This window comes from Hippopotamus amphibius, chromosome 3 (genome assembly GCF_030028045.1).
Source record: "Hippopotamus amphibius kiboko isolate mHipAmp2 chromosome 3, mHipAmp2.hap2, whole genome shotgun sequence".
NCBI lineage: Eukaryota > Metazoa > Chordata > Mammalia > Artiodactyla > Hippopotamidae > Hippopotamus > Hippopotamus amphibius.
Genome location: NC_080188.1, coordinates 190,692,968 through 190,831,519, shown reverse-complemented (window position 1 = coordinate 190,831,519; position 138,552 = coordinate 190,692,968). Strand labels below are relative to the sequence as shown.

Sequence of the window (138,552 nt, the reverse complement as noted above, 5' to 3'; positions counted from 1 at the left end):
CCAAGACCTTATCGGCCTGGCCAGAGTAGAATCAGGATAGGGAGGACCGGGCTCCCTGATTCTTGACCTCTGGCCTACAGTCACAATGATAGTAGGAGGCCAATCAATGACTTTTGTGGTGGACACTGGAGCTGAACACTCTGTGGTGACCACACCTGTGGCTCCCCTCGCAGGTCGAACAGCAACTATCATTGGGGCCCCAGGACAGGACTGCCCACTCATTCTGCAAAGCCCGCTCGTGTCAGCTATGGGGCCACCTAGTGACTCATGAATTCCTGTACTTACCAGAGGGCCCCATTCCTTTGCTGGGCAGAGACTTGCTGACAAAGCTTGGGGCACAGATCACCTTTGTCCCTGGGAAGCCCGCAAGCCTCACCCTGGGGAGCAAACCAGCTCTGATAATGGCTGTTACCCTGCCCAGGGAAGATGAATGGCATCTCATTCTTCAGAAAGAGAACAAATGAATCCAATTAGCCTGCTAGAAGAGTTCCCTGCTGTCTGGGCAGAAAAGGGGCCCCCAGGTTTGGCCAAAATCCACGCACCCATCGTGGTGGACCTGAGGCCAGGGGCCACTCCTGTCAGGCAGAGGCCATATCCAGTACCTCGAGAGGCACGTCTGGGAATTTGGGACCACATCCAACACCTGAGTGACGCCGGAACTCTGATCGAATGTCAGTCTCCCTGGAACACTCCGCCTCTACCAGTCAAGTAGCCTGGAGGGAACGACTATCGCCCTGTCGAGGACCTCCGCGCCGTCAACAACGCAGTGGTCACCATCCATCCAGTGGTTCCAAACCCTTACACTCTCCTGAGCCTCTTACCCGCCCAAGCGAGCTGGTTCACCTGCCTGGATCTCAAGGACGCCTTCTTTTGCCTCTGGCTATCACCAGCCAGCCAGCCCTTGTTTGCCTTTGAATGGGAAGACCCACACACCAGGAGAAAGACACAGCTGACTTGGACCCCACTGCCACAAGGCTTCAAAAACTCGCCTACCTTGTTTGGTGAAGCACTGGCTGTGGATCTTGCTGCCTTCCCCAGAGAAGCCTTGAACGGCACCCTACTCCAGTACGTAGATGACCTGTTGTTAGCCAGTCCCACCAAAGAGGACTTCTGGAAAGACACCAAAGCCCTATTGGCCCTACTCTCCACCATGGGGTACAAGATGTCATGGAAAAAGGTGCAGATCTGCAGGCAGGAGGTCAAGTACCTTGGGTTTGTCATCTCGAGAGGCCATCAGGCGTTCGGACATTAGAGGAAGCAAACCATCTGCTCAATACCTCGGCCAAGTACCAAGAAAGAGGTCCATGAGTTCCTCGGGGCTGCCAGATTCTGCCGGATCTGGATACCGGGTTTCTCTGAAACTGCCAAGCCATTGTACGAGGCCACGGCAGGGTCTAGTAAGGACCCCCTAGAGTGGGGGCCTAAACAAGAAAAAGCTTTCAAGGAGATAAAGAGACTCTTCACCAGTACTCCAGCATTAGGGCTGCCAGATGTGACACGGGACTTTAACTTCTTCATGCATGAGAAAAATCATACTGCACTGGGGGTCCTCACACAAACAGTTGGGCCATGGCAGCACCCAGTCGCTTATCTGTCCAAACGACTGGATCCTGTGGCGACGGGATGGCCGCCATATCTCCCGGCAGTAGCTGCCACAGTGGTCCTGGTCAGAGAAGCAGACAAGCTTACGCTGGGACAGAATATAAATGTAAAAGTCCTCCATGCTGATGAACAGCCAGGGACATAAATGGCTGACCAAAACCAGAATGACTCACTGTCAAGGACTGCTCTGTGAAAACCCATGGGTCTGTCTCGAGACTGTGCGGACGCTGAATCCTGCCACCTTCTTACCTACGGAGGCGGAAACCCCCGACCACGACTGCAAAGGGGTCCTGGATAAAATCTACTCCAGCAGGCCAGACCTGACGGACACTCCCCTCCAGAACTCAGAACTGGAACTGTTCACTGATGGAAGCAGTTTCATCCAAAAAGGACAACGCAAAGCAGGCTATGCCATAACAACAACGGATGAGATAATAAAGGCTGAGGCCTTGCCACAGGGGTGGTCGGCACAACGGGCTGAGCTGTGGGCACTCATCCAGGCGCTGAGGCACGCCGACGGGAAGTGAGTCAACATCTACACAGACTCAAGGTGTGCCTTTGCTACTCTGCATGTTCGTGGAGCCATCTATAAAGAAAGGGGACTACTAAGAGCAGGGGAGAAGGGATAAAAACAGAGAAGAAATCCTTCAGCTGTTAGGGGCAGTTTGGAAGCCTTCCCAGGTGGCAGTCATCTATCGCCAAGGCCACCAGAGAGGAACCGATCCAGTCAGCAAAGGAAATTGGTTGGCTGACCAGACAGCCAAGGAGACAGCGACCCAGCTGAGTCCCACATTGGGCCTGGAGCCGATCTCTAAGGTCCTCTTGGCACCAGAATTGCCCCCGTCCCTGAGATATACCAAAGAAGAAGATCAATGGGCTTTAGGTGAGGGAGGAACTAAAGGAAAAGAGGGCTGGTGGAAGCTTCCAGACCGAACACTCTTCGTCCTCAGTGCTATAGCAGTCCAGCTGGTACAGCAACACCATGAAACAACTCAGTTAGGGAAAACTGCACTAGAAAGTCTACTGAGCCGCTGCTATTTCGTTCCTAAGCTCCTAACCCTGTGTGCCCAGATAGGTGCTAGGTGTGTGACTTGTGCACGAAGCAATACCAGCCAAGGACCAAGACCCAGCCCAGGGGTGCAGACAGTTGGGACATTGCCCTTTGAAGATTTAGAAGTGGACTTTACTGGAGTCAAGCCTTACCGAGGCTACAAGTATTTGCTTGTGATAGTCTGCACCTACTCGGGATGGGCTGAGACCTACCCCACGCACACTGAACGGGCATGAGAAGCGGCCAAGGCCCTGCTGAGAGACATAATCCCCAGATATGGGCTACCTCTCTCCACAGGCTCTGACGACGGGCCAGCCTTTGTGTCTGAGATAGTCCAGATTTTGTCCAAGACGCGGGGAGTCAAATGGAAGCTCCACACTGCTTACAGGCCACAAAGCTCAGGGAAAGTTGAGCGCATGAATCGGACCCTCAAGACTACGTTAGCTAAGCTCTGTCAGGAGACCCAATTACCTTGGCTTGACATGCTACCCCTAGCCTTACTTTGAGCCCGAGGCACCATGAGGTTCTCAGCCTATTCTCCCTTTGAGATCTTATACGGGAGACCTCCTCCAGGGATAGGGAAGCTCAAGGGAGACCCCCAGCAACTAGCAGACCTGGAGATGTCTCCACACCTTCAGGCCCTGGGAAAGGTCTTCTGCCGTATTACTCGAGAAACCTTAGAAAGAACTCCCATTCCCTTGGGCAACTGGGTTCATCCCTATCAGCCAGGAGATAAGGTGTGGGTAAAAGATTGGAGGAAGGAACCACTTCAGCCAGTTTGGATGAGCCCTCACACGGTCGTCCTGGCAACCCCTACCGCTGGTAAAGTTACAGGAGTCACCCCGTGGATCCCCCACACCCGGGGGAAGAGAGCAGCGCCTCTAGAAGGCGAGGGACCTGGACGGCCAAGGCTCATCCACACCAGCCGCTTCAGGTCTTCCTACAGAGACCACCGAGTCCCGTCTGAGATCTCCAGCCCTGCTCCACTCACTCCAGGGCTGACTGGTCTACGCACAGCGGAAGCTTGAGGAATTCCACGAGGGACATCTGAGAGTCAGGGTTACGATGACACCCTACCTTGTAGGGACGGGTTGCGCCACTGGCCTTGATGTTCTCTATAGGCCAAACACAAGGGGTCGTGTTGGCTACAATCTACCCAACAGTAATGGAATTATTAAGTGGGATCAAATGTTTGTGTAGTAGTGATTTATATCCTGCTGAGCTGTAGTACACTGGAAAGTAAAATCGACCCCTCGTGCACTCCATGGCTCCACGTGACTAGATCAGGTCAGGGGGTCACTTGGACCTTGCTTTACCATACTCACTTCCCCTGCCCAGGGGAGGTCCAAGGAACCTGTAAACATAACAAAACAACCTATTCTATCTGTCAACACGCAGGCCAATATATCTGTTTTGACCCCCGGTCCTCCCCCCAGTGAAGACTGGTTAGAGGTCAGGCACCAACAAGGGGGGCTTCTGATCAATCGGACACGAATTACAAACCTAGAACGTCCGGTGTCGGTACACTTTGATGTGTGTGCCGCTGTTAGCAGGAACCCTTGAATAACTATAAGATGTGGGGGCTTGTCATGGGAACGGGAGTACAGGCTCAATGACAAATACATGTGTGAACAGGCCCCAGCCCGCCCCTCCTGCTCTGGTGACCGCTGGGCTTATTGCTCTTACTGGGGCGGTGTCGCGTGGGCAACCTGGGAGAATCAAAGCAAAATAGCTATTCTTCAAAAGGGAACTGTTGGCCCCAATTGTAAATTAGTGACGTGTACTCCTGTCAATTTCATGATCTTCAACCCCGGAGACTCAAAATGAAAAATGGTCTCAAAATCAGTATTTATATCAATGGGAGAGGTGTTGACCCAGGAGGAGTGTTAAATTTCCGGAGTATTTCTGTTCCATTCCGGGCTTCTGCACACAAGCTCTTCCATTCTTTTTATGAAGAGATAGAAAGTAGTCCTCTTCCTATTTCAGTCAAAACTAAAAACTTATTCTTAGCCCTAGCAGAAACCATAGCCCGGACATTGATGATTACTTCTTGCTATGTGTGTGGAGGAACTAATATGGGAGACCAATGGCCCTGGGAAGCTAAAGAATTAGATCCTGAGAGACCCTTCAACAACTCAGGGGAATTGAAGAAAACCAGGGTCGGGGTTTGGCATTTAAAGACTTCCATAATCCGCAGGAACTGTCTGGCACGGCGGGGCCCATTATTCAATGTTCCAGTAGGAAACCTCACTTGCCTAGTCCAAAAACACTGTACTACAACTACTCACGCTTCTGACTGGTGGGGAAGCCCAAACGATACAGAGCCTCATCCTCACCCTCTAGCAAGCTTCCGCAATCTAAAGACCAGATGGAATGACTTGTCCACCGAAGGCCAGTGGCCTGCTCCAGAAGGATTATATTGGATATGTGGGGCTAACGCCTATTCAGTCTTGCCAGCCAATTGATCAGGGGCATGCATATTGGGGATTATCCTCCCCTCCTTTTTCCTACTTCCCTTAGCCCACGGTGAATCATTAGGGGTCTCAGCTTATGAAAGCAGAGGCCTCCCCAGGAAGCGCAGGTCTCTACAGACTGGAAACTGGAAAGATGATGAGTGGCCTTCTGAATGCATAATCCAATATTATGGGCCAGCCACTTGGGCAGAAGATGGGACCTGGGGCTACCGAACCCCAAGTTACATGCTTAACAGAATTATCCAGCTCCATGCAGTGGTTGAAATCATTCCTAATGAAATGGCCAAGGCTCTTAATTTGTTGGCAGGACAACAAAACAAGCTGTGTAATGCTATTTATCAGAATCGCCTGGCCCTAGGTTACTTACTGGCTGCAGAAGGGGGCATCTGTGGGAAGTTCAATCTCAGTAACTGCTGCCTACAGATAGATGATAAGGGCAAGGTTACAGAAGAAATAACCGACAAGATGACTAAAATAGCTCATGTCCCAGTCCAGACTTGGAAGGGATGGAATCCCGGAGAGCTATTTGGGGGTTGGTTTTCTTACTTAGGGGGATTCAAAACGCTTGTGGGAATAATCCTACTCCTCCTTGGGACCTGCCTTCTTTTACCTTGCCTCTTACCATTATTCATGAGGATAGTTTCCAGCCTAGCTGAGGCCACCGCAGATAGGAGGGCCACCGCACACCTCCTAGCCCTGAGAGGTTATCAGCCCCTAGGTTTAGAAGATCAAGAGGTTGATGCCTTATAAAATTTAAGGGCCATCAAGACGGGGGATTGAAGAGGAAAATTAGAAACTTGCACTCAGCTAAAAATAACTCCATGCTTGTTCTGCTTTTGTAAAATATGCTTGCTGCAGTGGAAAAGAAAAACAAAACCAGGATGACCTAGCAATCAAATGTAACCATAGGATGTTTTGCTAAAAATGGAATGTTCTGCACCCGCTCTTGTAAGTTTCCATTTGGAAACTTCTGTGCTCTGTTAGCCAAGTAACCAATCTGCCCATGCTAACTGTAACCATGTGCACTGACCCCTATAAAATAAAGCTCACCCTGAGCTTGGGGCCCAGAATTTTGGAGCGTTAGCTTATCTGGGGCTGCTGGCTTAATAAACCTGAGTATTCCAACCTTCCGAGTGTGGTGTTTGGTTTCTTGATGGACTGATTTCTGCAACAACAGCAGATTTAAAGAATAACTAGGGCCCTTGACAATTTTATCTAGCCATACAATTAAAAAGCCAGCCTTTATTAATCTTCAAAGTACAGACACAAAGGTAGGGGTTTCCTTGTACCTTAAATTAAAAATTCTCTTATACACAAACAAGAAAATCTTCTCATGAAGTTTCCTTCCTTTTTTGCTCTAAAGCAGCTATATAATGAGCAACCTTGTTCTCGTCAAAAGTAGCCCAAGTGGCTGGTGTAATTCTAAATTGTCCTTGGCACATTTGTGCCAGTTAGAAAGATAAGCATACAAGTTAACATTATGGTGTAAAAACATGAGGGAAGCAGGTTTGGGGCATGAAAGTGGCAGTTTTCAATTGCGAGGAACCTATGAGAATGGCAGTGTTCCCCAGTGATGTGCTTGTGCAACCCAGCATCTCTGGAAGTTGGCCAAAGGCTCAGCATCACCAAACGCAGGCTGCACAAACCTCTTGCTTCCAAGCAGATGGAATTAAAGGAATCAGGGACACAAAGACAAGACTAAGGAGGAAGTCTTTGCATAATTTTTAAAATATCTTTATTCTTTTTTAAATTATATTTTTTGTCTGTGCTTTGCGGCATGTGGGATCTTTGTTCCCCTACCAGGGATCGAACCTGTGTCCCTTGCACTGGAAACACAGAGTTTTAACCACTGGACCACCAGGGGAGTCCCAGGAAGCCTTTGTATAATTTTAAAATGGAGACGCAAGTCAAAGTTGGTTCAGAGACCCTGGTCTAAGCTCATTAGCCCAGGACAAGCCCAAGCATAGACTTATGATGTCTCTGCCTGTCCTCTTCCCATAGCCTTTTCCTCTAATATACAACCAAACAAGCAGAGCACAGGAAAAAAATACTGCAGGTTTACAAAATGATTTCACTAAGGAACACTTCAAATCTCATCAGATAACAGAAGATCCCTTGAGACTTTATTCCGAGGAAAAGAAAATAAAACCCAACATGAAGGACTTCAACAAAATGCTGGAACTCAATTAACCATCAATTTACCTCCCACTCCAGGCATGATGGCCTCAACCAGGAGAAGATGCAAGAGATTTCAGGTGTCCAGACTAGAAAGTTGTGGGTCCTGTCTGCAGCCGTGAGGATCTGGGGTCAATCTTGGTGGAAATTTCACTTCTGTCAATGATTTTCAAACAGTGACCACCAGGAGCCCACGGTAGGGGAGAGGCAGTCCACCAAGGGCCCTGGGTGTCCCTGCTTTCTTACTGAAGGTGTCAGACTACAAGGCTTATCCATCTCCTGATTCTAAATAGTTGTTGTATGAAGTTGGAGAGGCACCTAAATGTCAAGGTAACTGCAGTCTGACTCCTGCTCACCACCCAGGCAAGCGGGACTGGTTTAATGGCATCTTGCTATAATAACCTTTGCTATTGCTCAGAAAGTGCTGGACCCTTAACCCCAGGTTCTTTTCCTGTAAAGCAACCTGAATATACTGGTGTCATCTGGCCCTCCACCTCTCCCTGTTAAAATTGGGGCTTAGGAAACTATGCTGACACTCTAGCTACTGCTTCCAGTAATAAAGTCTTTATCTCTGATCCAGGCATCTTGTGTCTTTTGTCATCACCTATGGAACTGATACAAATTAACTTAGCCTGCAAGTACAATAAGATCTCAGATCCTTCCCAGTTCTTGACCAGGAGTTGGCAAATTTTGCTGTGAAGGGTTGAATAATAAATATTTTAGCATTTGTGGGACATATATGATCTCTGTTACATATTCTTCTTCATTTATTTGTTTGATTTGAAATAATTCCTCAATTTACAAAAATCACTCGCAGCTTTCAGGCCACAGATGGGATTTGGCCTGAGTTTGATGGCTGTTGTTCTTGATACATTTATTAGTCAAACAAAGTTGGACTTACTATTTGCTATAAGGAAGACCACACATTGTGTGTATCTGTGCAGTATCTATGTAAGAGGGTGTTAGGATTATTATAGGGTTTGGGCTTGAGTTAGGTAACTTGGGAAAGGATTCAAGGATATGGAGCTTTGCACTGCTTTGGATCCTGTCAGGAAGCAAAGGTAAACTTATGATTGGGTATCTTAATTTTCTCCAAAACAGGGGTTGACAAACTTTTTCTGTAAATGGCTAGATGGAAAATATTTTAGGCTTTGCAGGTTAACTATGGCCTGTTTCACATATTGTTCTCTGTTTTTACTTTATTTCATTTTTTACCTTTTAAAAATTTTAAAACCATTCTTTGCTCAAAGTCTGTATGAGAACAGCCGAGGTCCAGATCTGGCCTTATCTTGAAGGTGAGAGGACTGAAGTGAGGCTGAATCTGTAACTGACAAAGGAGCCCCAGTAGTGGTCATTTTGGGATGTGTGTTCAGTTATGACTCCTGAGTGGTCTTGTTTTGTCTTGATCCATCACGGTCACAGAGTGATCTTATCTGAAGCTAGTGCTCTGTGAAATTGTTTATATTTAACAGGACAACATCACGGTCTAGCTATTGGTGTGGCTTCAGATCCCGGATGTCAAAGACAGCTTTCCTCTTTGTCTGTGAGTGGATGGAGGGCTAGGCTGACTTCTCCCACTTCTATTGTCTTGACTGTGCCCACCTCAGGTGCGGTATTAGATTTACACTTTACAGCAAACAGTTTAACCGGTCTTTGTTCTGCGCTTGGCCCTCAAAGCATAGTGGAAAGTCGATGATACTGGAATTAGAGAAACTTGGGGTCGAGCTTCAATTCTGTCATCAATAAGTGTAGCCTTGGTCATGTCACTTGCCCTTCCTTTTTGCATTACTAGTTAGAGATAGAAATAATCCATCGTGGGTGGTGGTTTCAGACTACTTGGATTAACAGCCCAGTCTATCAACTGTATAACTCTAGACGAGTTACTTAACCTTTTGGTGCTTAGGGTTCTTTATATGTAAAATGGAAGCAAGAGCGTACCTGCTTCTAGGGTGGCTAAGAATGCTGAATGGAAAAATATGCAAAGTACAATTGATCTTTGAACACATATTTGAACTGTATGCATCCACTTATGCATGGATTTTTTTTTCAATAGTAAATGCTACAGTACTACACGAGCTGAGGTTGGTTGGGTTCCCGGATGCAGAACCTTGGATACGGAGGAACCAAGGATACCGAGGACCAACTATGAATTACACATGGGGATTTCCAATTGTGAAGCGTCCCTAACCCCAGTGGTGTTCAAGGATCGACTGGAGTTCCCAAGTAAGCTGTTGTTTGCTGAATGAGTTGCTATACGTGAATCACTCAAATGCAGTATCTGACACATCAGCAAATGTGGGTTATTTCCCCCTCTTCAGAGTGCTGTTTGATAACCTCCTTAGCACCTGGGAGAGTGTCAGGCATATTGATCTCTTTGTTACCTAGAGGAGGAATGAAGGGAAGACAACGGTGGCCTTCCGCAGGCTCCAGGTCCCTTCCTTCCAGCTCAGACCTGCAGCATTCCTCAGAAATTCTCTGTGAGCCTTGGACCTTCCCCTTTATCTTCTTTTCCCATGTTGACATCTTCCACTCTGAGAATGTCAGCATGAAGAAGTTAAAAGAGATGGATCTTCACCCCTAACTGCATAGAAATGGAATGATGTTTGGTGGTGGGAAATTGAAAGCAGCTCTTCTGCCCCTTTCCTGTTTGCCCATTTCTGTTCCCCTCTAACCTTCAAAGAGCCTAATTATAGGAATGAGATCACCAGGCAGCTTAACCTAACTCCTGACTTATGCTCTCCTGAACACACACCATACCTTGCCTAACCTGTCAATTCTTTTCCTAGATAAAAAGAAGTAAGAATGAAGAATTAAATAATTAAAGAATGATTGACTGTCTCCAACCAAAGGCCTCCTAAGGAATCCTGCAGGCAGATCATGTGGGCAAGATAACATCTGTAAAGAAAGTCTGCACACAATGGAGAATGGTGCAGTCCTCAACCTCCTGCCTCCAAGATTCACCGAGATTCTTTCCATTTTTCCCTTTAAAAACTGTCATGGCTGAGCAGAATCTTTGGAGCTGGTTTCTGGGCACGAGTCCACCTTCTCCCCAGATTGCCAGCTTTTCTAATTAAAGCACCTTTCCTTTCTACTGACGCTTGCCCCTCAGATTACTGGCTTTTCAGCAGGGAGCAGCTGAACCTGAGTCCAGCAACAATACAAGTTCAGCCTCCTCTTAAGGAAAGAAATAGGACAGGGCAAAGCAATGTTGATCTCTATGGAGACAGAAAACACAAAACTTCAGAAGTAAAGGTTAGGAAACATCTATCACAACATGCTGTTTGTTCAACACCAGATGGCACTCTGATTATTCATTTGTCCAGTGCAGGGCTTACAGACTACCCACGATCTTCTTTTTTTAATTGAGGTATGGCTGATTTACAATATTATAAAAGTTTCAGGTGTACAATGTAGTGATTCACAATTTTTAAGGTTATACTCCATTTATAGTTTTTTTAAAAATATTTATTTATTTATTTATTTATTTATTTATTGGCTGTGTTTGGTCTTCATTGCTGTGTGTGGACTTTCTCTAGTTGTGGTGAGTGGGGACTACTCTTTGTTGTGGTGCACAGGCTTCTCATTGCGGTGGCTACTCTTGTTGCAGAGCACGGACTTTAGGCATACAGGCTTCAGTAGTTGCAGCACACGGGCTCAGTAGTTGTGGTGCACACACTTAGTTGCTCCACGGCACGTGGGATCTTCCCAGAGCAGGGATCAAACCCGTGTTCCCTGCATTGGCAGGTGGATTCTTAACACACTGCGCCACCAGGGAAGTCCCCATTTATAGTTATTATAAAATATTGGTTACATTCCCTGTGCTGTACCACATCTCCTCATAGCTTATCTATTTATACATAGTAGTTTGTACCTCTTAATCCCCAGCCCCTATCTTGTTCCTCCCTGCTTTCCTCTCCCCATTGGTAACCACTAGTATGTTCACTAGTTTGTTCTCTATATTCTATGAGTCCACCCGAGATTTTAAAAAACAATTTGCTCACACTTCAAAAGAAAATATTTTCTGGCCTTCTTATTCCAAGTCTGCTGACCCAGAGACTTAAGAACACACATATTAGGGATTTAGAAATGACATAGAAGTTAAGAAGTGCTTGACAAAAAATAAAAGCTACATAAATATTTTCATTAGCGACTCCTGGATGCTAATTCTTCAGTGAACTGAAGTGGTAGAGGTACCACATTTTTAACAAAAGTTCCCCTAATCCATGACATAGCTTTCATTTTCTTCATAAGTATGTCTAGGGCATACTTGGTTGAGGGATTCCAAGTCATCCACATAGTTACAAAATACTCCCTATCTGGTTTTCTTTCCCCTGTTCTCCAGGCTCAGAGCATTTAAGTATCTTTCAGTTTGACACACAAATTCTGAATAAATCTTGACATAATCCTTTCTCTTCTTACTATGCTGGTGGATATTCTAATCTACCTATCAAAGGCATTTTCTTATTCATTTCATTCTTGAATTAGGAACCTGAACTACATGCCTTCTGAATTTAAATAACATTTGACATCCCCATTCATTATGGCCTACCCCTGGGTTCCTACAAAAAGATCACATAGGTCCTTGTGGTATAATAAAAAAATATATCTTTGGCTTTTGTTCCGAGTTTGGTTTCTGGCACAGAGCTCCCCAAACTCTTGGAATTTCTTGAGTGATTGAAGTGTCTTTTGTTATTCATAACAAGTCCCTTTCCCTCATAACTGAGTTTATGTTAATGAAGTTATTCTTGATGGCCCTATATTTAGCATGAAGACTGGGCTGGCTGGGCTTAAAAGTTGGACTTTCAGGGACTTCCCTGGCAGTCCATTGGTTAAGACCCTGAGCTTCCACTGCAGGGGGCTCGGGTTCCATCCTGGTGGGGGAAGTAGGATCCCACATGCCTAGCAGCATGGCCTAAACAAAAAGTTGGACTTTCTGTGCCTCCTGCCCCTCCCCCCAAACACACATCTCAATGGAAGCGCGAGTTTGAGTCCCACCAAGTCAGTGATGCAATCAGCCACGCCCACACAATGGAACTTTGATACTAACTGTGGGATGACAAGGTTTCAGGGAGCTGAACAGGTTGATTTTCTGGGAGAGTGATGTTCCTGGCGAGAATGTTGGACTTCTGCACTGCACCTTCCCCCACCCATGCCCCAGGCATTGCTGCTATTCACCTGTTCCTGGGTTGTATCCTTCATAGTAAAACTGTAATTGTAAGTACAGTGCTTTCCTGAGTTTTATTTGTTTGTTTAGTCAGTTATTGAACCTGAGGGGTGAGGTCATAGTAACACCCAAATTTGTAATTGGCCAGGCAGAAGTGAAGGCAGCCTTGTAGGACTGAGCTCTTAAACTTTGAGGTCTGTGCCAACTCCAGGTAGTTAGTGTCAGAATTAAATTGAATTGTAGAACACCCAGTTGATGTCAGAGTATTGGAAAATGGGATGTTGTCTGAGAAAGCAAAGAGTCCTTATCAAGCTTTCCTGTGAAATAACAACATCTTGTAATTTTTGTACTTGTTGAATGAGAAACTCTATAAAGCCAGAAAGCTTACAGTGAATTTCAATCATGGTTTTAAACTAATGCGCTTCTAATTTAGAGTTGCAGTCTATTTGGGAGAAAAACACAAGGGGGAGACATTGTTCAGGCTATAATGCATGGGCGCACAAGTTTGTTTTCATCTTTTCAAATGTGTGTATTTAACAGCGATATCAAAGTAAAATATGACACATCTTTGTGAACCATGAACTTTACACTGTTTACAACTTTACAACGTTCAAAAATTTACTGAATGAAAATAAAAACAAAAACAAATGAGATCTAATTAAACTTAAAAGCTTTTGCACAGCAAAGGAAGCCATAAACAAAACAAAAAGACAACCCTCAGAATGGGAGACAATATTTGCAAATGAAGCAACAGACATGGGATTAATCCAAAATATACAAACAGCTCATGCAGCTCAATAACAAAAACAAAAAACAAAAAAACCCCACAAAACAACCCAATCAAAAAATGGGCAGAAGATATAAATAAACATTTCTCCAAAGAAGACATACAGATGACCAAAAAGCACATGAAAAGATTCTCAACATCACAAATTATTACAGAAATGCAAATCAAAACTACAACGAGGGATCATTTCACATGAGTCAGAATGGCCATCACCAAAAAATCTACAAACAATAAATGCTGGTCAGGGTGTGGAAAAAAGGAATCCTCCTACACTGTTGGTGGGAATGTAAATTGGTACACTCATTATGGAGGACAGTATGGAGGTTCCTTAAAAAAAATAAAAATAGAACTACCATATGACCCAGAAATCTCACTCCTAGGCATATACCTGGAGAAAACCATAATTCAACAAGATACATGCACCCTAATGTTCACTGCAGCCCTATTTACAATAACCAGGACATGGAAGCAAACTAAATGTCCATCAACAGAGGAATGGATAAAGAAGCTGTGAGATATATATATATATATATATATATATATATATATATATATATATATAATGGAATATTACTCAGCCATAAAAAAGAAATAATGCCACTTGAAGCAACATGGATGAACCCAGAGATTATCATATTGAGTGAAGTAAGTCAGACACAGAAAGACAACACACATGGAATCTTAAAAAAAAAGGAGGGGTGCAAATGAACTTATTTACAAAACAGAAGTAGAGTCACAGATGCAGAAAACAAACTTATGGTTACCAGAGGATGGGGTGGGGGGGAATAAACTGGAAGACTGGGACTGACATGTACACACTACTATACATAAAATAGATAACTAATAAGAACCTGCTGTACAGCACAGGGAACTCTACTCACTCTGTAATGGCCTATATGGGAAAAGAATCTAAAAAAAGAGTGGGTATATATATATGTATAACTGATTCACTGTGCTGTACACCTGAAACTAACACAACATTGTAAATCAATTATTCTCCAATAAACATTAAAAATTAATAAATAAATAAAAATTCATTGAAAAGATAGTGTTATCTCCTATGGGTAGGAACTTGTCTGTATCCTGTGTCTAGGACAGAGGCTGACATAATAAAGAATGTAGTAATACAGTAAAAACAAATCCAGAAAATGAGAATAATGCAACATTCACAGGATTTTAACATAATACACAAGACTTCAGTGACATATAAGGCTTTCTCTAGGCTGTGTTAGGTGTGGTAGGTTGAAAAATGGTCCTTCCCCTCAAATATGGAGGTCAAGTCCCTGGAACCTGTGAATGTTACCTTATTTGGAAAACAGAGTCTGCAGATGTAATTTAGTGAAGTACCTAGAGATGAAATTATCCTGGATTAGCCAGGTGGGCCCTAAATCTAATCACAAGCATTCTTATCAGAGACTAATAGAGGAGACGGGTGAAGATGGAGGCAGAGACTGAAGTGATGTGGCCACAAGCCAAGAAACACCTGGAGCACCAGAAGGTGGAAGAGGAAGGAAATGAATTCCCCTTTAGAGTCACCTCTAGAAGGAACACAGCCCTGTCAGGTTTTGGACTTTTAGCTTCCAGAACAGTGAAAGAACAGATCTCTGTCCTTTTAAGTTTGTGGTAATTTGCTACAACAGCCCTAAGAAAACTAATACAATAGCTGATCCTTGAGGGCAGATGGAGAAAGGATTTTTGAAGGGTCCTAGATGGCTAAGGTCCATAGCTTGGACCCACTCAGGAGGACTCACCTTAGGGCCCTTTCAAGTAGAAGATCTCATCCTTTACTGATCTCAGTGACTTTCAACACTAGGAAGGGGGACCCCTGCTCTTGATATCAAAAATAATATGTGAGCTTTAATTGACAATTTAAAGAATAAAAAACAAGTTTGAAAGAACATTCAAAGGTATGTCAATTCTTTTAATCGATACCATGCTGAATCATGAAAGAAAACCCTATAGAACTCCTAAGGCTGTATTTACCAATATATTCTTGATCCACCTATACTGGCCATCCCCCATTATGTTCCCACATAAATGAACAGTTCACATACCTCTTCATGTGCCATTGTAGACATCAGCATTATGACCAAAAATCATCACTTCTGTAGCTACCCAGAGAAGTACAAAGAAGTTGAAGAGGATGAATATATCATGCTTAATCCAGGCATAACACTTTTGCCTTAAATATTCTTATTTGGGAATCCCTTTTTAAGAATCTATCCAGTGAATTCTGTGCTTTCACACAGTCCATCTCTACTGTGTTAAAATTAAATTGTGACATGATTGTTTCACCTCACAATACCCAATTTGAGACAATAAGGTAAAATTCTACAACAAAACACAAAAAACCACAGTAAATTTACTAAATAGCTGTCTTTTGATTAAAAAAAAACCCACAAAACCCCACGACATTGTAGGTAAATATATCTTCATTTTTATATTTAATTTTGGATTTACAAAGAATGACTTTACACCTTTTGGGGTATTTGTTTTTGCAACCAATTTTCACCCTTTTATGAAGTAGTGAAACATGGCCCACTTGAAAGTAGGGAAAGAACTATCAGATAGAGAAGTTTTCATTTTGAAGCCTGATAACATGAATCTTAAATTTAGCTAATTGAGTATGAAGGATCAAAAAAGGTCTGGATTTTTCTAATATTTGTTTAGAATTTTAGACATACACTTGACCTTTGATCTTAAATAGATTTCAAAGTCCTCAGTAAATAAAAGTACAGCCCGACCCGCCTCTTTTTATACAGCGACGCACAAAGGGCTATTATTACCGTGACTGAGTGACACAACCCTGTCATGAGCAGCCCTCAAAGTCATTAGCGAACACTCCCGGGCTATTTTAAGTTTTATTTTCTAACTTTATTTTGAAAACACAATCTTTGTTTTCTCTGGCATGAAGGTTCTACGTTGGATCACTTTTTTCCTAAAATCCAGTATTCCCGTGATTTATATGAGCTCTCGGTCAATGGTCTAATTTTGACATGACACCTTCAGGCTGTGATTTCACCAGCAGAAAGACTTGGCCACCAGGTAGCTGCACCGACGCTGCCGTCCTCGGCAAACATCCCAGGCACTGCGATTTCTCGTCGGACACGCATTACTTTCCTCCTCCGTTTGGTCTGAACCTTGGCCACAAGCCCCAGGCACTGCCTCACGTGCCTGTAAGCCTTTATGAGCGTCCCTACCTCTGAAAGGAACAGGTGCGGGGCTTGGAGGAACCCTGCAGACGGGCTGGTTAGGCATCGGCTAGGACTCCGACCGCTGGTCCCGTGTGGGCGGGACTCGCCGGGACCCATCGCTTCGGCCGCGGACAGCTTCGAAGAGACCGGCGGCGGCGCGGGCAGCCCGGAGGGGCGTGGCCGGAGAGGGCGTGGTCGGAGGGCAGGGGCAGGGCCGGCGGGCGGAGGCGGGGCCGGCGAGCGGGGGAGGAACCGGCGAGAGGAGGCGGGGCCAGCGGGCGGAGGCGGGGCCGTCTAGTGGGGGCAGGACCGGCGGATGGAGGCGCGGACAGCCCGGCGGGGCGGGGCGGGGCCGGAGCGCGGGGCGGGGCCGGAGCGCGGGGCGGGGCCGGGGGACCGAGGCGCGGACAGCTGGGCTGGGAGGAGCCGGCGGGCGAGGGCGGGGGCGGGGTCTTCCGGGTGGCGCTCGCAGGCACGTCTGCTCGCTGCGGCCCGGCGCTACTACCATGTACTGGCGCCGCGCAGCACTGCTGGGGACGCGGCTCGTCCGGAGCGGGAGCAGCTCGGCGGGCCGGCTCAAGGGGTCAGCGGGAGTTTCGGGCTCTGGGTAAGGGGCGCCGCGAGCAGTACCGGCTGGGCCTGGCGCGGAGGCCTCGAGCGGGGTGGGGATCTGGACCTAGCGGCGGACGGGGGTGCCTCTTCCCGGGCGCCAGGTGGGCTCTGAGTCGATCCTTTCGCCGAGGCCCCTCGGAGGGCGGGAGGCCCAGGAAGGGCGGAATGTGCCCCGAGCGCTCCGGGCGCCTTGAAGACCACGTGACTCTCAGGTTGCACATACCTGAGTCTTGTTCGCGTGGACCTCCCCTCTCCCTCGGTTGCTAGATAAAATGCAAGATGCCCTAATAAATTGGTATTTCAAATAAACAGCGAATAATGGTTTGGTTTAGGTATATCCCAAATACTGCACAGGACGTACGTAGCCTAAGCAGTTATTCGCTGTTTATCCGAAATTCTAATTTAACCGAGCGATCTGCATTTTCATTTACTAAATCTGGCAGCCCTGCGGCAGGAAGTGGAAGTGGCGCTTTCTATCAAATGGCCAAGTCTTTGAGGATAGGACGGTGACTTATTCATGCTGAAGTCGCCTCTGGCTCGAGCGAGGACGGTGACTACCCGCGGCTCCCAGGCCTGCGATGCGAGACCCACTCCCGCGCGGCCGGTCTGGGCTGTCCTGCCCACTCGCCTATCAGCGCATCCATCCCTCTTGTCTGGGAGTTTCTTCCTAACTCCTTGACCTGGTAACGCCTACCAATTTTGCAAGACTCCAGGAACTCGTGATTAACCTTTTATGCTAAACTAGAGAACTCCTCCGGAAGGTACCAATCACATAGAGTAACTATTTGATACGTCCTCGAGGCTCTGTGCTGTTTTTCCAGTGATACTTATCCCTGGGGCGTTTGTCCCTTTGCCTGCTTGGCATGTAGTAGGTGCTGCATAATTGTGGCATGGCCAGTGGCTACTTCATCAGTGGAGAAGTGAAACGTTTACTGAACACTTCTTGCTCCACTAGCATTGGAGAAAAGTGCCTTCCAGGAGCTTCCTCTTTTCTTTGGCAGGGAAGAGCGTGATGTTTCAGAATGCATCTCCCACCTCCTCTTAGTACCCAAGAAAACATTGTCTTATGAAAGTTCTACTGGAATGCCTGCTTCCAGAGTAGATGCAAATAGTAGATGGTTTAGGGATGATAATTAAATGCTGGAATTGAGATGAAAAGGACGTGTTTTCTTAGTTAAGACAAATAAATAGATTGCTGTACCATTCCACCAAACCTCCTTAGGTCCAGGCCTGCACCCCTTAACCTCCTTTTTCTGTTCTGGAGGCTCATTAGAGAAGCACACAGGCCCTTTCGATGTAAGTGAACAGATACTTTGTAAACTGATATTTTGTACTGATAATAAGTAAAATTTTTTCTCTTTCATAACTTTGGATGAATATTTGCCTATCGGGTTTCCTTCAGAAGGATCTCATCTGATGTATTGTCTTTAATGTTTAATAAACAACTTCCTTTTAAAATTCCTTTTAGGATGGGGAACAGGACATCGTCATCTTTGGGAAATGCAGCAACTACTCCCATGAATCAGATCCAAGTGAGTGATATGGGACATGTAGGAGAAAATTTTCCTCAGTGGAAAAAGAATTGTCTTACATATTTAATATGCTTTTTCTGTATTCAAACTTGACACAGTCCAGCAAATTACTAAGTTAATATGTATTTTAAAATCTATCAAAATCATGCGTGTGATGAAGTTCTAGATCATTTTGTTAGTCAGAATTTATGAGATTTATTCTTTCCTTTTTTTTTTTTTGGCCGTGCCGCATTTCTTGTGGAATCTTAGCTCCCTGACCAGGGATCGAACCCTTATCCCCTGCAGTGGAAGTACAGAGTCCTAACCACTGGACCACCAGGGAATTCCCTGTGAGATTTATTCTTAATGGAGCCTCTGCTCTCCTGAGTTGAGTCTGTGAGGTTGGCTGCTCTTTGCATCTCACCTGCCTCAGGTCTACTGTTGATACCAGTCAGGCTTCCCTTAGCCAGGCATAGTATTTGGTTCTGGCCCGGGAAGCTGTTTCCCTAACACGGAACCTAGTTTGCAGTAGTTACTCTATGACCGATCCCCTCAAGAATGCTGTGCACTGCTGTGTTCTCTTCTCTTTCTCTTGCTTGCACTGCAAAGCCCAGTTAAGTCTGCTGCCGAGACCAGCTCGGCGACTCGGGGCGAATGATGGGTGCCACAAGCTTAAAGAAACACAGACACAGATTTAAGAGAAAGATGGGACTGGGGGACTCAAGACCTCTAGGATCAAGAGCCCCACTGATTCATCCCACGTTGCTTTTATTGAGTTCTCGGCATTCAGGAAGCAAGATAGCATAAGGTTCTCACTCTCCCAGTTCCGTCCCACAATCAAGGTTTTCTTTGAAGTAACCACATTTCTTTTTGTATATCTTTTTGCACAGAGGGCCTCACATGATTGGGGGCGGTGGTCTTTTGCAAGAACAGCGGAAGAACCATCAGTGCGTGCGCTTGCACAGATGCTTGCTGTGGTGAGAGGGCGGCTGCTATTGGCCAGGTCTCTGTTTGCCTCCTGGGTCCCGATCTGATCTGGGCATGGGAAGCAAAGCAGCCATGGGGGCAGGAGACCTCTCTCAGAAGGGGTGAGGGTCTGTGCCCCACCTCTGTCGGCCCCTCTGCGACTGTGCCTGTCTTAGGTTGTTCCTTCCCTGAGGAATCTTACCCGTCTCTGGGTAACCAGCCATCCTCCGGGGCCAAGCAGGGTGATGTGAGGTGTGCAAGTGAGGGAGCGGCAGCGCCCCCAGAGAGGGTCAGCTCTCTGCCCCCTCGGTAGCCTATGCCCGCATGGCCTCCACGCCCAGCACCTGCCCCTGACGGCTGTGCCCCGCGTGTGCATGCAGTTTTCTGACTTGTGCTGACCCGGTTTTCCTAAATGCGCACCTTTAGCTCCTCCGCTGCTCAAGCAGGACATCCTGCAGCCAGTTGCTCGGCCCACACACTTTAATTACCATATTTAGCCATATTTTCTGTAACATTTTCAAGGCTTCAGAAAGACTTCTGAATGTTTTCTCACAGTCTGCCTCAGAAAATTCCTCTTGTGTGTATGGTTTTCTTCCCTTGTAGCCCACAGGACATACTCATGTCTCTGCTCCTCACCACCAAACACCACTACACACAAATGTTTCTGACTTTAATTTATTTGGATACAGAAGTATTCACTCATAGCCATTGACTATAACAGTAATGCTGGAGACCTGTAGTGAGGGATTGCCTCTTTTAAAATAAGAATACAAAACCATGGGGAACTTCCCCGGCAGTCCGGTGGTTAAGACTTCACGCTTGCACTGCAGAGAGCATGGGTTCGATCCCTGGTGGTGGAACTGAGATCTTGCATGACGTGTGATGCGGCCAAAAAAAAAAAAAAAAATACAAAACCATGAAATATTTAGCAAGGACTAGGTTGAGAAAAGGTGGGAAGGAAGGTTCAAGAAACTTGGACACTGTTGTCTTGAGTTTCGGTTCTCTTTGGAATCTCTTCATCAGTGTTTGTACTACATGTCAGCCTCCAGGGTGCTCCTCTCTCTAAATTATGGTCTTGGTGTGTGTCTAACCCGAGGCAGCACAGCGAGGAAAGAGCAGTGGCTTTGGTGTTGGGACAGGTTGGGTGGAATCCCACCCAGTATTGTGAACTTCTCCACCTCAGTTTTCTCATCTATAAAATGGATTCAGAGCTTCCTAGGTGGCACAGTGGTTGAGAATCCGCCTGCCAATGCAGGGGACACAGGTTTGATCCCTGCTCTAGGAAGATCCCACATGCCGCGGAGCAACTAAGCCTGTGCACCACAACTATTGAGCCTGTGCTTTAGAGCCCATGAGCCACAACTATTGAGCCCATGTGCTGCAACTACTGAAACCCACGCGCCTAGAGCCTGTGCTCTGCAACAAGAGAAGCCACGGCAATGAGGAGCCTGCGCACCACAATGAAGAGTAGCCCCCACTCACCACAACTAAAAAAAAAAAAGCCCATGCACAGCAAAAAAGACCCAACACAGCCAATAAAATAAATAAAATAAAATAAATTTATAAAAAAAAAAATGGATTCAGTAGCACAGCTCTGGTGTGTCTGGCTCTCCCTGAGATAGACCTGTGTAGTAAATATTATGAGTGAGCAGGAGAGAAAACATAAAAATAGACCAATCTGCAGACAGCTAGACGCTGGCTTAGAACCCTTCTGACCCCCAAGAGTGGATGTAACTTTGAACCACTTGGCCCGGATGCTCTCCTTGCTGATTTTTGGCCTTCATCTTGAAGGTGCTGCTTAGGAGCCACATTAGGACAGCCTAGGCAGATGCCCAGGTGCCAGACCTGTCCATTCAGAGACTCTTGAAGGACCTGGACACTGATATGTTTAGGAACACAGAGCTCAACAAATTTCACCGGTGACGCAGATGTGTAGCAGAGTCTCAGGGTCTTTGTGATAAAGGCCTGGAGATTAGCTTCCAAACCAGGCTGATGTCATTAGAATCATCTGGGAAGGTTTTTCAAAAATGGTTTCTGACCTCTGCCTCAAACCCATTGAATCAGCATTTCTGGAAGTAGCTTTTCCAGAAACAATGCTGTGGGGAGACCTTATCAAAAGAGCAATGACTTTTTTTTACTATAAAGATACACAGGAAGGAGTGGAAGTTGAGGGATAAGCTGTTGTTTATATCTGGATCAGTGAAAGCCTTACATTTTAAAGAGAAATCATACATCATTTCTCACCACTGAACATTAAGGAAGTGGTGATCACTTTGTAAAATATAAATGTATCAAATCACCATGTATGCACCTGAAACTAATATAATAGTGTAAGTCAGTTATATTTCAATTAAAAAAAAAAAAAGCAAAGAAGGGAATTCCCTGGCAGTCCAAGGGTTAGAACTCCCTGCTTCCACTGTAGGGTGGCACAGGTTCGATTCCCTGGTCAGGAACTAAGATCCCACAAGCTGCCTGGCATGGCCAAAAAAAAAAAAAAAAGGCAAAGAATGGTTAAAATGGTAAAAAAAAAAATACATTACAAAAGAAAGTTAAGGAAGGTAAGGAGTTAACTCCTGAACATCTTCTGAATATTTGAGAAGCAATATAACAGAGATTAAGTACCTGGGCTGTGGAGTCAGACTTGCCTGGTTCAAATCCCAGCTCGCTCAGTTTTCATCTGAGGACCAGGGATAAGTTATTTCCCCTCCTCTGTGCCTCAGTATCCTCATCTGTGAAGTGGAGGTAGTGACAGGCCCTGCCTCAGGATGGCTGTGAGGTGTAAGTGAGCTGGTAAGGGTACAGTGTTGAGAGCTGTGTAGGCACACAGAAGCGTTTGCCGTGTGTGAGCTGGTGTGATTATTGGTGTTATAACTTTGGAATAACTCTGGAAAAGTGCCAGCACTTCCCACCTGTCACAGCCTTGTTTCCTACTAATGTTCCTTTGTCCTCCATCTACGGATGAGACAACGGGTGATGGAGACTGAGTTTGAGGCCTGAATTGTGAGACTCCAAAATCCATACCCTTTCTACTGTATCATGATTCCTTTCTAAAAAAGGTAATGCCTAGAATTCAAATGAGCTTTTTTGTTTCGGTTTGTTTTCCTTCAGGAAACCATTTCTGATAACTGCGTGGTGATTTTCTCCAAAACTTCTTGTTCTTACTGTACAATGGCAAAAAAACTTTTCCACGACATGAATGTTAACTATAAAGCAGTGGAACTGGACATGCTTGAATACGGAAGCCAGTTTCAAGAAGCTCTTCACAAAATGACTGGTGACAAAACCGTGAGTCCATCTGCTGTGGTGCTCTGCCCAAAGTGGGGGCTGAGCTGGGTCACCTCGGGCCTGTGCCTCATGTTGGCAAAAGTGAGCCAGATATACTCTGAGCATCTTAATTGATAAAGAAATGGCAGATCCAGGAACCAGACCCCTAGACTAGGAAACAGCAAAATTCATTGTTTTATTTTTATTTTTGCTGTGTGTATGTGTGTGTGAGAGAGAGAGAGAGAGAGAGAGATGGGTGGGGTAATGGTGTTGTCGTGAGTGTTGGTCTACAAATCTTTGAGGTCCTCCTAGGGCTTTTTCAAGATGAAAACATCCTTCCTTCCTTCCTTGAACAGTGCAGACCAAGGGTCGGTGTTCATTTTCTCTAGTAATAGGAGTGCTTTTGGGCTCCATGTTTTTTGATTCTTGCAGTCTGTGGATTTTCGCATAATATGCATCATAAGAAAAATACCCTGGGGGTCCAGTGGTTAGGACTCTGTGCTTCCACTGCAGGGGGCACAGGTGGCATCCCTGGTCGGGGAACTAAGATCCTGCATGCCACGGGGCGCAGCCGAAAAGTAACAAAAACAGAAAACCAACCCCCCCAACCCAAAACAGACAACCCCCTCCCAAAAAAAAGAAAAAGTAAGATGGGTAGTATTGCCATTTTCCTTCTTGATGATATGTGCCTGGATGGCGTTGATCGTGTACTCTTTCCCCTTGAGTAAACAGTGGTGAGAAAGAGCCACTTAAACATTAGTAATAACTAGAGGTCGCTTTATTTTGCCTTTTTTATGCCATAGCGATGAGGAGGAGGGGGTTGAGAGTCAGATTGTCCTGGATTTAAATCCCAGCTCTGTCACTTACTATCACTGTGATCTTAGGCAAGTTCCTGTGCCTCCTTTTCCTCCAGAATAAGGCTAAAAATAACACCTTCGTGAAGGGTTGTAAAGTTTAGATAGGTAATTAGTCAAAGAGCTTCATACGGTGCCTGGCCCATAACACTGCTCATGGTGGAGCGTGTATCAGGATCATGTGAATGGCCTTGTACTTCTGACACGAGGGTGACATCTAACCTTTTGCTTATCCAACAGGTGCCAAGAATATTTGTCAATGGAACTTTTATTGGAGGTGCAACGGACACTCACAGGCTTCACAAAGAAGGGAAATTGCTTCCACTAGTTCACCAGTGTTATTTAAAAAAAAGTAAGAGGAAAGAATTTTAGTGATGTAGGTGCTCATAACTTTACTAGTAAAATGTCACTATATATTTAATGTGATAATGCCTGATAATGCCTTTCAAACATTTGAGGGTGTTTTAAATATGTGTATTATCTTCATGAAAAAGTTGTAAAAATAATTAAAATAAATCATGGCGGAAACTTCTTATTTGCCAATTCTTGAGCAAAAAGGATGATATTTAAAACTGGAGTAGAGTTATATCAAAAGATAAGGAAAGAACGTGTTTTATTAGGAGTTTAAATGTGAATTTTACAACCAAGAGCTAGAAAGTAAGCATTTGGGACTCTTTAGCCTGTATTGCATTCAGGAGGAGTTAGCACCTTTCCTTCTGTAGCTCTCAGTGGTGAGCACTGATGTGTGATATCTGCAAAATGTAAGGCTCTCACTGATACAGGGGTGAACTGGGTAGGGATAGCCTTGTACTATATTGTCACAAGCCCTCACACTTTGTGCTTCTAGAGTAAGAGAGGTATATTAAATTTGTAGGATGGAATGAAATTCATTTTAGAAAAACCAAATTATTCATCTGATGATTTAGTAGTTCCAGAGAGTAAAACCACATCTCTAGACAGAAATTAAGAGGAGGGAGACTTCAGCATTGGCTGAGGATGAACTTCTGAAACAGTTCAGAAATACATTTGAGTTGCAGTGTGAGGTGGAGAGTTCTGCTTTCTGGAACGTGTTGGAAACTGTAGGATGCATTCCATAGGGGACCCAAGCATTGGATGGGAGATTAGGCTGAATGTCTCTGAAGTAATTTGTGATGTAGATATTCTTCACTTCTGTGACTGTGAATACTATTCAAACTGATTTTATTTCAGATAAACTTAGCAGGTGAAATTTGTCCTATAGGAAGTCTTATTGTTGAATAATTGAAAATTCTTTACTTGGTTAATCAAGTCAACACTTCCAGTTTCCTGTCAGCAAGAATTTTTTAGGTGCCTAAAGAGTATTTTTCCAGCCAATCTCACAGTGTCACATGGGGCAGATTACCAGACACTGGGAAGAGAAAACTCTTCCTTAGAGGTGGGAGGAAAATGGATTTTAAGAGAAGTGGTGAGCTTTTGCTCTCTGGTCAAGATGAGTCAGAGAATCTGGGATAGACCTGTGGAAGACAGCTGGTGGCCCTTTTTGCCGCGTATCCTCAATGATGTTTCCTACATGGTTATTAAGCTGACATTAGACCTTGATAAAGCAAGAATTTGGACTATTTTATTCTCATGTGATAAGTTATAACTGGGATGGAACAGAGCGGAGTTATTCCTTTAGTTCTTTATTTTGCATTATATCATGAGAAATTCTAGAATGCTTGCTGTTGTAAACTCTTTGTTAGAGAGTAGAGGAAATCTATTACCTTTTGTGATATTGTGATTTATATTGAGAAATAGATATTTGGTCTTCATGCCATTCCTAGGACACGGAAGAGTGATTAAAGTCTTTTGTTATGTTACAGAGTTGTTTTTGGAAAGCCCCTAAGGATGGGGGCTGGTTGCCAGGGTAACAAGCCTGGTGACTGGAAATTTCAGCCCCACCTCCGAGCTCTGGGGTGGGGAGGACTGGAGATGAGCTCAGTCATCAATGGCTAATAATCAGTCCTGCCTGTGTAATGAAGCTTCTTAAAACCCAAAAGGACAGAATTTGTGAAGCTCCCTGGTTGGTGAAAACGTGGAAATTCAGGGAGAATGAAGTGCCTAGAGAGGGCACGAAAGCTCTTTATCCATACTTTGCCCTGTGTATCTCTTACAACTGGCTGTTCCTGAGTTATATGCCTTTAAAATAAACTGGAAATCCAGAAAGTAAAATGTTTCTCTGAGTTCTGTGAGCTGCTCTAGCAAAGTAATGAAACTCAAGGAGAGAGGGGGTGCTCGGAATCCCCAGTCTCTATGTGGTCGGTGAGAAGGACCGCTGACCGTCTGGACTTGAGATTGGCATCTGAAGTGAGGGCTGGAGGGGACAGTCTTGGGCTGAGCAGCTGCCCGGCTGACAGGCCAGTCCTGGATGACCGAGGATTAACAGGAAGAGATTTGGATAGGGGGCCGTAACAGATTCTCATGTGGAAAAGAATCATAATTGGTGCTGGGGATGAGGGTTTCAGCGTAAACTTTGGGGAGACACACTCAGTCCATAACACCATAAATTGCAGCAGGATAAAAGTATAATATAAATCTAAGGCAAAACTAGGTATGAGGGGTTTCAGCAGCTCTGTTTTCTTTCCAGATATGGTCTAACCTATGGGTTAGAAAGAAAATAGTTACCAGTTTAACTAAGAACAATTAATGATATATTTTTTTTTTGGCCCTCTATTTTTAAGATCTGAAAGACAAACTGTTTAATATTTTAAAAATGGGCCATTTGTTTTCTCAGTTTATCACTAATCAACTTACACATGAATTGTCAAAATATTTAATTGGGAAGCTGAAAAGGTGCTGAGAAAAAAAGGAGTTACTTGTTTAAATATAGCTGGATTTTATTATTTACTAATATTTTAAAAAATACCATTTGGACAATATTTTTTAAAGGCAAGTTTTCTTGATAAGGTTTAAAATAAAGTTTTTTTAAGTTTAGTTTGCGTCGTCTATGAGGAAGTGCATACCACTGACCTGTGGAACAATGCAGGGGTTAGGGGCTCCAATTCCCCACCTCAAAAATCCAAATGTAACTTATAGTCATTCCTCTGTACCCAAGGTCCTGCATCCCCAGGTTCAACCAACCACAGACGGTGTAGTACTGTCGTATTTATACTGCAGTATTTACTGTTGAAAAAAACCCACGTGTAAGTGGACCTGCACAGTTCAAACCCATGTTCAAGGGTCACCTGTAGTTTATCTTCCTTTCTCCATACAAGTGTTCCCTGTCATCTTTAAATGGAGAACTATAAAACTGAACAAATGTTTAAAGTTTTGGTGGGTATATTCATATATAACTTGTTCTCACTCTTCTTCATAACCTATAGCTCAGATCTTAGAACTTTTAATGTGAAAGTTTTACAGGGATTCAGAGAAAAGAAATTTCCGCAAATTGGCACTTAAAACATTTTTATTTGCATAGTTGACTTTTAGTGTTAACTTTTCTCAAAGGCAACTTTTCTAATTTAAAAAAAATTTTTATTTAAGTATAGCTGGTTTACAATGTTGTGTTACTTTTAAGTGTACAGCAATATGTATATAGTCATGCTTTTTGAGATTTTTTTTTCCCTTATGTGTTATTACATATTGAGTATAGTTCTCTAGGCTATACATAGGTCCTTATTAGTTATCTATTCTATATATAGTATTGTGTGTATGTTAATCCCAAACTCCTAATTTATCCTTCTCCCCTCCCAAAGGCAACTCTGAATAAATTTTTTTCCCAAAAGAATCCTGTTTTAAACTCTTTAAGAATGTGTATTTTTATTAAATCTCTGTTTTGACCCTATAATTAATATCCATTGGAAAGAATCCCCAACCACATTATTTTAAATAAATTATAGTTATATAAAATTAGAGGCATTTTAAGACCAATATTAATGATCAAACCTTAATTTCATCTTATTCAAATATTATAAGATTGCTAAAAGCCTTACATTTTATATAACCTTAAATTTCTTCTTTAAAAAATGAAAAGACAATTATTTGATGTGCATAGAGTTTATTTGGTACATCTATGAATTTCTACAATAATACAAGTGACCAGAAACAGTTCACACTGTGCCCACCTGCACTCCATGTCCAAAATGATTTATCCAGTATGGGGTTTTGCAGGACTAGAAAGGAGAGTCCAGATTTCACAGTATCGGTGAAAACTGTTTTGTCATGAAATAAATTTCATACATTAGTATTTCATCCATCTTCTATCAGAAAACAGCAAAATTACATTGCTAAGTATGTTATTTACAGTGAAAACTTGGAAGACTCAACAAAGTATCAGTGACTTTATCAATAGACCTAGGAAACCCTCTGCCCCTCCTTTCAGGATCCTTTTCCTTTGAAATGGAACTTGTTATAAATCAAACTTTATATACTTTAAAGCACCAGCTTGACAATTTAAAGTTTTCTCTCATTTTTATAAAATATTCCTGCTTTGAAAGGCAAAGTGAATGTAAAAATGTGAATGTAATTAAACATCACTGGCCTGGATACTTTTTATTGCAACAGTTGCAATGTTTTACAACTGTATTCACTTCTTTGAATGAATGTGCTGGTAGGCTTGAAACAAAATATTTGCCTTTTGTCTTGAAAAATTCCCTTAAAAAATTAATCATTTTTGGAACTGTACAACTGTATTTTTCATTCAGAGTGTTTAAATATGCAACTTGGTCCTTGAAGATCATGTTACATAGAGTCCAGCTTCTTGGATAATTTGTTATACAAAACAATAGAAACCTTGAACTACCACAAAATATTACTGATGTTAACAGTCATATACGTATAACACATCAGTGTCCCTAGATTATCCTGTTAACGGGTGCTTAAACGACTAATGTACAATCAGGTTTTAAAACTTAATAGTTAAATTTTCATTCTTTATGTAAAAGAGAAAGCTGTAAAAGACCCTTCGAGTTCTATACTTCAGAGACACTGACACTATTAAGGCATCACTTAGTGAACAGACCCTATGCAAAGTATGCATGCCTGTGCTGGAGAGCTAGTCATATTTTAAGGCAGTCAGAAGGTTCATTTTTTTTCACTTTAAGGCTCTTGCATACTTAAATTTTATTCTATGCAGGCATTAGTCTGTATAATTTAAATACTGAGTGGTCAAATATGGAAATCAAAGCCTTTATACAAAGCAAATGGACAGTTAAGAACTAGATTATAACACCTCTTCTCCAGCCAATTTTTTTAAAAAGATGATTTCATATATCTCATCCCTTTGGAGAATTTCCTCATTATAAGAAGCTGGCAATAAAAGGAAGAAAATATAACTCAAATGCATTACAAGTTATGTCTAGTCACAACATACCAAATTACAAGCAGTTCCCATCTTTAAAATAATAGTGAACAAAAATATTTTTTCTTGGTTACTACTCATTAATTGTATAATGTTTAATTTGGCTATGTATGGATTCTAAACAGTTGACATTGCAAATAAAACCTAATAAGTAATTTAAACAGAAGTGTCAATACAGTGATTGTATTGATATAATACTCCATCAATTATGTGGTGGTATATAAAATAGCAAGACTTTAACCTCACTTACTACCCTTAACAATCCAAGTGTTCATTAAGTGAAACCAGCAAAATGTAACTAACTTACTATTTCTTTTGTTCAAGCACAGATTCTGGTTAACTCCTAAAAGCAGAGAAATTTAAATATATTTAAAAATGAAATATCACTTGTGTTCATAAAATTAATATGACACAGAGTGGTGCTAAATTAAACAGAAGCAAAGGGAAAAATCTCCTTAGGCTCAGAAACATCTTTTATATCTTTTCATTTTATTTACAAAATTAGTTCTCATTGAAAATAATCACCTTCATTTCAGCAACTGAATTTTGCAACGTAACTCCTAAGTTTATGTTTCTACCAATTTGCTATATATGGTATTTTCAGGGTTTAGGAAAATGTGTCATTTACTGTAATTCTATTCAGACAGTAAGTTTAACTATATTATTCGTTTTCTGCATGAAAAATATTACCATAGGATTTTAAAATTAACTTAATAATAATTTTTCAAAAGCAAATAAAACACCAATTAAAAAAATGTTGAATGTGGATACAAATCATTTACCAGATCTTTTACACTACAAGCCATGTATATATAAGCTCTGTGAAGTACTTGGTAGACCAAAGATTTTGTGGGTGGTCTTTATAATTATGGGAATATGAGCACTGAGACATGCTATTTTCTGAGAGTATGCACTTAATTATTTTTCAAAGAGTGCTTTTTCTAAGAGCTAGATCCCTAACCTAAATCAAAAAATTACCTCTTAAATTTCCAATTTAAATGCAAGTGACTTTCCTGTCATTTATTTTGTTACTCAGGTAGAGCAGGACTAGAAAAACAAACAAAAGACCAAAATGTCAGAAGAAAGGAATTTTAAAAGAAAAAAAAAGGTATAGAAGTAATCTTCCAACAAATAAGGGACTAGGGAGCAACTGGGATATACTAAATTAAATGCATTGAGTAAATACAACTAATGCAATAATTTAACTTATCTTTTTCTAATTCTCCCTTTTGCATGTTTACAGTGAAGCTATCTGACATTTATCTAGAGGGGATATAGCCTTAACAAATCACCCAGTCTGTGATACATAGGACTAGAATTTTTCATTTTTGATTACTATCTGTAAGGGACTTATTGAGAACTTTGTGGGTATATTTAGGTCAAATTAAAATAAGTCCAATAAGTGATCACAATCCTTTCCCTTTAATTATTGTTTAGCTGTAGCTTTATTGTGCTTCTAAAGATATTTCTTGTCATATCCTCAAATTTATTCAGGAATTCTTTCTTAAATTCCCCAAATAATTTTAAAAAAAGCCTGATGAACTGTTATTCTATCATTTGTAGATTTCCCTGTTATTTTAAAAGATTAAGCAAATGGTTGTAAGACCATCTTCTCATTTAGAGTATGAGTTTGTTTTTCTTGGCCTATCTAATGGAATCTTAGACTTGGAATATATTCCTTCTTTCTCGTATCAGAGAATAGTGACTTCTTTAGTCATTACCTTTACTGTTAAAATTTTTCTTTGACATTTTCCCGTTCAGAATAGGAGTGTTTAAAAAAAATTGCGCCTATTGAGCTGTTTTTCTAAAATATTTTACCTTTCAAAACATATATCCTATTAAAAGTGTTTTTAATTAAAAAAAAAGTTCTAATTTGTATTGCAAGCCCTCTCCCCAATTTCAAGTTTTATACAGATGTAAAATCATCGATTCTTCTATGATCCAAGCATCAGATATGTTACTTTTTAAAAAGAGCAAAATTGAATCAGATAGGTTAAATTGGGTGTCTACAGTCACACAGTAAGTCAGATAAAGCAAAAGAGGTTTCAGAAGGGTAATGCTAAATCCCATTCCCTAGCATCTTCCTCACCAATATTTCCATAAAATGACCACTAAACTAAATAATATATAACAGTGTTAGTAAGTGGAATTTCCAAGAAATTTCAACTAACAGGAAAAGGGTAGGGTTATTAGTTTTTGTTTTACTAATTACAACTATATCCTGAAAATATTTACATATTTTCTAGGAAATAAAGTTTATTTTTCTTAGTATTGTCTTTTAAAAGCAACATTTTCCTAATCAGCAGTAATGCTAAAAGTAATTCAGAAAATAAAACTTTATCACTTGAGTACATTTTATTCATAATGAGGTAAAGTTTTTTATTCTTTCTATGTGACTATGCAACACAGGTTATAAAGACATTAATTGTGCTTGAGGGTTACTATGAACTACAAAAGTATACATGTTCACAATTTCTCGGTTTTCTACTCCTAAAGCAATCATGTATACACATTATTTCCTAATACCTAAAAAAGATAAAAGTCTCAGGTAATTCTACTTTATCCCCTACTCTTGTAAGTCAGTGTCTTCCCACTGTGGGGAAATGAACACTGGAACGGGAATGAAGAGACCACGGTTTCTAGATCTAGGGCTGCAGTCACACCCTCTCAGACCTCGGATCCCTAACCTAAATCAAACAACTACCTTTAAATTTCTAAGGTTTCTTCCAGCTCTAAAGCTCCATGATTTGAAAATAAAGCTACCTTCTGCGCTGGCTTTTAGTTCTTTCTTCTTTCTCAGATCTTACCATTTCATAGACTTATCTATGTGACTTCAAAAAGGTCACATCTAATTTTATTTCTCTAATGAATTTAATATTAGTTCCTGAATATATGTCTAAAAACAATATAGAAATGGTGTTTAACCGAAGGAAATAAAGGTTTATACTATATTCCACTTAACATTTCTATTGGGAATAAAAAGTTAGATCATGTTATAATTTTTACTTTAAGAAGATCTTGGGTTTACTTAAAGAATTCAAGTACTATTACATAATTCTATTAGGTTCTTTAAACTTCAAATTCAATCTGAATATAATATTTTAATGTATCAAAAGTAGCTAACATGTCAAATCCAATGCCCGACAGAGGATAAAAAACAAAGATATCAGAAGCAATGTATTTGGCGGGGTGGGTAGTGGCGTTACTAGTTTTGCTGACAAAAATCTCAGGTAAATCACAATATTTACAAATTGCTACCCAGTGGCCTTGAAGGAATGGCTACATATCAGACAAAGCCGGCATTAATATATCAAATAAGTTTAAAAGGAACATTTTCTTGTCACTCCCAGAGCCCAATTTCTCATGAAACTGAAGAAAATACACAAGTTCTAACATTACTTAAGTCCCAATGACGCCCAAAACATAAACTCTAACCCCCAAGCACGTGAAAATCTATATTTTACATTTACTAGTTTGACTTTTCATATAATATTGAGAAGGGCTTTATAAATCCCCAGTAAATCTTTAAATACATTTAAAGAACAATACATAAAAACTGAAGTTTTATGTGTACATTATCTTAGACAACCATGATATAATTATGAGCAAATATACTGGCATTTTAACAGGTTAAACCTCCCCACACAGAAGGGATATTTGCTCAAGAAAATAATGCACTTTATAATGAACAGGAAGTTTAATATACACAAATAAAATAGAAAAAATTTCTTACAGACTGATTAGTGGTAATATGTCACTCAAAAACTGCCTTTCAAACCTGAAAGACCTAGTTTGCTTAATTATTTTTTTTCCCTATCAAAAAAGGATGTTTTGTTACAAATGAATAATGGACAAAGAGCCACAAATGAATACTGGACAAAGAGAGAGGAGATCACTAACATGTTTACAATTAGAAATATCTAAAACCCATTTACAATTGGCTAAAAAAAATAGATAAAATTAAAACTTTTTAAAGTAAGGAAAAAGCTAATCTGGTTAAATCTGAGATTTTAATTGTCATACTGTTAGATTATGACTGGGGGAGTTAATAGCTTGCAACATCTTATGTTTTCATTTAAGAGTATGAAAAAAAGAAAGTTTGCCTACATGTTGCTATGTTGTTACAAGCCAGCAGAAACTGTCAAGTCACAGCCATAAGCAAAACAAAAGCAACCAAAATAGACTTCCTCAGCTGACACAAACTTTAGATCTCTTCTCAGGGTTTCCATTATGTTTCCAGTTAATGGTAACAATTCTACAAGTGTAAATTAAATATCAGAGACAAAATATCTTTTTCACAGACTCAGAAAGCTGCTATTTATATGATTGTAGAAAACTGTTAAAGGAATTTGTAAAACTCATTCATAATCAAATGTCTTGGTTTTTTTTTGTTTGCTTGTTTTGTTTTTACCCCCTTGGTATAAAAGTTTACAAATGAGTTTCATATTCCATCACAGTTACATGGTCCAGTGCATTTCAGAATATTTGGACAGTATCAAAGTTGTCCTTCACCAATGAAAACATTTAAGAAAACTTTAGGCATTTCTCAAACAAGTGACATGATATGGAACTACTTACACTTTTGGCTCTTACTTCTTTTAAGTACAAATGTGATTATTCACCAAAGCAAAACTGTCTGACTATTTTACAGTGTCCCAACAAGAAGTTCTCTATTAGATAGAGGGGCCTACAGTGTATTCTGAAGCTATTTCCCAAGAGTTTGTTTAGTAGATGGAAAGAACTTTGGGCTCATCTTACCATTCCTTCCTTTTTTTTGGTAAGGTAAACTTTCCATTATGCACATACTATACCATCATTCTACTGTCTTTTATTGGATTAAGACTGCCTGGGAAGTAGCTGTGTGTTTTTAACAAGATCACTGATGGTGATGGACCTCTCAGACTGTGCTGGTGCTTATGATTAAATCATATCTAATGTGAAACTTCGAATCACGTCCAGAGCTCCAGTGTCAAAGCCACACATATCCAACATGCCTCTATCATCTGGGTCTGCAATGGTAAAACCATTTGATGTCATTCCACAAACAATCAATTTAGCTGGAATATCCATATTCTGTAGGAAAAGATAAAAAATATTTTAAAAATAGTATGTAAACAAAAGCAAATAACCTCCAAAATTAAAACACTTTAAATTCTATCACAGCTTTTCATTACAAAGCCAATTTGTTTTTCCTCCATAAAATCTGTCCGTTTTCTGGGGCCAGACTATGCAATCTTCAGAAGAATAGAAAATTAAATATGTAAACAACCTGCCTGAAATTCCTGCTTCTTTGCTCAGTGTTATTACTTGTTTTACAGGCACAGGACACATTCCTGAACAGCAATAGGGACTCTGTACTTACGAAACCTCTCAGGATACTCAGGGGCATCAGACATTTTTACCAACATATCAAACATTGGGGCAGTCTGTAAGGGTATATATATAAACATAAGGAAACAGTTCCTGGGGATATCAATTTTTGGTTTATGACTTTGCTATGTATAACATATATAAATGTCACATGTAATAACTTGTTCTCTACAGCTATGATTTAAGGCCAAAATAATTGAGTTTTTGAGGAAAACCAACAATCACTGAGTGTGCACTATGTTACTAGACACCATGAGCTTGTTAGGCAATTTATCTAATGTAATTGTTGTAACAACCCTAAAAGGGAAGTAGTGCTTTTAACTAGTGTGGCACATATCACAGCAGTGATACACTATTATGACGTGTATCTGTTAAATATTGATAATTCACTCGGATCCACGGTTAGTATAAAGAGAAAGAGCCAGGACTCAGAACCCAGGCTGTCTAGATTCTGAATTCCATTCTCTTACTTGTTCTCAAACTTAAGCATACATTAGAATCACCAGAAGGGCTTCCTAAAACACAGTCCCAACCCAGAGTTCCTGATTCAGCAGGTCTCCTGTGGAGTCCGGGAATACGACTGCTAACAAGGTCCCAGGTGCTGTTAAGGCTGCTAGCAGGGAACCACACTTTGAGAACCACCGCTCTTCATCAAGTTCCATTTATATTTCCAGTCACACGCGCCACATTCAAGTGCTCCCCAGCCTCACATGACTAGTAGATTCCATAGTGGATAGTGCAGATATAGAACAATGCCATCATTTCAGAAAGCTCAACTGGAGAGCACTGATTAGAACACAGAAATACCCATAAAACTTAAACCACAGATTATAGTTTTGCTTTAGGTTTATGCAGTCTTTAGCAAAACTCAGGAATGATGCTTTAATTTTTCAAGGAGCACACTGAATCATTAAAACATTTATAGGAAGGTAACAAAAATTTTGATTATTACCGAAAATACTGGTTGCAAAGGATATGAAAATGTATAGAACTGCAACTGGTTGAAATAAATTACACATGTGGAGTCAGTACTTCCTTATTTCAAGTACTGCTGAGTCCAGAACTGGTGTTATATTCCTTAACAAAGGTACAGAACTACCTTTAGTATCATTTTTTGAAAAATATAGTGAATGTTTGAGAATCGAAAGTTATTTGGGTGAGAAAGAATATTAGAATTTGTTTTACCTTTCGATACTCCCTCAGAGCCACAGCAGGATGGATATGTCCAGCAAAGGTCTCGTTATCAGTGAATACAATGAAGACATCGGCAGCTGTATTTGTCTTTTGAGCCCATATCATTGGAAGAGAGCAATCAGTTCCACCTGCTGGGATCTAACTCGGAACAAAACCATGGATAAGAATACAAGAAAATGCCCTCATTTCCATACTGAGATGTCTGAAATAACTAAATACTTAAGAATACTACTTCATACGTTATTTTGCTTATAGCCAATACATAGGCTTTCCCAAGGCTTGTAAATGTAGTTTTGATTTTGTGTTCATGAGCAAATCGAGATGAAATAATTTGTTCTCACAAATTTATTAATATCAGGCATGACGTCAATATAAAATTCTTATATAATATGTGTCAAACTTAATAAGACAGTTTCTTACCTGACTCATAGCCATTAAAACCTGTTGTAAGGTCATATCTGTAGTCACTGGACATGGTACCATTTCATCTGAAAAAGCAACTATATAAGAATCTTTTTCTGTTCGTGTGACAACCTGAAAAATTCAATGGTAGTAATTTTCAGTAATTTGGGGGGAAACAAACACAGCATCTTGATGTTCATCTTTAAAAGAATACACCCTATGATGCTTATTTTATTTCTAAACATATTATTGTGTTTGGAAACTACACAGTAACAGTGGTATAACTTTCAAAGTACTTTCACAAACTCTTATAAAGAAACTGGTTTTCATAACAATCCTTTGAAGCAAATAGAGTATATATTATTCTTCTCATTTTATTAAATAAGGAATAAAGCCACAGAGGAGACACTAAGAAGCTTGCCTATGGTTCATTTACTTGCTATTCAGCAACAGAGCCAGGCTAGAACCAAAGTCTCCTGTTATTATTAGCTCCTGATCTTTTAACATCTATATTCATTAATAATTTCTTTAAGCACTATTTCCTTAAAAATACTGGTAATATTTAATCTGTTGTTATAAAATTAAAATTTTTACTCTGACTTTCTTTAGTCATGCTTTTTTAATATACCTACTATACTGTATATACCTAAGTATAAAAGTATACACAAGTAATACACTCAAGTATATATACAATACTTAAAGCTTTGCTTAAAACAAGTGAAAACATGATACTTGATCATATCCAACTTTATAGTTTTGCCCCAGGTAAACATTTCTAGGGTGGCAAAATTCTCAATTTCGTAGGTGTTCTCACCATGCACATAGCTGCAGCTACTGTGCTAGCATTGAGTACGCTACCCAAAACTCTTTGGTTCATTGAAGCACTGACATCAATTGCCAGTAAGAAACGCTTTCCAGTTGGCTCAACTGTCTAAAGAGAAAACAAAAGGTATTAAAAGCAATCATAGAAGTTATAAGATTAAATTTCTAACAAGTCATATTTACTTTTCATTCAATAGACTAAGATAAAAAACCTGATTTTTGTTTTACCAATTGAGAAATATTTACAAATGCTTAGCTTTTACTAGAGGTAAAACAAAGGAAATAAGATGGCCTATTTAGTAATTTAAAGAAGTTACCATCTTTCTTTGTTTTTTCTTTTTTAATATTTCCTCATGAAGTAAACTGGGAATTTCTAGCAAGACATTTTTTTGTGGTAAAATATAAATAACATAAAATTTACTTTTTAATCTTTTTTTTTCTGGCTGCACTACATGGCATGTGAGATCTTAGTTCCCTGACCAAGGATCGAACCAGTGTCCTCTGCATTGGAAGCATGGAGTCTTAACCACTGGACCACCAGGGAAGTCCCTTTAATAATTTTAAGCGTATAATTCAGTGGCATTAAGTTGATTCACAATGTTATATAACCACTATTACTATTTCCAGAACTTTTTCATCATCCCAAATAGAAACTCTGTACCCATTAATAATAACTCCCCATTGAGCATCTTTCCATATGCTTAACTGACCATTTGTTTATCTTCCTTGGAGAAATGTCTGTTCAAGTACTTTGCCCATTTTTGAATTGGGTTGTTTGTATTTTTACTGTTGAGTTGTAGGAGTTATCTATGTATATTCTGGACATTAAACCCCTGTAAGATAGACGATCTGCAAATATTTTCTTTTCTGCAGGTTATCTTTTCACTCTCTTGATAGTGTCCTTTGATGCACAAAAGATTTAAATTTTGATGTCAAATTTACCTATTTTTCTTTTGTTGTCTGTGCTTTTGGTATCATATCTAAGAATTTATTGCCAAACCCAGTGTCATGAAGCTTTTAACAATATGTCTTCTTCTAAGAGTTTTATAGTTTTAGCTCTTATATATAGGTCACTGATCCACTTTAAGTTAATTTTTGTATGTGGTGTAAAGTAATGGTCCAACTTCATTCTTTTGCATGTGGATATCCAGTTTTTCCAGAACCATTTGTTAAAGACTATCTTTTACCCATTGAACTGTCTTGACACTCTAGTCACAAATCAACTGACCCTACATTTGAGAATTTAATTCTAGGCTTTCTATTCTATTCCATTGCTCTATATGTCTGCATTTATGCCAGTACTACACTGTTTTGATTACTGTTGCTTTACAGTAATTTTTGAAATCCTAGGTTTGGAAGTGTGAGTCTTCCAACTTTGTTTTTTTTTAAGATTGGTTTCACTATTTGGGGTCCTTTGAGAGTCCATACACATTTTAAGACAGGTTTTTCTATTTCTGCTAAACATGCAATAGGGATTGCACTGAATCTGTGGACTGCTTTGGGTAGTAATAGGCATCTTAACATTATTAAGTCTTCCAAACTATGAACACAGGATGTCTTCCCATTTATTTATTTCTTCTTAAATTTCTTTCAGTACTGTTTTGCAGTTTCAGTGTATAAGTCTTACACTCCACAGTTACATGTATTCCAAAGTCTTTCATTATTTTTGATGCTGCTGTAAATGGAAATGTTTTCTTAACTTTGCTTTTGGAATGTTCACTGCTACTATATAGAAATACTGCTGATTCTTGCCTGTTGAATTTATATCTAGCGACTATGCTGAATCCATTTGTTAGCTCTAATATTATTTTGTGGATTCTTCACAGTTTTCTACATATAAGATCATGGCATCTGAGAACAGAGATGATTTTCAATCTGGATGCCTTTTATTTCTTTTCTTTTACTAACTGCTGGAACTTCCGGTATATGTGGAATCAGAGTTGAAAAAGTGGGCATCTTTGTCTTGTTCCTGATCTTAAGGGAAATGATTTTAATCTTTTACCGTTAAGTATGAAGATAGCTGTGCGTTTTTTACACATGAGCTTTATTACGCTGAGGAAGTTCACTTCTATTCCTAGTTTACTGAGTGGTTTTGTTTTTGGTTTTTTTTAATCAGAAAGGGTACTGAATTTTGTCAAATGCTTTTGCTGCACCAACTGAGGTATCATGTGGTTGTCTTTTAATATGATGTATTACACTGATCGATTCTTCTTATAATGAATGATCCTTGTATCCTGAGTATCAATCTCACTTGTATAATCTCTTTAACCTGCTGCTGAATTTGGTTTCCAGTATTTTGTTGAATAACAAGACATTTTTAAAACCAAAACTTTTAACTTATGGCTCTGATATAGAATTTCCATTCCTAAAAAAATTACTTCCTATCAAGACAGAGGAGATCTATTACTGATTAATGGAAAGACAGAAGACAGAAGACCAAGTCACAGGACTCCACAGGAATGCAAATTTTTTAATTTGGTAATTTAAAACTTATCAAAATGATCAAAGGATAATTGGTTGTTGTCCAAAGGTAGAGAGAAATACTTTATTCATAAGCATACAATGTTAATTAATATTCATTTTCACATGAACTAAAGAAAAACAAATGAATATCTAATCAAAAATTAGGTTAAATGACTAATATCTTTAAAGTGTGTTTTTTACAAAAGATATTAAATCCTAGCTGGGTCTTCTGTTTTAAAACAAAAATCAAACCATTACCTTAAACGTCTTGTAAAAAGCGGCATCCAAAGCTTGTAAAATTTCTTCATCAGGGCGCCACTTCAGTTTTCCTCTAAGCCCATGACCTGTTTTGTAAGTTTCTAATGCAATTAAAACATGAAATGGATGTATACGAGCCTAGAAACACAAGACATAAAGCAAATGTCAAATTCGAGTGAAAAACAGTAATTATTTCTCTTAGATTTTTGTTATTGTGGCTAATAAATCTATTTTATAAAGAAAAGAGAAAAATGAAGACATTTTAATCTTAGATTTAAGAGTCCATGCAATGTGATATGATAAAAGTCTCTGAATACCGAAAAATGTGCCGACCACATTTCTAAAATTTAGGATCTAACTTTTTCACAATTAGTAGTAGTTAACAAAGGTAATGCTTACCTTTTTTAAGAGCTTTTCATTACACAGTTTTTCACACACTAAAGACACTTCTGAGTTTCCTGGTTCAAGCACTGAATTAGCGGTCATCTTTCCTAGATTCCTTAGTAATGCTGTAAGAGGCATTTCTTGTAACAAAGCCTTCCACACCTATTGCAATAACATAGGTAGAAATATAAGGAATTGAGGGTAAATGAATACGTATAACACAGCTACATCAATTAATAACATAGTCTTTAAGGCTTTCTTTCGGGCTTCAAAGCACTTTCTAAATAAAAATTTGTGTTAACTGGTCAAAGATTCATCAAACAAAATAATTTGCTCTTCACTAGAGTAAGAAAGTGAAGTATTTTTTGTAAAGGAACTGCACATAAGAATTTTATTTATTTATTTTAATTAGCGAGGCAAATTAACCAGCACATTTTCTGGAGTGAAACGCATACTTACAGAATACCAACTACATTTGGGCATTGTGTTAGGTGTTTTAAATAAACGTTAACTTTAAGATATATTTAAATTACTTTTTTTAGGGAAGTCCCTGGGGGTCCAGTGGTTAGGACTCCGCGCTTTCACTGCTGGGGCCCAGGTTCAATCCCTGGTTGGGGAACTAAGATCCCGCAAATTGGAAGGCAAACAAACAATTTAAAGTATTAATGAATTATTTTTTAAAAGCATTACCCACAATTTATCCTTTTAATACACAGCATAAATTCTTCATGTTTAATCACATGCTGTAACATGTTATAATTTACTTACCTCTTTAGACTTTAAGTGATTTGTTAGGAGATGCTCCCTAACCAGTCTATGTTCTTCTATCAGATGAATGACTTCCAGTTCATCTCTTGTGCGCTTCACTTTCTCTACAGCCTCCAGATACTTTAATAATTTTTCAGTCTCCACAGAAAGTGCTTTTTCTTTATACATTTCATGGACCTCTTTCCAGCCCTTTGTAATATATTTGGTGACAACAGCAAGTCCTTTAACAAAATGAAGAATTTAAAAGGCATGTAGGATTAGCAGGTAAAGAACAGGACATGTTACTGAGAATGCATTATGTGAAAGGTGCATCTACATACACAGGAGTTTAAACCGAGATGCTACTTTCCATGATATGACAAACACATTTAAGCAAATGGAGTCTGCTAATTTTCTATCATAACTGTTTCAACATGAGACTTTGGAGGAAAAACTCCCATATGCTAAATCATTTCATTACAGAACTTTTATTTATTCACTTTTTTGAAGCACTAGCATTGGAACCTTTGGCACACAGCGCCTATCTCAGGTCCACAATCTCAGAACAACTCACTGAAGTACAGACCTACCTCAATTAATCTCATATTCACTTGCCCTTTTAGTTGTTAAATAAATATGCATTTATAAATTGTAGAGGTAAGTGGAAGTAGACAGGTAGGTAGGTAATTTGTAATTTTTTCTTTAGTAGCTGAGAAAGTATTACAAGCTGAATTTTTTAAAAAGGGAAAATAATGTGTTCATTTCTTCTACAATTCCTTTCAACAGCTGAAAGAGCTCTGGGTTGGGGAGGTTTGAGAAACGTGGGTTCTAGCTTACATGTTGCCAATAAATGGCTGTGTGATCCATCGTTCTAAGCCTTAATTTCCACTTCTGTAAAAGGTGAGACGGGGGAGTGAATTATCAAATTCCAAGTGCTATGGGAAAAATGTAGGTAAAATAAATAAAAGAATGAGGCCACTGATATGAGACAGTGGGTAGGGCTATGGTGAGCTAGAGAGTATGCCCTGACAAATGTTTTACTGAAATACTCGCTTGGTGCTGCCAAAAAAATATATTTTCAATAGAAGGTACAATATAGATTTTTACGTGATATTGGCAAAGGATTCGTATTTTTCTGAAATATTGTGCAGCCAAATTAAATATATCTCTAAGGTAGGTGGAGCCTGTGTGCTATTTCTAAACTCTAATTTAAATAATTAGATCAAAAGTTAATACTAACATGCAGGAACTTTTAAAGTATTCTGACTCCTGCTATCTTACAGATCTTAATATGAAATCTTACATTACCTTAAATGACTTAATGTTTCATGTGAGTAGGTTTTCTATGTCTTTCCAACTAAAATAAAACTTTCAAAAAGGCTGTCTTCTTATTTTTGTCTTACTCAAGTCCTAGAATTGTGCTGGCCACAAAGTAGGTACAGAATAAACACCTGATTAGCTGAATCACATTTTGACTTGTTTTATCTGTTTAAATACACATTTCAGTGACTTATTTGTAGCTTAGAGTTTGTTTTCAAACTCTAGGCTCTGAGGAGCCTAGGGATCTTCTATGCCTAAACACAGTACTATTATTATAAAGTTTCAAGTATGAGTTCTGCCCTCAAAAATCTAGAATTAAAGCATCCTATATGTGGGAGTAAGTTTAGGGACTATCTACTAATTTCTCACTTTATAGACCAAAAATTCAAAACTCAGAATAACTATTTGCACAAATTCAGAAACTAATTTTTCCAGTTAGAACTACCACTTAGGTCCACACCACCACAGGGTCTGAAGAGACAAATAAAGCTGGAGTCTCCTTATACTGGATCAAAAGTTTAAAATGAATGTGTTAAACAACAACGACACAGGTAAGTATTTTTATGACTTTAGGTTGGAAACAGCCTTTCTAAACCTAACATAAAACAAAAACCTATAAAGAGAAACAAGTTTTTTGTTTTTGTTTTGACGTGAACCATTTTTAAAGTCTTTATTGAATTTGCTACAATACTGCTTCTGTTTTATGTTTCAATTTTTTTGGCCATGAGACATGTGGGATCTTGATCGACCAGGGATTGAACCCACACCCACTGCATTGGAAGGTGGAGTCTTAACCACTGGACCACCAGGGAAGTCCCCAGAGAAGTGTGATTACATTAAAATTCCAAACTTCACTGTGCCAGCAACAACCCCCTCCACCAAAAAACTGGAAAGACAAAGAAAAAAAATGGGGTGAAAATGCATGCAATGTATATAATAACAAATGATTAATTCCTATACTTGCTTCCAAGTTCTGAGAACTGCACCCATCTACAGTAGCTGCTCAATATTTGTTAAATGAATGAATGGTAACTATAATCAATATTAAAAATAGCAACTCAATAGGTAAAAAGAAAAAGATATAATATAATCCACAAAAAATACAAATAATCAGTAAGCATATGAAAAGATGAGCTTTTGTCCAAACTCACAAATTCAAATAACAAGATAAAATTTTTCATCTATCATTGGCAAAGATTAAAAAACAATGCTAATAGTCAGTGTTCAAATGTGGGAAAGGAGCTACTTTCATATACTCTCTATAGATTTAACCATTATAGAAATTATAGAAACATTTATACTAACCAAGTTTTTTCAATGTAGTATTTTTTTAATAGTATAGAAAACCAGAAGCTACTTAACTGTCATTAAGAGACTAGCTAAATAAACTATATTCATATAATGGTACATATGCAATTATTTCTACTGACCTGAAAAAATATCAATAATATACTTTTAACTGAAACTAAGAAAATATATAAAATTAAAAAAATAAAACATAGTATATATTTAGGAAAAATGGGGAATAATACACAACATATATATAGTGATTTCTTTTGAAGGGTAGGACTACTTTCTGCATTATATATTTTTGTATTATCCAGCTATTTAAAAACAAGCACGTAGGGAATTCCCTGGTCATCAGGACTCTGCGCTTTTATTGCTGAGGGCTTGGGTTCAATCCCTGGTCAGGGAACTGAGATCCCACAAGGTGCGTGGTGAAATAAAATAAAATAAATAAATAAATAAATGAAACAAGCATGTAATTTCTAATAAAAAAACCAAAATATAAATGTTTTTGTGTATATAAATATTTATAGTAATTAACTGCTTAAACTTCATTTGAAAAAGTCCATTTATAGTGAAAAAAAAGTGCTAGGTTAGGAATTACTGAGGAGATTCTATGTATGAAGGTATTCCACAAGCTATGTGGGAGGGAGGGGAGGGGACCAACACTGCTGTTTACTTTTTGTTAGGAACTGTGCGTGTATTTTAATACACACTATCACATTTAGTCACAATAATTTTAAGGGTTATTCCCTTTCTACCTTTCTTAATAGATGAAGATACAGAAACTCAGAAAGGTTAAGTTACTTGGCATAAGTACACAAAGTAATAAGTAGAACTGAAATCTGAACCCATATGAGGGGCTGTCTTTTCAAGTTTCACTTCTGCTGTAAAAAAAAAAAAATGTCAAATTTGGACACGTTCATTTTGTGAAAGTTCACACAAAATTATTCCTGTGCAGAAGTTTTTCTTATTTCCCTTCTAAGAAGGACCAAAGAGTTATTGTAGATCCAACTAACTTCTCAAGTCTCTTCCCATAGACATAGAAAAACTGCCCCAAGTTACCACAACCCCTCGTTGACCGCTTGGAGGCAATTAACATCCTGATTGTTAAGCTCAGCACTATTTCTGGTAGCCTTTAGGTTTCATGGAACTTTGTCCTAGGAAGACAGGGAGGGGAAAAAAGGGACTAGAGCAGTACAGCCTGGCTGACTGCCATCTACAGGCAAGGAACTCTTTTGCTTCCTACAACTTCAGTCCTGTCCATGCTGCTCTCATAATCTGTAATCGCGGGGGTGAGCACTCTAGTTAGCATGGTGACATTTTAAGATTTAGAGTACCAACCCGCAAATCTGTCATTTGGCTCTTGATCATTAGTGTCTAGGTATTTAATTCTAGGTTGGCATTAAACATATATGAATTAGTCAATCAATGTGTTTTGAGAATGAAAGGCTATTTCTAGAAAATATTATACAATTGTCTTCTGTCAAATAAAAGTTTGCTGTTTATTGGATGTCTGCACCACACCCCCAGCATGAAGATGTTACGCTTACCTTCACTGGAAGGTTTAAGATGCGACAATCTTAACAGATCTTTGTGAGACCAGCCATTTCTCTGTTTATATTTTGTAACAGCCAGGGCAAGGGCCATGCCACCTTTTTCATTGTACCAGTCTGCTATGGCCTTCCGGAGGGCACGACCCCACATGCCACATTTCATGCTTTCCTTCAAATCTTTCTTAAACTGGATGAAAGTAAAGAGATGTGTAGGAATGCGGCAAACTTCAGAAACAGCTTTGAAGGCAGCTTGTTTTGTGCTGATGTCGGAACACTGGGAACAAATGGCCAGGGCAAAGAGCATAGGCTCCTGTTTCGCGGTTCTGCCTTCTTGACTAAATGATTTTATTTCCTGTATCACTTCACACCCTCTGCCATCTTCAATCAATCTAATTAAAGCTTCAGCATTCTCAAGGCCCAACTTCTGTTCTTTGATATAGTAAGTCCCACTTTCAGAACCAAAACACAGGAACCGGTGTAGCCGATTCATATCAGTGACCTGCCACACATATCCGTCTTCGGAATTGGCTATCTGCTTCTCATTCAGTGGCTGCATTTGGTTTACAGATTCCTCCATTTTTCTGTCTTACAGGAAACCTGTCAAAAAGCAAAATGTTACTATAGCTAGAGAGAAACAATAAAATTATAAAAAGGAAAACTATTTATTAATTTATGCTTATTAAAATCTGCCATGAAAGCTTTTAATGTAAAAATATTTTTTAAGCTCAGTAAGTGGTGGTATAATGATCAGAAGTGACAACTAAGTCACATCTTTGAGGTACAGTTCGTTGCTTCAGGGACTGAGCAGGCAGCTCAGCATGGAGTCTGCAGGACCAGCTGGAGGGGAATAAGGGGGGGGTGCAATAGTCACTGACACAAAGACAGGGAACTGACACTCCCTTTGCTCCCTGAATAACCATGTAGACACTTTTGATTGTGTATCCAACATCCGTTCCTCCCTTCCCCCTTCTCTCTTATCCTCTTTCTGGTACTCATGTCCTTCAGGGGACATTCCCCAGCCCCAAGGGGTGAATCCTGATTGCTCTAAGCCAGTGGTTCTCAAACTCTGTGTTCATCAAAATTACTTCTTGAAGTGCTAGTTTAACACAATATGATGCCCCTCCGCCCCCGTTTCTTTCACAATTCAGTATGCCTGGGTGAGGTGTAAGCATTCGTACTTATTACAGGTTCCCAGTGCTGCTCTCATTCCTCTTGCCATGCAACTGGTACAGGTACTGGGCAAGTATCACAATTACCCCCAGTGAGACATGATATGTTTGCTGGTAATAATTCTGAGGTTTTCTTCCCTCTTAAAAAGGGGCTTGGGCTCTTAAAAAGGAATGTTACCTTTTCTGCCTTGAGATATTCATTTGCACATGATGCCTGAAGTGGTGTCAGCTATGTTGAGCCATGGGGGGAGCTGGTTTAAGAAGACTTAGGGATAGCAGAGCCAGGGTGGGGAGGGGGAGGGGAAAGAAGGAATCTGGATCATTGATATCAAGTTACCTGGAACTCCCCAAAACTTCCTAATGTATCATAATTATATCCTTATTGTTGAAACCATTTATAAGTTTTCTGTTTTATACTACCTGTAGCTGAGAGCATCCTAACTAATTAACATCCTATATCAACAGTGCTCATTTTTTACATCATCTGTAACTACGCACATTTTCCTCCTTTCATTATCTCTGAAGCTACTAGAACTAGCTGTCTGGAAACAATATCCCTTTTTCTCCTCCTAAGCGAGTAACCACAATTATTCACTATTTTATCAGTCCACAACTACTCTTATTACAGTATAGCTGTTTATTCGCAGGTCTCCTGCCTGAACCACCACAGTGTACTGGGCTTTTCCCCACGGCAAACAACAAAATAACAAAACCAACCAAAAAATCCTCAACCAGCATTTACTGCATACTATGTGTAAGGCATGAAGGAGATTTCTGTATCATTAAAAAATTAAAAAAAATTTTTTCCTGCCCTCAGGGAAATCACAGTCTATTTGATGAGGGAGAAATTTATACATAATACAAAGCAAACTGTAATCAAGTGCTTTAACAGACTGTGAATAAGCAGAGGCGGATAAAATAATGCTGTCTCAATAACCTGAGAGGACTGAAAAACTGGTATATGAAGTTTGGGGAATGCATTCCAGGAAGGGGTATTTGAAATCTTGCTCTGTGTCTTTAAATTTAAAAAAAGGAACTAAGTATACTGCAAAGAAATGTTGACAGGTAAGACAGTAGCTTAAAGAGGAATAAAGGTTAAAGAAATTTTGTTTTGAAGATGATACAAGCTTGAGCATGTTTATATATCATGAGGCAGGCTAAAGACAGGTTCCTGGTGAATATTAACAACTAAAAGCTAAAGAGAAAAGGGCCCTTTAAAAGAGGAAGAGAAGGAAAGGCACATAGACTTAAAAATCAGGAGAGAGTGGTATTGTAGACCATAAGGAAGAGAATTTCACAGAGCGAGTGGCTGGTCATGTCAAATGCTCAGCAGTCTTATGAAACTTGCAGCAGGAATGTGAGGAAAGGCAACCGCAGTCCGGTGCTGTGAGAAATAGCTTGATTCCAGTGGGGTTAGGAGGGCATGCAGCGAGGAAGAGACTTCACTGGTAGAAGCAAAGTGGTAAAGGGAAAGTAAGAGAGAAGACAGGGGCTAGAGGAAAAATCTTTTTTTACCTTTTCAGATGAGAGGACACTGAGGTGGAAGTTGAAAGTTCAATCTGGAGAGCTGAAGACAGCAGAAAAAGGGCCTCCCTGGATGGCTTCAGACCATCCAGGTTGAGACTGGCCCTTGACAGCAAAAGAGGTATCTCCTTCACTAAGGGTGAAGGTTATGGGTAAAGATCTGTTTGAGGGAGAAAGAGGAATAAAGAAATTGAAGGAGTTCCCAGTGTGGGGAAGTCTGGTGAGTAAGGGTCTCAGAGAGGGGAACACAGATATAAGTGCTGGGGAGAAAACCTCACAATTTGAATATGACTGAGGGGGACAGTGATTTGAATTGTGCTGGAAATAATCGGTGTCAATATTCCAAATAAAGCTCTGATACAAAGTAGTTTATGTCAGTGCAGGTCTAGGCCTCAGGTTGTGTCAGAGATGAAATGATCATATTTTATTAGTCTTTAGGGACTGATTTATAGTGACTGAGTGCAGCACAGGCTGAAACTTCTGGTGCAATGGCTGTTGCTTTTTCTACGTACTCTTAACCCCTTTCAATATGGCATTTACCTCTGCCTTTCAATCCAGAAAGACAAACGGCCTTCTCAGAGATTGATAACATTAATTGCTAATTCCACTAGAAATTTTTATATTATTTTGATCTTTACTCTGCATTTGACATTGCTGGCCTCTCCTTTAGATTTTAAAAAACACACTCTCTCTGGTGTTACCTCAACCTGGCTATTCCTGCTTATTAGTTATATTTGTTAGACGAATAATTTTGAAATGGCATTCAATTATCAGATTATACTACCACGCCAGTTTTCCTGAACCAAGGCCCAGGTGGTGAGATTTCAAGGTCCCAATGTAAACCTCAAACCCATTCCTCCCCAAGTTCTTTCCCTTGTAGTATTCTTTGTGAGCAAATCCAGCTAACATCAATGGTTCCCTTGAAAGCAGGGACCAGGCCTTATCTGTGTATGCCTCCTCTAGAACACCATTTTTACGTAATTACTGATATATATTTAAGGATAACTAAGCAGCATTAAAGCTGATTTTCTGAACCATTTATCTAAGTATTATGCATGTTTGGCTTTTCTTTCCTGTAACATATTTACTTAGAAAATAAGTCTCAATGTATGCAATTAAAAATATAATTCAAGCCTTTAACATAAATTCTGTAATCAGAATAAAATAATAAACGCACTATATGCAGGTAATAGAAATACAACTAATAAAAATAAAACATGAAAAAGTTACAAAGAGAAAGTAATGGGTACTGAGTAAAAATGTCATCTGAAAACAGTATTTCTCTATAAATTCTTCTAATATGTTTAATATTGGGTATTCAAGTATCTTTTGTAAAGTTAGCAGCAAAATTAACATTTAAATCTAGGGAGGATGCCTAAAAGAGAAATCCCTAAATGTAATCCTTGTAATTCCTATTATAAGAAATGAAATTATTTATTCATAGCTGTACCAATGTTATCTTCCCTGCATATTATATTTTATTAATGATAACCCTGACCACACACCCTTTCAATACTTCTGCAGGAGAAACTGCTCACCTTTTCATATGTTTTTAAGAACATACTTTCTAGGGTAAACATAAAACTGTGGAACAGATCACATCATTAACAGCTAGGGCACCTCTCTACTTGCTTGCATAGATTTACCAGCATCAAATTTTTAGAGTGAAATATAAAAAACAGAATGGCAGCATGTTTCAAGATACTCTCTTTGGCTAGGTGATAAAACACAGTGGTATAATAACATCTGGTTTTTGTGGGAGGTACAAACTACTGGGTGTAAGACAGGCTACAAGGATGTATTGTACAACACAGGGAATATAGCCAATATTTTGTAATAACTATAAATGGAGTATAACCTTTAAAAATTATAAAAAAAAAAAAAAAAGAGAAAGAAGAATATCTGATTTTTGTCCATGGTTCTCACAGGGCTTCAAAAACCATTCTGGGTTTATATATAAAAAAAACAAAAATACTAACTCAAAAAGATATGTGCACCCAATGTTCACAGCAGTGTTACTTACAATTGCCAAGGTATGGAAGCAACCTAAGTGTCCATCAACAGAGGAATGAATAAGTAAGATGTGGTATATGCATATACAATGGAATACTACTCAGTCATAAAAAAAGAATGAAATTTTGCCATCTGCAGCATCATGGATGGACTTGGAGGGCATTATGCTAGGTGAAATGAGTCAGACAGAAAAAGACAAATACTGTGTGATATCACTTACATGTGGAATCTAAAAAATACAACTAACTAGTGAATAAAACAAAAAAGAAGCAGACTCACAGATACAGAGAACCAACTAGTAGTTACCAGTGCAGAGAGGGAAGGAGGGAGGGGAAATATAGGAGTAGAGGATTAAAAAAAGGGTTATTATGGGATTATATGAAATCATGTGAAACTTCTGAAAATTGTAAAGCACTGTAGAATTTAAAGAACCTTTCATTCAATTAAGAAAAAGTTAATAGGGGCTTCCTAGCTGGCGCAGTGGTTAAGAATCCGCCTGCCAATACAGGGTACACGGATTCGATCCTTGCTCCGGGAAGATCCCACATGTTGTGGAGCAACTAAGCCCGTGTGCCACAACTATTGAGCATGTGCTTTAGAGCCCATTAGCCACAACTACTGAGCCCGTGGGCCACAACTACTGAAGCCCACGCACCTAGAGCCCATGCTCCGCAACGAGAAGCCACAGCAATGACCACACACCACAACGAAGAACAGCCCGCGCTTGCAACTAGAGATAGCCAGTGTGCAGCAACAAAGACCCAACACAGCCAATAAATAAATAAAAAAAAACAACCTTGGAATATCCTGATTGATGGGAGTGTCTTTGCCATGCTAATGAGGCGACTCATTCTGGGCCTTTGGATATCTTCTTGGTGTCACCATAAAGACCAACCATTTGGTTAGAAGGCTGGAACTTTGGGCCAGATCAACCTCCCAAGAGGGGAGGAAGGCTGGAGACTGAGCTCAACCACGGCGTCAATGAATCAATCAATCATGCCTGGTCATGAAACCCCACATACAAATTCTGGACATCAAAGTTCAGTGGAGACTCCCAGTTGGTGAACACTGATGTGCTGGGAGGGTGATGTGCCAAGGTTCCACAAACAGAAGGAATTCCTCTGCTGCCTCCAGACTTTGGCCTGAGTGTGTCTTCCATGTGGCTGTTCCTGAGTGGTATCCTTTATAATAAAACTGTAATCATAAGGATAGTGCTTTTAGGGAGTTGAGTTATTCTAGTGAATTACTGACCCTGAGAGCACTGTGGAATGCCTAGTTGGCCAGGCAGAAGTGTGGGCATACCGGGAGCCTACGTGAAGCTGTTGTCTGAAGTAAGGGCAATCTGTTTGGGATCCTGCCCTTCAAGTTGGGGGATCTGATGCTAACTCTGGAACTGAACTGAGTTGATCTCAAAACACAGACACCAAACGCATAAGTGACAAAAGAAAAAAAAAAAAACAGACTGGACGTCATCAAAATTTAAAACTGTGTTTCAAAAGATACCACAAAGAAAGTGAAAAAACATCCCATGGAATGGGAGAAAATAGTTGCAAATCATACATACGATAAGAAATTTGTGTCTATAATATATAAAGAACTCATAACTAAATAATAAAATGATAAATAACCCAATTAAAAAATAGGCAAAGAATCTATATAGGCGGGCTTCCTAGGTGGCGCAGTGGTTGCGAATCCGCCTGCCAATGCAGGGGACACGGGTTCAATCCCTGCTCCAGGAAGATCCCACATGCTGCGGAGCAACTAAGCCCGTGCGCCACAACTATTGAGCCTGCGCTTTAGAGCCCGTGAGCCACAACTATTGAGCCCATGTGCTGCAACTACTGAAGCCCATGCGCCTAGAGCCCGTACTCCGCAACAAGAGAAGCCACGGCAATGAGGAGCCTGCGCACCACAGTGAAGAGTAGTCCCCACTCACCGCAACTAAAAAGAAAGCCCGTGCACAGCAAAGAAGACCCAACACAACCAATAAAATAAATAAATAAATAAATAAATAGAACGGCTTGTAAGCCAAGCTACTAAAAAAAAAAAATCTATATAGGCGTCTTCAAAGAAGTATACAAATGGCCAACAAACACAAAAATTGGATGCTGAATATCACTGGTCATCAGGGAAATGCAAATCAAGACTGCCATGAGATACCACTGCACATCTACTAGAATGGCTATAATCAAAATGACAATAGTAAGTGTTGGTGAGGATTTGGAGAAATTAGAAACTTTCACATACTGCTAGTGGAATGTAAAATGTTGGGTCATATGATATCTCTATATTTAACCTTTAGAGGACCTGCTAGATTGTTCTCCAAAATGGTAAGCGGTTTCTTTGGGGGTGATGAAAATGTTCTGAAATTACATTGTGGTGACGGTTACACAACTCTGTGACTATACTAAGACTCACTGAATGTGATGTGTGAATTCTACCTCAAAAATTTGTTATTAAAAAAATTAAAAATTGGTTAGGTGAAATATATTTGGGAAGTTAAATAGATAAGCATTTAAGTGATATTGAGCTTTACATTTTTTATATGTCTTTAGAAAGCAATTTGAGATACATACAGGACTTTAATTTCTTCCTTCCACAACTGTCATCATCCCCCTTCTCAAAGCTTAAGCTCTAGTGTCAGTGGTTTAGAAGGCAGTTGGGCAGTGAGTGAGGTCAGAGCCTAAGTCATCAGTTAATCCACTCCTGAATAATCAAGTGTTGTAAATCCAGATTAACAACAACAAAAAGATAGTTAATTCTTCTTTCAGTTGGCCTGACCTATTCAGTGCTCTTAAAGCACACCCCTCCAAAGAAATGTAATATAGCTAAAGTTGTATTAAATGTCTATAAATTAAAATTTTGAGAAGAAATCAAATGTATCACAATATTATTAAAAGCACGGCCACACTCTGAAATTGACTGTGGATATCTTATACATTGCCCACTTCTCTTCTTCCTAATTTTGAATGCAAAATCAGTGAATGCTAGTAATACACAATATGTAATACCACTAGTTCTGCTTCTTATTCATTGGAACTAGAACAACTAAAGTACCTTCTAACAATGCTAATATGTTACTTCTAAGGATTCCTACATTCTTCCTGAATGTACACATCTAAATATCTTTCCAAAGTCTCTAGATCATTTGCTACTTGAAAAGCCTCCTTTTCATCCCAAGAGGTCACACAAGTTTGCAGCTTACTCCTTTTTTAATGAAGTCAAAGCTGACTTGCATCTCTGAGAGAGAGCAAGACAGTTTGAAAGAAACAATACTGCAAAACCTGGGGCTACAAATTCAGATAACTGTATCACTCAGATTGGTAATGGACAGGAGTGAATCCAAGTCAAGCGTGATGCAATAAAAAGTGGTGAGGAACTGTAACAGACACGACAGCATGACATCCTGAAGGCATGCAACCTTTTGGCCAACTGGTCATTAGGCAGTACGGGCCTCATATTGCCAGATCCTCTGATTTTTCTCAAAAACTCAGAAATCTGGATTTTAATGTGAACTCTTTAGGATTACATGTGAACAACATAAAGAAATTGGACCCATTCTGATTACTTACAGGTGGTGTCAAGGGCTAAATTTTCATGGTGCCTTCCTACAATAGGCACCATGTTAAGTTGGGTATCAAATGTTAGTTTTGATGTATTCAATAGTTGGCATCAAAAACACTTTCAAGTTCACTTGCAATATTACCGATTAAAAAATATCGCAAATTACTGCAAACAGCTTTGGGCTCTGATGACACTCATTCTAGGTATGGTTCATAAGGAAATAAAGCTAGACTCCTGTGCCTCACCAACTTTCCCATTTAAGTACGGGCCTCATATTGCCAGATTTCCCACTTAACGGAACAGAACCCCTCCCCGCCCTACCCCCCAGCTAGAGGAAAGAGTCTCCCAGCAACAAACTTCAAGAAAGTTTCCAAATAAAAAAAAATTTTTTTTTAATCTAACCCCTGACACAACTTTTGGCTTCTACTCCATAATACAATCATGTTTGTTTTCATACGAAAGCTGTGCCGTTGTTTCTCTCAGTAAAACGCATCATGTTTATTTTACTTCACATAGCCCCGTAGGACAAGGTTCCCTTATTCCAGAACACAGGTCCTCCTGCTTGACAAGCAAAGAATCACTGAGTAAAGCGTTTTTGTTTCTGTTTCTCTGGAATCCAAGGGTCCTACTCGGAAGTAAGAGCTTTGTGGAGTGATGCATAAACACTACTCCTTTTAAAGACGTTAATCTTTTTTTTTTTTTTTTTAACATTAGTATTCGGCAAGGGCCTGATGAATGAGGTTTCGTGGTTTAGTGGAGACAGCCATTTTTGGTTAGACGCATCCTTTAGTCTTAGGACCACGACAAGTGTTCCCAGAACTGAACACGCTGCATCCTCCCACCTCAGGTGCCTCGGAGGCATCGCGCCCCCATACGCTAGTCTATCGTCCCCACGGCCGACGGGACGGACCTTCTCGCGGCCCTTGCCATCCCTCCGGGACGAGTCTGTCCTCGGTCTGCTCACAAAGATCCTTCTTCCCGGAGCCCAGAGGCCGGGCAACGCCTCTCGGCGTAGCGGCGGCGGGAGGAGGGAAGGGAGGAGGAGAAGGGAGGGAGGGAAGAGGAGGAGGAGGAGGAAAGCCGGCCCCGGGACGCCGGCCTGCGGGGAGCTCCGCAAGTGCAAGCGGGAGCGGTCCCGGCTTCGGCTTCGGGAAGGGCCGGGCCCGGCAGAGGAGCCGCCGGTCCCGCCACCCAGGCGGGCAGGGCGCGGAGGCGGGGCGGCAGCCGGCTGGGCGCCGCGTCCGCTCCGGCCTCGGCCGCGGGGATGCGGGCTGAGGGCCGCTCGGGCCGCACAAAGGGCCCCGGCCAGGCGGCCGCCCGCGGTTTCCTCACCTGTGCCCGGCGGCCGACCCTCCGAACCCGCCGCGCCACCGGGAGAAGCGTTGCGCCGCGCCGCCGAGAGACAACGCGCGGCGGCCTGACGGGCGGCGACTGCTCCAACTCGGCCGCCGCCGCCGCCGCCGCCGCCGCCGCAGCCGCCGGGGCCTCCAGGTTCGGCTCCCGGGAGCGAGCCCCGCCCCCCGGCCGTGCCCCGCCCCCGCCCCAGATGGGCGAGAGTCCCGGATGTTCCCTCCTCCCGCCCTGTCTCGACGGCCCGGGCCTCTTTCGAATCTTCTCCGGGTCCTGCGCGGCCCAGGAAGAGTCTCGCCGTCTCCTGGGTGGCTAGAGCGTCCTCCCGCGCTCTGTCGCGCTGCAGGTGACGGCGCCCGGAGGCTGTCGGGAAGTAGGCGGGGTGACGTGGGGTTGACGAGCCAGCGGCGGGTTCGCCGAGCTCAGTGGCCGGCGGCGGCTGGAGTGGGGGGCGGCCGGAGCTGGAGGTGGAGCGGGGCGGCGTGCGGCCGGGGCCATGACGGGCAATGCCGGGGAGTGGTGCCTCATGGAAAGCGACCCCGGGGTCTTCACCGAGCTCATTAAAGGATTCGGTGAGAGCCAAGGGGGCCGTCCTGGGCTGGGGGTCACGGGAGGAGAGGCCCGAGCTGGGCACGCAGTGCTTCCCTGCGGCCGCCGCCGCCGCCCCGCGTCTGGAGGGAGGCGGCTCCCGAAGCCTGGAGTCGGGGAGGAGGACAGGCAGGGCTCCGGCCGCGCCTCGGCTCCGGGCAGTCGCGTTTCCGTGGTGATCTGAGAGCCACGCCGCGCGGGCAGAAGCGTGTCCCCGGGGTTCGGCGCTCCAGGACCTGCTTCTCTGACCCGAGCCCCCGCCCCGCTCCCCCCTGACCCCCTTTACGCGCCGAGCCTTCCCTCTGCGCTGCGGGGCGCCCCCATCCCGGGCAGGTGTGCCCAGGTGCGTGTCTCGGGCCATCGGTCCCGCGGGAAAAGTCGGGTGTGCCTTGTGAAGGGTGGGTTGTCCAAGGCCCAAGGCGCCCCGGAACCTGATCTTCGAGTTGTTCGAAGCAGAACCCCTCGAGTGTGTGACCAGCCCTGCGGACGGCCGCACGGGCCACCGCGCTCGTTCTGCTCCTTTGTGGTTTCCGGGCAAGTGTGCTTTCTCCAGCCAGTGCTCTAGAGGCCACATGCTTGCCTTGTAAATTTCGTTCTGACTGTATCCCTAGTCTCTGGTTCTAAGTAACCAACATGTTTGACTTTGTAGCCTTCTGTGTCCCTCTCGTTCCCAGCTCTTCTCTGCCAGTGAGTTAGTTTATTTTTATCTGTTACATTTTCTCAAGTGTCATTAATTTTAGCTATTATGTTAAAACTTGTACTCGAGGTAGAAATTCAACATTGTTATAGATACTGTTTGTTGTACATAGTTATTTGGAATATCATGTATCCAGCGTATATTGTTTACCTGCTACATCTCAGACACATTGGTAGCGTTTGGATATTTTTAATGTAAATAAAGCGTGACTGCTGTTCTAAAGAACTGACAAGCGAATTGTAATATAGGGTATTAATTGCTGCATTGGAGTATGTGTACACAGGTCGTGGAAGAACACAGGCAGAAGGAAAGGCATAAACAGTAGTGGTGTTAAAGTGTATGACTTAGGAGGGAACAGCTGGGAAAGTGACTAAACCATAACAGACTGCAGGAGTATTTCAATCCGAAGCTGAAAAGATAAACTGAGGCCAGATTGTGTGCCATGTTGTGTAGTGTGGAGTGCCCTGTAGTCCCTGGGGACATGTCTGTCAAAGCTATTTCAATGCTGAAATGATATTTTTGTAATTTAAAAAGATTTACTACTTGTAGTGTGCAGGGTGGGTTGTGATGAAGTGAGAGAAGCTAGAAGCCTCTTAAAATGGTCAGAATTTGAGGTGATTGGCTCAGCATATAAAGTAGTGAATTGGACATAAGGAGGTAGATTCAATAATTTTTGTTATATTTGAATACACAGGACTGTTAACTGGTGGGATGTAGGGGAAAAGAGGGAAATGACTCTACTTTCTAGCTTGGAAGACTGGTGAAGTACAAGTAAGAAAGAGTAGCTTTGATAGACAAGAAAACGGGTTCAGCTTGGTACATACATTGAGTTTGAGGCATAAATTTTACCTTCAAAATCTTAACTGTGATGACATGGTAAAGGTAACCTTCAGAAACGTTTTGCCAGGCAAATTTGTTTATGTTAAGGTTAGTCCATTCTATTAACAGCTATTGCTTCAATTTCATGTGTGCAGAAAACTTGGAATTGAAAATGGTTTTAAAAAAGGCGTAAGAGACTGCTATGGAACTGTACCTCCTGCACACCTGCGCCTGTGAAAAGTGCAGCAATAGTTATTAATAGACTGGCTCAATTAGCAGAAGAACTTTGTAAAAAGTTAAATGGTGGTAGTTGTATGTTGTCATCAGATGCTTCAAAGACCATGAGTTTATTCCAATCGTTTTTTTCTTTTTTTTCTCTCATTCAATTCATGTATTTAAAAAACCTTTGGAAGTTTATTCTTTCAAAAGTGAAACATTTTATTGTATTATGAATGCTACTGTAGGTTTATTTTGTTTCTTCATTGAAGGGGAAATTATTTGTGAGTTCAGTGAATATATTAAATAAAACTTGTGGAATGTAACATCATGGTAAAATAAAGTTCTTATTAAATTAAGGAACTGATGGAGCAGAACTATAGTTTTAATTGATACAGTGCATACGTAATTCATAGATGCAGCAAAACAAACTATGCTTGTCTACTAATTAAAAATAGAGGCTGTAAATTTCTGCTTCCAGCCAAGATAAAGTAACAGGGACTGGATGTACTACAACAAATCAGTTACCTCAGCTCTCCCTTCAAGAAACTAAAAAAAAGAAGAGCAAATTAAACCTAAAGTAAGCAGATAAAAGGAAATAATAGAGATCAGAGTTGAAATTAGTAAAACAGGAAAGAGAAAAATAGTGGAGAGTGTCAGTGAAACCAAAAGCTGGTTTCTCAAAGATCAATAAAATGCGTAAACCTCTAGTCAGATTGATCAGAAAAAAGAGAGGAGACAAATGACCAATATCAAGAATAAGAGAGATGACCTCACTACAGATTCTACAGATATTAAAACGATAAGTGAATATTTTAATAAATAGTTATGCAGATAAATTCGACAATTTAGATGACATGTACAAATTCCTTTAAAGACACAAATTACCAAAGTTCACTCAAGAAGTAATAAACAGTATAGCCTTAAGTGTATTAAAGAAATTGAAATCGTAATTTAAAATTTTCCCGCAAAGAAAACTCTAGCCAAAATGGCTTCAGTACTAAATTCTGTCAAATATTTAAGGAATAAGCAATACCACTTCTACACAAGCTTTTCCAAAGACATGGGGGAGGAAGAAGTACCCCTCAACTCATTTTATGAGGGCCAGCATTATCCTAACATCCAAACTAGACAAAGACTAATATTATAAGAAAAGGAAACTGCAGACCCGTATCCATCGTCAACAGAGATGCAGAAGTTCTAAAATAGTAGCAAATCAAATCCAATAATATATTAAATACACAATATGTCATGACTGAGAGGGGTTTATCCCAGGAATTCAGAGTTGGTTTAACATTTGAGATTCAATGTAGTTCACTGTATTAAACTAAACAAGGAAAACCATACGAGTAGATTATCCCAATAATTGCAAAAAGCGTTTGAGAAAATCCAACATCTGTTAAGAATTATGAAGTGTTAGATTTTGCCCTGCTTGCCAGCTAACAAATGGGCCTGCCACTATGTTATAGATGCTGGCAGAGACTACTCCAGCTTCACAGCTAAAGGGTCGTATTACTCATGGCACAGGAGGCAGCAGGAGACTCCTGTTTGCATTGGTTTTCTTGTCCTTCAAGTCCACAGAAGTGGAGGTGGATGCTGCATGCATGAGCTTTTGTCATAGCTGAGGAACTCCCGACCTTAGGGAGCTCCCAGTGTTATAAAGAGGCTGCTAGCAAACTTGCTCAACCTTGAGCTCTAGGGAGATATTACAGACAGCAATAAGTCTTCCCTCTGTCCCAGAGGGAGAAACTCTCTCTATCTTTCGTCTGTTTACTGTTTTGACACTTGAAAAGACAGTTCTGAACAAATCTTGTAATGCCTCTCAGAAGACAAACAGTTAACAGTAGAAACTCAATGAGAATGGTCTCCCGACAAAATGCATCCTTTCTATTACCAAATATGCCATTCCCTCAGCTACTCTGATTAATCTGACCTGACCTGCAGGGCTGGTACCAAATCTGTTTAATTTATCTCTTGGAGTATTTATGTTAGGGAGCCAGGTGGCTTTCTCAAGTTTTTGTATTGACCTTTCCCCTTGGCTCAAGGCATTAACTCAGGTATAGCAGGGTGTATTAGTGATTGCACAGCCTCTGCCTGGGTCTGCAGGGAAGGCGTCTAGGAGGATTCCATCATCCACAACAACTGTGGCCCATGAGTTGGGCAGATCTGAGCAACTTAGGTCTTAGTTGAGACAGATCTGAGTGACTTAATGTGTTTTCTTTACATGAAAGTCTGTTTCGACCACTCACAAGGTGCAAATTACCTTGTTGTAGGGAGAGAGGCGAGTTCATGCCTGGCATTCACTTGAGAAATAAAAGTTTAGTTATGAGGGTGTACATGGTACTCTTGGATGCAAGTGTTGATTACAATCGTTGGGGCCTCCAAAATGGGACCTTCTTATTGGAGGTACAAATTAATAGTGCCTGCAACTTAGGGTTCCCTGTTCATTTCAAATAATTGAGTCTCGTCCTTGATTTTGGAGAGATTGCCTGAGAGCTGACTATATGGTTTTTTCCTATTTGGTCACATCATCAGCTGAATGGATTTGTTCATGCCATGAAATAACTGAAAATGGGATTGGGGAAGATATCTGGGGCTGTTTTTTTGAGGGAGGTGCAGAAGCTAGAGCTATGCCTGCTGCTTCTGGTAGACCTGTTGATAAGGTTAGGGGCTGGCAATCAATGTTGTCAAGACTGTTGGAAGATAGCATCCCTACCAGTCAATTAAATTTAAGTCACTGGCAACAGTTTGGGAGAGCCTCACCAGAGTATTTTTCTTGGGGAGAAAGTCTCCAGTTATATTGTTAAAAAATTATTTTTAGAATTGGTTTTTGAATAGAGCTATTTTATGGAGCCACCAGTACTAAACACAAATGTGTTAGTCAATATACAAATATTTTAAAGCATTTTTTTCCCATAAGTTTATTTATTTATTTATTGGCTGCATTGGGTCTTCGTTGCTGCACACAGGCTTTCTCTAGTTGTGATGAGCAGGGGCTACTCTTAATTGCGGTGCACAGGCTCCTCATTGCAGTGTGCAGGCTCCTCATTGCGGTGGCTTCTCTTGTTGCAGAGCATGGACTCTAGGCACGCGGGCTTAGCAGACTCAATAGTTGTGGCTCGAGGGCTCTAGAGCACAGGCTCAGTAGCTGTGACACATGAGCTTAGTTGCTCCGTGGCATGTGGGATCTTCCCGGAGCAGGGCTCGAACCCGTGTCCGCTGCATTGGCAGGTGGATTCTTAACCACTGTACCACCTAGGAAGTCCTAAAACATTTTAATTTAATGAATTAATTTAATTTAAAAATTAATTTAATGTTTTATTAAGTAAAATCAGTTTAATAAAAACGGTGTTCTGGTTTGAATGACAAATTATTTGGTCATCCTACTTAAGACCCAGTTCAACTATTCATTAAAGTTTTTTCTGATCTGCAAAGATAGTCTGCTATCTCTTAACTTCCAGAAGGCATCCCATGTACCTTTCGTATTCAAAGTGTGCAGACTGCACTGTCTTTGAGGTATACGTGCTTATTTCCTACTAGGTTGAAGTTCTTAAGTATTGTAAGAAGTTTATTATTTTTTGTCCTTGTTAGGGCACAATATCATGCTTGGCACGTATTTTCAATCTGTGGCTGGTTGAATCCACAGACAACCTGTGGATACAGAGGACTAAGTGTATTTGTTAAATACCAGCGATTGATTAACTTTTTAAAGCCTACCCACCCACTCAACTTTTTACTTAAAAAATGTTAGAGGAGTCAGCAAGGTGATTCTTTGTGTTTGGTGTTTGAGAACATATACCTCACAAGAATTGTGTGGGTTGGATGAAGCAGGTAGTATTCCTGTTTTAAACATGTGGAAAGTGAGGCTCAAAGACATGTTCTCGCTCAAGGTAAAGAACTTGAAGGAGTGCTAGGATTACAACCCAGGCCTCTTGAATCGTTGCTTATTTCTCTTTCCATTACACCATGCATTGTTTGAAATTGAATGTATATAAGGGGATTATTGGAATTGAATGTATATAAGGAGATAAATGCTAACAGTTGAGTACTATGTTTTCCTTACACAGAGATGTGTATGTGTCTAACATAAGGTTATTTGAACAGTGTCACCACTTGAAATTATACCTTTGCAAAAGATTTTGGGGCTCTTTTAATTCAGTGGCTTTTGTTGTGTTTTTGTATGATATGTACAATGTTTTAAGGTTTGGCCTTTTTACAGTTGATTTCCAATAGCATAACCAATGTTAACAATTGAATTAGTGTCCTTTTATGCCCTTTCTTGATACTCATATAAATATAGGTTCACGTTTGTAAGGTTTTTTCCCCAATATATTTGGACATCTAGCAGCCTGTTCTAGACATTCAGATTGTTTCCAGTTCTTCTCTACTACAAATAATGTAGTAACTCTCCTTGTACCTGTATCTTTAATACCTGAGTAGGCACTAATAGATATTTGCTGAGCAGAACAAATTAAGATGCTAAATGGTGGTTGCCCAAAGTCACATAGTTAGTTGGTCCAGTGGTGTTTTTTTTTTTTTTTTTTGAAACCACTGATTTTTCTAGGTTGTCTAAAGGCTTCTCCAGCACTCACTTGAAAATAATCTGGGATATTTAGAAAGTGTCCTGACTTTGGAACCAGATATGGGTTTTAACTAATTTTTTGGCGTATATTAGTTGTAGTGAATTTAGACAAGACACCTAACATCCCTAGCCTCTTCCATATAATACTTTCCTTGCAGGGATTAGAGGAAATGCGTTCAAAGCACTTTACACATTGAAGTTACTGGTAAATATGGCTGTTCTTTTCTGTTGAGATAATAATGCTACCTGACATTTAGTGGACCCTTAAAGTGTGCCAAGGCATTGTATTAAATTTATCTCATGCATAATAAATTATCTTATGAGATAGTAAGATATCTCATTTATTCCTCACAACAGCTCTATGGGTATGCGGAATGGCGAGGTTCAGTGGTCATATAACCAGTAAATGGAGGAGTCAGGGTTCAAACCCTGGCAATTTGGAGGCCAAGCTCTTAACCAATACACCATCACCGCCATATGAACTACTGAGCAGGGTTCTCGACCTTGGTACTCGCCTTGCCTTGCAGGGATTAGACATTTTGGGCCCGATAATTCATTTTATCTTGACACTTTGGGCCAGATAATTCTCTGTTTTGGGGGGCTATCTTGTGCAATGTAGGATGTTTAGTATCTCTGGCCTCTACCTACTAGATGCTACTCCCCCCCCCCCCCGAAGTGACAATAGTGACAGTAAAAATCTCTTTAGACATTTCGAGATGTTCCCGGGGAGGGGTGAACAAAAAAAACATCCTGACTGAGAACCTCCGTTGAGAAGAACTCTGACATAGTTGATATTAAATTAAATTTTAAAAATGTATAGAATTGGAATTTAGGAAAAGGGTTAGAACTAAATGTGTGATCTGAAAGTCATTGTTAAATGGTAGTTATTTATTACCACTTTAAAAATACAGGAAAAAAGGGGGCTGAGGAGAGAGCTGTGGACACTTAGCAGCTGAGAGAAGAAAGTGGATGAAGAGGAGCCAGAGATCGAGAGAGACTGAGAAGGAACAGTCATGGGTGGTGTTTCAGTGAAAATACATCTTGAAACTTTTTAAAGTTGTCAAAGGAATATACTTCCATTGTAATAATTAGGAATAATAAAGGAAGGACTAGGACTAGTTTTACCATTTTAATTTGTTATGTCTTATTGCCATGTGGGCATTTCTTTCAGTTAATATTTTATTTAATGGTGAAGGGAAAAAAATGAGTTATTTTGTCTTCTGAAGAAGTAATTTCTTATTTCAGGTTGCCGAGGAGCCCAAGTAGAAGAAATATGGAGTTTAGAGCCTGAGAATTTTGAAAAATTAAAGTAAGTATATTTCTAGTTATGTTAAAAATAACGTCTGTACTTAAACTTTCATGAGTTTGCTTGGGTTACGTTAGGCTGAACACATTATCTCCTTTAGATTTTTTCAGTTGCGTGAGGTAAGTATTATTCCCATTTTATAACCAAGAACCTGCGGTTCATAGATAAGTAATTTGCAAGGGATTCAACACTAAGTCTCTGTAATTCCATATCAACAAAGTACTGATTGCTTGATTTTTTTACAACATTCACTTATAGATCAATAGTGTTAGAACATGGAACACATTTTAACATAAAATACATGAATAATAGGTCAGTCTGCAAAATTATATTTAATAGATAATGTGCATTAATAGTAATTCAGAACTTTTAAAATACATTATTACATTGCTTCTTGGGAAGGTGACAGTTCAGATTCCAGATGTCGGTGCTGGTAAGTACCTTCCTCTTACCCCGTCCTTTGACTGAGATCACTTCTCTGAGCCTCTCCTTAAACCCCAACCTGCATACGTTGACCCTGGGTTGCAAATGGAGGGGTAGAGGAGTTTTCAATGTGGAGAGCATTCTTAGGTCCTGGAGTGGGGACTGTGGGGATATGTTTTTAATAGGAAGGAGATAGTTCCCTCCCGCCTATTTTGTCCTTCCCCACAAAGAGAGCAGTCATTTTAGATGGAATAAGAGAGAAGTTCTGGCTGGATGATCAGGGAAGATTAATTAAAGATGCATCATTTGACCTGTCTTTAAGGGGTAGGAAAGATTTTGTTGCACGGAAGGCAGTGGTGAAAGACAGACTGGAGAGAACCCTAAAGTGGAGATTTAATGGTTCATGGGCAACAACTGTTCCTTTAGGGAGGCGGTGACTTCATTATGTGTGAGATGCAACATCCAGTCATACTGTAGTGTGACGTTTGCTCATGCATCCGATATTATGTGAAGGTGACTTCCTGTATTTCGTGGTATATATGCTGTCAGACATTTATCGGTAAACATCCTACATGAACTTTATTCCTGTATATCAGAATTCAGTCTGGGGTTAACAGCTTCTAGTTTTGCTGTGTTCTTTCTAAGTGAGGTGATATAAGGTAGAATTGAATAATCCACAGATTTGAGAATATTCCTTTCATTGTAATACCATTTTAATTGATGTAGTTTTTAAGTTTTGTTAGCCTTGTCTTGGGCAACATTCTAGTAACTATGAATAGCAATAGAAATCTTAAAAGAATTTCTCAAATTTACTTCATTTGCATTGTATTTGTTAAGTAGATGACTAAAACTTAATATATTGACAGTGTGTTGTAAGAAGCAAGGTTTGGTGTCATTAATTTGTATTTTATTTTGTAGGCCAGTTCATGGGTTGATTTTTCTTTTCAAATGGCAGCCAGGAGAAGAACCAGCAGGCTCTGTGGTTCAGGACTCCAGACTTGACACGATATTTTTTGCCAAGCAGGTATGGTTCTTGGATTCTTGAAAGTCTCAAGAGCAACCCTCTTTATAAACAGGACTCTTTTCCCCCAAAGTGTCTCTAGTGTAGCAGTTCTCAAACTTCTTGATCTTAGGACTCCTTTACATTCTTAGAAATTATGGAGATCCCCAAAGACCTTCTGTTTAGATGGATTATAGTTATTAATATTTATCATTTAGACATTACAACTGAGACATTTAAAATATTTATTTATAAATTTTAAAAATAAATTTAATTTATAAAAATTTATAATTTTTATGATTTAAAAATAATGGTAAATTCATTATGTGTTAATGATAACGTATTTTTTTAATGAAACATAAGTATATTTACCAAACTAAAAGAGTTGTGAGGAAGATGGCTATTTGGAGACATTACTCTGCCATCTTCTTGGTCTGCCAGCTTTCCAAATAAAGTCGCTATTCCTTGCCTCAAATAAATAAACAAACAAACAAACAAACAAACAAAAGAGTAGTGAGGAGAGAGAATTGTTTTACATTTTTGTAAATACCTTTAATGTCTGACTTAATAGCATACAACTGGTTTCTCCTATCGGCTTCTTTATTGTCTGTTGCAGTGTTTTTGTTTTATTTTGTTTTTGGTTGCAGTATATGAAGAAAATTTAGTCTCATACATATATGTAGTTTGAGAGGGAGGAGTATGTTAATTTCTTTTCTAGGAAATTATAGATATTCTTTGAAATTATATCAAAACTCCAAAAATGTTTCTCTCCCAAAGATTGGTTGCAGTGTGAAATCTGAGATCATGTTAATGAACTTTGTACTTTGTTATATAAAAATCCTGTGGTTTATCTTGCTGTTCAAAAGGATCTTTTACTCATGCAGGATCTTATAACATTGTGCATTGGTCATTTTGGAAATTTACTGACTTAGGCAGATGTTCTAAATATTGGCACATATGATTATATACGTTATCAAGTCACGTTTCTTAATATCACCGTTTGTATCATTGAAGTTGTTAAGTATCATGAAACTTTTAAATTCATGGTGGTGGATCTATGGATCTAAGTCTTAAAAAAATTCTAATTTTCACTTGAAATTTCAAGTTTTATCAAGGGCACCAAATACTATCAGATGTTTTCCTTGAAATGACAGACTCATTTCACTCATTTTCAAGAAAATATCTGCCAAATACCATCTGAACAACTGTATCTGTCTGCCGTATGTCCTTTCAAGTAAAAATGATGTTCCAAGAAAAAAGCAGCCAACTTAGCTGACAATTCAGACAGTTGCACTAGTGCCTTTCCTGGAATCGACTGGCATGTTTTGGTTTGCAGCTGAAGTGCTTTATTTGTACTACCTTTTTCACTCAGTCATAATATTGAAGACTTGTACTCTGAGGTCAAAATATAATAAAAATTTCACTGCTTTATCAAAGACATCCTACACTAAAACTGGTTTTTGTTTTGTCAATTTTTTAAGTTATGCGTGTGTGTCAGTGAAACAGTTTAATGCCACTGTCTAGGTATGTGCTAAAATAGCAGCAGTTTTACCCACGATCGCTGTTGTGCTACAGTGCAAGTATGAAAACGGGAAAAAAGCAAAAGCTGTTTTGAAATTACTATGGAAACAATTTTGAGTTCACAAACTCCTTGAAAAGGGTCATAGGAATTCCCAGGGGTACGTGGACCCCACTTTGAGAACTGCTGTTCTAGTGTATACAGTGAAAAGTTTAACCAGCATTATTAGATGCCACCATATTTTGGCGTCCATTGTTTGGAAAAGCTGAAAAAGAGAATGATGAAAGAGGTTTGATTAATGTGTAAAATCTAAGCTAAATATGATCACAGTTGTTTGAAAATTGCACTTATTTCTGAGACTCAAAAAATTGCTGAAGATAATCTGTTTAACCTTTAGGAAGGTGGAAACAATAAAACTGCTAATTCTCATTACTGCCCTTTAAATCAAATTTTTACTTATTCCACTTAGTTTTACTTATCCCACTTAGAAAAAGGAAAACTTATTTTTCCTTTTCCTCTTATTTTATTACTTCTTTCCATTTCCCCCCAACTTTTAAAAATTGTTTTTAGAGAAATTAGAATTTTCTTGCTTTACTTCAAGGGTTAGGAAAACATTATTTTATCATTGTGTAGTTAAAGTATCTTAAGATACTTTAAACAGAAGTATACTATATATACAGCAATATATAGTGATGAGTGAATGTCCTTGTGCTCCCACATGTGTGTCTACTAACTGCTTCTAACAGGTTGACTCATTCATTTAATCAACAAGTATTTGTTGAGCACTTCCTTTGTGCTGGGCATTGTTTTAGGTCCCAGGGATGTAATGGTGGGTAAGACAGGCATGTCTCCTTATTAACAACAGCTGTCACAACAGTACCAACAGCAGCCAACATCTACCATTCTCACTGTGTGCCAGGTACTGTGCTTTGTGTATATTATTTATTTAATCCTTGCAACAACCCTGTGAGGTTGTTATCCCCACTTCACAGATGAAGAAATTAGGCCTAGAGAAATTAACTTACTTGCCTGGGGTCACATAGCTAGTACAGGGTGGATCCAGAATTTAAACCAAGGTCTGAAGCAAGGTTGGTGGTTCCACATGCTGTACTAACGTCCACATTTTCTATTCATATGTTTACACATTCTTATTATCTTTTTTTTTTAAACTGAAGTTGGACTGTTGTACAAAATATTTTGCATCTTTGTTCACTTAATGGTAAAAGTTTGACTTTGTTCCATTTCAGTGCACATAACAGTATTAGCTAACATATTGAAGGCTTTAGTAGGTACTTTTATATGTATTATTTTTTTTATAAATTATAAAAATTCCTTAATGATAAATATTTTGAGATTCTAATTGTCTCTCTAACACAAATAATCCATTTATAAATTGTAATATTTGTAACTATTGTACTACAATAATTATAATCACAGTGTGATTTTCAAGATCTAGGTGGTAGAGAAAAAGTAGGGGACAGATAGTTTGGTCCTTCAGGTGATTTTTCTCCTTTTAAAGAAAGTTTTTTTTAAGGTAAATAAGAATCTATTCCCATGATGTAAAATGTAAACATTATAAATATATGATAAAAGTCCCTTATAATCCCTGCTCCAGAGATAACCACTTAAAAGTTTATATTTTTCAAGATTTTTTCCAGATATATTTGTGTATGTATTTAATTATATTCCTTTCATACTAAATTGTAAACTCGGGAGTCAGGTATTTTGTTTTCATGTATAATCACTGATACATAGTAGGTATCTGATAAACGTAGAAAGACTATTACAGTTAAAGAGTTCACTAAGACACTGACCGACTTACAGAGGCCTAGGTATTTTTAAGGTATAAGAAAGGACTCTACAAAGAAAACAAATGATAATAGAGTATGAATTTATAATTTCTGGAGTCCCTTGATTCTTTTCTAGTTCTGTATTTCATTTCTACCTTACTATGACTTAATGTTTTATTTGTATTACATTATTCCTGCCATGTTCATTAATATGCCGGATTAGTGATTTCCCAATTATATTGTATTTTTTATACTATATTATGCCAACAGTTTCTATTAAACTGACTGATCAGTAATTCAACAATACCTATGTCTTTTTAGTGTATGCCTCCTATGAGACTATAGTAGAAATTTTGTAGTATTTTTATTACATAAATATGTAGTCCTTGGTTCTGGGCTTCAAGAGCTTATTGTAAAGATTTCTAATCCAGGGTCCCTAGACTCTGAGGACTATTTTCAGATATTTAAAACAGTTAATTAAAATTATATCTATTTGTGAGAATGTCATACAGATTAACTAAATATATACTTTTGGTATTTATGGATGGAATTGCATCATTTTAAAGAGGTAATACTGCCTGTCTTATGCTAATCATATGCTCTAAGTGGAAGTGTGCGTGTGTGTGGATCACTGATTAATAAACTATCAGGAAAAGAAATTGTCTTCTGGTAACTACAATTTGTGTATAATTATGCAGGAATGACCTTTTTGATAAAGCTTCTCTGCAAGGCATTGTTGTCTTGTTACTGTTTCACTGATGAGAAAAGCTAAGGTCTATGTGACTTAACCCTTTAGGTCATGCTGCATTGATACTGGGTTTGTGTGACTCTGCCTGTTTTAGTCTTTCAGGAAAGAATGATTGAGTGTCTACAGTGTGTCAGACACTGTGCTAGGTGCCTGGGGAATGATAAACAGTCGGGATCCCTGCCCCCAAGGGTGTTTAGAGTTTAGTGGAGGAGATTGGTATTAATCAGTGAAATGCAAAATTACAGTGGCAATACGTGCTACATGGAGTGAAATGAGAACCATATTGTGAAGTCTGAAAATAATCTATTACGACTACCCTCCCTTTGGACACCAACTACAGAGTTTTGGGTCCCCCAAACCACCCTCACTTTTGAAGCTTGCAACATTGGGGAGTCCCCAAGACCACCCTCAGGTTCTGTAATTTGTTAGAAAAACTCACAGACCTCAACAAAAGCTGTTATAGTCACATAGCCTGTTACAGTGAGAGGACACAGATTCAGTTCAGCCAAGGGAAGAGACGCTTAGGGCAGAGTCCTCCCCTCTCCCAGGGGAGGCGCAGCCGGTGCTGACTTCCCTGGCAGGGGTGGCTGACCGTGTGCACAGAGGGTTGCCATTCCCTCCATCTCCAGCCGCCCGGAGGTGGAGCTGATACTGTTGACCCTGAGCCCACCCTAAGTCACATTGCGAGACCATCTGTGTGGCCCACAGCCCCAGGTAAACAAAGACACTTATGAGGCATGGCTTTTCAAGAGCTTAGACATCAGCTCCCAGAAGCTAACGGCAAAGGCCAGGCCTCTCTGAGGGCTAGACTAAATTCTTCACTGCACACATAAAAATGGAACTGACCTCTTCAGGGAGATCTGAGAAAGCTTCTCTGAGTAAGTGACAATTCAGCTGAAATCTAAAGGTGAAGTAGGTATTAACTGGGGGAAAGAGGTTGAGGATCATCCCAGATTACTAACAGCTTTATAGTAAGAGGGAGTAAGGCTAGTAAAATGTCCTATGACAAGAAGGCCAGTGTAGCTGGACTAGAGAGAGCGTAGGGTGGGGGGTAGGGGGGTGGGCATGAGAGACAGAGCTAGGCAAGCAGCGTGTTAGTCAGGGTTCAGTGCAGTTAGGTGTAGAGAAACAACGGTTTATAAGAAACACGGGGTTTTCTCTTTCACATTCACTGTCGCGCACGTCAAGATGACAGGTTCTTTTGTTCCTTTGTGTGTGCTTTCTATTCCAAAGGTTACTTCATGGTCCGAGATGATTGTTGGAGTTTCAGCCGTTCTATCTCCATTCCACATTCTAGACATTAGAAGGGGACAACACATTCCTCTCTTTTTACGGACATTTTCTAGAACTTGCTCATGTCACATGCTTTCTTCTCTTTGACCAACACTCAGTCACGTAGCTGTACTTAGCAGCAGAGGAGAGCAGGAAGCTGTCTTCATTCCAGGTGAACATGGACCCAGGTAAAATTTAGGTCCTCTGTTCATCTGGAAGAGGGAGAAGGTGGATATTAGAGAACAACTCTCCACTTCCTGCCAAGATGTGGACAGAGGCAGAGCACGCTTGAGCCTTTCGTCTGTATGCTAAGAGCAGGAGAAGGTTACTGAGGTGTTTTAAGAAGGGTGACATGATCAGGTTTTCATTTAGAAGAGATCACTTTGGCTACAGTGTGGGGAATGTGTTTGAGGAGAAGGGAGTGGTGTAGGATATGAGACTACCTATCAGTTAGGAGGCTTTTGTAGAAGCCCATGTAAAAGCAGGTAAAAGACTGATAGTAGTGATAGATGTGAACAGATTTGATTAATACTCAGGAGGTAAAGTAATTAGCACCTTTAATGTGTAATGATTAGACGTGATGAAGGAAAAGGACAGACCAGTCAGTGATGATGCCTATGTTTTTCTTTTCTCCTTTTTAAAAAATTGGTCTTCAGGTACACAGAATGGAATTATGATAATTCTTGATTGATGACACACACTCATGTCCTCCTTTTATTTGTTTGTTTATTTATTTGGTTACTTTAAGTAATGTAGTAAGCACCTAAGAACTCACCACCCAGATAAATGTCATCTAACTATCATTTCCTTCTGTCCCACCCACTGTCCCACATAGCTCTCATCCTCCCTCCCTTCATCCAGATAACCCACATGTGGAATTCTCTATATCGTTTCCCTGCTTTCCACTTCCTGTATTTTTTCTAATCCTAAAAAGTCTGTGTGTATGTAAAATTTTAACTTGATAAAAAGTGTCATGCCCTTTGTAGTTTTGGGAGGCTTACTTTTTTGACTTAATATTATATTATTATGATTTATCCACAAGTTGTTTATCATAATAGTTAGCTTAGTTTGCATGCTGTATAATAGTAACTGCATGAGTGTGCGTGAAGAGTAAGTGTTTACTCTTCGTAGACTGGCATTTGAGTTTTCATTTGCATTACTGTGAGCTGTGCGGCTATAAACATTTTTGTACGTCTCCTGTTGTATATGTGCAAATTTCTCATGGTACATACCTAGAAGTACAACTCTGCCTTCACCTGATAGGTAAATGTGTAGCTTTAGGAGGAAATATCAAAGTGCTAGCACTATGGGAGTTACTATGCAGCCCCATACTCCAGTATGTGGTACTGTCAGCCCTTTTTGATTTTTGCTAGCCAGCTCATTCTCAAATGGTACTTCACTATGGTCTCATTTTACATCTTCCTGGTCACTAATCATAGTGAAAGGGTCTTGATGTGCTTATTGACCATATGTATTCCTTCTGTGAAGTTCTTGTTATTTTTCTGTAGGATTAATTGTACTTTTCTTTTTGATTTGTAGGCATTGTTTTTATATTCATGATACTGCTTCTCCAAGTTGGCACCTTATTGTTTTACCTTTTCTGGGTGTCTTTTGATAAATAGAATTTTGTATTTTAGAGCCAGTGCTTTTTTATATCTTGTTTAAGAAATTGTTGTCTATCTGAAGTTGTAAAAGATATTTACCTATGTGTTTAAATTTTAATTTTTGATATCTACATCCATAATTCATGAAGAGTTGGATTTTGGTATATTATGTGAGGTAGGGGTTCAATTTTATCTTTTTCCATGCGGGTCACCCTTTTTTTCTAACCTCATTTATTGAACATCCATTATTTCCCCTGTTTATCGGACATGCCACCTCTGTTGTATACTGTAGTTCCGTGTGTATGTGTGTGTGTGTATGTGTTTTCTGGACTCTGCTGATCAGTTTGTCTGTCTCTGTGACAATACCACACTGTCTTAATTCCTTTCACTTCTTTACAAGTTCTGATATCTAATAGGTCATGTCTTCCCTCCTTTCTCTTTTTCAGAAATATCCTTGCTGTTCTTGACTCTATGCTCTTCGTATAAATTTCAAAGTCATCTTGTCAAATTGTATGAAAAATTCTGTTGGAATTTTGACTGGAATAACATTGAATATATATATCAATTTGGGGAGAATTTATATCTTCCTGATACTAAGTCATGAACATAGTATGTATCTATTTAGATCTGCTTTTATTTATTTATTTTTAGATCTGCTTTTATTATCTCTAATATGTTGCATAATTTTATTATCTGTAATATGTTGCATAATTTTCTCTGTAGAGGTCTTTTACATCTTTTATTAGATTTATCTTAATTCCTTGATCTCTTTGTTATAATTATATATCATCTTTTCTTCAATTACATTTTCTAGGTGTTTGTTGCTGGTATAAAAAATGTAATTCATTTTTATGTCTTAATATTATATTTAGCCATCTTGTTAAACTCTGTTATCTCTGTTTTTTGTTGGGTTGGGGGGGTCTATCTGAATTACTATATCAAACAATAACAGTTTTATCTCCTCATTTTGAATCCTTATGTCTCTGATTTATTTTTCTTATCTTATTGACTGGTTAAGACCTCCAATAAAATCATTGTGATTTTTACAGGGAATACTTTTCCCATTCCCCATTTCAGATTTTTTTTCTTAATGTTCTTTTTCAGGTAAGGGCATTCTTTTAATAATTTAGTAAGTGTTCTTATTATGGAAGGAGTAAGTTTTTTCAAATGCTTTTCTGCATCTATTGAGATGATCATGTTTATTTTCCCTCTTAATAGGTTAATATGGTTAGTTATGTTTATGAATTTTTCTAATATTAAATCATTCTTCCATATCTGAAATAAGCCCAGTTGGTCATAATATATTCTCCTTTTATGCACTGTTGAATTTAATTCAGTAATGTTTGTTTAGAGTTTTTACATCTTTATTTATGAATGAAATGGCCTTAATTTTCCTTTCTTGTAATGGCTTTGACTAGTTAATACTAAGGTATTAGGGTTGTGCTGGCTTCATGAATTGAGTTGGAATTTCCTCTTTTTTTAATTGTCCTAAAGAATTTGTATAAAATTTAGATGGTCTGTTTCTTCAAATTTTGATAGAATTTAGCCCATAAAACCATTAGTGGCTGGTATTTTCTTTGTGGGTGTATTTTTAACTGTCGCTTCAATTTAATAGTTAGGACTTGTTTAGGCTACTTATTTTTTCTTGTCTTAGTTCTGGTAAGATTTTTTTAAAAAATTTCTCCAATTTAGCTTAAGTTTACAAAATTGTTTCATATGGTTGTTATTAGTATCCCCTTATTCTTCTTAATCTGATTTTATTTTTAGTTATACTCCTGTCTTCTAGAATTCTGACTTGCATATTAGGGTGATCCTGGTTTTATTTGCTCCATTAATCTGTCTCCCTTTATTATTTCATACTAGCATTAGGATAGCAACCCAGTGGATCTTGTTTGGTTTTAGTCACCTTCAGTCTTTCCTGTAAATTGTCTTCAACTGAACCTTTCTAAATCCCTATATTTACTGTTACTTCCTATTAAAGATCTCTTACCTTAAAGGCACTGATTTACCTCGTAAGGTAACCAGTGACCCCGTGCTCTGACTGTGAGCATACAATACAGGCCAGTCTGCGCATCATCGCTTGAGCATCTCATCTTAATTTGTTCTTTGTTCATCCCCTTCTCGCTTCCTAGAATAAATTTTCTTTTCTCTTCTCTGGGTCCTACCAGGCTTTCAGAGATTTCACATTCATAGAGAAACCTTCTCTGATACTCCAGTCCAAGATGATTTCTTCCTTCACTATTTTGTTTTTCTATTCATTTCTTTTACATGTGTATATTTCTTTCTAAATTCTTTACAAACAGGACATTTATTTTATATACATTTTTAAAAGTATTACCTTCCCTATAGGAATCTAGTTTCATCCTCAACCTTTTCCCCCTCGATTAATAATAAATATTAAAAATTTATTAATTTATCCTATAGATATGATTCAGTGAAGATTGACTATAATTTATAATGCAGTACTTTAAGCAATTTTAGTAGTATTCTTCCGGGCATCTGCCATGTTCTTTTCCATAAACCATGATAAGAAGTTAGTCTCTAGTCCATGGGTTACTAAGTCAGATGGCTGCAGGATCAGGTTGGCAGCATGAATGTGTGAATTGGGTTTTGTGTACGTGGTAAGGAGTGGAAGAACCCAGAGGAACTAAAGAATATATGTCCTCTTAAAGGAATTCAAATCAAATTCTTAAGGTTCTGGGGCAGCTCTCCTTGTGACCTCCTGCTCTAGCTTTCCTTCTGTTCTTAAACTCTACTACTTTATTTAAGAATACATTAAAAGCCAGAGTATATAGTAGAATGCTCAGGATAAGTTAAAGATTTAAGAAGTTGGGGACTGTATACATAATTCATAGTGCAATAATTTTTTGTGAAATAAGATAAAGTTAAAATTCTCCCAAATAGATGTATATAAGGTGATTTTTAGGTGTCTCACAAGGACAAGGACGACATCTCTCTTTTTCGCTGTGTTCAGCATTTATCACATCTGGCATACAGTAGGTGCTCAGTAAATATTTGAACAAATGAACGGCTATGCACTTTTTAATGTATTAAAAATTTTTTTTTGTAATTCTGTGCATTATTCCCCCCTTATCTGCTGTTTTACTTTCTATAGTTTCAGTCAGCTCTGTCCAGAAATAAACCATAAGTTTTAAATTGTGTGCCTTTCTGAATAGTGTGATGAAATCTCATCTTCACTGTCCCACGTGGGATGCATCCCTTTGTCCCCCATGTGTGCTACCAGCCCGTTAGTATAGGAAAAAACATGATATATATAGGGGTTGGTACTATCCATGTTTGAGGCATCCACTGGGAGTCTTGAAAGATATCCCCCAAGGGTAAGGGGACCACTGTGCTATTTATAACATAACCACTTGGTGGCGCTAAACTCATTAAAAAACCTGAAGAGGTATATTTATACCCTTGCGCACCGTAATGACTGTTCTTCACACATATGCAAAATGAGCTGTAATAAATCATGGACAGTGTAAATCCTTACTAACACCAAAAGAGGAGTATTAGTAAGCATGAGTTTTTTTTCTTTTTTTTCCTTTAAAAAAAAAACAGCTTTATTGAAATACAATTGGTATGTAAACAACTGCACATATTTAATGTATACAATTTGATGAGTTTGGAAGAAGTTTTTTTCTAATTCTTTAAAAAAAAATTCCTCAAGTGATAGATTACAAATTTGAACTCCTTAGATCATAGGAATGTTTGATAGTATTCTCTGCCATAGCCTCAGCAGCTAGCTGGGCATTGGGTACAATTATGTCTTTAATGTATCATCATTTTGAAAGGATGTGTGAATGAGTATAAATATTAACTTCTGCTGACTTCACTCCTGCCAACCCATCCTCAGATAATTTTGGCCCAAGATGTGGGAGCACTAAGTGTTGTTTTAGTTAACGACCTCTATAATGTCTCCTTTAATCATTAAAAATTTTCATCCAAATTTACTAAAGACCTGTGCTTCAGATCAGAATACATATTGAAAGAACTCAGCAGCAATGTTAATTGATTCTAAATCTCCTGTTATTTTTCCCTAACCATCAATCATAAGATAGTTTTGAGTAAAAAATACTGTAAGAGGAATTATAAGAGTGGTGGTGTCATTGTTTGAGAATTGGGGGTAAGAGAGTGTTCTCTAATGGAGAAAACAACCTCATCATTTATCGAGTTTAGTTTAACTCTGCAGTTAGCCTTGCTGGTGTTTGATCCTCTGAGGCTCTTTCCAGCTCTGTAATTTCAGCCCTGTGTAGGTGCTGTAGGGAGTGTGGCAGAAACCCTTGTCAATAAGTAGGTTATCTTGTTGGAGAGACCACATATGTACAGAGCCGCCTCACATGGTGGCTAAGTACACGAAATTCTAGAACCAGATCACCTGCCTCCTACTTAGCTCTTTGCCCTTTTGGCAAGCTACTTATTAACTTCTTTGTGCCTCAGCTTCTACACATGTAAAGTGAAAATAATAATATTACTCCTTCTTCATAGGCTGTTGATTGACAGGATGGAAAGAATTAATATATGTGAAGTGCCTAGAAAAGTACCTGGCACATTATAAGTGCTATCTAAATGTTCTCTCCTCTCACTAGAATGTAAGGTCCACATAACTTGTTAAATAAACAACTAATAGATGACAGTACTGTAAAGATTGAATTGAAAAATATGTGGACAGTATATACATATTTCTAGGAATTCAAACGAGGGAAGAAAGCAATGTGATTTGGATAATTCTCTAAGAGCCACATTGGTTAGTTGGAGTTTGTGTTGCATACTTAAAAATTGGTTGAATATTTGTATGTAGAAATGAGCTCGGGGGAAGTGAATAGGAGGGAAGGACAGCTCTTTTTTCTTTTTTATCTTTTTTTTTTTTTTGATTTAATTAGATATGTTTTAGACCAGGTAAGATTGGTTTTGTTACCCTAACTGGATTGGTTTTCACTGATTTTATGAGTTCATTTCATTTATTCGATTTCCTAGAATCTCCACCTCCAGAATTGCAGCAAATTCTTGAAAATAGAATAGAATGGAAATTGATCATGTTTATTATGGTTATGCTAAGACTGTATGAAATAAAATTTGGAAACTTAATTTTTTTTGTATTTTGGGGGTGATCGCCACCAGTTGAAAGCTGGGTTGTTGTTGTTTTTAACAAATTGATAATATTTTTGCTTTTATATTTTCTAGGTAATTAATAATGCTTGTGCTACGCAAGCCATTGTAAGTGTGTTATTGAACTGTACCCATCAAGATGTCCATTTAGGAGAGACATTGGCAGAGTTTAAAGAGTTTTCGCAAAGTTTTGATGCAGCTGTGAGTACAATCTTATTATTCCTAAAATGCCCTGTTTGTGGTGGTTCTTATTTTAATAGGCTATTTTAAAAACTTATTTCAGATGAAGGGTTTGGCACTGAGTAATTCGGATGTGATTCGACAAGTACACAACAGCTTTGCCAGGTAAAGACACTTTATGTTAAATCAATAATGTCTCTTTGTTTGCTTGTCTCTCACTGTGTTTCTCTTCACTGTAGACAGCAAATGTTTGAATTTGATGCAAAGACATCAGCAAAAGAGGAAGATGCTTTTCACTTTGTCAGTTATGTTCCTGTTAATGGAAGACTGTATGAACTAGATGGATTAAGAGAAGGACCGATTGATTTAGGTAATGTGGTTCCTGTTCCTGGTATTTCAGTTTTGATAAGGGAAAAGAGACTGGGTATTCACCTTTGGCTTAGCCCCAGTGCTGCTTAAGTTTAGGAAGGGGAGGTGCCTGTGAAGTGTGATGTCATGCAAGTCTTAAGCTCTTCAGTACTTTATGAAATTAACAGGTGGGACACGTTGACTACTGTAGTTCCATTGGGACCTTTAGTTTTTTCCTACAAGAAAAGTTTTTTAACCCATAGATTATATGATTTATGTTTAATTTTTCAGTTAACTTTTAAAAACTACTTTTTTTTAGTAAACTTAAGATATTATTGTCATTTTTAACCTGTTGATACTATCCCTATCATCATCTTGTATTAAAATATTTTCACTTAGATTTAGATCATTCAGAATCATTGTAATTCAGTGTTTGACAGACTATAAAAATATATTTTTTCAAAGTTTCTCTGTAAATAGTGCATTAATGTGCTGTTCTTTGTGCCGAAGGGTGGATTTGTCCTCATCCCATCCCATCTCAAACCTTGAGCTAATGATAAATGGTTATCGAGGTTGAGGTGGTTCTGATCTAATAATGAACTAACAGGCCCACAAAAGAATTTTAACTCCTTATTTTTACCTCATTAAGTTTTCTTTTTCTTCCTTTTTTTAAATTTGGTTTAAGTCTAGTGAAACCTGTTTTAATGGACTCTGATGTTATCTGCTGTTCATAAAACTTTACAGTTTCAGTTTAAAAAATTAAACTTCATTTTGCTTGTTCTTGTTGACCATGCCCATATCTAGAACCAATATTTCATTGAATGCAGGTTTACATGTTTAAAAACATTTATTTAAATATGTTTCTTAAAGAAAATTAATAGAATGTTCTTTTAATTTTGTGTAAGTTGCTTTTCTCTGGTTTGAGAGTTGATCTGATCTCTGCATTGTTTTCTCTTGGCTTCTGTCTGGTCAGCCATTAGATCCATCAGATATAAAGGAAGTAAAACATAAAACAGAACAGCTAGTTTTGCTACACAACTGGTGGCTATGCTAAAATTTAGGTTAAAAAGAGGATTACGACAACTAGGTAAAATTAGCTTTGCATTGTGTGTGGATTTCAATTTTTTTTTTTCCTGTACTTATGATGGTGGAGAGTCAGAAAAGGATTGAATCCTTATTTTGCCACTATGTGAGCTGCTTTTTCTTAGCCCTCAGTCTCATCATCTGTAAAATGAAGGTAGTTATCCTTATCTCACAGTCATGAGCTTTAATGAAATTATTCCCTAATTCATTACTTTCTGAAACATTTGTTTAGCAGCACTAAGTGACACAATAATGTGGCAATGCAAATTATGATAATACCAATTCCCCTTACCATTGCTGAGAAAGTAAGAGTTGGAGCTTAACATAGTTATGCTAAGAGGTTTTTTACTATCCTGAATTTGTCAAAATATTAATAAAAAGATATTTTGGACCAAACTTTTGAAAAAATATTAATGTTCATTTTATTTGACATAAATGCCTTTACATTTCTTCCTAGGTGCATGCAATCAAGATGATTGGATCAGCGCAGTGAGGCCAGTCATAGAAAAAAGGATACAAAAGTAAATGCTCAGCTAATCTCATTGGCATAACTAATGTTCTCATTTTTAAACATTTCTTTAAACCTTTATTTTATTGTTGTTTCAGCAATACTTATTGCACATCTACTTTTGATTGGATTAATGTGTTCAGGAAATCTATTCAGAAAATCTCTAAATTCTACATAGTAATAAGTCATCGTGTCTTTATAGAAGTTCAGCATGCACATCTCCATTAAGTTAGATATTTTGTGCAGTTATTTTGTTGAGTTTTGTTTTTATGAGTATCTTTTTTTATTAAACTTTTTATTTTGAGATAATTATGTATTCATATTAAGTTATAAAAATAATACAGAGAGATCCTATGTACCTTTCACCCTGCAGGAGTAGCATCTTGTAAAACTGTGGTACAATATCACAGTCAGATATTGACGTTGATATAGTCCAGGTGCAGAATAATTCCATCACCGTAGTGGTTTTTCATGTTGCCCTTTTAGAGCTGCAGCCACTACCCCTCCATCCTTAATCCCTAGTTCTACAATTTTTGTCATTTAAGGAATGTTATGTAAATGGAAATCATACAGTATGAAACCTTTTTGGATTGGCTTTTTTCCCTGAGCATAATTCTCTGGAGATTCACCCAGGCTGTTAAGTATATCAGTAGTACATTCTTCTCTATAGATGGGTGGTAGTCTGGTATGGATAGTCCTTTTCTTTGCCCATTCACCCATTGAACAACATCTGGATTGTTTCCTGTTTTTAGCTATTATGAATAAAGCTGCAGTAAACATTTGTGTACAGATTTTTGTGTGTACATAAGTTTTCATTTCTCTGGGATAAATATTGAATACCTAGTTGTATGAAAATGCACGTTTAATTTTTTAAGAAATTGACAAACTCTTCCAGAGTGGTTGTACTTTTATTTTACATTTCCACCAGCAGTGTAGTATAAGTGATCCAGTTTTTCCACTTGCTGGCTAGTATTTGGTTTTGTCAAAGAAAATTTTTTTTAGAAGTTTATTTATTTATTCATTGGCTGCGTTGGTCTTCATTGCCATGTATGGGCTTTCTCTAGTTGTGGCGAGTAGGAGCTACTCTTCTTGGTGGTGCAAGGGCTTCTCATTGTGGTGGCTTCTCTTGTTTCGGATCACAGGCTCTAGGCATGCAGGCTTCAGTAGTTGTGGCTCGAGGGCTGTAGCTCATAGGCTTAGTAGTTGTGGGGCATGGGCTTAGTTGCTCTGTGGCATGTAGGATCTTCCCCGACCAGGGCTCGAACCCGTTCCCCTGCAGTGGCAGGCAGATTCCTAACCACTGAGCCACCAGGGAAGTCCTTGTCAAAATTTTTTATTGTAGCCATTTTGATAGGTGGGTAGTGATATTTCATTGTGGTTTTAATCTGACTAATGTTTAAAATCATGCCTTTTGTTTGTTTTGTAATTGGATTGTTTGTTTTTTGACTGTTGAGACTTGAAGTTCTTTAGGTACTCTAGCTATCTAGTTCTTTGTCAGATATGTTGCCTGAAAGTGTTCTCTCCCAGTCTATAGCCCATCCTCTCTTCCTCCCAGTATGGTCTTTCACAGAGCAAAAGCTCTTAATTCCAGTTAAGTCTATTTTGTCTTAATTCCAATGAAATTCCGCTATGAATTGTATTTTTGTTGTCCAATCTAATAATTCTTTGCCCAACCCTCCATCCCAAAGATTTTCTCCTTTTTTTCTAAAGAGTTTATAGTTTAACATTTTACATACAAATTTATGATCTATTTTTAGTTAATTTTTGTATGGTGTGTAGTTAAGTCAAGGTTCATTTTTTTTTGCTTCTGTATGTCCAATTGGTCTAGCACCATTTGTTAAAAAGGCTCTCCTTCTTCCTCCACTGAGCTGTTCCTGCATCCTTGTAAAAGAAAAATCCAGTGGGGCATTTTTGTTTGGGTCTATTTCTGAGTTCACTATTATGTTCCATCTGTTTGTGTGCTCTCTGCAAGTACTGCACAGTCTTGATTCCTATAGCTGTAAGTCTTGAAATCAGGTAGACTGATGCCTCCAACTTTATTCTTTCTCTTCAGAATTGTTTTAGCTATTATAATTACTCTGCCCTCCATGTAAATTTTAGTATAATCTTATATCTACAAAAATTCTTGTTGGGATTTTGATAGGAATTGTCCAAATCCTGTCATTTTAGAATCAGCATTTTTACTATATTGATGCTTCCAATCCATGAACATGGTATGTCTCTCCATTTACTTGGATCTTCTTTAATTTCTTTCATAAGCATTTTGTAGTTCTCAGCATACTAGTTCCATATATATCTTGTCAGATTTATACCCAAGCACTTCATGTTCTTTTGAGTGATTACAAATGATACTATTTTTATTTTATTTAATTTTAATTTTATTTTATTTTATTTTATTTTACTTCATTTATTGACTGCATTGGGGTCTTCACTGCTGTTTGTGGGCTTTCTGTAGTTGCAGTGAGTGGGGGTTACTCTTCATTTCAATGTGCAGGCTTCTCAGTGCAGTGGCTTCTCTTGTTGCGGAGCATGGGCTGTAGGCGCATGGGCTTCAGTAGTTGCAGCACATGGGCTCAGTAGTTGTGGTATGCAGGCTTAGTTGTTCTTTGGTGTGTGAGATCTTCCTGGACCAAGGATTGAACCCGTGTGCCCTGCATTGGCAGGCGGATTCTTATCAGCCACTGTGCCACCAGGGAAGTCCCTATATTTTCATTTTTGATTTCCATGTGATCATTGTTAGTGTGTAGAAATAAAGTTGATTTTTTTCTTTCTTTGTCTTGTATCCTTCAACCTTGCCGAACTCATGCACTAGATTTAGAAGTCTTTTTGTAAATTCCTCGGCATTTCCTACATAGATAATCATGTCGTTTGCAAATAAGGTCAGTTTTGAATTTGTCTGTTTCTCATTTCAGTTTTATCAGTTTTTGCTTTACATGTTTTACAGGTCTGTTGTTTGTTGTAGAAACATTTATGATTACTATTTCTTCTTGGTAGATTGACCTTTTCATCATTACGCAATATCCCTCTCTAGTAATTTTCTTTCCTCTGAAGTTTACTTTATCTCATAGTAATTTAGCCACTCCCGCTTTCTTTTTTTTTTAAGAACTTTTATTGAGATATAATTGACATACAATAAACTGCATATATTTAAAGTGTACAATTTGATTTTTTTTTCGTATTTGTAATGTATATATGGCAATCCCAGTCTCCCAATTCATCCCACCCCAGCCCTCCCTGCTTTCCCCACTTGGTGTCCATACATTTGTTCTCTACATCTGTGTCTCTATTTCTGCCTTGGAAACTGGTTGACCTATACCATTTTTCTTTATTCCACATATATGCATTACTATATGATATCCTGCTTTCTTTTGATTCATGTATGCATGATATATTTTTTCCATCCTTTTACTTCCAACGTACCATGTGAATTTCATGCAGATAGCATATATTGACTCATGAGTCATGTTTTTTAGTCCACTCTGCCATTCTCTTTCTTATTTGGTGCATTGAGACCATTTACACTGAATGTAATGGATTTATAAAATTACATATAAAATGAAATGTTTATCTAATATGTAATTATTAATGTGTTATGGTTTAAATCTGCCATTTAAATTTTTTCTCTCTGCTTTTTCTTTTGTTTTGCTTTGTGTGTTTTGTTGTTGTTGTTTTTTGTTTTGGCCACACCCATGGTATCTTAGTTTCCTGACCAGGAGTGGAAACCAGGGCCCTGGCAGTGAGAGCACTGAGTTGTAACTACTGGACCGCCAGGGAATTCTTTGTTCTGTTTTTTTGTTTCTCTGTTTTCTTTTTCCTGCTTTTCCGTGAGTTACTCATACATCTGTAGTAGTTTTGAATTTATTTCCTTGTATGGCTTTTCTAATGGTTTCTCTAACTTATCCCAGTCGACTGGTGTTGACATTTTACCAGTTTGAGTGAAGTGTGGAAATCTTACCTTCTTTTATGTCTTAACTGTCTTAAATAACTCTTCTATATACATTTAGAACTCCATCAGACAGTATTTTATTATAATTTTCATTTTAACCATGAAGCATAACTTAGAAAACTTAAGAGAATGAGAATATATTTACCCATATTTTTACTTTTCCACTCTTCTTTCTTCCTTATGTTCCAGAACTCAATTCTTTTTCTGTTTAGAAAACTTTCTTTAGCTATTCTTTTAGGTACATCTGCTGTCAAGACTCCTAGTTTTTCTTCATCTAAGAATGTCTTGATTTCCCTTTCATTCCTGAAGATTATTTTCACTGTGTATAGAATTCCGAGTTAATAGTCTTTTCTTTAAGCACTTGAAAAATGTTACGCCCCTCCTTCTGGCCTCTATGTTTTCCACTGATAAATCCACTGTTGTTCAGACAGTTTTTGCCCTATTGATATGGCGGTCTTTCTCCTGTTGTTGATCTCAAATTCTTGTTTTGTTTTGTTTTTAGTTTTTATATATTTGAGTACGATGTGTCTTGGTGTGGATTTCTGTGTATTTATTTTGTTTGGATTTTGCTCAGCTCCTTGAATCTGTGGGTTTTGTCTCTTGTCAAATATGGGAAGTTTTTAGCCATTATAGCTTGGAGTACTTTTTCAACCTCACTCTCTTTCTCACTTCTTCCAGGACTCCAGTGATAGAAATGTCTCCTGCTTTAGTCCCACAGGTCCCTGAGACTCTTTATTTTCCTTAGTCTGTTTTCTTTGTTCAATTGGGTAATTTCTGTTGTACTACTTTTCAGTTCACTGATTCTTTCCTTTGCGTCCTCCATTCTGCTGTTGAACTCAACCACTGAGCTTTTTTTATCATTGTATATTTCAGTTGTAAAATTTCCATCTGGTTCTCCTTTGTATCTTCTGTTTCTTTGCTGAGACTTTCTATTTTTTAATTTGTTTCCAGTGTGCTCATAATTGCTCATAGGATCATTTTTATGATGGCTGTTTTAGAGTCTCTGTCAGTTAATTCTGACATCTATCATTGCTCTATTTATTGAGTCTTTCATTCAAATTGAGATTTTCAATTTGAGATTTTTAATAGGGCAAGTGATATTGATTGAAATCTGGGAATTATATAATAAGACTCTGAATCTTATTTAAAACTTCTCTTTTAGCTGGTTTTTATGGGCACTGTTCTGGCAGGGTAAATCAGGGATGCCACCCCAGTACTGCCAGGTGGACATAGAAGTCCAGGTTCCCCACTCTACCTTCATTGGTACGTGAGGTGGGAAGGGGTTCCTTGTTACTGCTGGGCGGGGTGGGAATTCTGGCCCACAGTAGGGCTTCCCCTGATACCACCCTGGCTGGGAGGGGTAGGGGTGCCTTGTGACTACTCTCTACATGGCTCCATTGATGCCGAAGTAGAGGGGCTTCTTTACTACTGGATGGTAGTGACTCCACATTTGGCTTCCCATTTAGTTTCCTCTGACAGTGCATATAGGTGTCATTACTGTCTGCAGGGATAAAAGTCCTAGCTCCCTACTCAGCCTTTCCCGACACCAACCCAGGTGCGTGTTGTGGCTTGGTGGGGGTGGAAGTCCAGGCTCCCTACCCAGCCTTTGCTGGCCAGGAGGGTTGGGACCAGTTTTTTCAGTTGTGTTTGGGTGTGGTAGAGTGATTATTGTCTCAAAATTTTCTGTCTCATGAGGTTGCCCGAGTGGTTATTGTCTCAGAATTTTCTGTCTCATGAGGTTGCCCTTTTCCTGTTTGGATAGAAAGAGCAGACTGTTGTTGGTGCTGTTTCATCTGTGCCTATTGGCATTTCTCAGTGCTTGGCTTCTTTCACTCCAAGCCCAGGACACATGCAGCAGAGTGATAATCCGAGACTTGCCCACTGTCATTCTTGGGTCCTGGTTCCCTAGCATGTCTGCGTTCTCCTCACTTTTCAGAATTTTAATTTTTTTCATTTTTTAAAAAATATATATTATGACCAGGGTTTTTACTTTGATATTTTTTTTAGTGGGCGGAATAGGGAAATCGAAGTCCCACAAGTAGAGTTTTAAAAACAGCATTTTTACATAGTTCAAAGTACTGTAGTTATATTGGGCCATATTCTTTCCAGTGAATAGAACTGTTTATGGGAAACTCTTGCAGGTGAACTAATGCAAAAACAGGCTTACATTTTCTATATGTTTTCATTTGGTTAAGTGCCATTTACATAATGTTATGGATAATCTTTCCAATGTCGATCCTTACCATTAATAAGCTTATAAGATGTTTCATTGGTATGAGTAGTAAAATAAAATAGTATTCAGAAATTTTACGTTATAATTATGTTCATAAAATATCATGTAAGTACTTATATATTTATATATGATAAACTGTAAAGTACAAATGAAATATAAAATATATATTAGTTAAGAATAGAAACGAAATCATGATTTGGAAAAAATTGTATAGTGAGGAATACAGTTAATACCATCAAGATGTCAGTAAAATTAATCCAACAAATGTGAGGTCTTAGTTTAATTATTTTTTCTAATTGAAATAAAAGTAATTGATAGTTACTATATTTTTTATGAAAGTATGGGAACTGATGAAAATATGTTATTTCAAACTTCGAGGAGGTACTGACTTTTAGGACATTTAAAAAGTATTTGTCATTGATAAAATTTAGCTGATTTTTTTTCTTTTATGTTTGAAAGCTTATTCATCTACCTATAAACAAAAATATAAAGAAATAAATTTGTATTGAAGTATAGTTGACTTCCAGTACTGTGTTAGTTTTAGGTATACAACATATTTTTATAGGTTATGCATCATACAAAATTATTACAATATTATTGACTCTATTCCTTGGACTAAATATTACATCCCTGTTTCTTACTTTATAAATGGTAGTTTGTAGCTCTTAATCCCCTTCACCTATTTGATGTACCCCCCCAACTCTCCCCACTCAACTCCTAGTTCTCTATATCTGTTTGTTTCTGTTTGATTATATTTGTTTGCTTTGTTTTTTAGAGTGAAATATAGTATTTGTCTTTTTCTGTCTGACTTACTTCACTTAGCATAATACCCTCTAGGTTAATCCTTGTTGCAATGGCAAGATTTTCTTCTTTTATATGGCTAAGTAATATTCCATTGTGTGTGTGTGTGTGTGTGTGTGTGTATACATACCACATCATTTTTATCTGTTCATCTATCAGTGGACACTTAGATTACTTTCATATCTTGGCTATTGTAAATAATGCTGCTATGAACATTGGCGTACATATATCTTTTCAAATTAGTGTTTTTGTTTTCTTTGGAAAAAAATGCCTGGAAGTGAAATTGCTAGAGTGTGAGTTCTTTATATATTTTGGATATTAACCCCTTATTGGATATATCATTTGCAATATCTTCTCCCATTTAGTTGGCAGCCTTTTCATTTTGTTGGTGCTTTCTTTTGCTCTGCAAAAGCTTTTTATCTTGATGTAGTCCTTTTGTTTATTTTTTATTTTGTTTCCCTTGCTTGAGGGAACAGATCCAAAAATTATTGCCAAGAGCAATGTCAAAGAGCTACTGTCTGTGTTTTCTTCTAGGAGTTTTATGGTTTCAGGTCTTAACACTTAAGTCTATAATACATTTTGAGTTTATTTTTGTATATGGTGTGAAAAAAATGGTTTAGTTTCATTCTTTACATGGAGCTATCCAGTTTTGCCAACAACACTTATTGAAGAGACTTTTTCCCCATTGTATATACTTGCCTCCTTTGTTGTAGATTAATTGACCATGTGTTTGTGGGCTTATTTCTGGGCTTTCTTGTTCTGTTCCACTGATGTATGTGTGTGTTTATGTACCAGTACCATACCGTTTTCATTACGTTGACTTTGTAGTATAGTTTGAAGTCAGGGAGCATACCTTCAGCTTTTTCTTTCCTAAGATTGCTTTGGCTATTTGGGGTCTTTTGTGGTTTCATAAAAATTTCAGGAATATTTGTTCTAGTTCTGTGAAAAATGCAGTGGGTATTTAATAGGAATTGCATTGAATCTGTAGGTTGCTTTGGGTGGTATGGACATTTTAACAGTATTGATTCTTCTAATCCATGTCCATGGTATATCTCTTTGTGTTGTCTTTGCTTTCTTTCATCAGTGTCTTACAGTTTTTAGAGTACAGGTCTTTCAACTCCTTGGTTAATTTTATTCCTAGGTATTTTGATGCAATTGTAAATGGAATTGTTTTCTTGATTTCTCTTTCTGATGGTTCATTATTAGTGTATAGAAATGCAATGGATTTCTGTATTTTGACTTCGTATGCTGAAACTTCAGTGAATCCACTTGTTAGTTCTAATAACTTCTTGGTAGAAGCTTTAGGGTTTTTTTGTATTAATGTCATGTCATCTGCAAATAGTGAGTTTTATTTCTTCCCTTCCAATTTGGATACCTTTTATTTCTTTTTGTTGTATGGTTGCTGTGGCTAGGACTTCTAATACTGTGTTGAATAAAAGTGGTGAGAATGGGCATCCTTGTCTTGTTCCTGATGATAGAGGAAAAGCTTTCAGCTTTTCACTGTTGAGTATGGTGTTAGCTGTGGATTTGTTATAAGTGGCCCTTATTATATTGAGATATGTTCTGTTTATACCAAGTTTGTTAAGAGTTTTTATCATGAATGGACCGTTGAATTTTGTCAAGTACTTTTTTCCTGCCTCTATTAAGATGATCATGTGATTTTTATCCCTTGTTTTGTTGATGGGGTTATCATGTTGATTGATTTGTTTATATTGAACCATCTTTGCATCCCTGGAATAAATCCTGCTTGATCAAGATGTTTGATCCTTTTAATGTATTGTTGAATTCAGTTTGCTAAATATTTTATTGAGGTTTTTGCTCCTGTGTTCATCAGGGATATTGGCCTGATGGTGTGGTGTCTTTGTCTGATTTTTTTTTCTGTGCTGTCTTTGATTTTTGTATCAGGGTAATGCTGGACTTATAGAATGAGTTTGGAAGTATTCCCTCCTCTTCAATGTTTTCAAATAAGGTTGAGAAATATAAGTGTTAACTCTTCTTTAAATGTTTGGTAGAATTTCCCTTTGAACTTTTCTGGTCTTGGACTTTGGTTTGTTGGGATTTTTTTGGTTACTGATTCAATTACATTACTAATAATCAGTTTCTTGAGGTTTCTATTTCTTCCTGATTCAGTCTTGGAAGATTATTTGTTTCTAGGAATTTATACATTTCTTCTAGATTGCCCAATTTGTTGGTGTATAATTTTTCATAGTATTTTCTTATGATTGTATTTTTGTTATATTGGTTGTAACTTCTCTTTAGGAAAGCATTTTTAAAATTTTAGTTTTTATGGTAAGCCAATTGGTAAATTTGTGTTTACCCCAGAGAAGAAGGGGGTTATTAGAATAGATTATCTTAATTGTAATAGTGCTGTATTTCTTTGTTACATAATAAACTTTAATTTTTTTTTTAGGTACAGTGAAGGTGAAATTCGATTTAACTTAATGGCCATTGTGTCTGACAGAAAAATGATATATGAACAGAAGATAGCAGAGTTACAAAGACAGCTTGCTGAGGTTTGTGGCCATGTTTTACATACAAAGTTCTAGTTTAGTTATTCTCTCAGGGAAACTATTTTCTTTTCTTTCCTTCTTTCCTTCCTTTCTTTTTCTAAAATATAGATTTAATCAAGTATTCTGAGTGGTGATTAAGAGAATACACTCTGGAGTCAGGCTTCCTAGATTCAGCTCCTGCCTTTGTCACTTAGTGGAAGTACAATTTTGAGTGTATTTCTTTGTGACTCAGTTTCTTCACATAAAGTGGGGATGATACTGTTTACCTTATAAGGTTGTCGTGAAGAATAACTGAGATTTTATATAATATATATACACCACTTAAAAAATTGACTGACAAATAGTACATGCTAAGTTAGTGTTAGTGATTAACCATTTACTATAATTTCATTATATAATTAAGCAAGTTAGAGTATATTTCCTATGCAATTAATTGGGCACATTTAGATTCACATGGAATCTGTACTATTCCTTATGATGATTATCTTTCTAATAAATATGATTGGAGAAGAGAATTAGTAATAGACAAAGACTTTTTTTTTTTACATTCTTTGATCACTTTTTTACATTCCTTTGATCACTTTTCTTGAGTATATTTAAGCAGATTTATTTTAGCTCAACAGAAGACTATAGCAATTCAGTTTATTACAGTATAGATTGTTTTTAGGTAAAAATTCATATGTATTGTTGTAGAACATAGAAAATTGGAAGATACTACTTAGCTTTTATCCTTTAATATTGCAGTCATTAAACTGGTATTCCATCACGAATATTAAGAATAAAATTTGAAAATAATTATACTATTTTTATCATTTAAAAATATTTTAGACTTAAGCTTCAGTCATTAGGGTGTGCTATTTCTTTTTCTTTCCCCTAAGGAGGAACCCATGGATACAGATCAGGGTAATAACATGTTAAGTGCTATTCAGTCAGAGGTTGCCAAAAATCAGATGCTTATTGAAGAAGAAGTACAGAAATTAAAAAGATATAAGGTATGCATTTTTGTTTCTTCCTTTAATGTTTTAATATAGAGTGGTATATTTTGACATGAGGAAATATTGAATGCTTGATTGTTTTTCACCTATAATTTACATGTTTTAAGAATAATGAGTTGATTCCATGGCATCCTACAAAGGAAATAAGTGAGGTTTCTTTCCTTTTAATTTTTTTTCAAGTTTTTTTTTAAAGAACTTTTATTGAGATATAATTGACATATAATAAACTGCATATATTTAAAGTGTACAATTTGATTTTTTTTTCCTATTAGTAATGTATATATGAGAATCCCCTCCTGCTTTCCCCCCTTGGTGTCCATATGGTTGTTCTCTACATCTGTGTCTCTATTTCTGCCTTGCAAACCAGTTGATCTGTACCATTTTTCTAGATTCCGCATATATACATTAATATATGATATTTGTTTTTCTCTTTCTGACTCACTTCACTCTGTATGACAGTCTCTAGGTCCATCCATGTCTCTACAAATGTCCCAATTTTGTTCCTTTTTATGGCTGAGTAATATTCCACTGTATATATGTACCACATCTTCTTTATCCATTCATCTGTTGATGGACATTTAAGTTGCTTCCATGACCTGGCTATTTTAAATAGTGCTGTAATGAATATTGGGGTGCATGTGTCTTTTTGAATTATGGTGTTCTCTGGGTATATGTCCAGTAGTGGGGTTGCTTGGTCATATGGTGATTCTATTTTTAGTTTTTTAAGGAACCTCCATACTGTTCTCCATAGTGGCTGTATGAATTTACATCCCCACCAACAGTGCAAGAGGGTTTCCTTTTCTCCACACCATCTCCAGCATTTATTGTTTGTAGATTTTCTGATGATGCCCATTCTAACTGGTGTGCGGTAATGCTTCATTGTAGTTTTAATTTACATTTCTCTAATAATTAGTGATGTTGAGCAGCTTTTCATGTGCCTCTTGGCCATCTGTATATCTTCTTTGGAGAAATGCCTATTTAGGTCTTCTGCCCATTTTTTGATTGGGTTGTTTGTTCTTTTGATATTGAGCTGGATGAACTGTTTATATATTTTGGAGATTAATCCTTTGTCTGTTGATTCATTTGCAAATATTTTCTCCCGTTCTGAGGATTGTCTTTTCGTCTTGTTTATAGTTTTCTTTGCTGTGCAAAAGCTTTTAAGTTTCATTAGGTCCCACTTGTTTATTTTTGTTGTTATTTGCATTACTCTAGGAGGTGGGTCAAAAAAGATCTTGCTGTGATTTATTTCAAAGAGTGTTCTTCCTATGTTTTTGTCTAAGAGTTTTAAAGTGTCTGACCTGACATTTAGGTCTTTAATCCATTTTGAGTTTATTTTTGTGTATGGTGTTAGGGAGTGTTCTAATTTCATTCTTTTTCCAGTTATCCCAGCGCCACGTATTGAAGAGATTGTCTTTTCTCCATTCTATATCCTTACCTCCTTTGTCATGGGTTAGTTGACCATAGTTTATCTCTAACACGGCTTTCTATCCTGTTCCATTGATCTGTATTTCTGTTTTTTGCCAGTACCATGTTGTCTTGATTACTGTAGCTTCCTAGTATAGTCTGAAGTCAGTGAGTCTGATTCCTCCAGCTCCGTTTTTTCCCTCAAGATTGCTTTGGCTATTCAGGGTCTTTTGTGTTTCCATACAGATTTTAGGGTTTTTTTTTTTTCTAGTTCTGTAAAAAATGCCATTTGTAATTTGATAGGGATTGCATTGAATCTGTAGATTGCTTTGAGTAGTACAGTCATTTTCACAATGTTAATTCTTCCAATCCAAGAATGTGGTATATCTCCATCTGTTTGTATCATTTTTGATTTTTTTCATCAGTGTCTTATAGGTTTCTGAGTACATGTCTTTTACCTCCTTATTTAGGTTTATTCCTAGCTATTTTATTATTTTTATTGCAGTGGTAGATGGGATTGTTTCCTTAATTTCTCTTTCTGCTCTTTCATTGTTAGTGTATAGGAATGCAAGAGATTTCTGTGCATTAATTTTGTATTCTGCAACTTTACCAAATTCATTGATTAGCTCTAGTAGGTTTCTGGTGGCATCTTTTAGGATTTTCTATGTATGGTATCATCTCACCTTCAAGTATTATTACAAACAGGCTTTTAACATATTTGATGCTTCAGTTCACTGCAGTTATTATTGATGCTCAAATGATTCCATCTTTGGTGATTAGAAGCCATTTCAGGATGTCTCCTAAGTCCTTTTGAAGGGACTCTCTTCATCTTTGATAGCTTCCTTGCTTTCTAGTATGATGAGATGTTTCATATTCATCTTGAACATTCCCTGCTTCAGACTTGGAATCAGCCATTTTTTCAAGAAGTCCTGAGTGCTTTTGGTGAGAAATGGTATTTAGGAACCATTATCTGGTTGCTCAGGGTGCTCAGTGATACTGATTCTTCATTATTTCTAGGGCTTTTCAGGGCTAAGAAATAGATTTTTATTTGTTTCTTGTTTTATTTTTGAAGAGAAAATACAATACAAATTCATATTAATACTCAGATTTAGGATTAAAGGACTTTATGCTGTCTATCTGTATTTGTATGTATATATAAAAAGGTGCAGAATAACAGTGCCAGTAGTGTTAATAACAACTGAGAAGTTTTTAAGTTAATTTTTTCCTTAGGATGTATTTCATTTTGGGTATGCAATCAAATTAGCATATTTTAAAATTCATTTGAAAGTATTTTCTATTGGTGCCATTCTACCACCAGTTTAATACATAGTTGGGTTCATTTTTTAAGTTTTGCTTTCCAATTTTTTTAGGGTTTTAAAATTTTTTAATTTATTTAAATTATGTCAAACATTATGTAACTCAAAGTCAAATATTAAGCAAGGCTATCTTTAGTAATGTCATTCTCCTTCGCTTGTAGTCTGTCTAATAAGCTGTTTTCAGAGAGTGAAGGGAGTGAAGGAAACTTTGAATTTTGTAGGACTTTGGAGATGGTACTTTTTCAGTTTGTGATGTTTGTCACAGTAGAAAAAGCAGTTTTTCATTTGAAGCTCAGTTGAAGGCAAGGATTGTTCTTTTTCTTCCTGTTGCTTACCACAGTATCAGGATACTGCTTTGCAACATACTTAACAGCCAACAATGTGACTGTTAAAATACATGGACCTTGGACTAGTAGGATTTCTTCAGGTGGAAGTGGTAGGGGCTGGCTCCAGAGTATTCCAGGCAGGAAAAAGGAGGGCTAAACTTATGGAGATGGGAAAGTAAGGGATGAAAGCTTGAATGTTATCTTCTATTTTATGTGATATATATAAAAAAAAGTACCTATTATTTATATATTCTTGTGCAGTGTTGTTACATAATTAACTAATTTCTAATATTTGCCTAAAATAAAACACAAACTAAGTTTTTAGAATCCTTGTCTGCTACATTGTTTGAGAATGGTTTGTTCAAAAAAAGGTAAAATGATTCTCATACTGATATAAAATGAACATGTTAAGATTTTATTTAGTTCATTAATTGAGCGAACCTATAAGACGTCACAACTATTTCAAAGAAGAAGTCAAAGAAGCTCAAATTTATATGAAAAATAGAAATATTGAAATGAATTCACAACAGATGGAAACTTTATTTTTTCCCTGTGTGAAGGGAAGTAAATTAAACCTTTACCAGACAGTGAAAGGCTGCAATCACATAACTTGGGAGAGCGTACTTTAGGCAATACATAGTTTTCCATTGAAGCACAGATTTTTCCCTGTAGTCTGTTCCCTTTTGATCAAAAATAATTCAAAGAAAGATTGTTCTTAATCACACAATAAAGCTGGTCTCATTAGGCATGGCCTGATTATTTGCATAGGTATAATAGCAAGAGTGTTTATTTAGCATGTGGGCCTTCTGAGTTTGCTTTCATAAATTAAGTTTTCATAAACTATCTCAGATTAGGCTTTTAAAAGCCTCTGTTACTTGCTAAGCCAAGAGTAGGAAGCCACACCCAGGGAACTCTCTCCACATATTTTATTGTAATCAGTCTTTATTCTCAGTGGCGATGCAAATCTCATTAGTTCTAATATTTTTTATTATGAGAATGAAGGATTTTCTTCCATTTCTATTTTGAGTTGGATGCAAAAATTTAAATATCAGAAACTTAGTGAAAGTACGAAGTTTGTGTGGTTTGATACATGTTTTATTTTCAGATTGAAAATATCAGAAGGAAGCATAATTATCTGCCGTTCATTATGGAACTGTTAAAGACTTTAGCAGAACACCAGCAGTTAATACCACTAGTGGAAAAGGTAAGCATTTTACTGGTGAATACTTGAATTAGATTTAGATTCTCCAAAAAATGTTATTTGGCCTGAGTAGAGACAAAATTTGTTGAAACTTTTTTTTATTTTTTTGCTCTTACTGTTTTTCATCTAGAGGAACATTAGTTCAGTCTAATATTGCAAAATAAAAGTAGGGAATTGCATTACTACTTTAACTTTCCAGAATCCTTAGTGTCAGGAATTCAGGTTGTGCTATATTAGAATGAAATTTAAAACATTTTTCTTTGTTTAGTTGAAAACAAATTATTAATTTTAATTATTGAAATAATAGATTTTTCTTATTTAATTTAGCAAAAATTTGAATTATCATCAGTTTACAACTAGAGTGAAGGAGGAAAAAACATAACCTAGCCTAAGAAATAGGTTTTCTTATTCCTAAGCTATTACTCTTTCCACTGAGGGAAAACTAGCATAGGTTAGTGAAAAATTCTGATTACTAAGATTTTTTTCTTCAGTATAAGGCACTTTAATAAAAATTTTGAATAAATGAAGTGCAGTTGTTTTTTAAGTTTATACTGTAAATCATTATAAACTTCTGAAAGTGACCATCACTGGATACTCTTTAAAACATGTTACCTGGCCCCTTCCCAGATATTCTGATATAGAGGAAGGAATCTTTAATAAGTTCTCCCAAGTGATTCTAACGCAGCTGGTCTGTTTACCACATTTTGAGAAACATTTTGAGAAAGCACTACTAGGCAAATAAAATTTTAGACCATTAACTTAAAGACCAGAATACATGATAGGTTTTTTTTTTCTTATTAATTTTAAAATTGGTGAAGCAAAGATACATTTCAACCCAGCTGTTTGATAGCATCATAAATTCAAAATAATATACGATGTGACTTAAGGTTTTTATGTATACATTATTACCTAGATCCTGAACATGTGCTTTAGCTTTCAGCATTAAATGTAAAAATTGTTGCAAGAAGACTGCTAAATCTTCTCTTTTCCATATAGGTTTTTCTATTCATTTATCTCAGGGTGTTAAGTCATAAAAGTTTAAGATGGGAAACTGATTTTTAAAGTTTTAAATTAACAATTAGGGTCCTGTGATCCTCAAAATTGCCTGGTTAACAGAGTACCTAGATATTATATGCTTTGTATGGAACACTGAAGTATTTCTCTGTTGAAAATATTAAACAAAATAAAATGTTGGCTGTTATGCTCAGTGGTATGATGTATCAGGTATTAAGTATAGATAAATATTATTAGGGACCAGACAAATGTTATTAGAGGAATTTTAAATGTATGTATTTTGCTTTAAAATTGGCCTGTGAATAAAGTTTTTCATGGAAATTAAGAAAAGGACCATTCTTACTTGATTTTAATGACAGTATATTTCCATAATTTTACCTTTTCAGCTTTTGCGTTAGAACCATAATTCCTTAGTTCACATTATTTTGGACACAAGGTGGCAGTATATGAATGCCTAGTGTTAGTGGAATGCTGACAGTCTGTTCTCTGCATTTGTTTTATTGAAAGGGTAGTTACTGACTTTTTGTTCTTTGACTAATAATATTGTACAAACAGTATTGAGATACATTTCTTTCTTGTGTATATGCAGTATCTTTTATGTGCCTAGATTCTGAAGGAAGTTCAGATTCATTATTTGATTAAAATTTTTGAAATTTATCTAGCTGAAACTGTATTTGAGGCAGTCTGTTAAAGTCAATGGATGTACACATAATTAAGACACATTTTTGTCTTAAGCAACTTAGTTGGGGAAAGAAATACGTAATTAGAGTACTGTGCTGGATAGTATTATTATTATGATAAGTGCCAGAATAAAGTCATGCTAAAGATTCTGGGTGAGCACTGGGTAGCTCCTAAATAGCTTTATGCCACTTAAAATTTCATGTCCACAAATCTTTGAATCTGTGGTTAGAATTAAATGCTTAATTTCTACCAATAATCAGCTTCCTTAGCACAAATACATTTTTGTTCATCTTATTTTGAAAGAAGAAATCATACATCATATTGAAATATCACTTTCTGCTGGTAAATGCAAATGTTAAAAATTTAAAACCAGAATAAATTGATTAGATTTGATAATTATATCTAGTATAATGACTTTAGTAGTGAAAATTACTTAATAAGTAATACTTCTAAGAAAAAAATTACATGTAGAATTCAGAAATGGATTATTATGTTGAAATTCCCCCTCCCCCACAATGCCCAGTGAAAGTGGAATCAGGGAACAAAGTGTGAAAGCGCTAAGAGGGAACCAGATGGGAAGTTGTGGCTAGTCTAGGCAGCACTGCTCAGTGCTAAAGCCGTCCAGGATCAGGTTTCTGAGTAACGGAGGCAGTTACTTACTGCCTGTGATGGCATGGAAGTATGTGACCTGTGGAAATCTTTTCATTTTACAAAATAATAAAGAGTGAACACTTTGATTCTCCCAAGAGCACATGGCTTTAATGAATTAGGTTAAGATCTTGTATTGTGTAAGTGTTCTTGTTCTGTAAAGCGTCTGTTCTTATCTGATGAGTTCATTGAGTATACATTACATAAAGACTACTCAGAAGGAAACGTAAAAAATATATAGTTATAAAACTTCTTGTGCCATATACCAAATCTGTTCCTTAAAATATAAAATCAGCTAGGTTAAGATTTCATTTGTGGGACTTCCTAGGTGGCGCAGTGGGTAAGAATCCGCCTGCCAATGCAGGGGACACGGGTTCGATCCCTGCCCCAGGAAGATACCACATGCCGGGGAGCAACTAAGCCCGTGCGCCACAACTATTGAGCTTGCGCTCTAGAGCCCGTGAGCCACAACTGTTGAGCCCATGTGCTGCAACTACTGAAGCCCACGCGCCTAGAGCCCATGCTCTGCAACAAGAGAGGCCACCGCAGTAAGAAGCCCGCGCACCACAATAAAGAGTAGCCCGCACTCACTGCAACTAGAGTAAGCCCATGTGCAGCGACAAAGACCCAACACACCCAATAAAATAAATAAATAAATAAAGATTTCATTTGTGAAACTTTGACTTATTCAGATAGATTTACAATTCTTTTAAAATTTTATCTCAACCTTTGTATGTATTTCTGAATCATTGTCTATCCCAGGCTTTTAACAACCACCAATAACCTACCATAGTTTAAGATCATAGATTTGGGGACTTCCTGGTGGTCCAGTGGTTAAGACTCTGCACTCTCAATGCAGGGGGCTGGGTTTGATCTCTGGTTGGGGAACTAGATGCTGCATGCCACAACTAAGAGCAGCCAAGTAAATAAATAAATGTTTAAAAATAAATAAACTAAAATAAAATCATAGATTGTGTTGCTATGGGGGATTCAAAGCAACTTCACAGTATTGGATTTTGTCCAGATTTTACTAAGACATTATAATTCAATTGGTAATACATAACTAATCTGTACAACTTACTTTTTCTTAATAGAAATAAGGTAGAAGAATAGTTGTTAATTCACAATAATATCTACATTAATACCTATGATTACAGAATTTCCTGATTTGAGTCAGCAATTTTTAATTTCTCACTAGCACACAAATAGAAGGAAAGTATTTCTTAACAATGAACATTTTTTCTATGCTGTTCGAAATATAGTATTTTTTATTTTTCAACAAAGGCAGAACAGAATACAGGCTTTCAGTTTAAATCTCAGATATGTTACTTATCCTTAGCTGTTGCTTTTAGGCAAGTTACTTACTTTATTATAGAATCTATTTCCTCATCTATAAATTGGGAATCATACTTCACATTCTTGAGGATTAAATGAGATCATATTGGTCAAGTTCATAATATGTACTTGTATGTCTGCATTGTATGTCTTTGCTTTTTTAATTATGTTGTAAAATTTATGTCATTAAACAGTAAATTCATCCTTGTTAATCCTAGTAAACTTCCTGTATATTCAGAGATCATTAAGAAAAGAAGTACTTTTATTTCGAAATTACATCTGAAATTGAATTGTATTTTTATTATTTGGAAACAGAAAACAGTGAGAAATCATACATATCAAATTACAAATTATGCTTGTTATCTAAAAATGTTTATGCAAGCAAATTTTAAATTTCTATATGGTATGTATAACATATTTACTGTTACTAAGGCATTGCACTCAGTTTTATCATACAGTTGCATGATAATTCTATTACCTAATACATTATAAAAAAAGATTGTAGTTCTAATTAAGGAATTTTTTTCTTAATTGTGTAATAGCGAAAGTCTAATTTATTTGTTCCTTTCTGATTCAAGTGCCGTAGTGGAAAGAACATTATATTCTAGTCTTCTAAAATCTTGCTTCTTGGAGTGTCACCTGAGGACCAGCAGAATTGGCATCACCTGAGAATTTGCTAGAAACAGATCCTCAGGCATTTTATTGATCAGTCTGCATTTTAACATGGTCCCCAGGTCACGGGTCTCTATATAAGCACTGCTATAGAGTATGTGTCTTTTGACCTCTATTGAGTTTTTATTATATATTAGCTGTGTGATTTGGTCAAGTCTGATAACACCTGTAAGCTCTGGCTTCCTCATCTGCTAAAAAAATAGAATTACTGTGTGTTCAAGCTCTGTACTTGTTTTGAGGTTCAAGTGAAACAACTCATGAAAACATTTTTTTGGTCGTTTAAGTGAGGTTTATCAACAGTACGGGTATGTAATCCTTAGTTATGTTAAACTCATTTAAACTATTATGTTAAACTCATTCATTCAAATATGCAGAAATTAATATAGAATTTTTCTGATAGTTTGTATGAGAAATGGGCACACATGTAACTATATTGTTTTGAAATAGTTATGAGTATGACTTTATGGGATGAGTAATTTTGTATTTTTAAATTATTACCATTGTAATAATACATTTCAACTTTAGGTAAGAAAGAACTGCAAACCAAATATGATCCTGTTTTATTGAGGGCAAAGCATAACTATATGATTGTCCAGGAGTAATTTGTTGTGGATCTTACAGAGGATAATGCTCTAGAAATCTTGTAAACAGTGCATCTCAAGCCTTTTATCTTAAGAATGCCCTCTTCGACACATTTTATTTTAATATAACTGAAACAGACTTTTAAGAGTTTATAATATACAATCTTTAATTTCTAGGCAAAAGAAAAACAGAATGCAAAGAAAGCACAGGAAACCAAATGAAGAAGATGCTTTGGGATGTGTACACATTTCTGCTTTTGCACTTATTTTCGAGGAAACCATTAAGTATAAAGAACTTTGAGCAACATCCTAATTGACTCAGCGCACGTTTGGCAGTAGCCAGTCTCTCTCATCTTCAATGCATGGATTCATAACCTCTCCCTGCCTGCATCATGTGCATGTGGTGCATATTAAATAAAAGTGGTGTTCAGAGCGCTTGCCCAAATCCCGTTATTTGACATTGGATCTGAGAACTCTTGTTGGTCCTCTGGATAGATAACTACCATAATGAACCTAGAAAATGGACAGATGATATTCTATACCTGTAATTGTTATAATTAATCTTTCAATCTTCCAGCTTGGTTAAATGCTTAAAATTTATAAATGTCAGATCTTGATTAAACTGAATCTCTTGCTTCTTCTCATCATTAATGAAAAAAATCAATATTTCTGTCTTTGATATCTAAATATTTTGAAGATTTAAAACTGAATTTTATCTTCTATACCAATTATTTGAAAAAGCTTGATTTTAAAGCAGATCATTGAAAAAAATAAAAATATAGTTTCTAGTGATTTTCATTGCTGCCAGTAGAAAAAGTAATAAACATCCCAATTTTATTTTAGCAAACTTTTTTCAGTGTTTGGGATTATTTATGTATTGTAAAATTGTTTCAGGAAGGTGTATTATGCATCAAAATGACATTTTAGGTTAAGAACAGATTGTAAGTCAAAGATTTTTGGTGTTACTCTCAGGTTGGCAACATTTTTTCAATCTGTTAAGCTGTATCTTTATAAAGAATTGGAGGTTTAGCAATTCAGACTATTTGGTTTTTTTAAAAAAGGATGATGGTGGTTGTGATGGAAGATCCTTCTTTGCCAATTTGAACAAAATTAGTACAGGCCAGTAGTTTCCAAGAGCCATTTATAGTTTGCCCGCAATGGAATTGGGAGTTGTTTGGTTTTTTATTTTATAAAATAATATTGTATTCTTGCTCTTAATCTTCTTTTCCAAGTTAAACTTTAAAGGAAATTTTATAAAGCTTCTGTTTATAAAGGAAATAATCTACTTTTTTCTTTGCTAGGTACATTTCTGAAATTGATACATGACTTTTTTAATATTTTATTATGGAAAAGTTTAAATATATGTAGAGAGACAGTGTACACATCCTCTAGTTTGAAACACATGAATTTTTTAAAGGTTTTTTTTTTTTTTTTTTTCCCTGCAAAAAGCTTTATTGTTTCCATTTGGTCAAAGGTTTGGGAGCGGGCTCCAGGGTGTTTAAAAAGCTGCCTCCTGGCTGCAGAGAGGAGCTTCAGGCAGAAGCCCTGACTCCAGAGGGGCTCCCCAAAGGCCCCTGGGCTTCGGAGGTTCCTCCCTGTGCTGGAGGGTGAGCCTTTGGGAGAGACAGGGCCCAGCCAGTCTGCGGAGGCTGGTCGGGTCGCGCCATCTTCTTGATGAGTTTGACCTGCTCCTCCAGGAAGCAGCTCTCCTGGAAGTCGCAGGGCTGGGGGTCCAAGCGGGCAGTGCCCCGGGCACGCAGGTCCACCGTGCAGGCTTGGTTCCCGTTCTTCTCTGTGAGCACAGCGGCATCCATGGCGTCTTGGGTTTTAAGCCACTCATCTTGTAGTGGCTTCTGCACGTCCTGGAAGAGGACTCGGCCGCCGCTCTGGCTTTGCATTTTCAGGAGACGCTGGGTCCCCTCGTGCCTCTCCTCGGGTCAGTTCGCAGAAAAAATGGCCCACCCCCTCCAGAGGCACATCGTGGCGGTGGAAATAGAAGCCCAGAGAAAGGCAGGTATAGGAGGCGCGCAGATAGATGCATGCTGACCAGGCGGTGGGGGAGGGCCTCCACCTCGGGAGAATAATTCTGACCAATCTGGGAGCTCAGGCTGATGGGTCATAAGGAGTTAAACTCTAAAAAGGGTGTTGGCCCCACCCCGTGGCCAAGAGTAGCTGAGAGGCCGATTGGGCAGGTTGCAAAAAAAGTTTGGAGGGTGGTGGGAGGCTGGAACAAGGGGCGTCCCTGGGTCTGTGCCAGCCAAACATGGGTGAAATAAGAGACGGATTCCCTGGGACCACTGAACACACTACCTAAGGGTTGTTTTTAAGCTTAGTATGTGGCACATAAATACAATGGAATATTACTCAGCCATAAAAAGCAATGAAATTGAACTATATGTAATGAGGTGGATAGACCTAGAGACTGTCATACAGAGCAAAGTAAGCCAGAAAGAGAAAAACAAATACCATATGCTAACTCATATATATGGAATCTGAAGAAATGGTACTGATGAACCCAGTGAGAGGGCAAGAATGGACATGCAGATGTAGAGAATGGACTTGAGGACACGGGGCTGGGGTGGGGCATGGGGGGGGCGAAGGGGAAGCTGGGATGAAGTGAGAGAGTGGCATAGACATAGATACACTACCAGAATGTAAAATAGATAGCTAGCGGGAAGTTGCTGTATAACAAAGGGAGATCAACTGGATGATGGGTGATGCTTAAGAGGGCCAGAACAGGGAGGGTGGGAGGGAGCCGTGGGAGGGAGGGGATATGGGGATATACGTGTAGATGCAGCTGATTTACTTTGGTGTACCTCAAAAACTGGTACAAGAGTGTAAAGCAATTATATTCCAATAAAGAGCTTAAAAGAAATAACTAATATGAGAAAACCTGGTGGGAAACTGAGTCGTAAAATTAACGGAATATGTTTCATACATAATTTCAGTTCAGGGTCATAAAGAAAAATTTGTAGTTTTTCATTTGTGGGTAAGCATATTTTGCTTTGGATACAATAGTGATTATGGAGTGTTTTCAAAGCCATGATACAGTTTAAAAATGATTTCTTAAGCATTATTTTAAGCTCATCTTGAGCCCATACATTTGTTTCCACTTAATTTGTACACCCTCCCGTGCAGTCTTAAATTTTGTAAAGCACTACGAGGAGTACTGTGGTAGGTAGTATCCAGTAATCAGGGACGTTGTGATGCTGGCATGGGATGAACCGCTAACTCGGGGACAGAAGACAGAGTCTAGAAACAGCTCTGCAGTTATAGGGTCGCTTGATTTTTTTTTTTTTTTGGTGATTGTTTTTGTACCCAATATTATGTATTGAATAAAACATCTCTCTTCCATGACTTGAAATACTGCTTGTTTCTTACACTGAATTTTCATGTTGCTTTGAGTCTACTCTGGACTTCACGATATTCTAGCCCATTGAGGTCTCTATTCAAATGTCAGTTCTACACAATTTTTTTAGACATTGATTTTATTTTATTTTTCTTATTAGTTATCTATTTTATACATATTAGTGTATATATATCAATCCCAGTCTCCCAATTCACCCCCCCCCCTTTAACCCCTTGATGTCCATACGTTTGTTCTCTACATCTGTATGGTCGCTTGATTTTTGACAGAGGTAGCAAAGCAGTCCAACAAAGAAGGGAAATCTTTTCAACAAATGGAGCCAGAACACCTAAATATCCCCATGGAAAAAAATGAACCATGATGCCCTACCTCACAAAAATGAATTTGAGATGGATCACAGACCTACATGTAATAGCCAAATACAAAGCTTTTTAGAGGAAAACAGGTGAATAACAGGTCGCAGAAAACAATGACCATAAAAGATCTAAAGTTAGTGTTAATGAAAGTTAAAAACTTGTCACTGAAGGATGCTTTTAACAAAAGTAACTAGTATCAAAGGGTTTTCCCCTAGAGCCTCTGGAAAGGAAGATAGCCCTGCTGACATCTTAGTGTTGGCTCAGTGAGACTCGTTTCGGATTCTGACCTCCAAGACTGTAAGAGAATAAATTTATGTTGTTTTAGGTAAATAAACAAATAAATATTAGCTTTATAAAATCACTGAGTTATTAGATCTAAGGATATTTTCTTATTAACCTAATTCCAGTAAAATTCCTTGATAGGCATTTACATAGCTTAAGAATGGTTTGTTTTATCTGCTTCTCTGATGATTGCAATTGCGTTGTGACCCTTCATGAAGCTGGTGGGTAGAGAAAATGGATGAATAAAGAGCAATTCAGAAATATATAAATGTTATATGGGAAAAAAATTTTTAAGTGTTTAAAAGAAAGTCTCATTTGCCCATTTCACTTTTGCTTTTTCTACAATCTCATTTAATGATTGGGTAGGTGAAGGCACTTCCATTCTGTTTTATGCCTTTTAAAATAGCCAGTTCTAAGGGATATACTTCTGTTTTAAACAAAGAAAGCTCGCCAACAGCTGTGTTACTGGCTAGTCTCACTTCATGTGTTTAGTTCCCAAGATAGCTGCCCTTTTTCTAGCAGAGAGCAATCAGCTTGACTGTGTCACTAGAATAGACAAATATTTGTTCTGAGATCATGAACCATGGGGACTTGCTCCCTATTTAGACCATGATACATATTCCTGTGGTGTGTTATGGTGTTATATGCAGATTAATACCTTTAGTTACTAATCCCAGTTGCCTAAAACATTTCAAAATATATTGCAGAAATATGTTTTCCTGCAAGAGGTTTCTGTTTCTTTTGTTTGAGAAAAAAAATGGCTTTTAAGGTTTTCCCTTTAAAAAAGAAAAAGAAAACTTAAAGATAAGCAAAATAAAATTTAAATTACCCATAGGTCTACCACCAGAGATGACTGTGTTAACATTCTAGTGTACTTAGTGATCCTTTTTCCTTACATGTTTTTGTGTGTTAGTCTTAACATGTGCTCTCCACATTCTGAAATAGATGTAGGTAGTATACATTGTTTTTAAAGTTGATGATACACAATTTATCTTTTTTGTATCATTGATGACTTACCTGCAGGAAACAAACCACTCTAGCTATTTTAAGAGGAATGGGAATTAATATTGGGAATTTTGAAACTACTTGGGTCCTTACGAAGTCATTGGAAGGTGTGAAGGAGTGGGCTCAAGTTTGGGTCCCCAGAAATGACTTCCAGAAAAACATACATTACTGCCCCACCAGGGAACTGCTACTGCTGCAGCTGTCAAGGGGTTTGCCGCTGGGGTTTCTGACATTAGGAGAGGCCGCAGCAGTTGTGTTCTGGGAGTGGGAACCTGCCGCGCTGTCTGCCGGCACCCAGTGACCATACACAGGAAAGCAGAAAACTGCCACCTCTCCCTGGCTGCTCATGCCACAGAGATGGCTTCTGCCTTACTCCTCACTTGCAAGTCTTAGGTCTTCTGCAAAGGGAGTCTGGGAAATTCAGTCTGCAGAGTAGGAAGGCACCCCAAGGATGGAGGATGAGGTGGGTCAGTGTGGGTGGTGGATGAAACCCACCTCATCACACACTACTACATTCTACACAAAAACAAACACTTTTCCCTTATTACGAAAGTAATACATGTTATTTTAGAGAAATGAGAAAACACAGAGAAGAAAAGAATGTGTAAAAATCAAATCTAATCCCATTACCCAGAGATAATCATTGTTAGTGGTCTGATGTAGATCTCTGCAGAGGACGTGTGTTTATACTCACACTTGTAATAGGTATTTTCTTTTTCTGAAAGTGGGATTATGTTGCATGCTTTTTCACCCCAGATGTCTTTTCATATTAATAATTATGCTTCTATCACATTTTTTTAAATGGCTGCTTAGAATTCTGTTATGTAAATATGCTTCAATATATATGAGAAGCCCCCTATCGGGGCTTGTAAGGAATAAAGCATAGAAATAAAATGGGCAAACTGGATAGTTCAATTTGGGGGGAAGAATTTTCTTTTTTTTTTTTTCTTTCCTTTTTTTTTTTTTTTTTTTGTTTCTTTGGTTGCACCATGTCTCAGTTGCACCCCTTGTGCTCCTTAGTTGCAGCGTGTGGGATCTAGTTCCCTGATCAGGGATTGAACCCGGGCTCCCTGCTTTGGGAGTGTGGAGTCTTAACCACTGTGCCACCAGGGAATTCCCTTTATTTTTTTAAAGTAGAGTGAATTCCAGATCAGTCAAGCATACGCGTTCTCTAATTTGTTATTTTCCGTAGCACATAGTTACTGGCACTAAATCTAGTGACTGACTAACGATTCATCACTTTCAACATACCTAGTACTTTGTTCTTGACTTGATATATGAACATCTCAACATCTCTCAAGATATGGAACTATCTTTGGTAATTTATTTTTTTGGTAATTTATTCAACATACCTGAGTTGTTCTAGATGCTGGAGATATACAGTGGTGAACGAGGTAAAGCCCCACCCTCATGGTGAGACAAGTAATAGGCTAGCCTAATATAATTTTTCAAGTAGTATTGAGAACTGTAAAAAGAAACCAGGGCAAAAGGATGGCGGGAGCTAAGGTTTGATAGGATGGCCATGGAAAGTCCCTTTAAGAAAGTGATTTGAGCAGAGACCTGAATGAAGTACTGACTCAGCAATATGAAAGTGACTCGCATATGGGCAGAACCAACATGTAATAATTCAGAATATTAGTTTGCAGTAATGTTTGATGACAGTTGATGGGTGTCAATATGAAAATAAGTTGAGTAAAAGTTACATTTAGAAAAGACTAGGACCACTGGCCCTTGTGCTTTTTAGGCTATTCAGATATTTTACATGATAAATTTCTCTAACCCTTTCTTGTAGCAATAATAATATAGTATTGACTAAACCATAAACCCAGTAATAAAAGCCTCACACGAGTGTATTTTTGAAAACAATTCAATGTACATCATGATTAAAGATGTAAACATTAAAACAAATGAAAGTATTAGAAAAAATATGGGAGAATATTATTTAGGGGTAGGGAAAACTTCTAAGCAAGAAACAAAACATTTAAAAACATAGAAAAAAGAATCCAGAAGTGAAATGCTTGAGTCTATAAAAATTTCTGTGCAATAACATATGCCATTAAACTTTAAAAGACAGCAAGCCAACAAAATCTTATCCATAAAAAATGTAACATGTATATTAGAAGTATAATATCTAATATACAGAGAGCTCTTACAAAAGAAAAAAAAAGGTAACCTAGGAGAAAAATTGGCAGGTGATATGAACAAGCAATCACAGAAGAAACTGCAATGGGTAGTGATATTATAAAAGATAGTCAGTCTCACTAGCGATCAAGAAAAATGAAAGTTATAATAAAAGGATGACCTGTCCTGTCAGATTATGAAGTTAAAGTGATTGCAAATGTCCGTTTTACAGTGTGGACATAAGTAGGCAGGCTCCTGAAACAGTGGTAGAAGCCTTTTTGAAAAGCAGTTTGGCAGTTCTCAAAATTCAGTGGTCTGTATCCTTCACAACAATTTCCAAGAACCACATTACAGATATATTCACACAACTATACAAAGGCGTGTATAGGAAAATTCATCGTAGCATTATTTGTCACGGCGAGTAATTGGAGACATCCTAAAAGCACAGCAGTAGAGAAGGGGTAAAGGAGTTATAGTATGTTGGGAGACTGTGCGATCACTGGAAAAGAAGGCGGTGAATTTCTGTGTATCAGCATGGAAGGATGTTTGTGATATATTTCCAAAGAAAAAGTAAGTTGCTTATAGAGGTATAGTAAGAATCCATCTTCCAAAGAGAAGTCTTATATGGGTATATAAGAATAAAAAATATTTTATCAAGTATCACACCAAACTCTTAATAGTTACTAGTCTAGGGGCTTAGAACGTTAAGGGTGAAGTGGGGAATTTTCCATTGTAAATGTATAGGTTTCTGAGATGATTGAATTTTTCTTACCAGAATATATTACTTTTGTATTCTAAACAATAAGTAAATAAGCTGTCAGTAAATTAGCTAATTATCCTCATAACAAAAGTATTGGCAGGATTTTTTTCAATAAGATACTCCTTAAGTGCAGTTACACATGAGCAAAGCAGAAACAAATGCAGTTTATATACATATATGCACACATATACATATATATGACACATATTTGAAATAAATATATTTATTGTGCAATCTAAAGCATGCTTAGAATGCCTTCCGAGCAATAATAATACAGCTGATTATGGAGTACTCCCCGCTGGTGGCCATTCCCCTAGCATTTTAAATATATTATTCTATGCATGTTATTCTATTTTACTTTCTTCCTCCTAATTATTATTATTTTTTTTCCTTTGAATCATGCCATCGAGAGCCTGGCTCCTCAAAGTGTGGCCCACAGACAAGCAGCATCAGCATTACCTGGGAATTTGTAAGAAGTGCAGACTCTCCTTGTCTCAGACCAAGGGAATCAGGATCTGCATGTTAACAAGATGCCCAGTTGATTCCTATGCACATGAAAATTTAACAAGCACAGCCTCCCTTGTTATTTTTATGTTTACAGAAATAAATATTGTTTTCCTAATCAGTGGGCATTAGGCTTTATTCGCTGCACTTCAGAAATTGGTTTGAGGATTTTTACAGTTTCCATGGCAAAATGCAAAAGCGCAGTTGATTTAGGAAACTTGTTAGGAATAACACGCAAAACTGTTCACAACGTGCCAGGCACTGTCCTAAGTATTTTTACGTAGTAACTCTAATTCCCACAAGACATGAAGTAAATCCTATCATCCCCATGTTTCAGCTGAGGACACTAAAGTACTAAGATAGTTACTTGCGCAAGTTCACACAGCTAGTGAGGAGTTGTCCTAGGATTCAAACTCGAGCTGAGGCTCCCGAATTCATTCTCCTTTCCTTCTTTCCTTCTCTCTCCCCCTTCCTCCATCTCTCTTCCTTTTTACCTCCCTTCCTTTCTCCCTTGCCTTCCCTCTCTACCCCCATATCCTCCCTTCCTCCTTTCCTCCCTGTCACTCTTCCTCTCAAGCACTCTTCCCTTCTTCTCTCCTCCCCCCTCCCCCCCATTCTTAGAGGTGAAAGATGCATTATCACAGAATCACGCAGTGGGAGCACTCCCATGAGAAAACTGTCTCTGCATTTATGAGAAGCTTTGCAGGAGACACCGATGACCTTTGCTGAGTTATTAAGAAATGCACACAACAGTGGTAACCATGAGCTCTGGGCTTGGTAATTATAATGATTCTGATTAGAGACTAACAAACTATCCAGGTTGGGCCCCCCCTGGGCTGTGTCTCCTAGTGAGGTTACCACAGTTCAAGATCTGCCCTTTCAGCTTATGATTTGAGGCATTGAGAGTATACTCACTGAAGGTGATAAGGACATTGCATAGTTGAGACAACTTAATAAAACTTGCAGGAGGCTAATGTACGCCTGAAAGACAATTTATTAATCTACTTTACAATTATAACTGCCAGGCAGGCCAAATATTCCTAATGGCCTGTCAATACGTTCTCTCCCTGGTTGATGAACTTACCAAGGAAACCGACTTAAGACCAGAAGGTTGGTTGACCATAGAAGTGATCCAAAAGGAAATTAGTTGTTTTTAGAGATATTGGCTGTCACAGTCTGTGACATGTTTTGCCATACTTGACATCAACCAAATCTGCCTGGTTCACGACACACCTCCTTGTCAAAGTATTACTATATCTTCTTCCTACACATCGCTAGGGATACAGTGACAGAATTTTAAACTCCATAATTATCGCTGGTTGATATTTTCCTACTTCCCTTGTCATATCATACATGTTTTCAGATATGTTGTAATTTAAGTTTATTTTACTTCAGTTTTATTCTAATCTGGCTTCTTAAGGACATCTGGAGGGGCCCCTTAATTTAATTTTTTAAACTGTCTCCAAATAAAGGGACTATTTCCTACAACTTATGTAACACCTATGTGCGAAGAATCAGTGTTTCTATTCTAACATTGCCAAGATGACCTTCTTAATATCCCATTCCTGAAATAGTCTATATCTAATTTACACATTGGGAATGCCCTGCACACCTATTATGATGTGGAAAGTTTTTCTCTTAGAGTACACAGGACTGTTATTGGAATAATGGTTTTCTTAATACTGTGAATGTCTTACTTTTTCAGATTTTAGGGCAAAATTTACTTGAATTAACATTTGCAATCAAAAACACTGATGTGTCCACTTAGTAACCTCTCTATATCTTCCATGAGTTACTTGTTCACTCAAGCCTCTACTGCCATTCTAAGAACTGTGCATACTTGCTAACTTTCTTGGAGCTGGTAAACACAACTTCACAGTTAAAACACTGACCTTTCTGCATACAATTTTATTCTCAGATTTTAACCCCTGGTGTAAAATGTTGCTGGCTACTGAACATGCACGTGGGAGACCTAGGATTCTAGTCCTGCTATACTACTAACTATTGTGTGATCTTGACCTATTTTCTGTCGTCTGCTAAAATGTACTTTGTCCTTTGTTATAAATTTCAAGTAGCACTTATGGGGCAAACAGATGGCCTTCACATCTGTTTATACGACTAACCCTTAAAACAAATATCGCTCTATTAAAGCTTCGTTGTATTAGACACACACACTTCTGGCCCTCTCTTTTGTTCACTCTCCTCGGTGAGTCTAAACGTAAGACATCAAGCCTATGAGTATAAGCTGTATAAATGATGTATTCTGACACAGCATATCTAGTTTGACATCTAATTGTTTGTATATACCATCTTTATAGCTTCTTTCCAAATGTATTCACCAAAAGGAAAATCAACTGCTTCCTGAATATGTCTTTAAATGCAGACAATTCTGAGGCTTTGGATAGAAATACTGTTTTTAAAATGTTGAATTCTGTATTTTAGCATCAGTAAATGGCAGGGCAGAAACCCTATTAAAATACCACCTGATAGTATTATAATAGAAGAAGCAAGATTGAAAATAGGCTTGACCATCTGCTTGTCCAGTCATTGGCTCATTCAGCCTGAGGTTCACTGCTTTGTTGGGAAAACATGGATGAAGAGACACAGTCTTGCTCTGTAGGTCTGGGCTGGCTTTTAATCTTGTGAGATTATAATAGTCACTGGTGATAACTTCCCCAAAGAGCAGGGACAACATTATGATAAGTAACGATTACCCGCCCATTAGACAAAACAGTCTAAAATAAGTCTAGTTACTGCTTCACGTGCAGTAATAATATTTATGTAGTTTGAACAAATGTTTATGAGAATCAACTTCCACTTGAGATACCAACTTACTATTATAGGTTGTGGTCACAGTGTAAACATTCCTGTCAACCTTTTTCTTTTTCCAGACTCAGTAACAACTTATTTTTCTGGGGGGGGGGGGGAGGGGATCAAGGGGAGAAAAGAGAACAGAGGTGTTAGCTGGTTTTCAGTTTCGGTTCCAGATAAATAATAAGTAACAATGGTGACTTTTAGGTTCTATCAGCATTTGGGGGCTAGAGAGCTGTGTCCCAGGAACTTGGGAATTAGGGAAATAAGACTGCACTCTGCAAGTTAAATTGTGAGGTCAACACATCACAGAGTATAAAAGTAAACAGTCCCTAGAATGAGGCAGACTGTTTCCATGCCATTTGGATGTGACTGACCCAGAGGTCACAAACCTACGCCTGCAGAGCCAGGCAGGTCATATAAAGGAGTGAAGCCGACCAGATTTAACACACTGAACGTGAAGTCTTCACTTTCACAAAAACATATGCTTTCCTCTACTTTTCTTTGACATATAGGCCCTCTTCGTCCCGTGTCCTTTTTTCTCTCATCTGCAAGATAGCAGCGGTCCCCAAACGTTTTGGCACCAGGGACCAGTTTCGTGGAAGACAGTTTTTCCACGGATGGGGGGGTGGGGGTGGGGTAGGGATTCAGGCAGTGATGGAGCAATGAGGAGTGATGGGGAGCGGCTGTGAACACAGACGAAGCTTCAGGGCTCACTCACCGGCACTCACCTCCTGATGCGGGTCCGGTACTGGAGCCTGGCCTGGGGGTTGGGGACCCCTGAAAGAGAACACAGCTCGTGTTTTATTTTTCTCTCCAGTTTACTCAGAGGGAGAAAAAAAAAAGAACACATATGGATTAATGGCAAGTGACACGTGGCCAGAGTGGCAGAGTTCTCAGCGAACAGGAGGATGCTTGCCTTCTCTAACAGGAGCCACTCTTCCTCAGGTGGAGCTGATTGCTTCCAGGTGAAAATAGGGGCCATTATTGCCAGATATTCCTACTTTTTGAGAGAAGTCCTCAAACCAGGATTTATTGCATTTTCCCAATTTGTAAATGTTGGCTTAGGTTTCTTTAAAACACCGCAGGCCAGGGCTTTCTAGGCGGCGCCGTGGTTAAGAATCCGCCTGCCAATGCAGGGGACACAGGTTCAATCCCTGCTCCAGGAAGATCCCACATGCCGTGGAACAACTAAGCCCATGAATCACAACTATTGAGCCTGTGTGCTGCAACTACTGAAGCCCACGCTCCTAGAGCCCGTGCTCCGAAACAAGAGAAGCCACAGCAATGAGGAGCCCGTGCACCACAACAAAGAGTAGCCCCTGCTTGCCGCAGCTAGAGAAAGCCCACGTGCAGCAACGAAGACCCAACACGTCCAATAGATAAATAAATAAATAAATGAATAGATGGATAGGTAAATAAATTTATATTAAAAAAATTTTACTAAAAAAAAAAATCCGCCCCACCACCGGCCAAACAAAAACCATCTGTGGGCTGAATTTGACCCAAAGTCTCCACTTTACAACCTGTGCTATAATATAATTGAATGTATTAATATTTTATGAACAGAGCTAAAGTCAGAAGGAGTTAGTCAAAAAGGAATGGCCCACTGTAGATGTGCAGATGTAATAGAGTCATAGTATATGTTGAAGTGTGTTCAGAGAAGGCGTCTCACCGATTAAATGCCTGGGTATTTCTGATCTCAACACTTGGATATTTCCATTGTTAAACTCACCTGCATTCCTCAGATAAACCTAATTTGGCCCTGCTATAGTATGTGTTTTTATGTATTACTAGATTCTGTTTGCTAATATTTTGTATGGGGTTTTTGCCTCTGTGTCTGAGTAATATTGGCCTTCATTTTACCTTTCTCGTATGACTTTGCTTGGATTTTGATGGTAAGGTTTTGCTGCCATGTATGCAGACATTCTGGTGTCTGAAGTCTTAATGGATCTGTTTTTGATTTGGTGGTTCCTGTTAGTTGATGCTCGAGTAGTCTGTGTGCACGCATGTGTTTGTGTGCACGCAGGTGTGTGTTCCTTGGCTCGTCCTTGAAAAGTTATTTGTAGGAATATTCTGAGGTCTGGGCTGCAGGTTTCCTTCGGAGAAGTTTACATTGCTTATAGCAGGTACCCAAGGCTCAGCAAATTTGCAATAGCCTTAATCTATGTTGATGACCAGAGGTTTCCTGAGCTTCCTAAATGGTGCAAACCTGGACTATGGGACTGTGCGAGGGCTGATTTAAGTATGTGTAATCCTTTGGAGTCCAGATGTTTTTTGTGGGAAGTTTTTTGTGGGAAATTGCATCCTTGTTTTAGGGAAGACAGGGCTTTGATTTCTATACCTGTTGGCCTGGGAGACCATACAAATGAAAGTTAAAGTTTTCAGAGTTTGACAGATGTCTAAAGAGCAAGAGCATCATTCAAGGGCTCTTTTCGCTGTTGAGTTGTTCTTTTTCCTTCGTCCTGGTAATTACTTATTACTTTGTTGGTACTTTGATCATTTCATCTGTTTTTTTGTTTGTTTGTTTAAAGTTGTTGTAAGAAGGAGATTTAGGTCCACTACCAGGACAGCATTACTAGACAATGAGATCCTTCTCTGCTCATTTCTTTGTGTAAACTGTCAAGGTTTACTAGCAGAATTCTTTTTTTAAATGTAAATATAATTGACATACAACATTATATTAGTTTCAAATGTATAACATAGTGATTCGACATTTATATATATTATGAGGTGATCACCACAAGACTAGTTATCTGTCGCCATTTAAAGTTACTTTAGTATTATTGACAATATTACCTATTTTGCATATTATATCCCTGTGACTTAATTATTTTATAACTGGAAGTTGGTGCCTCCTAATCCCCTTCACCTGTTTCATCTACCCTCAGCCCCCTCCCCATGGTGACCCACACTCTGTCCTCTGTCTCCATGAGTCTGTCTCTGTTATGTTTTGCTTTTTTTTTTGTTTAGATTCCGACTAGTAGTTCATAATTATTTAAAAAAATTGAAAATAATTTCAATAAATGTATAAAAATATATGTAGTTCTTATCTCTGCAGCAGTGGCATACTTTGTATTTCCATGTTCTGTGATTATAAGTGGAGTTAATCTTGTGTGTGTTTAATGGCTATATGTATTTCTTAGCTAGTGAAGTACGTACCTGTCATGTATGTAGTCCATTTTTGCTATTGATGTGTTAATATTTTTAAAATTAATGTTATTAATTTGTGGGACTTCCCTGGCAGTACAGAGGTTGAGACTTAGTACTTTCACTTCAGGGCCCATGGGTTCGATCCCTGGTCAGGGAACTAAGATCCTGCGTGATGTGGGGCGTGACCAAAAAAAAAGTTAATGTTATTAATTTGTAGTAGCTTTTTAGATATTAAGAAATGCTGATTTCTAAGGAAAGCTGAAATCTTATTTCTAGAGCTTCTCAACCATCAGGTTATTCCATCAGTAAAGAGTAGGAATATTGGTATGGGTGACTTAAGGCTAATGATATTTGTCTCATTATAATGCTGGAGATAGTGTCTTCTGGATCAAGTAGTTTAATAAATATTTACTGACCATACTAAGCATCAGGTACTTAATAAGGTTCTGGGCATGTAATGCTAAAAACAACAGACATGACCTTTGTCTTCATGAAGTTTACTCTCTAGTGAGGTTGAGAAACATGGACCAGATAGCCACAAACATATAATTATGAACCAGTAGCAGTGCTATGAAAGTAGAGATTCCTGTGAGATTGTAAGAGATCATAGGAGACCTGACCCATGGTGGGGCAGGGGAGGTTGAGCTGAAATCTGAAGGAGAAGAGGGAGTTAGTAGACAAAAACTGGGGGTGGTGTGCAGAGGGAAGTATCCCAGGGAGAAGGAAGTGCCAAGGTTGTGAGATAGGACAGAGTTGAGAGAGGTTTAGAAATGTTAAAATATGCCTGGGGCGCAGGAGTCTGGTGAGCTAGCAGTAGCAGCTTGTGCAGATTTTTGTGAGTTACATCAAGGAGTCTGGTCTTCAAACTAAGATGAATAGAAGCCATTAAAGGGGTTTAAGCAGGAGAATGATGTGGGCATCATGTTGGGTTCTTTCCCAGCTGGAGGTGACTCTGGTCCACTTAAGTCTCCATCTGTGTCTTTTTGGTGACTCCTCCCTGCATGGGTTGAGTTACGACTTAGGTGTCTTCTGACTCATGGCTTTCAGCTTTGCTGTTCTTCCCACAGGTATCACATTCTGTCCCTACACAAGGGGGGGCTCTCTTCAGAAGCAGGTTACCCCAGTTCCCATGGGGTCTGAGACCCCACTTCCTATCAGCCACAGGAGCCCCTGATGGTATCCAGGGAGAATCCAGGTTGCTGCACGAGCCATCGGACAAACGATGGGTGCGTTGTTCTGCTCCTCTTCCTCTGCCCCCACCCCCAGCTCCTGCTCACACAGCCTCACTGCAGCAGCATCTACACCCAGTTCCCTCCCACACGCTAATAAGCAGGTAGTAAGGCTTTCGTTCTGTTAGGATGAGATGGGATAAAAAGATACTATGACTTTCAAAGAAAATAACATTGCTTCTCCTCTCATGCTCTTCTCTTTTCTTTGTTAGACTCCATTCTCACAGGGTCAGCGCAGAGATCTACGTATAGATGACTCCCAAGGTCTAGTTTTTCTCCCAAGTGCCCGTCCGATCACCTGCTGAACTTCTCCATGTAGCTATTCTTCTGTAATCTCGGAGCCATCGTGACTGAAAATACACTCACATCTTCCTTCTTGACTTTCCTGTTCCCTTACTGGTAACTAGACACCCAAAATGAAATACAGTAGTCATCTTCGAGTTCCCTTTACCTTCTCCTACACACTGTGGCGGTCTTGCGGAGCTAGTTCACCTCCATAATGACGCATCAGCAGCGCTTTGTATTTCCAAGCCGCCGCCCTGACGCCAGGCAGGGCCATCTTTAAAGCTTTAAGGTTCCTCCCTGGACCTTACTCAAATGTAAAGCTATGCCAAACCCTAACACGTGAAGCTTAACCTGCATGTTGAACTTTTTTTTTTTTTTGATCCATTTTTTAGTTAATTTTTGTATATGGTACAAGCTATAGATTGAAGGGGGTTTTGTTGTTTTGTTGTTTTTAATTAAAAAAAACTTTTGCATGCAAATATCCATAATAAATAAAAACAAACAAACAAAAGAATTGGATATTTGCATGTTGAACTTTTAAAACTAATTTACTAGAGTGGATGAATGCAAAATTCCGTATGTATTCACTGCAAGTGAACTTTTTGTTTTCTTGCTGTCTCACCTTTACTGTTGCCTGAAGTTAATTGTTAGTGAAAAGAGTTCCACCTTACCCAGACACATACAAGTATTTTGATTTTTAATTCTGTCACTGCATATATTTCCCTTTGATTTGCTTTCTTCTCTTCTTTAAATTAATCTTCCCCAGTCAGAACTCTTTTTCTCTCAGGAACATTGAAATAAATAAACTCTCCAGACGGTTCATGTAGTGTGTGGCATCATAGTTTGGGGAGAGTCCACCTTTGAAACCATTTTCCCCTCTACTTCTTGTGCCTCGCATTCCAGTCAAGTTGGACCTGCTAGTTCCCAAATGCACCCCTTTTTGTTCTTCCCTTAAACTTTGCTACGCTGATCCCCTCTGACTAGACTCCCTTCTCAATTTCCCACCCATATTTCTTATAGAAATTCTAGTTACTTTTTAGAGTGCATGGCAAATATTTTCTTGTTCATCAGTTCCTTCCCTTCCAGAGCAAGCAAGCAGACAGAATCGGAGAAGATAATGCTCTCTTCAGATCCCATGTAATACTTGAGGTCTCTCTTTTGGCAGTGGATAAATTGTGTTTTGTATCAGAGTTTTTATATGACTTCTTTTTTTTCCCCCAAAGTCACAGGCCAGATTATCAATTCATTTTATTGCTGTTCTGACAGACATACGTGGTATTTTCCTAGATGTGTTGTTGTTTATATAAGGACAGTCCCCAGCAGCCCTCTGTATAGGCAGTCTTCCTAATTATTTCTAGCTCAGTCATTTGGAACTCAGAATGCAGCTTCTTTTCTTTGAAGGAAACTTCTAAATAGAAGTCATGCCCTCAAAAGCCTATTTGACCTTTAAAATGATAAAGACATGCAAAACTAAACCAAGGTGCATAATAATGATTTGATAGGGAAATGAATTCAAATTTCCAATATGGGACTTTCCTTACCCCTCAGCCTTGATATAGGAGGAGTGGAGACACTCCCCATTCCAATAAACTAGTGTTGATACCTCTGCCCTGGGCTAAAACTCCAGAATGAAAGGGCAGAGAGGGCCCTAGGGTGAGAGGAACCCTGAGGTTTCGGTAAGCGGGGTATTTGAAGGGAAGGAGGAGGTGAAGCCCTGTGTAGGTCCCCTTCGTTTTCCTTCCCGATAGCTCTTGTTCTCATTCCATGAACCCTGTAGATTCATGACTATTTATAATTAGCTGGAAGAGACCCCAGTGATCACCCGCCTATGATCACCCCACCCCCAATGTGAAAAGGAAACCCAAAGTGAACGCGTTTGGTAGCCTTGGGAGTGACTGGCCCAGATCTTTAATTCATCTTTGATCTCTAATCAGACCTCCCACGGGGATAGATAGTATTCTCTTTCCTCGGGTTCCAAAGGTCCTCCCTGATTGCGGGCAAACCACCACGTCTCACCAACACTAGAGAATCCATTAGGCAAGCTAAGTCCTGCCAATAAAAAGGCATCATAAAATGAGAAAAACATTAAGAAGTAATGTTGTATGGAAGATCAGAACATTGTGGGATTTCTTTACATGTGTTTTATGATACAGCATTGCTGGGGCGTGGGGAAGGCACTCTAAACTTTCCACAATTCCAGGATCTAAAGATCTGGCCTGGTCCCTGTCAAACCAGTGATCCACTGTGGGCTCCTGTAGACACCGAAGCAGATGAGTCTACGCCTGCTTTCTTATCCCTCAGTCCGATCAGAGAGATTCACTTTCCTCTTTTTCTCTAAAGCCAGCCTCTTCCTCTGTATGCCTGTTTGTGATCTATATTTGATCAGATGTCTGCCTCTCTATCTTTTAAAATTATAAACAAGGCATGTCTTCTTTCCACCCTTTATTTTTTTATTGCAGTTATTAACACAGTGCGTATCCAGTTTACAGGCTGCTAACTCCAATGTTGGATTACTGGGCTAGTCTCTGTGTGCATATGGGTGCCAGTGACAGCCACAAATGTGGATTAGACATTTTCCCATCCAGGGTCTGCTCTCCCAGCCAAGATTCTGTACAATGCGGGTCCCTCACACTACTTACAAACTGAGGGGGATGAGAACTGTAGTCCTTGGATCAAGCAGGCAAAAGAAACTCTTAAAAGATGCCACGCCCTGCTGGCAACAAATGGTGAATTGGATGGTGATAAAAAGACAAAGGTTATAAGTTCAGCAAGACTCAAAACCAAAGGTGTCCCAGATATTGGAATGCAGATGAAGCTGGATGCTCACTTTTTCTAAACTTGAACTCCGACTTGGACTTTCAGTTTCTTCCCACCTATTTTAAATTCTGCTAACCAGATTCTTTTCTTCCCATGTGCTATCGAATTTCAGATTAAGGGGCCCCTGCTTCCACATTGATAAAAATGTTGGATTGCTCCCTTAGGGAGGCTTGCCAGGACCCAGCAGATTAGGGGGTGGGAGTGAGATTAAGTTTCATTTTACTAACCAGCCCAGAACCTATCCTTGGGTTCCGCATTTCACTCTCCTTTTATTCTTTTTTTAAATTACTTACTTACTTACTTAATTTATTGGCTGTGTTGGGTCTTCGTTGCTGCGTGTGGGCTTTCTCTAGTTGCAGCAAACCAGGGGGCTACTCTTCGTTGCGGTACGCGGGCTTCTCATTGTGTGGCTTCTCTTGTTGCAGAGCATGGGCTTCAGTAGTTACAGCACTTGGGCTCAGTAGTTGTGGCTTGTGGGCTCTAGAGCACAGAGTCAGTAGTTGTGGTGCACGGGCTTAGTTGCTCTGTGGCATATGGGATCTTCCCAGACCAGGGATCTAACCAGTGTCCCCTGCATTGGCAGGCAGATTCTTAACCACTGCACCACCGGGGAAGTCCCAATTTTATTCCTTTTTTTAAACCTTTATTTAATTCCTTTAAGTAAAAGTCCCACTTTTATTCCTTTTTATTCCACTTTTTAAAAATGATAAGTGGCAAGTATTTTTTCATCTATAACATATTTTTCTCTTCTTTTCCTCTCTGTTTCTCTTTAAGGCTCAAATCTCTTTGCCAGTGACTACAGAGCTGCCTGACTCTCAAACCATATCCCCCCTGCCTCACCACCACCACCCAGGGCTGGGGGAGAATCTGTGAGACTGGGGCATGTCTGGGGCAGAACAACTTCCAGAGGCCATCTGTCTTAGGGAGAATGAGAGTCCCTCTCCTTGTTGGAGAGAAGAAAGTGGATTTGGGGGAAATGTGGGAGTGTTTCTGTAGCAGACCAGCTGCTAAGCGGTAACTAAATCTCCTGGTAATTAGCACTGTTATTTATAGCATGTACGTGTATAGATGTGCTCATCTCTGAGGAATTCAGTAGGTTTTCCAAAATCATCCCATTTTTATCATTTTAAATATTTTTGAAGTCTCTATTGAACTTGTGAGGTGGAGAATAATAGTTTTTTCCAACACACTTTATGAATGGAGAAAACAGAGAAAGGCACGTTTACATCAATTTCCCAAGATCACACAGAGACATGTAAAGCAGAGTCCATTCTTTATATTTCTTAAATATTTTTTGATTTTACGTTATTTCAGTGGAGTCAATAATTTCCACTTGCTACTGCAGAAAATAAAACAGTAAACACTTCCCCTCTCAACTCATCAGAATCAAAGAAGACTTAAATACTTTTCATGTAACACCATTGTGGTCATTTAAAAAAATTAAATTGCATGAGCAAATTACAACATCACAGCAAAAATAAAAGTATAGTTTCTCTCATATTACAAGTGTTAATATTCTAATTGACCCAGAGAGCAACTAAGGAAACCAGAGGTAGTACTTTTGTCAGTCAGTCAACAAGTATTTATTGAGCTAAACTATGTTACTGGCACGAGGCAGTGACCCAGCTTGGCAAACCTATGGCATGTGGCATGCCCACCTGCTACTCCACACAGTCCAGGAAGATGCGGCAGGCTTGGCTGTAGGTTCCTTGTTCAGCTTCAACCTCCTTCCCAACAGTGTTCCAGCAACCACTGCTGGAGAAGTAGTTGGGGAAGGTAACCAGGTTTTCCATCTCTATCTAAGTTAATCACTATTAATCACTGAATTAATCACTGTGTGAATAAAACCGAATGGTGTAGTACTAAGATCATGGGCTTTGGAGAGAGATAAAGCTGGGTTTGAATATGACTTTTTTTTTACTTGTTGTGTGTCCTTGAGCAAGTCACTTCATCCCTCTGAGCTTCAGTTTCCCCATCTGTAAAACAGAGAAAATTAACCTCCCAGTGCAGGCATGGTGAGGACTAGAGGTAATGGCACATAGAAAGCACTCAGTGAATGTATGCAACTGAAACTTGTTCTTAGGCCATATTTGAATGATCAAATGAGTTGATTAGTTTTCATCTGTGTTTGGCATAAGTAGAGCCCAAGCCAGCTCTTCTAGCTGTTTTCTGATAGGAAGTTAAAAGTTTTCATTATAGGAGTTGTGTACAGATGTTACAGATTTGTCTGATTCCATTCCTTCTAACAGTATATGAGGTTGAGTATTACAATTTTCCTTTTACACATGAGGACATGGAGCTAAATTTGGTTATGTGGATTATTTTAACTCGTATAGCTAGAAAGTAGCAAAATTAGAATTTTACCCAGGCCAATCTAACTCCAAAACTTCTATCATTTTTAATACTTGTGTAAGATCAATGAATTGTTTATATGTAAGAAATGACTTTCTGAAACTCCACAGTCACATGCCTGAGTATTGGGCCAGTGAGGTGTTAATGGTCTGTTGTCCACTGAAGGCTTTTGTCCCAACAAAGAGGCTTTCAAAATTGACAAAGGAGCCTAATGGTCAAATAAGCCTCAGTGATATAAACTAAAAAATAAAATATCCAGGCCAGCACCAAGTATTTTGTTTTTCTTACAGTTTTTCAAAAAATGTAAATAATTTGGCATATTTGATACTTTGGGAAGATAATCAGTGACGTTAAGGTGCATCCTTGGAATGGGGGAAAATTTCTGACTCTAGAATCACTACTATGGATGTAAATAAAGGCAGCTTTCCCCCGTTATAAAAGTAGTATTTGCCTGTTAGAAAAAGTTTAGAAATGTAGAAAATAGAAAATGCATTTTTCCACTGTCCCAGCTCATAAAGACCACTGTTAATATTTTGGTTTTTCTGTATATTTAAAAATTAAAGAGTTTTTTTGACATTAACTGGATAACTTCTAAGAATAGAAAACTAAGGGTTGAGAAAGCTTACATGCCTTACCTAGGGATACTGATAACTAAAAACAGGTATTTATTTTGATCAAAAGTAAGTAATCATGTGCTAATTTACATGACTTCACTGTGAAGACTGAGATGCACTTTATTACCATTAATAAATGTATTACCCTGCTTTAATACTCAGATGAGGTATGGAACTTATAAAGACCACTCCCAAGTCTTTTTCTTTTTTAAGCAACAGAAGCAGATAACATTTAGGGCCTTCCAAGAACACTCAAAAATGAGAAATTCCAAGTGAAATATGAAATAACAGAAACAGTGACACTAGGGACTATTGTAATGGCCCATGTGGTTGTTTTCCACTCCTGCCCTCAACATTGGAAAAGGCACGTTTGCTCCAGAGTGAAGATAAGAAGCAATATGTTAGATGTAATAGGATCTTCTTGCACGTTGATTCAGGGAAACGAACTGCTCTGAGAAACTCTTCTGGGAACTACACAATTCTGTTCTAATAAACTTGCATAAGAATTTATTTCTTAAAAGCATGGTAACCTGAGGTTAAAAAAAGGTCCCATTGACTCTAGAGTGAGTCACAACATTTTTTACTTCGACGGAGCCAATTACTTGTGCAAAAGCAAATTTTGTTCTAGTTCGTTTGTCTTCTGTTTCTTTTTCTTTATTTGTTTTGTGGAAATAAAATAAAGTATAGAATGGAGTATGGACTTTGTTCATGAGAACTGTGTTTAAATGCAAACCCTATTCTTTACACATTGGATGATGCCAAGTCACTTACTCTCTCTCTAGGCCTCAGCTTCTTTAAATTAGCGATGATGTCACGACCTGGTAGAGTTATGGTGAGGCCTGTAGTCTCTGTTTAAATGATAAATGTAAGCTCTTAAATGTTTTGTCCCATTTTCCTTCTGAGTGGATCTAATAACATCAGTTTTGTTGTGTTGTATGTCTTGGCCATTTCTGTTATTTCATATTTCACATGGAATTTCTTATTTTTGAGTGTTCTTGGAAGGCCCTAAATGTTACCTGCTTCTGCTGCTTAAAAAAGGAAAAGTCTTTATAAGTTCCATATCTCATCTGGGTATTAAAACAGGGCAAAACATTTATTAATGGTAATAAAGTGCATCCCAGTCTTTGCAGTGAAGTCATGTAAATTAGCACATGATTATTTACTTTTGATCAAAATTAATACTTGTTTTTAGTTATCAGTATCCCTAGGTAAGGTGTGTAAGCTTTCTCAACCCTTAGTTTTCTATTCTTAGAAATTATCCAGTTAATGTCAAAAAAACTCTTTAATTTTTAAATATACAGAATAATCAAAACATTAACCATAGTCTTTAGGAGCTGGGACAACAGAAGAACACTTCTTATATTTTCTAGCATGTATATATATACACACACATATACAGTAATGATTAGATCAGACTGAAAGTAACCAAACACAAAGAGTAATGACTTTAAAATGACAACAACTGCAGAGGCAGTAGACCTGAGCAGGTATGGTGGTTCCATTGAATCAGGGACCAAGGTTCTTTCTATCATCTTGTTGTTCTGTCAAACTTGGCTCTGCCTCCCAAGGTCACCTCGTCGAGCATTCCACCAGGGCTGTTGGAGCCCAACTCATGACAACCACAGTCCAGGAAGGAGGGACGGGAGCGAGGGTTAGAAGATGGTGCTCCCTCCCTTTCAAGGCCCTCCCAGGAAATACCACACAACTTGTTTATTTGGATTACTCCAACTAATCTGCTTAATAAAAAGAGGTCAAAGTACAGTGGCAGGTGGGTAGGACTGTGCCCTACGAAGTAATCCAAGGGACCCAGGCTAGCAAGGTAGCCCTGACACCCTCAACACGAGAGGTACCAGGCTGCCCTACTTGTTGTCAGCGGGCATTTTTCAGCCAAGAAGAAAAGGGAGGAGTGAGACCAGGGCAGTCACCCCGAGGAGGCTGACCTATCACTCCATTCTTACTTTGATGGTCATACAGGGTAATGTCTGAGGCTGGTTGTCCATGACGACAGCTTTAACTTGGTAGAATGTTTATATTATCCAAAGGTAAAAAAGAGAATGGACACTGGGGTACAGTTGGCAGTCTCTACTCCACATGTCAGTGGCCAGAACTTAGCCAGCAGCCCCTCCTTCCTGGAGTGGAGGCTGGGAAATGCAGTCTTTGGGTTGGGTGGCAAAATACCTAAAGAACAGGAATACGTTCATTATAAAAGGAAGGGAGAATGACTAGGGAGAGGAAATTGGCAATCTCTATCACATTATGTGATCAAACTGATGGATTACTAACACTTTCATTACTAGTATCTCAAAAAATTAAGGGCTGGGTTTTTCATGCAGTGAATCAGTATTCTCATTTAGATTCAAGATGACTCATGTGATAAAACCCATGAGTCTCTAAGACATGTAAAGTTTATCTATGATTCCTGAAAATAAATTGATTTTCATATTATAGTTTTGATAGAAACTAAGACTATTCTTACTAAGTTAATTGACTTTTGAACTGTCATGTCCATAATTACTTGTCATTTCTCATCTTACTTCACCCTGCTGGTGAATTTTTCGGTGTTGACTCTTTCCTCCTCTGGAAATATCCTACTCCTTTTGTTTCTGAATCATTAACTTTCTCTTTGCTCTTCTGCAACTTCTGAGACTGCTGCTTTGTAGCAACTGCTCCTTTTAAAAGGCACCTATTCTTTATTTTTAAAATTTTTTTTATATTTATTTTTTTTGAGCTTTAACTTTTATTTTATATTGGAGTATAGCCAATTAACAATACTGTGTTAGTTTCAGGTGCACAGCAAAGCGACTCAGCCATACTTATACACATATCCATTCTCCCCCTGAAACTCCCCTCCCATCCAGGCTGCCACATAACATTGAACAGAGTTGCCTCTGCTATACAGTAGGTCCTTGTTGGTTATCCCGTTTTAAATATAGCAGAGTGTACATGTCAATCCCAAACCTCCTAACTATCCCTTCCCCCCTGCTAACCATACAGCTGTTCTCTAAGTCTGTCTGTGAGTCTGTTTCTGTTTCATAAATATTTGTGTTCCCTAAGCCTCTGTCTGGAGAACTCACTTCCACTCCATATGTTCTCTGTGAAATCTCACGCTCATAGCTCTGCTGCAGCCTTCAGAGGACAACTCCCATATCTGCTTTTGAGCCCAAGCTCCCCCTCTAAAGCTCTCATCTGTGTATTAAATACCTATGAGATAATTCTGTCTTTTAAAATGTCTTTTTTTAATTAAAAAATGTGAAATATAATATGCCAGAAAAGTGCACGAATCAAAAATGTGCGGCGGCGTGAACAATTAAAAAGCAGACACCTCTGGAAACACACCCGTCAAAGACAGAATCTTCCCAGCCCTGCTGAAGGTTCCTGGGTTTTCCTTACTAACTATACTACCCTTCCTCTCTCCTGGAAAACAACCATTATTGTGGTGTTTGTGATAATGTCTTTCTTGCTTTGTTCAACATTGTTTTACAAACTATGTACGCATCTCTAAAGAATATAGTGCAATGTTGCCCGTTTTAACTCTATGTAAATAGAATAATACTGTATATATTCTTTTGAAGCATGTTATTAAGCACATATAATAAATTTAGAATTGTTAATCTTCAGTGTATTAAGTAAATCTTCTTATAATGAGGAAATGCTCTTTATCTTTAGTAATGTATTTATCTTGCTTTTGATGTAATGATTACAGCATTATTTTAGTTAGTATTTGAATTTTTACCACTTTTAAATATCCAATCCTCTGTACACTTATGTTTTGGAAGTCTCTTATTAACAACATATAGCAAAAGTTAAATCTAGCTTGATATTTGACTTCTACTTGGAACATTTAGTACATTTACATTTAATATAATTGCTGATATGATGGATCTTAAATCTACCATTTTGCTTTGTGTTTTCTACTTGTCCCATCTGTTTGATATTTCTTTGCCTTTCTTTTCTTGCCTTCTTTTGATTTGTTGGTTTTGATTTTTTTAGTCATTCTATTTTTTTTCTCCTTCTGGTGGTTTTTGAAGTCATAAACTCCCACCTTTATTTGCTTGGTAAATGCGTTCTCATGGTTCAAAGCACAACTCAAGTCTGTTCTTCCAAGGACATCTTTCTGGAATCCTGTCCCTTCCCTGCCATGAACTAAGAAGAGCTGATTCTAGTTCCGTTGTTCCACGCTGTGCATAAATCACATGCACAGCACTTATCACCCTGGGAGCCAACCATTGCTTACATGTCTTTCTCTCTTAATAGATTCTGACATATTTAATAACAGAGAAAATAATTTATCCTTGTCAGTCTTTTAGAACAGTCCTTTTGGGATCAGATATTATATAAATAAATTTCAGTTGGGAAAGACTCATATCAAAACTTCAGTCCTAAACAAAATGTACTCTCTCTTGGTGTATATATATATATAGCCAGCAAACTTTTGAAATTTTAAATATTTGGCCTTAGGGCAAAAATGAGCTCTTTCCTTTTAATGATCTTTGCCCATCAAATTAGATGTGGTAACTTATTACAGAGATATATTTGTCAAATATACAAATGAATGGTTCTCAGCTTTTGGTGTGCACTAGAATTACTGGGGAGAGTTTGTTAAAAAAGGTATGTTCCTGGGATCCATCTCTAATTCCCTTTCTTCTCTTCTTCACTTACCAAAATTAACCTAATCCTCAGGGTCTGGTTCACAGGCAGATTTTTGTTAAATCCCATTTCACAAGGAATTCTTTCTTCCTACCTTACCCCCTCCGCCACTCTTAAAGCCACACCCTGGATTCTGCAGGTTGGCAGGAATTCTATCCTGCACTCTCCTCCCCTTCCCACCAGGACTCCTGGCCTGAGCCGACAGGTGCTGCACCTTCTGCATGTTTCCTGCAGGAACTTTGCTAGGTGGGATTTCTCTGCGCAGCCATGTTCATCTCTCTGGGTTTCATTTTCCTTCCTCTGTCAAATATGTTGAAGGAATATTATGAAATTGTATGGTAGTACCTGAAAGGTACTCAGAAGGTTCTAAGTAAATGTTATTTCATTTTAAATAATATTTAACTTCCTGATTAAAACGTGAGGGTGCCGCCCGTGACTTATTCATATCTGTGAATGAGTTAAATGCAGTGAAGCAAATTGACTATAAGTAATTAGAAAGCATTTGGAACCTGTATACAAATCTGAGAGGTTTTTAAGCCACAAAGTTAATTTACTGCTGTTTCTCCAATAACATGAGATAACTAAAACATTTTGAAATGGGGGATTAATTATGGCACTTGCATTTAGAGAAGTCTTGAAATAATGTTTTATCTCAAGTTGACATTTTCTTTATAATATTTAGAAAAAAGAACTTCATTTTTTCTGTTAATTTGATAGGTATCCTTTTTTTTTGTTGTTTTTTGACTAAGGCCAAATAATCTATCTTGATTTTTTCCCCATTTATTTGATTAATGTAATATAAACAAGCCTTAAGATATTTAAGTCACTGGGGTTGAGCAGAACAAATATATCACAGACCAGGTTCAGATTTCTGCCGACTCAAGAGCATGTCTTTAACCTTTGGTTTAACTTTGCTACCCCTAGGGAGATGCAGTTTCATGATAACATAATTTAGAAACAAATTGAGGATAATTTGTAGTATAATCTGCAATAATAAGATTCACCATTATTTTAAACAATTATTCAAGTAGAGTCAGAAGAATCAGTAACTGCTATCATCAGAATTTAATTATTCAACTAACTACTCAAGTACCAATTAACTAGTCTGAGCGAGATCTATGCCTTTGATTTAATTACACGTATCCTTAGAATTGTTCTCTGATTATTTAAGGACTGTGAATTTATCTGGTCTGCCTACCAGACATGCTCTTTCAGGACAGGGCTTGTGTCGTCCAGTGCAGTTTGATGGAAAGAGCCATAAAGTGAAACTTACATACCTGTGTGTCTGCTCTTGACTCTGCCACCAAACAGCACTGTGGAATTGGACAACTGCCTTAATTCTCTGGGACTTGGGTTCCCCACCTGTACAAGAAAAGTATTAAATGGATGATCTCTAAATTCATTTATTTTTACTTTTTTCCTACTTTAAAAAAACTGAGATGTAATTGACATACAATATTGCATTGGTTTCAAGCATACTGTTTAGTGATTTGGTATGTGTATGTATAGTGAAACAATTATCACAATAAATTTAGTTAACATCCATCACCACACATAGTTACAAGTTTTATTTTCCTGTGATAAGAACTTTTAAGATCTACTCTTGTAGCAACTTTCGAATATAGAGTATTGTTGACTATGGTCAGCGTGCTGTACGTTACAGCCTCATGACTTATTTATCTTACAATTGGAAGTTTGCGGCTTTTGATCACCATCACTTATTTTGCCCATCCCCCCCTCCTTGCCTCTGGCAACCACCAATCTATTCTCTGTATCTAAAAATTCAAATTCTTTCAAGATTCCACATATAAGTGAAATCATACTGTATTCATCTTTGTCTGGCTTTATTTCACTTAGTATAATATGCTCTACGTCCACAAATATGGCAGTTGGCCAGAGTTCCTTCTTTTTTATAACTGAATAATATTCCATTGCATATATCCCACCTTTTCTTTATCCATTCATCTATCTATGGACACAGGTTGTTTCCATGTCTTCGCTATTGTAAATAATGCTGCAGTGAGCATGGAGGTGCAAAAATGTTTTTGAGATATTGATTTCATTTCTTTTAGGTAAGTACCCAGAAGTGGAATTGCTGGATTACATAGTAACTGTATTTCTAATTTTTTGAGGAACCTCCATACTGTCTCCCTTAGTGGCTACACCAATTTACAATCCCACCAGCAGTGCACAGGCATTATCTTTTCTCTGCATTCTTGCCAACACTTGTTATTTGTTTTTTTGATAATAACTATTCTGACAGATGTGAGGTGATCTTTCACTGTGGTTTCGACTTGCATTTCCTTAATGATTGGTGATGTTGAATATCTTTTGCATACCTGTTGGTTATCTGTATGTCTTTGGAAAAATGTCTCTTCAGTTTTTCTCTCCATTTTTAATCAGATTCTTTTATTACTGTTGAGTTGTGCAAATTCTTGAATGTTTTGGATATTAACCCTTATCCGATATATCATTTGAAAACATTTTCTCCCATTTAGTAGGCGGGCTTTTTATTTTGTTGATGGTTTCCTTTTATGTATAGAAGCTTTTTAGTTTGTTGTAGTCTCCCTTGTTTATTTTTGTGTTCGTTGCCTTCGTTTTAGTGTCAAATCCAAAAAATAATCACCAAGACTCTTGTCAAAAAGCTTACTGCTTATGTTTTCTTCTAGTTTTATGGTTGCAAGTCTTACATTCAAGTCCTTAATCTATTTTGAGTTTATTTTTGTGTGTGGTATAATGTAGTGCTCCAGTTTCATTCTTTTTCATGTGTCTGTCTAGTTTTTCCCAACACCATTTATTGAAGAGGCGATCCTTTCACCACTGTATATTCTTGGTTCCTTTGTCATAAATTAATTGAAAAAATATATATATGTATATGGGTTTATTTCTGGCCTCTCTTATCTGTTCCACTAATCTATGTGTCTGTTTTTATACCAATACCATACTGTTTTGTTTACTGTAGGTTTGTAAACATAGTTTGAAATCAGGAAGTTTAGTGCCTCCAGCTTTGTTCTTCTTTCTCAAGATTGCTTTGGCTATTTGGAGTCTTTTGTATTTCCATACAAATTTTAGGATTGTTTGTTCTATACCTGCGTAAAATGATACTGGAATTTTGATAGGGATTATATTGAATCTTTAGATTGCTTTGGGTATTATGGACATATTAACAATATTAATTCTTCCAGTTCATGAGCATGGAAAATCTTTCCATTTATTTGTGTCTTCTTCAATTTATTTCATGAATGTCTCATAGTATTCAGTACAGGTCTTTCATATCCTTGGTTAACTTTACTCATAGGTATTTTATTGTTTTAGATGCAATTGTAGATGGGATTATTTTCTTAATTTCTGTGATAGTTCATTATTAGTGTATAGAAATGCAACAGATTTCTGTATATTAATTTTGTATCCTGCAGCTTTACTAAATTCTTCTATTAGTTCTAACAGTTTTTTTTGGGGGGGGGAGTCATTAGGGTTTTCTACACATAATATCATGTTATCTGCAAATAATGACACTTTTACTTCTTCCTTTCCAATGTGGACATCTTTTGTTTCTTTTTTCTTGCTTTAGTGCTCCAGCTAGGACTTCTGTTACTATGCTGAATAAAAGTGGTGAGAGTGGACATCCTTGTTGTGTTCCTGTTCTTAGAGGAAAAGATTTCAGTTTTTCATCACTAAGTATGTTATAAGCTCTGGGCTTGTCATATATGGCCTTTATTATGTTGAGGTGCATTCCCTCTATACCCACTTTGTTTTTATTTATTTATTTTTATTTTTAAAATTCAAATAATATTTTTATTCCTCTTTATTATTTTTAAAATAAATTTATTTATTTATTTATTTATTTATTTATTGGCTGCATTGGGTCTTTGTTGCTGTGTGCGGGCTTTCTCTAGTTGTGATGAGCTGGGGCTACTCTTTCTTGTAGTGCATGGACTTCTCATTGTGGTGGCTTCTCTTGTTGTAGAGCACAGGCTCTAGGTGCGTGGGCTTCAGTAGTTGCGGCACATGGACTCAATAGCTGTGGCTCGTGGGCTCTAGAGTGCAGGCTCAGTAGTTGTGGCACATGGGTTTAGTTGTTCCATGGCATGTGGAATCTTTCCGGCCCAGGGAGCAAACCCAAGTCTCCTGCATTGGCAGGCAGATTCTTAACCACTGCACCACCAGGGAAGTCAGTTTTTTTTTTTAAATCATAAGTGGATGTTGAATTTTATCAAATGCTTTTTCTGCATCTATTGAGATGATCATGCGATTTTTATTCTTCACTTTATTATAGTGGTATATCACATTGATTGATTTATGGATGTTGGACCATCCTTGCATTCCTGGAATAAATCCCAGTTGATCATGGTGTATGATCCTTTTGATGTATTGTTGAATTCAGTTTGCTAATATTTGGTTGAGGATTTCTGTATCTGTGTTCATCAGGAATATTGGCCTATAATTTTCTTTTCTTGTAGTGTCCTTGTCTTGTTTTGGTAATGATTGCTTCATAAAATGAGCTTGGAAGTGTTCCCTCCTCTTCTGTTTTTTTTGGAAGAGCTTGCAAAGATTGATATTAATTCTCTGAATGTTTGGTAGAATTCACCAGTGAAGCCATCTGGTTTTGGACTTTTGTTCGTTGGGAGGTTTTTGGTTACTGACTCAATCTCCTTACTAATAATAGGTCTGTTGAGATTTTTTATTTCTTCATGCTTTAGTCTTTTTTTTTTTTAATTTATTTATTTTATTTTATTTTTTTTTTATTTTTTTGGGGGTACACCAGGTTCAATCATCTGTTTTTATACACATATCCCCGTATTCCCTCCCTTCCTTGACTCCCCCCCCTCGAGTCCCCCCCACCCTCCCTGCCCCAGTCCTCTAAGGCATCTTCCATCCTCGAGTTGGACTCCCTTTGTCATACAACAACTTCCCACTGACTATTTTACAGTTGGTAGTATATATATGTCTGTGCTACTCTCTCGCTTCGTCTCAGTTTCCCCTTCACCCCCCCATGCTTTAGTCTTTATGGAAAGTTTCTAGGAATTTATCCATTTCTTCCAGTTGTCCAATTTGTTGTCATATAATTGTTAATAGTATTCTATTATAATCCTTTGTATATCTGCGGTAGCAGACATTATGAGACTTTTAACGATCTGCCCTATCTCCTTTGACAGCGCTATAATCCCGTAAGACCCTCTGTTATTTACATTCCAGCAATACTGAACCACTTCTATTTCCCTGTATAATGCCATGCTGATTGATACCCTTTTATTTTCCTTGGCATCAACTTTCCTGTTTTCTCTTACCTTGACTTTCCCTTCCTCAGTTTCTTTCACATCGTCTTCTTTTTCTTGTGTGTGTGTATGTTCCTTTTCCTACGGTTCTGTCCTGAGCTTCAATATACCCACTTTTCACGAGTGATCTGTCTCATTCACTTCTGTCTGATTGCCACCTATATATTCACTTCTTCAAACTCTTGCTCTGCAGATGGATGTTGCACAGACATTCCAGCCTCAGTGGGTCAGAGACTGCAGTTTGTCCATTTAACACTCATTCCTGTTTCTTCCATAGTGACTGTAAGAGATTCAAAACTCAGTTTTCAAGCCTCTTTTACAGGTAAGTGGGGTCATGTTACAAGTTCTGCAAATGTTACATAGCTGGAAGTCTCCGGGTTCTCCAGAACTCTGGAGGCTCTATCACGGGGAATGAAAACCATGCAGTAAGGGTGGAGAAGAGGAAGATGGAAGGAAATGGGTCCCTGATGGCATTGTTTAGACACAGAATCCAACCTGCATTGTCTGTCCCCAGGTCTTTGTTGTGTGAGTAAACAAAAGTTAGCGACTATGGTAGTTTCTTGTACTTGGTTGAGTGCAGTCCTAATTGCGACACTCCACGTATCTTGAACTTCGATCATCTCATCTCTCTCATTCTTCCCCTTACTTTTAACCTTTTCTCCTATCAGTGAGTGGTGCTACCATTAACCCAGGATCCCAAACCAGAATTAGGGACTGAAACTCAGTTCTTCCATTTTCCTTATGGCCCCGCCCTTCTGAAAAGTACGTTTTTAACATCAGATCAGTCCATCGCCTTCTCTTTATTGCCACTGCCATAGGTTCTGGGGTGACATGAATTTTGCAGGGACATCATTCAACCTACCACATACAGATTCTCTAGTCAAGGCCCTATAGAATACAGTGTATATTTTTGCAGTGTATCCATTCTATAAATGTCTCTCACACATATACTGTGCCAGGAAGTGGTGGGTCCAAAACTCAGAAATCCTTTCTTTTCTTGCTACCCTTATGGTAATGAATACATCTAACTTTGTCTCTCCTTAAATTTCTTAAGTGCAGCCTAATTTTTTCAACATATCTAGAGTGCCATTTAAATATTTTCAACTGACCAAAGTGAATGATTGATTACCTAGCAAAATACCATCCAAACAAAAGATTGTTGGCATATTGAGGTCACATTAAATATCGGTGGTGATAAGTGTTGAGTCAAGAGAATCAGCCAGATAATAAAAGAGGCCTAATGCTTTATTCTCAAAACTCACATTTCTCTTCTTTGGCACATAGGTATTTCATCACCCCAACCCAAACTCTTTTTCTCTTTAGACCATCATCAAAGAAATATCAAACACTTAGAGGAGTTTTCTTTCTCAAGTAGTGATTTAAAAACTCAGGGAATCAGAATTGCTGGTTTTGTGACAGGATTTCTTGAAGCGAGCTGAAAAAGGAGGGTGTTGCAACCAGAGTTCTCGCAGGAGGCATTACTGTGAGCTGCATCATGGGTGTCTTCTGCAGTGATTTGAAACCATAGAAACAAATCAAAGCTACTGCTGGTGTTTGCATTGAGCCGAGATTGCACGCGCGTGACTGTTCAGCCTGCCAAAAATGGTAAGAGTGTTCACCAGCCAAAAATAGATTCAGGTACATTTGTCCTGTCTCCATGCATTTATGGGCGTTGAATTATTTTGACATTTATGCGGCCATCTCTCTGGTCTCCTGACATGGTTGAGAAAGTGACTTCATTTGTCTTTTACGGTAATTTGAGTTGGGGTGAGGAGAAACAAGATTGCAAAGCCGAACTGCAGGATGAACATTAACACTGTGGCTGTAAAACAAAACACTCCATAAAGCAGCCTAGGAAATCACTCACACCTCTGTGTTTGAAGTTCAGAGTTCAGAGTTCAGGGTGCTTGCAGGAGCTATAGAAAGCAGCCACCTTTGATACATGGGAGAGAAAAAAAAGCATATTAAATTTCTGCTGGTTCCAATACCTCTGGAGTAGAAATAAACAATATGATTCAATTTCCTGGGCATGCAAGAATCTTACCACCAAGACACATGAGCTGTTTTGTTTATGTTGAGAATAGTCTTGAAAGCATAAATCTTTGGGGCATAATAGTTTAGGGAAGCCTTTTGAATTTGATATTATATGTGAAATGATCCATCTATACAAATGAAAGAACCAAATAGAATTCATTTTAAATGTATGGAAAATTTTATTTTTTTCTTTTTAAAATAAATTTTTTTTTAGAAAAAAATGATTAACTTTACACTTCTGCAAATATCTTTCTGTTTGACTCCATTTGACTCGAAATTAGATATCCTCCAGTGACTCTCCTCAGCTACTCTGTTAATAGTCATAGATCGGCAGGCCAAGGGCCAAATCTGGCTCTCACGTGTGTTTCCTTAAACTTGTTTTGAACATGAGTGTATTTCATTCTCCAGTTAGGCTGCCCATTTTTTGCTTGACCTTCCTCCTGTGCTCAGTCCCATTTCCTATGTCATTTGGGGTCCATGTGATGCCACATTCTCTTATCTTAATCTTCCTCAATCTTCCAAACTTCCTCTTCTTTCTTCTAGCTTCCTGAAATCTGTTTTCTCCCTTCAACGTGTATCACTTGCTCGTGTGTCCCAGCTTGGCTTCTCATTGGAACAGCACAACAGCAAAATAACAAAGAAACAGAATGCTGACAAAACGCAAACAGCTTTAATTTGTAGGCATGTCTCGCTGTTCTAGAATTGACAAGCTGGAGACTGAACTTGCATCAATAAGCAGCGTCCCCTCTGCTTCCAGCAGAGCCATCACCTTTATTGATGGTTGTTCTTGGGTGGGAAGACTAGTGACAAAGACACAGAACAGTGAGAAAGCTGTGGCATCAGAATTCTCTGAGTCTCTCCTTCTTAATTTCCTCAAGCTTCCGCCCTCTACCATACAACGTAAGCACAAGGAAAGGCTGGCTCCCTCCCCAACGTAGGCAAATATACCCTGATTATTTTAAGCCATTCATAGTAGTTCTGTGGTACCCATTTCAGGCCAGAAAGATACGAGGATAGGTGTGCTGGGGGCTTCTGGCAAGATGTCTTCAGTTTTAAGTAGGGGACCCTGAAGAAGCAGAGCTTTTTAACCTCTGAGCTTTATGCTGTCGGGATGTGATGCCTGGAAAGGCTGCAGCCATCTGAGGAAAGGCTGATGTATGGAGAAGGGCGGAACCAAGAGAATTGCAGAGAAGCTGAGCTGGGACCCTGACAAACCACACCTGAGGTTGCCTGACCTCCATTGTTTCTGAGTCACGCCTGCTCAGTCCTCATGGTTCAAGGCTTCCTAAGTAACACAGTCTCCCAAATTTACCACCTCTTTGTTTAATAGGCAAAATACCCTGACTTATGACGTAACCTCCAGGAATCTATTTGATCTTTTGTTGTCCTTTGGAATGTCAACCACTTCTAGATGTGGATTCTCTGTTGGAAGAACTCCTATAGAAAAATGAGCTCAGTGCTCTGCTAAGAAAGGTACTGAAGAGTTACTGATGGTCACTATGGTCAGTTATTTTTTTCTTTTAAGCTCTATAACAATGTGGTTGTACTTATTATACTTTGCATCTGAAAACCGACTTGTTTGCAAAGTGCTTTATGTGTCACTTATTTAGTTTTAATAACAGCCCCTTGAGATCAAAGAAAAGATGCAAAAGATGGAGCCCAGAAAGGTTAATGTGATTTGACCAAGATCACAAATCTCGAAAGTGTCAAGGCCAGGACTTAAATCTGGATCCTGTAACCCTAGATTTTGTGCTTTTGCCACCAAACCACAGCTAGAGGTTGGAGCAAACCTATGGGTTATAGCGAAGGAACAGTTTACAGGAGGGAAGTGGTAAGGTGGCTACAAACTGATTGGGAGGAAACTAGATTCCGCTCCTTGGCTGTATCAACCACTAGCTGTGAAATCGTAGGTGAGTCATTTTATCTCCTGGAGCCTCAATTTCAAGGAATTACACTAGATGATCTCTCATGTGCTTCCTGATTCTAACATCCTGTGATTCTGTAACCAAGAATTGCTTATGCAACTAGGGTACAAGTCCTGCTTTATATAAGCTGTAAAGCTTCCCTAGTGACCAAAGAGGCCCCGACAGTGTATGTTCGGCTTGGGGTTCTATTTTAGCCTCCACAGTCACACCTCTTGCGCACCTGTGAAAATGTCAGCAGTTAGAAGGTTGAATATCAACTTAAATTCATAACCCAAGTCATAGGCTTTTTGTTTACAGAACAGTTTTACTCTAGAGCTGCAAAAATCTTTTGTTGATGAGCTTATCTTGTCACCGTGATTCTTGGAACGTATTTAAGATGGCATAAAAAGCCAGCCCTGTGGAGTCTTTGGGATGCTTCTTTATTAGGCATTTGAACGGCAGGTTTCCACAATTACTGTCCCATGACTGACTTCACTATTTTAATGAAGCATGTGATATTTGCGGCCTCAACAGACTTAGGTTTGCAAATTTAGCACTACAGGGGCTATTTTCTCCTAAGCAATATGTCAGCAATTTGAGAAAATTGCCATCAGGGGAACCATGTTGCTTTGGTTGCAATTTCACAATCCTAAAGCTCTGCTTCACACAGACAAATTATTGTCAAAGAAAATGTAGCACATCAGGACTTAGGTCTCTTAAATAGAAACTGGTCTATTTCAGAAAGTGGGAAATATTTGCTGCAAAATTATAAAGCAATGATTTATGAATAAACATAAGCCCTGGCTGACTGAAAACATCAGGTGCTATGGCCACAGAAAGAAAATAGCTAGAGGAGGATGGGAAAATTATTGCAGAAAGTCTAACTGCGTGTGGAATACAGTGGCCTTTGAAAAAAAGATGCTGGAAATTGAGTCCCCAGAGGGATGATTTAGTTTTTAATTAGAAAAATGTTTTTCTTCCAGCTTTATTGAGATATAATTGACATAGAGCCCTGGGTACGTTTAAGGTGTGCCGCATAGTGATTTGATTTGCACACATGATGAAATGATCATCCAAAGTTTAGTGAACATCCCTCAGCTCGTACACATGCAGAATTAAAGACACAAAAAAAACATTTTCCTGGTAATGCGAACTCTTAGAATTTACTCTCTTAGCCACTTTAGTATATTACAGCCACGTGAACTTTATTTATCATGTTGTACATTACATCCCTAGCACTTACTTGTAACTGGAAGTTTGTACCTTTTGACCACCATCCTCCAATTCCCCTCCTCTCCCCACCCCTCCTCTGGTGACCACAAATCTGATCTCTTTTCCTATGAGTTTGTTTGGTTTGGTTTGGAAGTAAAATTGACCTACAACTAACTGCGTTAGTTCCTGGTACACAACAGAGTGATTCGCTCTTTCTGTACATTTCAAACGGATCGCCACAGTACGCCTAGTTACAGGTGGTAATCGACTGGTAATATCACGAAGCTATTACTTAATTATTGACTGTATTTCCCACACTGTACCTTTCGTACTCATTTATTTTGCAACTTGAAGTTTGTATCTCTTAATCTCCTCAGAGGGATGATTTTGAGTGTAGGATGGTGATGTAAAACTTTGTGGTAGGTGTCTTTTTAAGTGACAGAAATCCAAGCCACGCTAGTCAAGTAAGTTAGGATTTATTGGCTTATAGAAGTGGGAAGTCCAAAAGGCAGCCTGGACCCCCTGAGTGTAACCAGAGACTCAACTTGTATCACTGTTCAGCTTTGCTTCTTTCTTTGTGTTGGCTTCATTCTGTTCACAAGGTCTTGACATACAGAGGAAAGGTGGTTACAGGAAGCTCCAGGGCTGTATCCTTTTTCTTCCCCAGCATATGTGTACAGATTCTAGGGGAGAATCTCATTAGCCTTATTTGGGCCATAAATTCATCTCTGCCAATCACACCACCAAGGTGATAGCGTACTCTTTTCAAAAGTTTATTTTATTTTATTCAAGTATTATTGATTTGCAGTGTTGTGTTAGTTTCTGGTGTACAGCAAAGTAATTCAGTTATACATATATATATTCTTTTCCATATTCTTTTCCACTATGGTTTATCACAGGACATTGAATATAGTTCTGTGTTTATCCATCCTATATATATTAGTTAAAATATAATCCCAAACTCCCAGTCTATCCCTCTCCCATCCATCCTCCCACCTGGCAACCACAAGTCTGTTCTCTGTGTCTGTGAGTTGGTTTCGTAGATTAGCTCATTTGTGTCATATCTTAGATTCCACATATAAGTGATATCAGATGATATTTGTCTTTCTCTTTTTGACTTACTTCACTTATGATAATCTCTAGGTCCATCCATATTGCAGCAAATGGCATTATTTCATTCTTTTTTTATGGCTGAGTGGTATTCCATTGTGTATATGTACCACATCTTCTTTATTCATTCATCTGTTGATGGACATTTAGGTTGTTTCCATGTCTTGGCTGTTGTGAAGAGTGCTGCTGTGAACATAGGGGTGCCTGTGTCTCTCTGACTACAGTTTTGTCTGGGCAGATGGAGTACTCTTATTATCCAGTCACTGCTCATGTCTGGGAATAGGGCAGCATCATGACTGACAGCCCATTGGAACCACAAGCTGTAGGGATGAGGAGTATCCCCAAAGGAAGGAATGCTGGATAGACAAAACTGTAGGTGTGCTTGAAGCTTCTCTTGAGATTTTTTAAAATGTCTTCACATTTAACAGTTTTTGAAACTAAAAACAGATGTGAGTTATGGACAGAGTTTTTCAAATTATCTAAAAATGCCTTGTCCTAAAATTAGAACAAATGAAATAATCAGAACTGAATCAAACTTGAAGCAGGTAGTGTACTTTTTTTCATCTAATTCATCATTTCCCTGTAAACTCATTATTAAAAGAGCTATGCATCAGTAAATACAAATTACTTCACGCAAAATGGACAATACTTTGAAGGAAGATTTAAATAATTGTGAATCAGACAATTCTCTCTTCATGGCAGAATCAATGATTAATTTCTATTTCCACACTTGAATAGATCTAATGTAACCCATAAGATATTGGAAGTGAAGTAATTATTAAACCTTAATGATGTTAGTCATTAGATTGGGTTCCCTGGAACTGACTCAGATGGTTATTTGTAGGTTTGTAAGAAAGGGAGGAAGGAAGGCAGGATTAGACAGAGGGAGAAGCTGATCTACCACGTGATCGCCACTGAAGTCTCAGGCCATCCTACAGGAGTTCTGGAGCTGAGGTGGCCTTCAAATTTCTCCCAAATGAAAGCAAGGGGGTCAGGCCTTTGTATGCCTATGTTGACAGCCATGGGATGCAGGCTGATCAGCGGGGGAGGGGGGACATGAACTTGGTCAAGGCAGCTTCCTCAGCTGGGGCAGTTCTTGGGAAGGCTTTCCGCTGTGAAGCAGGCACAGAGCACACTGCCTGGAGCCGTGGGAGGAAGCAGCGCCTAAGTGATGCTCTACAGCATTGGTGACTGGACATTTCATGGCACCACACAAGGGTCAGATATGTTTTCATTTTGTACTCCAGGCAGAAACAGTCTCTGTTGGCCAGAGAACCTTTAAAACATTTCCCATGGCCACAAAAAACAAGAGAACACAGAGGTCATGTTGCAGAAAAGAACTGATCCCACGAGAAACCAAGCACAACACTCAGAGAGTTGGAGAACTCAGGTTTATTGAGCCGGCGGACCCAGACGAGCTAACGCTCCAAAATTCTGGGGGCCCCGTTTCAGGGGAGTCTTCTCCTTATATAGGTTAAAACATACAGCTATAATTGGTACAAACTGATTGGCTACAAATTACTACAGGTCACGGGCAGTTACATGGGGGGGGGGAGTTGCCATGGTTACGCACATAGTAGGGGGTCCTAACAGCAACTTGTAGGAGCTGGACATTCCATTCCTATCAGGACTAAGGTCACAATTTGCATTCTCACATTGGTTGCTGGTTGAAGTTAATGGTCACTTAACAAGTCTATGTGCAAAGGGTCTCAAACAAAGGCTTGGGGCGGGGGGGGGGGGGGGGGGGGGGTGCCTGAGAGCAAGACAGTCGTCCCTTATCTGATCACTCTTAGTAATTCATTTTACTGTTTAATTGAGAGTGGCGAGCAGGCCTTTGCAAGATAGAGGAGAGTAAGCAATTACAAGCATGGAAGTTTCACTTTCCTCATCAGTCAGACTGAAGACTGCTGACTGTGCTTCGAGAAGGCAGTTACTCAAGAGAGCACAGATCATGAACAAGATCATCCCAGTGAGAGGAACACCAGACGTTTACAGGGTCACTCCCAGGCTTAAGAAGCAAAGATCCACCTGTGTAGGGCCTGGAAGGAAGATTAAAATATTGCTTGCTCTGCTGGGTGCTCGACAGGCCAGTGAATCAGAGGCGAGAAGTTGAGGCAAGGGATATGATTTTATTCGGAAAGCTGGCAGACTGAGAAGATGGCTGACTAGTATTTCCAAAACCACCATCTTACTGGGGTCTGGATGCCAGTCTCTTTTATAGAATCAGAGAGGGAGGGATGGGAAGTAAAGTAACAAGGGTGATCAGCCTGGCAGAACATCTCCTGGGATGACTAGCCTGGGGGAAAGGATGTGTTCATTTCTTCTTTCCTGCAGCCATTCACTGGTGAGTGGGGTTCCCCGAGGCAGTCCATTATGTATAATTATAATAACAAAAGTAACAAAAAGCAAAAGTCAAAGAAACAGATCCAACATGGAGTCCAATTTAGCTTTTCCTTGTTATAATATGTCAGACAAAATCTTGACAGAACAGCTGGAAGAAACTAAAGAAGATCTTGGAACCCAGAGTCAGTTCCCTCATCCAGACTGCTCCATGGTGATCACTGGTACCTTGGTGACTAACAGCTGGGACCATGTTACATTGTAAATCTTTCAGTACAACTGCATCTCTTTAAAAGTCCTCCCTTGGTGGTATATGAGGGTCAGAAAGGAGGGTGTTTTATATCCCTTCTCAGGTTTCCATCCAGCAACCATCCCTCAAATCCTGTTCCTCTTCCATCTCCAGCTCCACTTATATTCAAATATAAACAATACGGGATTACCACACATTTGAGGTAATGCTCCAACACCAGTGGTAAAAGATTAACGGGCGGTATTAAAGAAAGCTTGTGGTTACAGAG

General features: G+C 38.6%; 3 protein-coding genes and 1 pseudogene across 9 annotated transcripts; 2 read left to right on the top strand and 2 right to left on the bottom strand.

The window, feature by feature from the left end:
- The first annotated feature begins 16,862 nt into the window (after positions 1-16,862).
- Positions 16,863-35,678, top strand: GLRX2 (glutaredoxin 2). 3 transcript variants are annotated; one of them, XM_057729229.1, is made up of 5 exons: positions 16,893-17,054; positions 18,528-18,591; positions 22,645-22,821; positions 23,895-24,006; positions 35,545-35,678. In XM_057729229.1, exons 1-5 carry the CDS (start codon positions 16,954-16,956, stop codon positions 35,589-35,591), a joined length of 501 nt encoding a protein of 166 aa, XP_057585212.1. In that variant the 5' UTR covers positions 16,893-16,953; the 3' UTR covers positions 35,592-35,678. The 3 variants fall into 3 exon arrangements, with proteins under 3 accessions (XP_057585214.1, XP_057585212.1, XP_057585213.1); XM_057729230.1 differs by lacking the exon at positions 35,545-35,678 and adding an exon at positions 25,496-27,364; XM_057729231.1 differs by lacking the exon at positions 35,545-35,678 and having other exon boundaries at positions 16,863-17,054; positions 23,895-24,183.
- On the bottom strand, positions 27,629-54,514 carry RO60 (Ro60, Y RNA binding protein). 2 transcript variants are annotated; one of them, XM_057729222.1, is made up of 9 exons: positions 54,377-54,514; positions 44,772-45,371; positions 40,633-40,853; positions 39,880-40,026; positions 39,481-39,618; positions 36,752-36,868; positions 35,956-36,069; positions 35,527-35,673; positions 27,629-34,044 (listed from the first exon to the last, which is right to left on the bottom strand). In XM_057729222.1, exons 2-9 carry the CDS (start codon positions 45,349-45,351, stop codon positions 33,892-33,894), a joined length of 1,617 nt encoding a protein of 538 aa, XP_057585205.1. In that variant the 5' UTR covers positions 45,352-45,371; positions 54,377-54,514; the 3' UTR covers positions 27,629-33,891. The 2 variants fall into 2 exon arrangements, with proteins under 2 accessions (XP_057585205.1, XP_057585206.1); XM_057729223.1 differs by lacking the exon at positions 54,377-54,514 and adding an exon at positions 53,955-54,036.
- Positions 54,462-98,888, top strand: UCHL5 (ubiquitin C-terminal hydrolase L5). 4 transcript variants are annotated; one of them, XM_057729226.1, is made up of 11 exons: positions 54,462-54,740; positions 62,542-62,605; positions 63,944-64,049; positions 76,149-76,274; positions 76,357-76,418; positions 76,493-76,623; positions 78,142-78,205; positions 87,583-87,685; positions 88,564-88,674; positions 92,829-92,927; positions 98,033-98,888. In XM_057729226.1, exons 1-11 carry the CDS (start codon positions 54,608-54,610, stop codon positions 98,075-98,077), a joined length of 1,044 nt encoding a protein of 347 aa, XP_057585209.1. In that variant the 5' UTR covers positions 54,462-54,607; the 3' UTR covers positions 98,078-98,888. The 4 variants fall into 4 exon arrangements, with proteins under 4 accessions (XP_057585209.1, XP_057585208.1, XP_057585211.1 ...); XM_057729225.1 differs by having other exon boundaries at positions 88,561-88,674; XM_057729228.1 differs by lacking the exon at positions 54,462-54,740 and adding an exon at positions 54,765-54,966.
- A 465-nt stretch (positions 98,889-99,353) lies between these two features.
- Positions 99,354-114,002, bottom strand: LOC130848865 (ferritin light chain-like; annotated as a pseudogene).
- Positions 114,003-138,552: the final 24,550 nt, after the last annotated feature.

What these genes read in the sequence shown, in the direction of transcription:
- GLRX2 (XM_057729229.1), top strand. Translation starts at nt 16,954, where the DNA reads ATGTACTGGCGCCGCGCAGCACTGCTGGGGACGCGGCTCGTCCGGAGC. An exon ending in CTCCCATGAATCAGATCCAA is followed by an intron (nt 18,592 to 22,644) that starts GTGAGTGATATG and finishes GTTTTCCTTCAG; the next exon opens with GAAACCATTTCTGATAACTG. An exon ending in AAATGACTGGTGACAAAACC is followed by an intron (nt 22,822 to 23,894) that starts GTGAGTCCATCT and finishes CTTATCCAACAG; the next exon opens with GTGCCAAGAATATTTGTCAA.
- RO60 (XM_057729222.1), bottom strand. Translation starts at nt 45,351, where the DNA reads ATGGAGGAATCTGTAAACCAAATGCAGCCACTGAATGAGAAGCAGATA. An exon ending in CTTTTTACAAGACGTTTAAG is followed by an intron (nt 36,869 to 39,480) that starts GTAATGGTTTGA and finishes TTTTCTCTTTAG; the next exon opens with ACAGTTGAGCCAACTGGAAA. An exon ending in CTCTGAGGGAGTATCGAAAG is followed by an intron (nt 34,045 to 35,526) that starts GTAAAACAAATT and finishes CTTTTCCTACAG; the next exon opens with AATATGGATATTCCAGCTAA.
- UCHL5 (XM_057729225.1), top strand. Translation starts at nt 54,608, where the DNA reads ATGTTCCCTCCTCCCGCCCTGTCTCGACGGCCCGGGCCTCTTTCGAAT. An exon ending in CGCAAAGTTTTGATGCAGCT is followed by an intron (nt 76,275 to 76,356) that starts GTGAGTACAATC and finishes AACTTATTTCAG; the next exon opens with ATGAAGGGTTTGGCACTGAG. An exon ending in TACAAAGACAGCTTGCTGAG is followed by an intron (nt 87,686 to 88,560) that starts GTTTGTGGCCAT and finishes CTTTCCCCTAAG; the next exon opens with GAGGAACCCATGGATACAGA.